Consider the following 144,179-nt stretch of genomic DNA (forward strand, 5'->3'; position numbering starts at 1 on the left):
CCAAATTCTGCCACTGCCAGTGTCAAATACTGCTTGTCCACAAAGTTCAGTGTGGGGGCTTGAGCTAGTCCCTATCATCCAGTGTGAGGTGTCTTATGGGGGTTGTTGGGATAAAAACTGGGGTGGGGGAAAAGAGAGAGATGCCACCCTAAACTCCTTGAATGAAGAACAGGCTATAAAAGTAACAAATGGTAAAGATTGATGTAAAACATTTGCAGGTCCCCTTGCTTTGGTAATACAGTCATACCTCGGGTTACGGACACTTCAGGTTGTGTTTTTTCAGGTTGCAGACTGCTGAAACCCGGAAGTACCAGAATGGATTACTTCCAGGTTTCAGCGGTCGCACATGCGCAGAAGCGCTAAACCACGCTTTGTGCATGCGCAGAAGCACAAAATCACAACTCGCGCATGCGTAGACGTGGGTTGCAAATGCTGCAGGTTGCGAATGTGAATCCTGCATGGATCACGTTCGCAACCCAAGCCTCCACTGTAGATGTGCTCCAGGCCAGGGATGGGGAATTTGCCTCCCTCCAGATGTTCTTGGGACTACAACTCGCATTAGGCCTGCCCCATTAGCATTGCTCCTGCCACAGCCACCTATTGGCTCTGCCATGCGCCGTAGGTTGGCCAACCACAATCTCAGCAGTCATTAGATCATGCAAGCGTTGGCCACACTCCCAAAAGAAGGGCACATCTGGTGGTCCAGGTGCTGTGCAAGTAAACAAGGATCAAAAAAGGTCAGAGGCAGATGGTGTGTTTTCAGGTAGGCTGATGGCCAGAGTCTGGAACAGATGAGGCAAGGGAGTCTGCCTGGCTGTTGAAACAAGATAAATTGGTCAGACTTGTCAGGTGATTTGGATGCAAATGCATGTCTCTGTTGGTCTGTGGGCTCAGTCAACACAGGCTAATACTGCAGTGTAGAGGGTATTTTTTGACCCACGTATCCTAAACTGCCTAAACTGAGCGACCAATGCTAGAAACTAATTGGCAGAGTGCCTGGTTCTAGAACCCCGTCAGGGCTTATTAGTAATGTCCTACATTTGGTGGTGCTGTGGGTTAAACCACAGAGCCTAGGACTTGTCGATCAGAAGGTCGGCGGTTTGAATCCCCGCAACGGGGTGAGCTCCCGTTGCTCGGTCCCTGCTCCTACCAACCTAGCAGTTTGAAAGCACATCAAAGTGCAAGTAGATAAATAGGTACTGCTCCGGCGGGAAGGTAAACGGCGTTTCCGTGCGCTGCTCTGGTTCGCCAGAAGCGGCTTAGTCTTGCTGGCCACATGACCTGGAAGCTGTACACCGGCTCCCTTGGCCAGTAAAGCGAGATGAGCCCCGCAACCCCAGAGTTGGTCACAACTGGACCTAATGGTCAGGGGTCCCCTTACCTTACCCTTACATTTGGTTGCTTCCTGCAAGGACAGATTGATTAAAACCTGTTCGTGACAACATAAGAGCCTGTTGAATCAGACTAATAGTCCATGCTTATCTCACGGTGGTCAACCAGATGGCAGTGGAAACTCTCAAGCATGACTTGAGCACAAGAGCACTTTCTGCTCCTGCAGTTTCCAGGAGATCCCTGGAATATAATGCTTTATTGGATATCCCTGAGTTCTGATGTTAATGAGAGAGGGAGAAGAACCTTTCTCTGTCCACAGGTGGCAATAATGGAATCAGTGCTTGGCTATGGTAAAAGGCAATAGTAAAAGACCCCTGGATGGTTACGTCCAGTTGACCTTGACTATAGGGAGTTAAACTTGACTATAGGGTGGCTGAGGGAGCCAGCATTTGTCCGCAGACAGCTTTCCAGGTCATCTGGCGCAATGGGACACCGTGATAAGTGCAAGAGTGCACAGAAACACTGTTTACCTTCCCGCCACAGCGGTACCTATTTATCTATTCGCACTGGTATGCTTTCGAACTGCTAGGTTGGCAGGAGCTGGGACAGAGCAACAGGAGCTCACCCCGTCGTGCAGATTTGAACTGCCAACTTTCTGATTGGCAACCCCAAGGGGCTCAGTGGTTTAGACCACAGTGCCACCCGCTTCCTGTTGTTGCCATCATCTGACAGTTGGCCATGCTGCCTGGGACTCATGGGAACTGTAGTGCAGCAATGTCTGAGGGCACCATGTGGGCAAGCCCTGCCTAGGAGGACAGTAGTGCCCTGTCCCAGCCCCCTTGCACCTGTTTATATTTTACTCCATCCTTGTGAATAATACAGAAGTCACAAGCTTATCACCTGCATCAGACAAGAGAGCCCAGAGGAAAGGATTAATGGGTGTACCCAGGGGAGAACAATTGCCTTTATTATCCCAACAAAAAGCCATGGCCATCTGTTTTCAGAGGGAGGAAACAAAACTGCCAAATCACATTTGAGGGGAAATCCTTTCTGGCTTCTGTGTGGGCTAATTCTGGAGCATTATATGAAGATCCCTTCATTAGCATTTGAATCTCAGTTTTAAAAACAAACCAGAGGCAGCCTAAAAAAATCTGAAGTTTACTTGGGCTTTGAATTCCTTGCCTCAGAGATGTGGAATAGAGGTGGTCTGAGCAGAAGCAGGCTAGCTCTGCGGCTTTGGCACAGCTTCCGACATTGGAAAGGCTTCTGGTGTTTGTTTATTTACCTAATTGGCGGAATTTTGGTAACCTCCAAGCTCTCTCTAATGCCAGGCAGAGAGGGTTAGATGCAGGCATAGTTGTGACAGACAGCTCTAGCTTCCAATCAGGGAATGACATTTATCAACAGCCTTTACTTCCAAGCACAATGTTTTGGGAAGGGGAAGTAGAAAATCCTGTGACTCTTTGGTGCAAATTGAGTAGAAAATAAAATGTATTCATAAGTGTTAAAGCTTCAGAGACTTTTAAATGCATACATTGCCCACACAACATATGAGAAGGATACCAACTGTTTTAGAAGGAAGGCTCAACATTTAACTGCACCTACTGTATTTGTCTGAGTTCTTCGTTCCCTTTGAAAGGGCTATGATGCCTGTAAATTTCATTGAAATCTTCCACACACAAAAAAGTGTAGGTGTTTGTTTTCCCATTGCAGTCAGTGGGAAGACATCCAGTGCTTTGGAAAAGAAGGCAAAGCAACTCTCTGCCTTGAATCTGAGACCATATACTATAAAAAGAAACTGGTGCCTGGAAGGAATTTGCATCACTTGTTGCTCCAAGCAATGCTGGATTCTCCTCATCTTTGGAAACCCCCTTCACCTTCCCACAGATTTTAATTTGATGGGAACATTGTCCAGTGTTCCCTCTCTCTCCAATGGTACCTCGGGTTAAGTACTTAATCCGTTCCGGAGGTCTGTTCTTAACCTGAAACTGTTCTTAACCTGAAGCACCACTTTAGCTAATGGGGCCTCCCGCTGCTGCCGCGCCACCGGAGCAAGATTTCTGTTCTCATCCTGAAGCAAAGTTCTTAACCCGAAGCACTATTTCTGGGTTAGCAGAGTCTGTAACCTGAAGCGTATGTAACCCGAGGTACCACTGTATTTTAAAGAATAACGTAATTATTGAATGGAAATAATATTATTTCCAGGAACATCCTTCATTAAAGTTCAAGGGCTTTAATGATAATGAAGGACTGGTGATTCAGTGGGGGAGCATCTTCAGAAAGTCCTAGGTTCAATTTGCAGCACCCCTCCTCATGATCTGGAAATGTCCCCCATCTGGGTTTCAGAGAGAGCAACAGCCAGTCAGAGTAAACTGTGCTGAGCTAGACAGAACAATGGTCTGACTCAGTATAAGGTAGCTGTCTAGGATGTTGTGCTCCTAGCGTTATTTTGTTCATCGAGATTCGCACAGCTGACTTTGGGCTGCAGAAGACAGTTGTAGTTCCTGGAACAAACATGGCAAAATGGATTGTAAGAGAGGATGGAGGCTTTATATACCCAGCTTTTACAGGCATTGTGGTAAAAGAATCCCACTGCTGTTTCTCACATGGGTGCTGCACAGATTTGCCGTACCAGTGAAGAATAATCGTACGAAGTTTACAATCGTGCTGGTAGGTGCAGAGTTGCAAGCTCTGGGGAGGATTCACAACCACTTACTATGCCTTCTCTGTGAAACTTGTTTGATATCTCATGGCTGCGAAGAAAGAGTTTAAAATGCATGGGCAGTGTCTGAAAAGGATTCAGAAACCAGTGTAAGGCAGAGCAGTGCTCCCCTCCCCAGCAACCTGAATACAGAGCTTCTGATCTCTTTGCAATTTGTAATTCTCCTAACATAGCTTCGTTTTCGTGTTGTTTGCTACCCTCCTGGCCCTTTCCATTGGCAATCCAACCTCAGTTCACCTCCCTCCCATTCAACTCTTGTCAACAATACCTTCTTAATTTTTCTTGTAAACGTCCAATCTTTTTGTAGAATAATGCATGCAGAAGGGAAATAATACAGACAAGTGTACTTCATTTGCATGCTTTGATTCTAAGTGGGGATTGAGGGTACTTTGATCTAGAAGTGGGATTTGATTATTATTTGTCTGTTTGTTTGTTGATTGACTGGCCGTGCGCGTGTGCAAGTTAACTGCAATGCGCTCTGGTCTTTGTTCAGATTGCTTTTCTGAAGGCTGTTGACAAACCTAAAACTATAAAGCAGCATATCTCATGCTGTGCAGCTTGCATAACTAATAAATAATAAAGGAATGATTGCAATAAACTGTTGCAGTTTTGTTTATGATTTTGAGATTACAGCCAGTGTCAGTGGTCATTTGAATTGCCCTCCCTTGTTCTTCTAAATAACCTCTCCTTCTGGGATTTAGCCACAAAGTCTTGTTGTGACATCCTTGAAGACTTACAGATTTATTGTGGAGGAAGTATGGACTAGAGCCAACTTCATCAGATGTTTGTTGTTTATTCTCAGTTGATAGATGCATATGTGTTCAGGGGAAATATGTATATCCTTCCCTAAAACCATATTGGGTGCTAGATCAGCAGACAATGTCCTCTTGGTTCTTCTATCGCCTTCAGAAACTTGAGGGGGGTGGCTTGGGGGAGGGAATTTTCTGTGGCAGTTGTGGCACTCTCTTCCCACAGAGGGGTGTCTGTATAGGAAAGCTTTTTAAGGTTTAGTGTTTTACTATGTTTTTATATTCAAATAATAAATTATTAGTATTTGTATTTGAGATGAAAATTTAGGGGCCCCCCTTATTTTGTAATTTTAAGTTGTTTTAAACTGTTTTTAATATAGTGTGATATTGTGTTTCAACATTTATGTTGTGTTTTAATTGTTGCAACCCATCGTGGGACCTTAGGGTGAAGGGCAGGTAACCACTACCACCATCACCACCACCACAATATCATCAATAAGTTTGAGTTTGAGTGGTTCACAAAAGCTTACACTGCAATAAAATTCATCTTAAACTGCTACAAGACTGTTGGTTTTGCTGCAAGGGACTAACAAGGCTACCTCTATGGAAATAGGTATATAACAGCAATAACAAACAAATAACAATTAGTAAAACCTCATAACTACATATCCTAGTATTCTGCTCATGAAACTCAGATGTACTGCATGAATTGGTCACATGCAGAGCCTGGTTTGTATTGCTTCCCCCTGTCTCATGTTGTTGTTATTAAGGCATTTATACACGGGTGAATTCATATATAATTTCCAAGCATTTGTAATAATTCCACACGGTCACATTTTGGGGGAAAACTGTCTTTCTCAACAGTTTTGGAACACTTTCTCTGGTGTGTGTAGATATTCCCCCACAGATCTAATTGGCAATAAGCTTGAGAAGTATGCAGTTGTTGTTTTTTAAAATGAAGATAGAGTTCAAATGGTTATACAGTGGTACCTCGGGTTACATACGCTTCAGGTTACAGATGCTTCCGGTTACAGACTCTGCTAACCCAGAAATAGTACCTCGGGTTAAGAACTTTGCTTCAGGATGAGAACAAAAACCGTGGTCCGGCGGTGCAGCAGCAGCAGGAGGCCCCATTAGCTCAAGTGGTGCTTCAGGTTAAGAACAGTTTCAGGTTAAGAACGAATCCAGAACGAATTAAGTTCTTAACCCAAGGTACCACTGTAAAGGGATGCAAAATACTCTGGGGAAAGAGAGAAAAACCAACCACCAACCCACCCCTATCATGGATATCGTAATTTGGTAAGAAGAAACCATACATTTAAGAACGAAATCTATTCTTTAAAATGTAGCTTAAACTCTGCTTTCTAACATCATCTCAAGTAAAAGTACGATTAAGAAAGGGTAAAGAATTTCCAGTTCTCAATTAACACTTGCATTGTCCTTAAAATGCCAGACTGAGCTCAGTCCAGAGCATTTGCCTTGCTTGTGTTCATAATGCAAGACGTTCTGCAGCCATTGACATGAATGTTGTATGTGTCTTGGCTTGCATCCGTACATCATGTTGAGCAACTATCTGAACCCATGTGTTGAGCAGTGCACCTGTTCCCCTGCTTGTGGCACGCTGTGTAATTCCATAGGTAGATCTGTGCTGGTGGATGCTTGCAATGGGCGTTGGACTGGATGACAATCTTTTACTGTGTGTAGTCAGTGGTCTGTGCAGCAGTCTTCTCCAACCTGGTGCTCCCTAGATGTTTTGGACAATAACACCCACAATCTCTTTACCATTGGCCAGGCTGGCTATGGCTGATGGGATATGTAGCCCAAGCATCTGGAGGGCACAAGCTTGGGGATGGCCGGCCTAGGAATTTAGACAGGATCCTCATGTTATGGAGTCCTTGTTTTCTTCCCTATAAGCCTTCTTAACTGTTTCTGACACTTTCCTCCCTGTATGTGCTCCTGTTTCATAAGGAAACTTGCTATCTTCCTCAAAGGGCAATCTGCCAGCCTTGCCAGCACCTGGCATCTCTCAAAAAGTTGTCAGAAAGTTGCTATAACAACCGTTGCCTGATTGGTGGAAGTATATTGTATTTTGTGTGTTTGTGTATGTGATTTATAACTGGCAATACACCAGTCTTTGCTAAACTGCAGAGTTAGCAGTCATGCATTTTTAAAGGTTCTTCCTTGTGATGATGTAATTCTGTTTGGTCCTAATGCACTTGAATTGCCTTTCGACACTCAGAATCAGGAGTAAAAGGACAGATTTCGCCATTTGTCTGATATTTATGTGAAGTGGCTCCCGTAATCTGTGGCAATGTGTACAAAAACAGAAGGCAATACTTAATGTGTGTTACGATGTCTTAAGAGGCTCTTAACTTAGTTTTCTTCCCCTATACTGCATTTGAGAAGCCATAGCTTTTAAAAAATGTTTTTAAAAATTCATGCAGGCATAAGCAATACCTATAAATATGTTGGCTTTCCAGCAAGCCATTCATCTAAATATTCTGGTGTGTTGCAGGGTAAACAACCAGATATTCTAATTTTACTAAAATGCAAATAGTTTGAAATGTGTATGTTGTAGATTAGGTTTGTGTTTATGGGGGAGAAACCACATGTTGGTGACTTCCTTACTGCTTTACTTTTATATTAAGTTTTTAAAAATATAAAATGGTAGAAAATCTTTCTTTTTTTAAAATGTTATTTCTGTTCCCAGACTTTGGTACTCGGGAAGTTGAGCCAAAATTAGAAAAGGCTCTACAAAAAAACTAAGTGTTTTTCTTTGAATTGCCTATGCTGCTCTGTTTCTGTATTACTCAGAATATATTATGTTTATTGTGGACCTCAATGAGATGTTGCAGAATATACTGGCAGAACACACACACACAACCCATTCCGCAGGGGCCCTTATATAATTCACCCTCCTTTAAGAGCCTCATTTCTGAAATTAAGGGAGGGCTCCGTGCCTCATGTTAATTCTGTTGTCCTTTCCCCCCACCCTGCATCATTCTTGAGAGGAAGTTGTCCTCAAAACGGACCTTATCCTCTGAAATGCAACCCTCTCTGCAGATTTTGCTCAAGCAGAGGACAGCTGGAGTCATGTGTCTGCACGCGGGTTTCACTATGAATGCACACATTGCCTTCATGAAATGCCTCTTGCTCTGTTGAAAGCACCAGCATCCAATTGTATCCTCACTCCAGAGAGAATTTTAGCCTCATTAAGGAATTCTATAATTCATGGTTTTTAAACAACAACAATAAAGCTTCCTTTGTTGCCAGTGACTTTGATCTAACCAATCCTTGCATTTTTAGAGGATTATCATGGCCACATCCTGGTTCGTTTCTGCTTTAGGGAATAACCTTATGCTCTTGCCTCTTGTTTACTGGACCAGCTGATGTGTTAAGTACCAAATGGTCCCGTCTCTCCCCCCCTCCCTTGGCCTTCTGCCTGGCTCAGTGCTGTGGCCTTGTCTTGAACTCATAAGTAGAAATAAAGTTTGCCGTTCTCTCTTTGGGTTTATTTTATCCTTAATTGTGGCAATGAATGTGTCAGCTCCGCGGCTATAGGCGTTTTTTCTTTTTAATGTGACTTATGTCATCTTGCTCTTCTGAGGCTCAGGGAAGGTTACGGTATGAAAAGCATACAGTAAAATACTAATTAAAAGTGAAGCAAAACAAAACACGCAAGCTAATCAATGTGATGGATGGTGACTTTCCTGCACTTCTGAGCTCTTGGTTTCTGCATGTGCCTCTTAACGTTCTGACCTTCTGCAAGCCTCTTTACGTCACAGTGGCTTTTTCTGATGTCACAACAGGTCTCTACAAACAGAGAGGTTGTATCTTCCCTCGGTTTGCCATTGACTTTGCATTTTTGTTGTGGGCAGAGCAGCTTCTCTGCTTAGAACAAGTAGTAATGGGATTTGGAAAAGGTTAGAATTTCCGGAAGTCAGTGGCGTAGCATGGGGCCCAGGGCGCAAAATTGTTAGGGGGCACAAAAATTCAACAGCTCCATTGAAAGTGGCTTCTCCATGAGAACCAGGAAGTGACCTCTCCAGAAAATGGAACGACTCTTCTTTTCTTATCTCTGCAGCTGAAATCTCCTGGGTGATGTGGACACTATTACACAGTTGAATGTGCATGTGTACTCCATTTCCCTCCCCCTCCACTTGGCCCCAGGCACTGGCAACCTATGCTATGTGACTGCCTGAAATCCTTGAATGCTATGCAAGTATTGCTAAGACTTTTGTATGACATCTTTTGGGATTCTGTAGGAACATAGGACTATAATGTTTGGCAGTTTTTCTATGTTTTTGGTGTTCTTATTTTTATCTGTAAGCCTCCTTGATTCTTTATCAAGGAAAAGACCAGGATATAAATAAATATATAAGATGACAATGACAAAGAAGCTGCCTTATACTGAATCAAACATTTGGTCCATCTAGGTCACAGTTGTCTATGCTGACTAGAAGGGGTTCTCCAGGGTTTGGGGCAGGCAGGAGTCTCTTCCAACTCTGCCTGGAGATGTTGGGCAAGATGCTCTGCAACAGAGTTACGTCCCTTCCCCATTGTAAGTAAGCAAGGTAGATAAGGAAATAATAATAATAATAATAATAATAATAATAATAATAATAATAATAATTTATTATTTATACCCCACCCATCTGGCTGAGTTTCCCCAGCCACTCTGGGTGGCTCCAAATCAAGTGTTAAAAACGAAATGGCCTTTAATATTAAAAACTTACCTAAACGGGAAATGTAACCAACTTGCTCAAGAGGAACTTTGAGACATCTATGGAGCTTGAAAGTTGTATTCACTGAGTATAAGAGCTTTTCCAGATCCTTATGCCATATTTCCAGGCACATCTTTTTTGTTGTTGTTTTTTTAAACATATTTTTATTAAAGATTTCTTAGTTTACAAAAGTATGTGCAATGTCTTTTTTCAAGTTATGATTTCTACAGATCAGTTTCATTTGTTGAGACATTAGTGTTACATTAGGAAGAAAGGGGGGAAGAGGTGGAGGGGGGAATGGTGAGTTGGGGTGGAGTTGGTTGGCGATTTTTCTATTTTACTTAATGTATGTGTGGGGTTTTGTGTCAGCGTCACTTGTGTGGGTTCTCTTTACTATTCGCTTGTGTTCCTTTGGTGGTGAGAGAGGTTGGGGTTGGCCTAGGGTGTGGTTGTTCGTTTGTGATTAGCTGTGGTGAACTTTGTTTTCGTGTGTGAGTGGGGTGTGTGTGTGTTTGAATCAGGTTAGCCATATTGATTTGTATGCTGTTGATGGATTCTTGTCATTGTCTTGTTGGGCTGTGCATGTGATAAAAGGGAGCCTTCTTCCATTTGTCCTCGTGTCTGTTTCAGTTTATTGGTTATTTTTTCTAATAAGGCTGTTTCCCATACTATTTGCTTCCATTGGTCCATGCTTACTCCACAACTTGTTAAAAAAGGAAAGGAAAAAAGAGCATTGCTCTTGATTCGTGAGGGGCTAGAAACTTTAAGAAAATTTGAGATCCACAGTAATACTAACATTGTGCCCATGACATCACAAGACAAAGTGCTCTGGCAGTGGCCAGACGACCTTTTAGTATTCATACATGGACCTTTTACCTACCTAGTTATAATTTATCTCCTCTGCTGTTTATGCAAGTTGCTCCATAAAGGACAAATGGGTTACTTTGAAGTTTTTGCTTGAGTAACTGCCCAGAAAATTAAAAGGAATTATGTACAACCAACCGCAGTATCATTTCGTGGAGGTAATTTGACAGGAGAAAGTTTCACACTGTTTAATAATAAGTAGCACCTGCACTGGAGTTGGGAGTTTGTATTTAACTGACTGAAAGTAACCACTGATGTATGGGAAGTTATTTCCCAAGATACATAGCTGTAATTATATTCATGCTGGGAGTCCCATTATTTTGCATCAGCCCGTGGTTTTCAGCAGGTGGAATATACTCAAAACTTTTTCCTGGTTTTTGTAGACATCAAAGGATCAGACAAATGCCAGGTCCCAGAACAAAAGTGCTGTATATTACAGTACTTGCTGTCTTTCCATTGGTGCTGAGTGAGTCAGAGCCCTCTAATAAGGTAGCTCTTATTAGATACCTCTGGTAAGAAGGAACAGATGGATCTGGCTCAGGGCATTTGATCTGGCAAGGGACTATTGCATGAGTGGAACTGCTGGGAAACAGCTTAATTGTTATGGTAAAACCTTTCCAATGTACTGTATTGTTTTGTCCCTTTGGAAGCCCGATAAATTCTTTCTCAGCTTGTGAAGCTTGTTGGGATGTGGACATAGAGCAAAATGTGAACTACAGTGGTACCTCGGGTTAAGAACTTAATTCGTTCTGGAGGTCCGTTCTTAACCTGAAACTGTTCTTAACCTGGAGCACCACTTTAGCTAATGGGGCCTCCCGCTGCCGCGCAATTTCTGTTCTCATCCTGAGGTAAAGTTCTTAACTCAAGGTACTATTTCTGGGCTAGCGGAGTTTGTAACCTGAAGCGTCTGTAACCCGAGGTACCACTGTATACTGTGCACCATGAACAATGCTCTCAAGTGACATCAATTACAGGGACAGAAGCTATTTTAGTCTGAAATAAATTAATATTTTATATCCCGACATTAGTGTGCTTGAGTAGACACACGCTGGATCACGGACACAAAAGGAGTGAATGCAGCAAAAAAAAGGAGGGGTCTGATAATTGTGGATTAGTTTAATGCAGCAAACATGAACTCAGGTAGACAGAAAGTCTGATGGCTGGAACCCAAATCCTGTGAACCAAGTTAAGTCAAAGAAATAAAGAACTGTGTGTATTGCATGGTGACCGCAGGCACACAATGTGCCTGCATATTTCTACCTTGATACCCACAAGGTCTCCTTACCCTACTTTTTCTCATATTGAAAGAAGGCATGACCCTCTGGATGCTGGTCCATTTGGGCAAGTGGGATACTTCCCCACCAACCTGTCTGCCTCCATCTGTCTGCCTTCTTACTTACAGCCAGTCCAGGCCATGGCAGCAGGAAAGCTGAGGATGGGGACAAGACTAGAATTAGTTGACCCTGCCTGCTGTTGGCTTGGGCACTGCCTACTGCTTGGGCTCCCCGTGTTCTGCTCCAACAGTCTTGATGGGCACCAGCTACCACTGGCTTGAAAGAAGCACTTGCTGCTGTGGTCAGTTGGGTGTGGGGTGGTGTCCATGACAGTTTCTCTGGTTTGTGAATGTGCTGCAGCGCTTAAGATAACGTTTGTAAGTGCATTAACTGATCTAGAAGTTCTAGCCTTTAGTTCTTCCTCTACTACCACCTTGGATATAATTCTGAAAAACTCAATGAAACAGAATGCTGGAGAACGGTGTGAGTGTACAGATGGTTGCACTGATCCTAAATGTATAGCGGAAGTGCATTCAAGGCACTGCCAAGTTTGAAGCCACAACGAAAACCATGTGGCTGAGAGCCACAATGACTTCCCCCCACTTTTCACTCCCCACCAGCCCTGCTTCTTTCCTCCAGTTCTTGCTGCTGTTTTGCATTCCTCCCCCATCCTCTTTCAACAAGGATTCACCACTCCTTTCTCGTACTGGGCAGCTATCTGCCTAACTCTTATTTCACCTATCTCACCCATTTTAAGACCCACAACAGCTCTTTGTCCCTGCACCTCCTCCTTAAAATGCAATGATGCTTAAGGAGTGCATAGTGCTTTATCATGTTCAAAGGAAGTCACATGCATTTTCTAGCTGTAAACCTTACAGAAACTTCTATGAGATAAACCAGTATTACTAGCCACTCTCCCCTTCATTGCAAGGAGGAAGGTGTTGTGCTCTGCAGCGCAGCAAGGCTCAAAGAGGATATAGGGCAAGCTGAGAATCACAAGGAAAGGTGAGAGAAGGTTCAGGGGGGATAACAAGGCAAAGTGAAGCAAGGCAGAGTTCATGCTGAATGCAAGGCAGAGATCAGGGTGGCAGCAAGGCAAGGATCAGGCTGTGTTCCAGGGGACACAGAGCTCTAAAGTTGCCCCAGCAAGGAACAAGCTGAAATTGATCCCTGCAAAAGCAGATGTTCTGCCACTAAGAACTTCTCTAATTTGCCTTCCCTAATTTGAGCTTGAGACTTCCAGATGTGTAGCTCAGTCTCTATGCCACTGCACTGTGCCCTCTGTCAGCTTTAGCCGGGTATAAAGCATATCTTTAAAGCAATTTGCCCCTCAAAGATTCTTGGGAACTATAGTTCACTCCTAACCTTGCTGCTAGTCCCATTGTGCAACCCAGCCTTTCCCAACTAGGTGCCTGCCAGATGTTATGGACTGCAGCATTCATCACTGATGGATATTGACCTCCAAAACAGACCAGGAGGCAGCAGGCAGCTGTTGTAACCCATGAATTCAGAAGACTTAGGTTTGCTTTGACTGCAGTGGAACTAACTGGAGGTTGCAGTTTGGGCTCAAGGTTGAGAAATCTCTGTAAACCGAGATATGCTTCCTTTGGTTTGCTTTGACTTGGCCTTGTAATTATATGGAATGTTTTTAAAAAGCTCGTTCCAGGTTCCAGGTCTCACAGCTGCATTCCCTCCCTTTTAACATATCTAAATGAATCAGGCCTGTCCACCTTGGAAAACATGGATTGTAAATGTCAATGTCAGTCTTATCCTTGCACTGCTTCTCAGAAGATAGAGCTTGGCAGGATGTGTGTCTATGAGCAGATCTTGGTGTTCCAACAGTTTAGCTAATTCTATTGCAGATTGATAGGAGTGTTTACAGGTGGCCATTCATTTTGCACCATAAAGAAGGCTGATCGCCGAAGAATTGATGCTTTTGAATTCTGGTGCTGGAGGAGACTTTTGAGAGACCCAAGAAGATCAAACCTCTCCATTCTTAAGGAAATCAGCCCTATCTCCCTATCCCTCAATATTTATATATTTAGAAATATCATCCATGGTTTTGCTTCCTCGGTTGTTTGCGGCTGGTCTGTTGTAGATCTCTGACTTGCATCTCCAGTGTTGTAAGGCTCACGACATATTCAGAACTTGAATTAATTCAGGTTCAGAGTTTCAGTTTGCAGCCTGCTGCACTGAACATGGATTGAATTTTCTCATCCTTGACCTCCTCATCTCCCCATAGTTCTTTCCTCATACATCTCTGCCCAGGACCTATACTCTGAGATTTTCCTGTTCACTCGAAGTCTCTGCCCTGCCACCATGGTCTGTATGCTGTCTCTGAAAATGTCTACTTGTGTGATGCAACCTCTTTTTCTCCTCAAAACTCAGCTCTTCTGTGGTATAAACCTCCAAGTTTCCATGTCCAGTTGTAACTTGGCCCATAGCTAAACTTAAGCAGGCACAATGGAAACAGCCACAAATTGCTTCGTTGTTCACCCCCATCTCTGCCTTCCTCCTCTCCTGCTGAAATTTGGATTGTAAACTCCTTGGGGCATGGACTTTTCCTCTAGTACATACTGATGGCACTACACAAATTCTACCACTGTTGCTACTACCAATAATTGTAGTTAATAATAATGATTAGTTCACAAGACCATGGTGCATCTGTATGTGTGTGGGGTGTGTGTGTGTGTGTGTAGATTTGTTAGTGTCTTCTCCAACCTTGGTACTCACAATCTCTGACCATTAGGCATGCTGGCTGGGGATGATGGGAGTTGTAGCCCAACAACATGTGGAGGACACTAGGTTGAGGAAGGTGGCAGTGGGGAACCGTCCATTGGGTCACATTATTTAAAATGTTATTGAATGTGAGAAGAAAGATAACAGTAACAACAGACATATAAATCCTGATTCCCCCTTCCGTACACCCTTTTCCGCGAGCATTATGACTATAATTTGCTTTCGTTAGCAGCAGTGCTGCTACTTATCACAGTGTTTTCAGGAAGCGTAACTGTAATCTTGTCATTTGCGCAGGCACGTTTTCCTTAATTTTTGTTATCTCTTTTCTTTCAGCTGGGCCTCAAAAGCTTGCTGTGGCCTTTCAGATATTTTCCAGGAAGGGAGGTGCATATTTCAAGAGGTCTTGAACTTCTGGGAAATGAGCCTGGAGGAAAGGGGAAGGGCCTGACAGCCGCCACCCCTGGTGTAAAACATTTCCTGAGGGATACGGCAAAACTGGTAAGTCCGGAAATAAGGATTGCATGTGAGACTGGCACACTAAAGGTTGTCTCCACTTCTTCAGTGGAGTTTCCTGTTCAAGGGAAGGGGTGGCAGCATAGCTGTCAACGTTTTTCCTTTTCTAAGGGAAATTCCCTTATTCCGAATAGGATTCCTTGCAAGAAAAGGGAAAAGTTGACAGCTATGGGTGGCAGCCATGTCCCAGGAGCAGGGCTGGATTTACGTATAAGCTAAACAAACTATAGCTTAGGCCCCCCCAAAAAATTAAAGGAAAAAAAAGATGTACATTTCCAAAATATAAGCTAAAAAACAAAATAAAACCTACATACAGTAACAGTTTTTTGTGTTGTGTAGGCTCCTGTGATGTAAGCAATGGACCCCGCCTGCTAGTCTGCTCCCTAAAATATCACTGGTTTGCTCATTTCTATATATAGGGTGCCTACATTCTGCATGTGCAAATGGCTTTAGATACCTATTAGGTCCATAAATTACCATATAGCATTTATTCAACACAAAAAACAGTGAGAATTTGTTGTTGACAAAGGACAGCTGGACATATAAAGGGCCCCATTACCTTCAGTAGCTTAGGGCTTCATCAAACGTAAATCCGGCCCTGGCCAGGACGCTTCCCCTCCTGTGTCCAGACCAGTGGAAGGGAGGTGAGGCAGGAAAATACACTCCTTTCCTTTGCCTTCCTCCTGAAACATCCCTATATAGCACAGGGAATTGAGCTGCCCCCCCTTTTTTTAACCTCATAAAGGTAAAGGTAAAGGTAAAGGTACCCCTGCCCGTACGGGCCAGTCTTGACAGACTCTGGGGTTGTGCGCCCATCTCACTCAAGAGGCCGGGGGCCAGCGCTGTCCGGAGACACTTCCGGGTCACGTGGCCAGCGTGACAAGCTGCATCTGGCGAGCCAGAGCCGCACACGGAAACGCCGTTTACCTTCCCGCTAGTAAGCGGTCCCTATTTATCTACTTGCACCCGGGGGTGCTTTCGAACTGCTAGGTTGGCAGGCGCTGGGACCGAGCAACGGGAGCGCACCCCGCCGCGGGGATTCGAACCGCCAACCTTTCGATCGGCAAGCCCTAGGCGCTGAGGCTTTTACCCACAGCGCCACCCACGTCCCTTTTTTAACCTCATGGCAACCCCCAAATCCTGTCCTTCTACAGGACACTTACTGCAAGCTGTTAGGGGCCTGAGCAGGACCGTTTGCTACCCTGGGCTCCTTTTGAGGAATGGCAGGATATAAATTTAACATACAAAAAAAAAAGCAGTTCCTTTTATCCTTGTTCCCCCAACTTCACGTCTGCAGAGCTTTGTTACCTTTACGCTTTTTCAGAAGTGTTCACACCTTGGCAAGAGATAAATTAGAAACAGCTTAGGGAGGCCAGTTAGTGTGAAGCTGGTTTGAGAAGCAACACCTCAAACAGTAGCATTTCATAACAAAGGGCATGATGTATTTGCATTTTTCTTATGTGATCATGGATTAAAAACCCAGTGAGTGTGCAGTACATGGGAGTGTGAGCGCAGCCTAATTGTTCTTGCTGCCTTCTGTTATTTTACATTTATTTGCACTCCACACACTATGCAGTTATTCCTCCCTCCTCCATCCATGTAGCTCCTCCACTCTTTTAAGTCTTTGGAAATCTTCTGGCATGTGTGAGAACTTTAAATCTCTATTATCCTTTTGCCTAGTACATTCTGGGGGGAAGGAGGAGCCGAACTTGCCAACCACAACTTCAGCCTTGGCGAATTCCTTTCTTTTTGCTCATCTTTTTGCTATTGTCTATATGTAAACGTTTAGCCTTGGTCAATGTGGAGTTGTGCCAATTTGTGGTCTTATATGCACAACATAAAAAGAAAACAAAAAATTGGGTTGAGGAAAAGCAGATGACGGCAACTTTGAACATGGTTATGAATCTTATTCCCTAGTAAAGCTTTGTTTTGAAATAGAGAGGCTTGGTAAATCTTTAGCTCCATGGAAGGAACAGGTGCCATAGTAGCTTTGTGGCAGAGTACCTCTTTTGCATGCAGAAGGTATGAGGTCCAATCCTGGCAGCCCCAGTTAAGTGGATTAGGTACTGTAGAAGTTCTGAGAAATACCCCTGCCTCTGAGATAAGAGATGGGCCTCCACCGGTCAGTATTTGGGCTAAAAGACCAGTTACTTGTGTCATGGACAAAGAAGGAAGAAAGAAACTTTATTATTAAACATTACACATTTATTCATTTTGTGTCTCCTTTCCTCGGCTGCAGCTGCATTCAGCTGCAGCATGTATAGTGTATGCGTGTGTGTGTGTGTGTGTGTGTGTGTGTGTGTGTGTGTGTTATAATTATATTGCACATGATGTTCTTGAGCAGCTGAACAAACGCAAGAAATTGCCAGCAAAACTGCCTTGCTGGCTCAGCCAGGATTCTGTAATACTTCATATCATAAAGCATGAGACAGATCCCACAAATCCACCCCCCCTTTTTTTTGAACTAGCAACACAGCTGGTGCAAACCTCTTGGTAGCTAGGAGGACTTTCCACCTGCAGGACTGTTTATTTTGAATGCATGCAATCAATGTAAAATAGTAGTTGTCAGCCTACTCAGACCTTGGGGGCCCTGGATAGTTCAGGAGTTGCTGCCCTCTTCCTCCTTCTTTACCTTTTGTTTGTGGCCATACTGTCAGGGCCTGATGGGAGTTGTTGTCCAAAACATCTGGAAAGCACCAGTCGTAAGTTCCACTCCAACTGGACAAAGGCCAATGATGAAGAATTAAGTTACAGTGATACCACTGGTTAAGAACATAATTCGTTCCGGAGGTCCATTCTTAACCTGAAACTGTTCTTAACCTGAGGTACCACTTTAGCTAATGGGGCCTCCCGCTGCCGTCACACGATTTCTGTTCTCATCCTGAAGCAAAGTTCTTAACCCAAGGTACTACTTCCAGGTTAGCAGAGTCTGTAACCTGAAGCGTTTGTAACCTGAAGCGTTTATAACCTGAGGTACTGCTGAATATCTGTTGTACAATTTGTAAAGGATAGATCTGGGATCACCCAACTTTTTGAGCCTGGGGGCACACTTGGAAATCTGAGACATGCCATACAAAACACCCCTTTCATTGAAGAAAAGGGTTGATGTTCATATCCTGCCCACAACAAACAAAGCAGAGACTAAAAGAAGTCGGCACACCTCGCCCTGAAAAAACAGGAAAACCCTGTTTGCAAAAAACAAAACAAAAAAAAGAAGAAAACCCCAACAACCTCATTAAAACTGAATAAATAATGGGAGGGTCAGGGGACCTTGGAAAGCACCCAGGGGATATGAGGGCACCATGTTGCAATGTCAAGAAGCTCATAGTTGGATAGGGCTTAAGAGTACTCAAAGTGGTGTTCAGAGCCAGTTCAGTCTGCCAATATCTAGTCAAACACTGAGCAATTTCCTTTTGAAATAGGACTCTTTCATTTGTGGATGTACTTGTTTACTTGATTCCTTCATGCCTGTGGGTCTGTTTGGTTTGGGCCATGCGGGGCTATTGATAAGGGACATTACTTTGTACCTTGGCCAATACCTGTACAGCGCTTCGTTTGCACAAAAAATGAGCAACTGGAGGACTAGTGTCATGTTTACAGTAGGTGTGTGCATGTGAACACCTTCGCATTGTTGAAAGCCAAATAAATGCAGGGCATTACCCAACTTGAGGCAGCACAATAAAGACCTGTGCTAAAGTATATTTCAAGCAGCTTTAACATAATTGCTGCATGATTCGGAGCCATGCTGCATAATGCCCATTAGTTTCCATAGCCTAGAGCAGGGCTCCCCAAACAGTGATCTGCCGGCTGACAGTGATCTGTGAGCTTCGTTCAGGTGGTCTTTGGTGCCTTGTGTTTGGAGACGGGAGACGTCACATCCATCACGCTTAATAGTCATATTGATTTTAATTTATTTTATATTTTGCTTACATTTCTTGATTTTTTGGAGTACAATATGTAAGAAATAAAAGATGCAATAACAATGCAATTTTTAAAAAATAACAGTAACAGGAGGTTCTCAGGAAAAGAGAGTCCTTTCATGCAATCGGCAGCATAGCATTGGTTGCTGGTGCCTAGGGCGGAAAAGAGAGTCCTTTCATGCAGTTGGCAGCATAGCACTGGTTGCTGGTGCCTAGGGCAGGCACACGTGCACTGGGTGGGTGGGGTATCAGCCCAGCCCTTGAAGCTGCCAGAGCAACCCCATCCTCGCCTCCACTGGTGCAAAGCGGGGCCATGCTGCTGGGGGAGACCAGTCAGCTGATGTGGTCTTTGGTGGGTGGAGAGGAGCACCGGGCTGTGATGCGTTGTGCTGGCGGCACCTGTCTGGGGACTCCCGGTCCGTGCCCCCTCAAAAATTGTGTGTCCGGGGCCACGGCACAACCCCTCCACATGCTACGCCCCTGTGTGCAGTACGTTTCCGTCCATGGAATAAGGCCAGCCACTTTATATGTGCTGACTGTGATGAGACATATATGTTTGCTTTTTAGCCCAGGGCTGTTTGCTCCAGGTGCCAGGACACAGCACGGCATCCAACTAAATCATTGTGCGTGCGTGATGGCTTCTGTGAGCACAGTGGAACTTCTCCTTCCCTCTCATATCCCTGTCCCCAAATCTGCTCCAGAGGGTTAGGGAAAAAACCCTAGAAGGCATTTGGGTGGTGCAGGGGTGGGGGAGGGAGAGAGAGGGAGGGAGGGGAAGTTATGTTGCGATTGCAAAAGTATTCAGCACGTGAGATGGTTTCACCAAAAGCAACCCATAGGCCACATTAACACCATGCATTTATAGCAGTATCATGCTTTCTCCAGAGAATTCTGGGAGCTGTAGTTTGCTAGGGGTGCTGAGAGTTGTTAGTAGACCCCTATTGCCCCTGTAATATTATTACATAGTGGCTTAGCAATCAGTCCCTCTTCACAGGGAACTCTTGTACAGTAATTATAGTTATGGGAAGAGAATCGGGGCCTCCTAACAATTCTCAGCACCATCATCAAACTACAGCTCCCAGAACTCTTTGGAGAAAGCCATGGCTGTTTAAAGCGGCATGATAGCACTTTAAATGTATGTTGTGAATGTGGTCATAGTCTGAAGGTATGCAATTATCTTGCTTCTGAATCAAAGGGCAAATAGGAGTTTCGTCACTGTCCGGAAAGGGAACTCCCCTAGATCCTTATGCTGTGAGTAAAATGCCTTGCCTTCCATCGTAGGATGAAAATACAAGAAATCATATCTGGTGCATTGTAACTCTTTGGCATTTTCTGCTTATTTCTCCTTGTCATCATTTGTACGGATGCGTAATCCTTAATTCTCAAACCCCTTACGTTGATTCAAGTTGATTAATCTTAACTCCCGTTCTTGTCTGAAGCTGTCTTCTAGCCTAATACACTATTTATTTCTCAGTTTTTTGTTTTCTAAACCAGCCGTGTAACAAAATAGAACACATTTCACAGTTCAGTGAATTGACATCTGCAACAGGATGCTATTCCCCCCCCCCCTTGTCTTAATTTGTTGTTGTTTTTTTAATTGGTTCCCCCACCCTTCGGTTTGAATTGCATTTTTAATTGGGTTGGTTCATGCAGAGTTTTCTTTTTTGAAAGCAACAACAGCGATATTGCATCGTGTTTCCAATTTCTGCTCCTGGCAGATCAGCTTCCATCTCAGAGTCTTTCCTACTTAAAGCATTTGCAGAATTCTGTTGCACCTCTGCTTCGTACCAGCAGCTGGGCAGGTGGCCTGAGGATTTGTCAGTGTTGGCGATTGTGTGCAGAATTTTAAGTTTTGGAAACCAGGCTGCAGGAAGGACCAGGAAGGTCAAAATCTCTGGGGGGCACTACCCATGCTGCTACTTCCCAGCCCCCCCCCCCCCAAAAAAAAGTGGGGGGGGAGGGGAGAAGAAAAGAGAAAATCAGCTTAATCTGGCTAGCCTGTTATCAGTTAGTTAGTTAGACAAAACAGACTGTGCTATGTAGAGTCTAAGGAGACCTGTATTTTAGATGAAGATGACTCTGGTTTACACATGCTGTTATATGCATTAGTGACCTCTACTGGAGAAGGACAGAGCAGAGTGTGCTTTAGGAAGTGTGTTGTGTTTAGCTTAGTGATAGCTTTTGCTAGCACATGGCTGCTGCCGCCTAATTGGACAGATTGAGCACTTCAGTGGTCTGGGCTGGAGAGGGAGGTGGGACTGCCTACAATAGCTGCACAGCGGTTGGAGGAAATGGAAGATTCCTTCTAATCCCAGCACACTCCTATGCAACAAAAGTAATGTAACAAGGATTTAGGAAGGAAATTCTATAGATGCAAGAAGTACAGGGCTGAACAGCTTGGAGCTTTCTGCACTGTGTTGCGGGATGCCTTAGGTTGTCTCTTAACTGTGACCTTGAATAGGATTGGTCTAGACTAGGGGTAGCCAACATGGTGCCCCCCCCCCAGATGTTGCTGGACTCCCAACTTTACATGAGCTCCAGTCGGCATGGCCAATACAGTCGTACCTTGGTTTTTGAACAGCTTAGTTCTCAAACGTTTTGGCTCCCGAATGCCGCAAGCCCAGAAGTGATTGTTCCGGTTTGCGAACTATTTTTGGCAGCCAAACATCCAACGGGGCTTCCGCGGCTTCCGATTGGCTGCAGGAGCTTCTTACAGCCAACCAGAAGCCACGCTTTGGTTTCCGAATGTTTTGGAAGTCAAACAGACTTCCAAAACGGATTCCGTTTGACTTCCAAGTTACGACTGTATTAAGGGAGGATGGCAGTTAATACTCTGACAACATCTGGTTGGGGAAGCTTTTTAGACCATTCTCCTCCTCCTTCCTCATAAGATACACAACAAAAAACTATAATACAGCACATTAGTGAGCAGTTTCAAGCTGTTGTGATGACCCTACATAGAGAACATCATATAAAACTCTTTGAAAGCTATTCATCCCTGCAGTCTCTAACTACTGGGAAATAAATATTTAAGAATAAATATTATGGCACACCATAGCATTGCAAAGCGTGAACCTCTTGGGTCAGAGATTTTGTTAGATCATAACATTTATGTCTAGACATTTCAGCAATGTGCCACCCTAGACAGCCCATAGTGGGAAAGCGGAGAAACCTCGTGACATCCCTCCAGTCTTCTTCCAACATGTAGTCCACACAAATATAAACTTCAATAGTACTTTGGCTCAGAATCACTTGTTAACTCTCGGGAAAACAGATGTATGTGGGGACGCCAACTCATAAAGTGCCGTTCAGAATTGGTAAACATCGTAAAAATATAAAACAGAAAATAAAAGTGGAAATCCTAGTTAAACATTACTTACAGTATGGGTGCAGGGCGTGAGATAGTTGATTCTGGTTTGCTGAGCAAGTTGTTCCTATAAAAAAGGAATATATTTAGAAATAAACTGTTCTATGTCGATTACGAGGCTTCATACTAGAGAAGGCTTAATGACAAAGCATAATATTTGTTTCTGTTAAGATAAGAGTACGAGTTTCCTTCGGAAACATGATAGTAATACGTTCCTTCACAATGGGGTCACCTCAGCAATAAGGGGTGCTGCATTTTGGGGGTATCTGCACTGCTTTTGATTACAGTGCAGCGGCTGTCAGTCAAGTCATAGCATGATAAATGTGAGATTTGTGGTGTAGTATGTAGTATGTAGTAGTATATCAGCTTGTTATTTTAAAAAGCTGGAACAAGGCCTTTTGAAGTTAGTTAGGGTTAGCTGTTTTAGGAGACAGTGGGTTATATTTATATCTGTGTATGAAACAAAATGTGAACCAATTTTGCTTGGATATGCTGCATCAGAAAAATTTGTCATAAGCAGTTTTTATCAAGAAAGTGCTACACAAGTTTTGAGTTTTATTGTACTGTGTGTGGATAAATCCAGGTATATAGGCTGTTGGGCTGGGGAGACGAATCAGTGTTTATTTTTATATGCCTTTGAGACTTATTTGATTCTCTGTAGTTTATTGCGGAGTGTGTTGAATATTGCTTACAAGTTGAGCGTTTAAACAGTATATTGTGAGAATTATGGTTTGAGACTGAAGTATTGGTTCATGACAGCTTATTAGGTGTTACACACTTCCTAGAGGTAATTTTGTATGCTTTTACAACCCCCCGCCCCCGATAAAGAGTTTCGTCAAATTGTGTTGGGACCACATCTACTTGCACAGTTATTTTTGTTTTGTCTTTAACTGTGTACCCATGCTTGCACCCTGTATCTTAAGGCAAGTGTTTGCATTTTGAGACCCAGCATGGCATACCATCCAAATTGATGAAAATAGGGCCGTCCTATTCCATAATTATTATTTAACTAGTTATACCCTTCCCATCTGACTGGGTTGCCCCAGACGCTCTGGGCAGCTTCCAACATATATAAAACACATAATAAAGCATTAAATATTTTAAAACTTCCCTAAACAGAGCTTCATTCAGATGGCGCGGTGGTTGGATAACTCCATACACTTCAACATTTCTCCGATGAAAATAGCGACATCCTACCATACCCTCCAGCATTTCTCTGAGGGAAGCAGGGACGTCCTAAGGAAAAGCGGGACATTCCAGGATCAGATCAGAAAATGGGACAACTTCTGTAAATCCGGGACTGTCCCTGGAAAATAGGGACACTTGGAGGATCTGGTGTGGGGCACTTCGAGGATCTGCAGGGATGAGGACCCTGTGGCCTTCCAGATGTTGAAGGACTCCATCTCCAGCTTCCATCAGCTTCAGGGTAGCATGGCCAATAGTCAGAGATAATGGCCCTCGGATTCCTGGAATGCCACAGGTTCCCCATCCCTGGCATAGTGGGTAGGGTGTATGTCTGGAGGGGGACCCCTGTCTGAAGCCCAAGAGAGTGACTGCTCATCAGTGCTGACAACAATGAGTTAGATGGTCTGACTTTATATAAGGCAGCTTCCTATGTTATTCTGACCCCTCCTTTCCCCTTCTCTTTGATCAAGGTGGCCCAACTTTTCATACCAAGTGGGTCGCAAGAGTACTTCAACACAGACCCCTTGGGCCACAAACTGAATTAAATTTCCATATCGTAAATTAAAGTGTTTGCAATATATTTAAGATGATTTAAAATACACAGGTAATATATACCCTCAAAGACACAATTAATAGATTTAATTATTAAACAAAGGTATGCACTTTTGATAACAACGCACGACACAATAAATAAATTTTAAAGGCTTTAATATGTTTTTTTCCTGAATGTTGATGAGGGCCGCGAAAAAAAGGCCTTGCCTGCGGGCCGCAGGTTGAATTACCCTGTCTTCGATATATTTATTCTATTATTTCTACAGCCAGGGTGGAGAACCTCTGGCCTTCCAGATGTTGTTGTTCCAGATGGTCCTTGACCATTTGGGCTGTGGCTGATGGGACTTGGGAGGATGGCAGCTTCCTCATCCCCTGCTCTGCAATCTTGCAGGCATTAGCTAGGCTGTGCTTCCCTTCAAGAGGATCACTGTGTTTCTGTTTGCTAGCTAAAAGGACAACTATAGTGGTTACAGGTGAGAAGGCATTGCAGGCAGACAGGTGGGCAGACTCTGCACCCAGCATCAAAATGCCACAGAATTCTGCAGGAGGGATAGTCCCATTTTGATTCTGCTTTGGCCAGCCCCCAGCCCTCAGCAGGCTAGTATTTCATTTTTGCAGGCTACATGAGTTTTGTGGGCTTTTTTGTAACCTTAGCAGCTGTCATCACTTTCCAACTCACTCCATGCTGTTTCACAATCACAAAATCCGTCCATATAGCCAGAGAAGAAAGAAGATGATGTCGGTGGTATAACATATCCAATCACATTTTCAATAACGTGCAGTCTCTCTCTACTCTCCCTTAATTTTTATTTTTCATTTTTGAATATGTCCACTAAATGTGGAAAATGTTGCCTTTTTATTTTTAACATCTCCAGCAGGCTTTTATTGCTGCAAAAATGCTGTTATTTAACATGAGCAGTGATCATGTACTAGACACAGATTCAAACAGATAGATGGGGTTTAGACAGATTAGAGTGCCAGTTGTTCTTAGGAATTGATAGCTAAGGCTCCCTCTGCTTCTCACCTGTATTGAAATTGTTCCTCAGAGGCAGTTGTACATTTTTGCCTCTATCTATCTATCTATCTATCTATCTATCTATCTATCTATCTATCTAATTTGTATTTGTTTCAAACATCTGTATTTGTTTCAAACCCTATGCCCAGGTTTCAGTGTTCGAAACTCCCATTGTTCTAGGTCAGGGGTCAGCAAACTTTTTCAGCAAGGGGCCGGTCCACTGTCCCTCAGACCTTGTTGGGGGCCGGACTATATTTTTTTTGGGGGGGGGATGAATGAATTCCTATTCCCCACAAATAACCCAGAGATGCCTTTTAAATAAAAGCACACATTCTACTCATATAAAAACACGCTGATTCCCGGACTGTCCACAGGCCAGATTTAGAGGTGATTGGGCCAGATCCGGCCACCGGGCCTTAGTTTGCCTACCCATGTTCTAGGTGCATTTTGCGACAGGGAATTTCATTAGTGCAAGCAGCTTCTGAGCAGTGGCGTAGCGTGGGGGGTGCAGGGGGGGCCGGCCGCACCGGGCGCAACATCTGGGGTTAGGGCAAATCCATGGGTTAGGGGGCGCAAATCCACGGGTTAGGGGGCGCAAATTACTTGCCTTGCCCCGGGTGCTGACAACCCATGCTACGCCACTGCTTCTGAGCTCTGGACACAATACTGTGCTTAAGATTTCAGATTAAAACTGCAGAGTGGAAGGAAAGGCGGACCTTTTTCTGCCTCCCCACTTCCAGCTACTCTCTGAAGACTGGAGAAGAGGCCCCCTTGAGAATATTAGAGGGGTGGACAGGGGAAGGACTACTACCCCATGTGAAAAATAAACATAATATTTTAGCTGAAGCTCATTCATTTTCAGCTTTGTATTCTTGTTATAAAAAAGCACCCTTAGACATTCCATTTTTGCACCCATAACCTAGGTTTAAGGTTCCATTTAGCGCCTAGCTTTCATATCTCAGTTTTTAACCCTGCCAGGTTTGCAGGGAGCTTAAAGGTAAAGGTAAAGGGACCCCTGACCATTAGGTCCAGTCGTGACCGACTCTGGGGTTGTGGCGCTCATCTCGCTTTATTGGCCGAGGGAGCCGGCGTACAGCTTCCGGGTCATGTGGCCAGCATGACTAAGCCGCTTCTGGCGAACCAGAGCAGCGCACGGAAACACCGTTTACCTTCCTGCCGGAGCGGTACCTATTTATCTACTTGCAGTTTGATGTGCTTTCGAACTGCTAGGTTGGCAGGAGCAGGGACCGAGCAACGGGAGCTCACCCCGTCGTGGGGATTCGAACCGCCGACCTTCTGATCGGCAAATCCTAGGCTCTGTGGTTTAACCCGCAGTGCCACCCGCGTCCCTTTGCAGGGAGCTTACAAGTAGATAAAAATAAATGTAAAATATCTCCAGTAACTCAATAGATATAGAAACAGCAAGCCCAGATAGAATGAATGTAAAATGAAGGGATATATTCCCTTTGGGCCGTTACACTACAGTGGTGCCCCGCAAGACGAATGCCTCGCAAGACGAAAAACTCGCTAGACGAAAGGGTTTTCCGTTTTTTGAGTCGTTCCACAAGACGAATTTCCCTATGGGCTTGCTTTGCAAGACGAAACGTCTTGCGAGTTCTTGCGAGTTTGTTTCCTTTTTCTTAAAGCCGCTAAGCCGTTAATAGCCGCTAAGCCGCTAATAGCCATGCTCCGCAAGACGAAAAAACCGCAAGATGAAGAGACTCGCGGAACGGATTAATTTTGTCTTGCGAGGCACCACTGTACCTAAATGCTTTATTTGGGCTGGAGGTCACCAGCCAACTGCCTCTCATTATAATTTGGTGACTTATTAGGGTGTCAGAATCCACCTGAGCCTCTTTTAAACTGAGTAGGACTTAGCATGCAGTTTGCACAAAGTGAGAGTGCGGCTGGGGCAATGAGCCATTCTGTGTCCTGCCATTCCATGCTGGAGCCGTCGAGCCCTGCTGTGCTCTTGAGATTGCTTTGGCTGACTGCCTTTGATGCAGCGAGCCTTAGCAGAACCCGCCAAAGGCATTTCTGCATGAAGCCGTGTCACTTCTCTCCTCAGGTTTTGGAGAGAGCGTGCTTTTGTTTTCTTTGGTTGCAGCTTGGTGATTCACTGGGTGGTGAGGGAGCTACTTATCACACATCCTTGTTCTCCTATTCTTAAGCCAGAATAGTTGACGTTTTTATAAACATCAACTAATAGCAACAGCAGTGTGGCATAGTGTCAGAGCAAAATTGTAAGGAGACCAAAAAGTTGATCAGGCCTGGGTGGAAGAAGGAGGACTTCGCTGGCTGGCCCTGGAACAAAACTGGGAGTGGTACCTAGCAAGGCTCCTTGGGGAAAATGTTCCACAGCTGGCGCACCACAGCAGAAAAGGCCCTTTCTCTTGCCACCACCCACTTTAGAAGGTGTTGGGGAAAGATTATAAAACTTTGGCAGGTTCTTGTGGGTAAACTTCAGCAGTAGACATGAGGGAGAGCAGGACTCCTCTTTCAGGTACAGTGGTACCTCGGGTTAAGTACTTAATTCGTTCCGGAGGACAATTCTTAACCTGAAACTGTTCTTAACCTGAAGCACCACTTTAGCTAATGGGGCCTCCCGCTGCCACTGCACTGCCAGAGCACGATTTCTGTTCTCATCCTGAAGCAAAGTTCTTAACCCAAGGTAGTATTTCTGGGTTAGCGGAGTCTGTAACCTGAAGCGTATGTAACCCAAGGTACCACTGTATCTGGAAACATTGTTGGTAGCCTTGTTGTTTTTAAATCTATCCACCTTTCTGCTTAAAAGCTTCTGAGGCAACTGACAACTTTAAAAACAAATGAAAACGATACCTCCGCCTTTAAAACAACATTTAAAACCAACAAAACCAGGCATTCCGCCTTGATCTCCTTTGACAGAATTAAAGCAGCACAAGCTTATGGTTTTAGTGTGTTTCTTATGCTTGTTCAGGTATGTTCCCTCTCTGCCATGGCTGCAAGGAGATCAGAAACGTTTGCTACCAATTTCAACAAACCACAGTTTAGTGTTATGCCTGGATCCTAAACTGTGGTTTATCATAAACTATGGTTAGTTCAGACAAGCCAGGTTTATAACCTTTGGCTTGAATCAACTAGTCATAGTTAAGGCGGACCGTTGTCGTTGCCTGTCTGAGTTTAGAAATAATGCCGAGCTATGTTTGAAGTTGTGGTAAGGCTTTGCTGTTGTTGTTAAATAAGGTTTTTTAAAGGGGGGGGCACTCTTGGCACTCTCGCTTTAAAATTCTTCAAATTGGCTGGCCCCCTGAAAATCTACAAATACCCCCCCAAAGAAAATAGATAGAAGACACATGGTCCTGTCGAAGCGGACATGCTCCTTTCCATTCCTTCTCCTACCTCCCTTCTCCATTTTTCTTTTCACCAGTTCATACTTAACATTTTGTAGTTATTGAACATGCCCCTTCCTCATTGGACTATAAAATAATAATAATTATTTAATCTTTTAAATTATTATTTTGCACCTCAGGTGTGTTTTTCTAAACACTTTTTTAATGCTTCTGCAAACCTTGGAGTTCTCTTTAGCATGTTGATATCTCCCTCCCCCCACCGGTAGTCCTGTTTTGGCTACAATACAGTGGTGCCCCGCAAGACGAATGCCTCGCAAGACGAAAAACTCGCTAGACGAAAGGGTTTTCCGTTTTTTGAGTCGTTCCGCAAGATGAATTTCCCTATGGGCTTGCTTCGCAAGACAAAACGTCTTGCGAGTTCTTGCGAGTTTGTTTCCTTTTTCTTAAAGCCGCTAAGCCGTTAATAGCCGCTAAGCCGCTAATAGCCGTGCTTCGCAAGACGAAAAAACCGCAAGACGAAGAGACTCGCGGAATGGATTAATTTCGTCTTGCGAGGCACCACTGTATTCTCAGGCTGCTATTGAAAGAACAGGATGGAGCATGACCCATTGGAAAGGGTGTCAATCCCAGTCAGTGTGTCACTGTTATTAGTCTAGGCTGACTCTCCCCCTCTTCACCTTATGACAGCTGATCTGTGCCCATGCGATAAGCAGATCTTATTTGCTTTCTGTTTAATGTACTCCAAAGTATGCAGCAAAAGTAATAGCCACCCAAGTATGTGAAAATACGGCTGCCTCCTAATGATGTTGGAAGCAACTGCGTAATGAAGCCTTGCAGCATCGCTTTGAAGTACATAGCATTGTTATTGTTTATCTTTTACAGATGGGGAACCTGAGGCACAGAGAGTCTCATAATCTTGCCCAAAGTTTCCCACTAGCCCAGCTGGAAGGAGAAATCAGGAGACCTGCAGCTGCTCGACACCACTGCATTGCATAGTGTGCAAGGAGGGGTAAGCAGAGCATTGTTGGTAGTTACTGGAATGAATGGACTTCTTTCCAATGACAACTGCATTGGCGCCATCTGGATATGCTTTATTAAATGTTGTCTGCCTGCCTGCCTCATCTGGACGATGTCTACTAGGGTGTTGGCAGGAAAACCTCACAGAGAGAAAGGTTTCACCATGGCTCTTTGAGTTGGAATTGGTAGGAATAGACAGGGAGACTCAGTAGGCTACCTAGATATATGTAGACATTGACTGCTTACTTGGTTCATCTAGTAGAAGCTATTTCCACCCCTTCCCTCAGTCAACCAGGCGGGCCAAAGTATAACAAAAGCTGTGATTCTCTGATTAAAACCACAATATCCCTTGTTCCAGAGGCCAGGCCAAGTGATGACTGATAGGATTGCAGCTATGTAGAGTTTTAGTGCCTTTTCAGGATGTAAACGTTCCTGTTTACAATACAAATAAATCCTTTATGCAGTCTTTGCAGCTAATCGCACAGTGGCCTCAGAGGGAATGGTTGAAGAAGAGGTTGCCATCATAGCTGCTACACAGACAGTGGTTATTGGGGTGCAGTCTACAGGCTATCAAGGGCTACTAGCAAGGATGGCTATTTTCCACGTCCACTGTCAGAGGCAGGATGCCCCAGAATGCTAATGCTTAGAGAGCTGATGCTCTCAGGTACTGCTTTTGGGCTTCTTGTGAGCATCTTGTTGAGCCACTGTGAGAACAGGATGCTGGATAAGAGGGGTCGTTGGCCTGATCCAGTGGGTTCTTCTCATGGTCTTACAACAGTTATGGAATCTGGCAACTTGAGCTCTGCTCTGGTAAACTTATGCAGTGTGGCAGAACTTGTCAATCCAGGTCAGAATCTGGTAGGTGCAAATTCCATAAGCATCCCACTTTCCCCCTCTTTCATTTTTTTGTGGCACGCTGAGACCAGTTCCCACAAGCTTTTCAGCATGGCAGGATATGAGCTATCACAAAACATGGGTTGAATTGCAACTGGCTGTCTGGGCAAGCAGTTACCTATCCTTTTGTCTTTTATCCAGATTTGTGACTTAACCCATGAGAAACTCTTCTACCTGTGGTGAGATTCATGTTCTGTCTCCATTTCTGGAGCCTCTCTGGGAATGTTTTAAACAAAAGAAGAAACAAGAAACACAGATTCCTTTGTGTTCCCTGTCCCTTCTGCCTCCTCCCCACTTGTTTAAGCCCATTTCTACAAAGGGGTCTTCTCCTTGTGTCCAGTTGCAACCCCCCAAAAGCCATCAAACGCCAAGACTTATTGAAAGGTTTATGTAAATTCAACCTCAGCTTGAATGTGTACTGTGCTAAGGGCCGGAGCTTAGTGGTAGAACATTTGACTTGCATGCAGAAGGTTGTAGGTTCAATCCCTGGCATCCCCCAGTAGGACTGGGAGAAAGACTCTTGCTTGAAGCCCTGGAGAGCTGCTGCCAGTCAGTGTAGGAAATGCTGAACTAGATTGACCAATGGTTCTGACTCAGTATGAGGTAGATTCCTAAAGCAACACTCAGCTGCCCATTTCATTTATTTACTGTATTTTACTGCCTGCCCAATTCATTTGCATTTTTCTTTGTTTATTTCTCCACAGACAAAAAAATAATAATGGGATTGTAGATTCCCAGCCCATGGAGGTGATGCTGTCTTGGTTTGGGAAGGAGAGGACTGTAAGTAAGTAAAGTTTTAAAGTTGCGTTATATGGTAGCTCGATGGTGATTAGGAAGCATGGAGACGTGTGAAATGGGACAGCAATGTGTTTCTCTCTCCCAATTTTATTTCTCTCTACGATGGGCCTGTGGTGTGCTTTGGAAGCAGATCACAGTTCACCTCTGTGTCATATATTTCGCTGTACTGAGGTGATAACCAAGTGTCTCTCCATTGCAAATATAGCCAGGTTTCTTAAAGCCAGTTGGGACCCTGTTTGGAATTAACACGTACTAAGTGAGAACTGCAATAAAAGTGTCCTACATTTATAGGACATGACTCCCCACCCCCTAAAGAATTCTGGGAACTGTAGTTTGTTAAGGGTGCTGGGATTTGTAACTCTGTAAGTGGTGAATAACTTCCCAGGATTCTTTGGGGGGAAGCAATGCGTTTTAAGCATGCCCTAGATGTATGGTGCATATACAGCTCCTGTTCAGGATTCCATTCAACTCCATTCTAATCCCCTCCCCAAAAACCAGCCCTCATGGGGTTGTTTTGCCCCCCCCCCTTAAGAGTCTCCCCCCCCACCCTGCAAGCCTTGGGGTTTTCACCAAGTGTGCTCATACCTTCTACTTGGTTGGTGGGTGGTGCTGTATTCACTACTTAAAGACCAGCATTCACAGCTTGAACATTAGAAACCAGAAGACAATGAATGTTGTGTCCTTCCTTTCTTAATTTGGAGCCAGGTTGATGGCAAAGGAGTCCCACTCTGTCCTTCTTCTCCCTGCTAGAGAAATGTACATATGCAGGCTGCGTACATAGAGGCTTCCCACACTGTGGCAAATATTAGTGGGGATGGGGATTCCCTCCGCCCACTCTTGGAAGCTATTTGCCAAAATTAAAAGAGACCCAGGAGATAAAAATCTCACATCTCAGCTGTGTTACAGAGTTTATCCCTTACTGTGCCCATTTTACAGACTGAGGGATTGAGGCTGGAAGAGGAAATAGCAGCTTGCTTAAGGCTACGTAGTGAGTTCATAGCAGAAGTGATTTCTAAACCAGGAACTTCCTAACAATTTGGTCTCTTCTCTATTATACCAGTTGTTGTCTTTTTAAAGTAGTCAGTGGTTATTCAGGTATCTTCACATCCCTAAGTTTAGCATTCACGCCACTGGATTTTAAAAACAGATTAAACTGCATTTTAGAGTACTTTTAAAAGTATATGTCTGATACTCCTGTTAAAGATTAGATAGGCACCATCTCAGTTGTTTTTTTCAGCACCTAATGAAGACCTTCCTCTTTCAGCAAGCATTTTAAAGTAGAGATCATTCCCAGTCTGTATTGGCATTGTTTTAAAATGCTTTGATTGTTTTATCACCTGTGTGTTTGCCATTTGGGAGGAAGGGTGGGATATAAATAAATAAAGTATTATTAGCATGTGTTGCAAGAAAAAAAATGTTTGTGGAATGTCCTGGGTTTAAATGTAAGAATATTAGAACTTTATTCACAACTTACACTTGCAAACAAAGGTTTTGTGCTTAGAAATAGGTAGCCTTGAAGCGCTGACCTCTTGATGCAGACATAGCCATGGTCATGAGGCTGGAAGCTTCTTGCAGACTCAGGCAACAATGGTTAGGAAATAGGGAGCTTGCTGCTGGAGTTAGTATTTATGGTGATGCTGCGCTATCTACAGCAATATTTAGGATTGTTGGCTTTTAAACCAGTGGTTGAAACCAGAGTTCAAAGCTGCTGGCTTGCACTAACCATGGCTAGTGCCCATTCAGGTAATGCTGCACCATAATTAACACTAACGAGAGAAGGGAAGGTGGAATTAGCACAGGTAAGAGAATGGAGATCTGCGTGAGTCTGGTTTACGCTCCCAATCTCCTAACTCTGTTTACATCTGTACTAGGGTTGTATTTGGAATCCAATAACAAGAGCTTCCAACATGTGATTATTGTCGCTTCAGAGCTTTTACCACAGAATTAGCATTCCTAGAAAGTGTGTCGTAGCGATGTAGATCCTTAAAACATCCACCTATTCAATGTTGACTTGGCATATGATACCTTTTGGTTTCTTTATTGCATGGTAATGGGTACATATTGCTGTTGGAACGATGACCCTTATTAACGATCACTTAATGATTATTTTGTTACCACTTAACACCTTTTAGCTAACATGTTGGCAAAAAGTAAACACACTTTTATTCCTTCGTTTGGTGCATGTTTATGGATGCATTGAAAACACGAAATTTTGTTAGTTATTAGTATTTTACCCCGCCCGTGACCCATTTTTTTGGTCATGTTGTATTATTTATGTTTGTACGATTTTGAAACAAGAAAATAAAAAACTGTTTAATTTTTTTCCCGTAATGTTATGAGTCTTGAACTAGGTGCTGCTGCTTATCCCAAGTATTTTAAGATGCAATCCAAGAATAGGCATATTTAATTTTCCTTCTGCCAAATAAGTGGCACCAATGTAGCTCGTTTCCTCCCTGTCCTCTCCTAGTGACTCTTTTGATGGCTCTGTGTGAAACATCTGAGCAAAATTGCAGCTGATTTAGGTTTGATGAGACCCTAAGCTACTGAAGGTAATGGGGCCCTTTATATGTCCAGCTGTCCTTCGTCAACAACAAATTGTCGCTTTTTTGTGTTGAATATATGCTATATGCTGTTTATGGACCTAATAGGTATCTAAAGCCATTTGCACATAACAGAATAGGAGCCTACACAACACAAAACACTGTTGCTGTATGCAGGTTTTATTTTATTTGTTTTTTATCTTATCTTTTGGAAATGTACATCCAGTTTTTTTTCCTTTAATTTTTTTGGGCCCCCCAATAGAGTGGGGCCCTAAGCTATGGCTTGTTTAGCTTATACATAAATCCAGCACTGGGCGTAGGGCATTATTAGTTGTGGTATTAGCACCTAAACTTACATATATTGCATAGTTTCAAAGACTTTTTTATGCTGACAGCCCTGTGCAGTTTTTTTATGCTGCTTTATTGTGTTCTTATACAGTTATACCTCGGGCTACAGATGCTTCAGGTTGTGTTTTTTCAAGTTACGGATGTGCCAAAACCCGGAGGTACCGGAACGGGTTACTTCCGGGTTTTGGCGGTCGCGCATGCGCAGAAGCACTAAATCGTGCTTTGCGCATGTGCAGAAGCGCCGAATCGCAACCCGTACGTGTGCAGACGCGGCACTACGGGTTGCGGACACTGCAGGTTGCAAACGTGCTCCCCACACGGATCACGTTCACATCCTGAGCCTCCACTGTATTTCTGTACTCCACCCTAATATGAGAGGGAAGTAATTAAAAGCTTTTACAGCACTACTAGATAAGATATTCTGGGTATATTCAAGCTAAGCCATTTGCATATGTGAACATGCTCTTTTCTCGAGGGCGTTTGAGCCAGAGGACTTTGGTACAGGTGTGGCTGTTGAATGCCAGAAGTGCATGTTAAAAAAAGGCACTTGTCAGCAAGATAAGTTCTCAAAGCAGAAGTTAGCTTCACCATATGAAAAGGTGTTTACAGTGTGAATCAGAAGAATGGCTTTGCCTTGGCTCTTGAGGAGATTCAATTGCTCTGCATGTGTGCACCTTTCTTGGTAATTTGGTGGCAGAGCTTTTCTTGGTTCACATGCTCTGCAGTGTTACACTGCTTGAAAATCCACCCATGAAAGTAGACACAGCTGTCATCAAAAGCCGTTAACAGGTATGTGCACACCCATTTTTAATACACTGGACACAGGACAGGAAGTAAAGAGTCTGTCAGCTTAAATAATGCTTCTTGAGAGTGAATAGCAAAGGTTCATGCATGTGATGAGGAACCCCCACCCCCCACCCCCCACCGTCTCTATAGGCATCTTTTGTCTTGTTGGTTGATGTGGCTTTCATTCCCCCTTCTATGCTACCTCCAGGAAAGTGGCACAAGTAGCAAATAAAGATTAAATTAATTTCAGGAGGGCAGTGGGACTCTAGAATTCTCTTCCCAACTCAAGCTTGCTTGCAAATCTATGAAAATATCTTCTAAATTCAGTGCTTTTTGTCAAAGTTCTTAGATAACAGATGCTGTTTACTTGAAGGTGCTGAAGACAAAGATATTGCTTTGGGTTGTGGTTGTTTTGTTTTGTTTTAAAAAAGAAGCTATTATTACAATTTGTGAGTGTCTCAAAAACTCAGTGAATTTACTATTCAAAAAAACCCAAAAAGAGCTGATGCAAATGATAGAAGAAGCTGCACCTGTAGAATTTCTGCCTAGATGTCCCCCCCCCCCCACTTGTTGAGCTGAATAACCAAGATGTGAGGGTGCATGGAGACTAATCTGTAAGCAAGCGCAATGTTTAAGACCGTACTAAAGTCTTGGCTGCTTATGTGGCATGGGAGTTTGTTCTTTACTTTACCATTTCCGTATTTACTGAAGCTCAGCTGGAAATTGTCAGCCTTAACCTTCATCTTGAACCCAAGCTGCTGTTGTTCGTTTTTTAAAAACACATATTTAAAATGACACAAATACTTAAATGCCAACACTGCTAATGCATGAGCTTTAACAGGGGTTGGGCACTTCAAGCCAGGAGCCAATTGTGTCATTCCAAACTCTTTTGTCTTGTCCTTGGGACTCTGACGCAGGCCCCAGCTCTGACTGGCCCTGTTTTGCATCTTGCATAAATGGGTTTTTGTTTCTGTTTTTGCCTGGCTGGAATGTGTCCTTCCGGTCTGACAATGCCTCTTGCTTGCTTGCCTGGATGAATGAAAGGCAGAGAGCACTGTGCGAGTGTAAGCGGAAACTAGCCTACTGTACGAAGATAGTATTTCCATTCGTTGCTCCACTCATTTTTGCCTCTGCACCACCAGCCTACACTGGTGACAAAAGGTTCCTCACCTTTGAGTTAGAAGGAGAAACTATTTTAAAGGCCATCCGATTTGGTGTACAGGGGTGAGAGCTCATGGGTTCCTGTGGCTTGCAGGGAAGGCAGTCTTTTAATGTCACAATTTTTTCCTTAAACCTTTGTGGCTTTTTGCTTATGGCCACCCCTGCTGCCAACAAATCGCAAGGGGCAGGTTTCAGGGCTTTCTTTATTTAACCACACCAGTTAATCAGTTAAAGTTTTCAGCCTTTGGCTTACTACATCCCCAGATCCCTGGTCAGATAACAGCCTGTATTAGCATATCTTTGTAGCCATTGCAAACGTGGTGTCCAAAAGCAGCCTTTACAGTGCTGCTATGAGTGTGTTGTGTGTGTGCGCACGTGTCTGCGTCCCTCGGCTGTGAAATTTTCCCCAGTTGCTGACTCCCTGTGGAAAGGTTGCAGCTGTAAACAAGGTAACGATGATAAACACAAGGAGGGGCTATCCAGCAAGCAGTCAGGCTGCGGGTGTAGCTGGACCGCTGAAAAGATCACCTGCACGCAGATTAGCACAGCTAAGACACCTCAGGTAAGCCAGAAGCCTACTTTTGTGTGAAAGTGGCCTTTTGCAGTGTGTGGGAGGTGTCTTGTTAAGGTAGTGATTTGTGCAGAAAACTATGGCAGATACAAGACATTTTAGTAGCTGCTTGGGAATAGGGGAAACTTGTTTGTTTGAGATTACAGTGCTGGTAGTCACAAAGGGTGGCCAGCTTGTGGCGGGAGAACGGTCACTTTTCTTGTGATGAAGGTCTGGAATCCATGGGAGTAAGTTGTATCCCTACCCATTGGCAAGCAGTCAGGCTCTGTAATGAAACTTGGTACAACCTGACAGTTGAGGAGTCAGAGTTACAGAGCATTTGTATAGGGGGCACTGCATGTTAAGCAGTGTATCAGAACATGTGGGATTTTTTTGGTCTACTTGACAAAACTTTTCTATTCCTTATCCTCAGCAATTTTTTCTCAACCATGCCTAAATTACCATTGGTTACAGTTTTCAGAGATCAAGTAAAATTGCACATGGGAGGGAGCAATGCAGCCCACGGACTAGCCTTCTGAAGAGGAAAGTGAATTTACCTGCAAGCTGTTGAGATTCTGTTATAGTTTTGTTGATTAGAAGGATCTCACCTTTGGCAGTGATCTGATCTGTCATCTTGACCATACAGGATCTTTGGCTGATCCTTCCTTTCTCAAAAAAGGGGAATATCTATTTATTTAAAATATTTTAGAAGTGCCCTTCATACAAATGGATTCCCTCAGTCCAAGGGGCAATAATAAAACAGCATGACATGCTGTTTAACATGTGTTGCTGGAAAAGTGGTTGCAAGCTGCTCAACAGGAGCCTGCATGTTTGCACTAACATTGTGTGCAAACTGAGTCTGTTCTTATGGGAACATTACTTAAATACTCCCAGCCTTATTGTGGATTACATTTTAGATAAGCATAAAGTACCACTTCACCCAATTCACAGTTAACCTGCAACATTAATAGCTTAAAGAGGCTATGGCAGCCAATCACTAGCATGAATTAGATATATTTGTGGAAGGTATATTTATCATTGTTTATAGCCATAATAGCTAGAAATGCAATATCCCTGTGTTCAGAGGGCAATAACCTGCATATTACCAGATTATATTATAATATTACCTTATTAATAGGACCCTGATGCATGTGTCAAAATTTGCTACATGCTACATATCTGAAGCACATTTTAAACCAGCTCACCTCTTTCATGGATTCACCCATGTAATTATCATCGACTGTAGTTTTGTAGGAGTGCTTAGACACTTCTTGGGAGTCACAGAATAATTACTTACAGTATTTTAGTTTTGTAGAATATTTATACTTTGATTACCATACAAATTTCTTATTATTTATGGGGCATTACAACATTTAGGGTAGAAACTAGATATGAAGCCATTTACACAATTAGCAATTTGTTTTTTGTTTGTTTGTTTTTTAAAGTGAATAGCAAGCACAAAGGTCTGATCCAGATCAGGACCTGGGCTTGCAGGGCAGGTTGCTGGGGAGTTTAACCCCTTTTCCCCAGTTGTAGCCTAGATCAGGCCAGTCACAACTGCTATTTACTTTTTTTCTATTTAATTACGGTAGCCATTGTCTTTTGTTATATTCTGTTGGAAGCCACCCAGAGTGGCTGAGACAGCCCAGTCAGATGGGTGGGGGACAAGTCATAAATAATAATAATTACTATTATTAAATCACTATTATTATTATTGGGAGCTGCCATAGGGAACTGACGGGTTCTGAGGGGATTCTGAGGAGACTGGACAGAGAACAGAGACTGGGGAGATTGCAGGACAGGGGGGAGAAGGAGCTGTCCAGAGAATATCATGGTGGGGAGGGTATCAGCATCATCATTTTATTTGTATGCCGCCTTTCCATAGCTGAAACTATGCTGAAGGCGGCTTACAACACGGCAAGATTTTCATAATTACAAACATAACAGAAGTCAAACAATAAATAAAACACATCAAAAAGTGTACAACCAAATGGAAACAATTTCCACATAAATCGTAAGATCCAAAACTAAAGATACAACAAAAATATCAATAACAGCAACATGCTCTCTCTCTCTTTTTAAAAGCATTTTTATTAGATAATTTCAACAAAACAAATTATCAATCCAAATAATAAACTACTGTACATTATTTCCCCCCTTTTTATTCCCCCCCCATCCCTCCCTCTCCTCCCCACAAAGACTTCCCTCAGATCCCCTCTCTGGTTTGTTTGCACATTCCTCTTCTCTGCATGTTAAAAATGGTACATATCATTACCTTGTCTATCGTATATTCTATTCTATTAAAAAAATTGTGGATGTTTATGTTTATTAGCAACAAGCTCTCTCACCCCCCCCCCGTAAACAATACTCCAGCCCGAGGATCTGTTCAACAGCCTCAGATTTTGTAGCTGGAGTCAGTCACCACTCCACTCTCCCAGGCCAGATGGGAAAAGGCCAATAAGGCAGGGTGCAGGCCTTCCAGGGCTCACAGCCGACACAGATAAAAATTTAAAACAATACAGATAAAAATTAAAAAAACAATTTAATAGAGGAGCCCTCTCTGCTGAGCAGCAGCCGCAGGCCTTGTGAAGCCTGTCAGGCCCCACCCCAAGCCAGGTGGAGAGAGGCAAGGGCAGGGCCCTTCAAGCCCTCAGCAGACAGCCCTCCATCACACAGCTGTGCCCATTCAGTACCCTGCCAGGGTGTATGGCCGAGCCAAAGCTTACACCAGCGTGTATCCGAGGACTATGTAGCCGGAGGCAGGTCTGCCAGACTCTGAATGCTCTCTTGTGTCTAACTTGGCTATTAGATTGCATTTCCTGTTTGCTTGGGGTTAGCGGGTGGCGCTATGGGTAAAAGCCTCAGCGCCTAGGGCTTGCCGATTGAAAGGTCGGCAGTTCGAATCCCCGCGGCGGGGTGCGCTCCCGTTGCTCGGTCCCAGCGCCTGCCAACCTAGCAGTTCGAAAGCACCCCCGGGTGCAAGTAGATAAATAGGGCGGGAAGGTAAACACCGTTTCCGTGTGCTGCGCTGGCTCGCCAGATGCAGCTTGTCATGCTGGCCACGTGACCCGGAAAGTGTCTCCGGACAGCGCTGGCCCCCGGCCTCTTGAGTGAGATGGGCGCACAACCCTAGAGTCTGTCAAGACTGGCCCATACGGGCAGGGGTACCTTTACCTTTACCTAGTCCATATTTTTTTTATTTGTTTGTTTGTTTTAATTTCTATACCGCTTTGTATTTTTAATAAAAATCTCAAAGCGGTTTACAGCATATTAAAATCAATAAACATTCGCCGGGCTATGTTCCTCCAGCCTCATGAGGAGCCTCTTCAGTGGGGATGGGTGAGTGTGGGCCTGGCCCCCCTAGGCCAGGTGGAAAGGGCCTTGCGGGCAGCCGCCTCCACGCCTCACAAGCATTAATTGTGCCTTCAATTCCATTGTTCTCATATTAAGTATAGTTTCACACACGCAAACACGAATGGCCAGTGGTGTGCATGTGGGGGGTCCATATTGGGACCCTAGTGCTAGGGTAGGGTGGGGCTTTATTTAAATGCCCCTCCCCATACAGTGGCTGAAACAGATTGAACCTTTTTTTTTTTTTTTTTTTTTTTTTTTGCAATGCAGATTGCAGCAATAGGCTCCTCAATATGGATTGGGACCATAGGGTTAAAGCCCCCAACCCCTCTATAGAAGGGGCCTGATATGGACTCATGCTGGCAGCTTGTAGAAACAGCACACTTTGCTCAATGACCCAGTTAAGTTCACTGCGTAGCTTGAAAGGGACTTTAAATTATATACCTACCTGAGTTGTTCCTCTTCCTTTGCCTCCTCTATTCTCCTGACTGTTAAATGAGTCCTAGGTTTGTTCCCCCACTTCTCTGTGAAACTGTCCATTAGACTCCCCCCCCCCCACCTCCTTTCTGGATTCATGGAGGCTGATGGGCCAGGAGGCACTGTGTATTCTTTGGGAGAAGACGTGCTGGCACTCCATCTCACTGTAGTTTGAATTCCTATCCCATGGTTCCCTCCACCAAAAAAAACCCCCAAGCAAAGCAACAAATAAATGTCACCATGTCTCGTTTTGCCTTCGCTTGCACCCTTAAGGAAGCAAGATGGCAATATAGAATTAAGGTGTCCGCCACTTCATTAAAAAAATTCAAAGATGTTAATTTTTTTGTTCTTTGAATTTGGCTCGTCTTGACATTGTAGGAAGGGATGGTGACTTCATCCAAACAAAACCCCAATAGAGGTCTGGTTCTGACATGCAACTTAAATGGTGGTGTTGGTGAAGTCGTGTGTGTGTGTGTGTTTTAAATAAACAGATAAATTTTTAAAAGCCTAATTAATCAAACAGGAGCTGCCACCTTGACATTCCGCTGTTATAATTTAGAATCCGAAGGATAACATTTGAAAGAATGGAAGAGACAGAAGAAAAGCACAGTGCTCTTGAGGTAAGAAGTTGCACATTTTTCCGGCAGGTAATTTGTGTTCGAGATAGGTGGTTCTGCACAATTTTGCACATGGGTGTGGCTTATATGTGTCATTAAAAACCAGCCCAGATTTCTAACCCAGGAGCTGCACACATGTAATCAAATCCTTACGGACAAGTGATATAGTGACATTGGGCAGTTTGGTGCAGAAAGTTTGAGGCGTGTGCTTGCTCCCCATAATCAACCATTATACAATATCCTTGTGTTGACTGTGCTTGACATATTTCTGAGAGCAAACCTTGGAGCCCTATTTTTTCCATTAAATCTATGCCAGTTTCCTGCTAAATGAACATTTCCCTTTGAAATCCATCTTTCAGTGTCATTTAGACAACAGATGAATTAGTACTTGCCAGCAAGAGGCTTGTTCTGTTTATCTTCAGAAGTTTTTCCCCCTCTTTACAACAGTGCTTCCTAGCACTTAAGTAACATGCCCTTTCTTCTTCTTTCAGTGCATGCAATGAATCAGTCAAACTCACTGGGCTGTAAAAATGAACTGCAGTCATGACTTGATTGATATCTCTCTAGATATTTGTTATTATTATGAAGTGAACATGTTCTTTGAAAGGGTTTCTAGATATATTTTCTGCCACTCCTAGCTACGACTCAGTCTCATGGAAAATGCTATTTGCAAAGCCTATTTGCTTGATTACACAAATCTCTTTCCCCCAAATCATGTGCTGATGTGACCACAGGTTCAAATAAAGGGAATAATGTCCAGTATATTGTAATGTGCACTGTTGAAATTACTGCATAACACTCATCCTGACATCTTGCTACTAGAGTTTTGTATTTTTGGAGTGCCCTTTAACAGCTCTCCCACACTTTGCCAGCATGAACCAGTCAGCTGTTTGTAAACATTTCGGGTAACAAAGTAGGCTGCAGGAACCATGAGATGATGTTCATAGGCACACATTTCTTATACCAGTTTCAGGACCTGCTTGGGATATTTTAAGACGTCACAGGATTTTGCTAACCAGCGCTCAAGCCGCATGAAGGGTGTTTGCAATGGTGTGCAATGTTGCGAATTGTCTGACACCTCAGTCACTGTGGACAGAAGTAGAAAGTGGACTGCGCATCTTCATTGTGATTCTGGCTTTTAAAAAACCGGCTGCATATTTTGAATGCTAAGTTCCAGCTTCATGATGTTAAACACCCAGTTTACTAGGTTTCATTGGCCTTGTCCAGACATCATTCTTCTTGTACAATGGGGGGGGGGTTAGCAGGGGTGTGCCTCATGGCCCCACTGCTGACCCTGCTGCCCTCTACTCATTAGAAGGCCAGATACATGCTGCATGGAAACTCTTTTACCTTGGAGAGCTCCCTGTGTGATTCAGAACCCATTTGTTCAAGGTTCTAAACTGGGTGGGGAGTGCCAGGGACGTGACGGGGGGAACTGACTGAGCCAGCACGTCCCCTTTCTCCCCTCCTACAATTCTAGTTCAACAAGGGGAAAGGACACTTGCCATAGAGCTGAACTCTTCCATCAAAGTCAACTTCTGCAATGCTGTAGCTGAGTTTGCTAACTTGCAGTCTTTAAAATACATGTTAAAAGGTTTTTTTTTTAAAAAAAAAATTGGGCATGGATAAGAATGAGAATATAATGGCAAAGGGCCCTTCCCCAAGCATCTCTGATGGTATGGTAAGTGTTTCCTGATGTGCTCTGTTATCTGTATGCTTGCTCATGTAGCTGTGGTAAGCATGACTGTACTAGAACTGTGGGGAGCAGGGTAAGGACAGCCCCATAGGCATATTTAATTTCATAGGCAATCAGATCTGATTTCTTAAGGGAGTGGAATTGAATGAGAATCAACACGTTGTAAGATTTTCACTTGCATCCACACACTGCAGTATTTATCCACCCATACGCTGAGATTTACATTTGGGGCACCTCTCTGGGCACCCCCACAACTGGAAGCAAGGCAGGTGGCAACCAAGGAGAGAGAGTTTTGGTGGTGGTGGCACCAAAGTCTGTGCTTTATCGTGTGCCTTGTTGCCTTTGTTGCTGTTTGTTAGGTATAATATTTGTATTTTTAAAGACGCTTTTCAAGCTACCCTTAGAGTGCTGAGTTGTTATTGAAGGGTGGGATATAAATATCAGAAATAAATAAGGGTCCTCTTCATTAGCTGATAATACTACACTTCCGGGACTGTAACACTGAAGTATATGCAGATGGTCAGGGGAAGAATGCTGTCTTCCTACTCATTGGCAGGCTCTTACATCTTGGTGATGAGTAGATAGCTTAGGTTAGGCTAAAAGCTGGTATCGCTAAATTGTGGCGCTATCACTCAAGGAATTAGTTACTCCCTGCAAAAAAACCTTGCTGTGAAGGTAGTGGCATTAATTTGGAGATGTAAATGCTCAGAAGTTCAAGAAAAGTTTCCCTACTGAGTGAATTTGGCTCATGTGTGTTTCAGATGACACTGCACCCATGCTGAAAGCATGCGTAAGGATGGTGTTTGGGGCTATAATGCCTAGCTCTGCATGTTCAGAGCACATGGGAAGGAGCTGTTCATGTTTACCTGTAGTGCTGTGCGGGATGGGGGGGATACAACTCTGATTTGCCCTCAGGTAGAGAAAATCCATGCACTTATACATAGGTATGCGCATAGAGTCTCTTCTAATGCCCTTGGAAGCCATGTAGTGGGGGCTGTAACTAGCCAGCATGTTCCCCTCACATAAGTGTTGTGGGGAGATCACATAACAGCCCCCACAACATTAGTCAGTAATGGATCCCTATTGGGTAATGGATTCCAAATGTGCTGTTAAGAATGAGCTCAGGTTCAGGAGAACAGCTTACTGGTGGAGTAGCCAAACCACATTGGTAAGTATGACGTATTGTTATTTGTCATCACTCAGTGAAATTAAGTTTGCTCATTATTGGGCAGTACATCCCTATAGAATTATTTTTAAAAAATGAAACAGGATGTCAGGATGACTTACAGTGAGATTATATATATATATATATATGTCTGTAATAAATGTCAAGCTTTAAAATAATTTGAGTCATATAATTAATAGACCAAATGCCGTTTGTGTTAGCTGCTGCCCTGGGTAAATCCACAAGTGACCTAATGACGCATGTTTTATTGCAACATAGTAAAATATCACAATGCTTGGAACCTTTCCAAGTGCTGGTGAATAAATCAGAAATGTGAAGTTAGAATGCTCTTCGCAGAGTTCATCATAATTATTTTATCATTGTTACAGGACATAGTTTGATCCCTTAATGGAGCTGGAATATTTTTTTTTTTTAACAGTGTGTCTATTTGCATATGTTGTACATACTCCTCACTCCACCCCAGCACATTTCCAAAAACAAATCTTTCCCTAAGAGATCTGCCCAACCCTTTCATCTTTACATAGAAATATTTTTTTGGAAGGCTTCCATTCATTTTAAACCTTGCAATGCCTCTTATATCTGGCTTCATTTGATGTTACTTTTTCAGGCTCAGGGGAGCTGTCTTAGAGACACTGTGGCTTTCAAAAACTTGTGTTGGCTGAGAAAAAACAATCTGTAATCCTACATTTTTTTCGTAGACAGGTGTAGGTACATCAAACATGTAATGTAATATGGCCAGGAAAGAAACACACCCTTTGTAGATATCAATCTCCACAAGGTAAGGACCTTGCCAGTCAGGCCTGTGGATCAGCAGAGCTTTTCTTGCTTCCGTTACCTTGTTTTTCAGGCTGGGGTTAATCTTTCAGTTCTGAATGTCAAGGATGGAGGTGGTATCAATGTGCGGCAGCTGAGGAAAAGGTGAATTCAGTGCTCGGGATCGTTAGGAAAGGAACTGAAAATAAAGCTACCAGTAGAATCATAGAACTGTAGAGTTGGAAAGGACCATAAGGGTCATCTAGTCCAACCCTGCAATGCAGGGATCTTTTGCCCAGTGTGGGTCTCGAACCCATGGCCTTGAGATAAGAGTCTTGTGCATTACCAAGAGAGCTATCCCAGCTGTTACACAAATTTATGGTCTGACCAAAATTGGAATAATGTGCACGGTTCCTATCACCTCACCTCGAAAAAGGATATTGTAGAGCTGGAAGAAGATCCAAAAAAGGCAACCAAAGTGATCAAGCATGTGGAACAACTCCCCTTTGAGGACAGATGACAACATTTGGGGCTTTTCAATTTAGAGAGGCAACATGATAAAAGTGTATGGAATTATACATGGTATGGGAAAAATGGATAGAGCAAAAAAAATGTTCTCACTTGCTCATAAACTGACATCATGGACATCCAGCGAAGGTGAATGTTGTAACGTTAAGGACAGGAAAAAGAGTGTAGTGTATTATTCAACTATGGAATTTGTTTCCGCAAGAGACAGTGATGGATGGCCACCAACTTGGATGGCCTTAAAGGAGGATTGGGCAAATTCATGGAGGATAAAGCTAAGTTCTGCCTCTACTGGTTTTGGGTGTGAGGAATTCAAATATGCTATTATTTTTGGGATTGGGCAACATTTAGCTTGGTAAGCCTACATTTGATGAAGAAGGAAATAAACTTTTTGGAAAACCAGATAATTTTAATTTTACCTTTTGAAAATGTCAGGTAATGCTAAATAATAATAATAATAGTATAATATATAATTGCAAGTATCTGGCAGTCATTTTTAATTACTAAATTATATTAATATAGCAAAATATTTTTTTGAATTCCTAAGTCATGTTACAACTTTTTAAGTGTCCCTCATTTTTGGAATTTGAAAGGTGAAAAATTCAACACACCCTATTGGGTCATGAAGAAGAAGGAGAAAAAGAAGAAGAGTGAGCTAATTGGTAGAGCATGAGACTCAATCTCAGGGTTGCGGGTTTGAGCCCCATGTTGGTCAAAAGATTCTTGCATTGCAGGGGGGTTGGACCCTTGTGGTCCTTTATACTTCTATGATTTTATGTTTGCTGGGGCTGATGGGACTTGTAGTTCAGCAACACCTGGAGGGCCAAAGGTTCCCCATACCTGCTTTAAGTACTGAAGGAATGCCTCTGGGCAAGGGGAGCTTCCATTAACTGCCTGAGTCAAAGAAGCCTACAAAGCTGTCCCATCATTGGTCTATCTAGTCCAGTGTATTATCTATTCTGGCTATTAATGCCTTTCTAGGGCTTGAGGTAGCAAGGCACTTTCCCCATCATCTGCTGCTTTTGATTTAAGGTACCAGGGACTGAACCTGAGATCATTTGCGTTCCAGATCTATAGCACATTCCCACAGCTCCCATGTAACTTGAGAGACTGAGCTCTCCATCCCAGCAAAATTTATTTACTTAGCAGTAAAACTTCTGAAAGGAAAAAGTAAGCTGCCTACATACCTGACACACTCACAGGGCATTAAATTTGCATCACTGTAAAAATTTACTGAGGTGATATAACTATTTCCTTATTGGACTGAATGGTAAACCTGGTAAAGTGGAGGAAAGAACATATATTTGCATATGTCAAAGGGCAAAATATCTGCTTTTATTGCTTAACAATAACTTTTAAATATTTAACCAGGTACAAGATAATAAAAAGAAGTTTATTCAGCCCTCATTGGGTGAGATTGTATGTCTTCCTGATGCACTGTGAAAGAGCTTTCCATGGCTTTCAAAATATGTGCTACAGCAGGGCAAGGATGACAGTGTCGCTTTCACTCCTACTGTCCTGCTAAATATCTTCTCACTTTCCAAAGCCACACCTGCAGAATCCTGTGCCTCTGCTGTTCTGCTATAGTAATGTCCTGTTAAGGCCAGTGGCTTGAGAATAGACTTGAACTGTTGGAGCTAAATGCAGTCAAGTTGCCTTGCCCTTTGCCTACAGAGCTAAGTAAATATAATGCAAAACTAGGGTTGAGCCAGGATTCCCAGAAGCTGTGTCGTGCAAAATACACTTCCACGAACCAATGTCCCCCCTCCCTTCCTGTTTTGGTCAGGATTTATTCGTTTGTTTCACCTCTAAAATGGAAAACGACTATTCTCTCATTCAGTAGCCAAGACCTCATACTGATCTGGCATTGTGACGTCCCACTGTCACATGTGAGGGGCTACATTGAATCATGATCATGAATCCATAATCCTTGATTGGCTGGATCATTAGCCAACTTGAAGAGCATGCAAAGCATCTGCCAAGAGGGATGGTGAACATGAGAAAAAATTTTAGGGGCCATCTGAATATTTGGGAAGGGTCAGACTCCCTTTTACCTATCCAAATTTTATCAGCCCTACCTCAGAACAAGCAATACAATTTACTTTCATGTGTTCTTAACTAAGTTACTTAATTCTCTATTAAAATTTTACTTGGTCAGTAGAGAGCAGCAAGGCTGAATACTCAATGGATTCAAATAATAAGCCAACATGGCCAAAAACGGTCTGGGATTGAACCTTTTCTTTTTATGGGAACTTATTTTTATGTGGAATAACACTGAAAACTGGAACCCACTCCTCAGCTGCAATTGGCTCTACCCTCTCATCCCCATCTGTGTGTATAGGTTTGACTTAGGGTTTGATCTGCACAGGTGTGTTGAGCCTGTTGTTTGAGGAAGCATAACTTTCTGGCCCAAAACCCAGCTTGGAGTGTAAAACTGGAACACAGGATGGTCTTACTATGACTAGGGTTGCCACTTGTCCTGTATAATACAGAACTGCCCCGTATTTCAATGTAAAATGCTACATCCTACATTGATTCAATACAAGATGCCGTTTTTCCTGTATCTCTGCTTCTCTCTCCCTACCTCTCTCTCTGCCCAGTGTGTGAAAGTGATCATGTATTAAAGCTCTGGGCAGCAAAGTACAGACAGATTTACAAATTCAAATGTATGTGTGTGTGTGTGCATGTGACAGATTCCAGAGAGGCCGTCCTGTTAGGCTTCAATAGATTGTGATGTATTGTTTTGAAGTCATTTCAGCACCGCACCCTGCCCTGTATTATGCCAGAACAAAGGTGACAACCCTACATGAGTCAGATTATGGGTACATCTATCACAGCGTTGCCTCCACCAGGGGCAGTGAACTTGTGGCTTTCCGGATATTGCTGCACTACCCATCTCTGACCATTGAACATGCTACGTGGGGCTGATGGGAGTGGCAGTCCAGCAACTTCTGGAAATACACAGTTTCACCAACCCTGGTCTGCGCTGAAGAGCAGCAACTTCCAAGGGTTTCAGACAGCAGTCTTTTCCAGCGCTACCATAGAGATGCAGGGGATACAAATCTGGGACCTTCTATATACTATTGAGCTTTGGCCCTTTCCCCTTAAAAGGTGTTGGGAAATAGTTGCATTAATCCACCCACAGTGAAGTACAGATAGCACTAAATGCAAAGACTTGTTGATGGAGAAATTAGCAGGGAGTAAGGACAGTGATGCAATTTTACCAGAGGCCCTCTGAATGATTGAAACAGAGAGAGATGGCCAGCCCTGAATTCTATAATGGCTGTTGTTCTGGAATGTTGGAGAACTATGGAGGCTTGAAGGGAAAAATGTCTAGGCACTGAAAAAAGTCTATCCTTTGTATATAAGATATTCAAGAGCCCATGACTCTACCATGTCACTATTCTTTTTTAATTTCCCTCTTCCAAATTCCCTTATCCTACAAAGTATTTTAACTGGGTGTCTAATTTGTGTTTGATACAGGCATTTCACCGTTTTGCTTTCAGCAGTCACAATGCACCAATGCGACTGGGCATCTATCTCTGTCCCTCTCTCATCCCATTGATGTTTCTTGCTGTCAGGACACCTACCGTTCCTTCATTTCAGCCTAAAATTTTCCTCTACTCTTATTTCCTCTCCATGGTTCCTGAGTTCACCCTTGTGTACCGCATGGTATTTGTTCTCCAATCACTCCTTCATTGAGAGATTAGGGAACTCAAAAAGATTGTCTCGCTCAAACTGGCTTGCCAGTATCCCTTTGATCAGAGGAATGTAATCAAAGCAAAACATGTAGACTGGTGGACTGGTAAGAAAGGCTCATGCTGATTTTGAGGACAGGCTGTAGTTAAATCATTCAGTGGTTTGGATGAGGGAATATGAAATGAGACAGAGAGCGAGAAGAGAGACTATTGCACCTAAATAGTTATTCATACCTGTGTTTTCTCTCTCTACACCTACTGTGTCTCAGCCTTGTGCACAGAAAACTTGTGTTGCAGTGGTTTTTGACAGCTGGAGGCTATAACTAATGCTCTGCTCTCCCTTTTATCTATCTTATTTCTAGCAACATATATTCCCCTCTGCTGTTTCTTCAAAACTCTGTTTAAAAATGAAGGCAAGACCCAGCAGTTAACAGTCCTAGATATTGTACAGATTCACAGTAAACACTGACATATACTCTCCTGTTCCCACTTGCAAATGGAGAGATCTTTGATTATCAAAATGTACCCATCAAAGACATGACAAGCTTCTCTTTTACTGTTCCCGTCAGCCGATTTTGTGTGCATGTGTTAACCTCTATGCATGTTTTATTGGCCAAGTGAAGTGAGACTTTTGGTTTAATCTGCAGATTTGATATCCTTTTCATATATAAAAAATATTTTTATTGAAAATTTATTGCAACATAAAAATACAATAGAAGTCAAAGTAATCTAAAGAAATAAATTTTACAAAAACCAAAATAAAGAAAGATCAAGAGATAGAAAGAAAAACAAAGAAGAAAGAGGAGCTTCCAATCCTCTATCCATTCAAACTACAGTCATACCTCAGGTTACAGAAGCTTCAGGTTGCACATGTTTGGGTTGCGCACCGTGGCCGAACCCAGAAGTACCAGAACGGGTTACTTCTGGGTTACCGCGCATGCGCAGTAGCGCTAAATCGCGCTTTACACATGCACAGAACTGCCGGGTTGCGACCCGCATGTGCGCAGATGCGGCGCTGCAGGTTGCAAATGCTGCGCGTTGTGAACGTGCCTCCCGCATGGATCACGTTCGCAACCCGAGCGTCCACTGTATTCAAAGCATTCACTAGTAGGATACCATCTAGCTATATCATATAATATATAGGTGCTTATCAGTCTGCCAGACATAAATCTTCTCAGACACCACAAATTAATATTTTTTCCACTCAAAAAGTCCAAAAGTAGTTCTTGATTTTTAAATATTTTAATTATTTCCATTTACAGTCCAACTCAATAAATTCTTTCCAAGGATTCCTTCAGATCTTAGTATTATAATCATGTCATTTGTTTTGTAACAATATCTACCTTGAAGACTAAGATTTCAGAATGGTGTACCCAGTCGGAACAGAATTCTGCATATTATGCATATGTATACATTGGGATTTCTGTTATGGGGCAGTGCTACTTAAAAAGAAAACAACAACAACAACAATAAAGCAATTTTAAAAAGAAGAAATGGCAATAATCTTCCAGTAAAGTGTTATCCTTGAAGCTGCTAATATGCCGCTTCTGTTTGTTTTTCTCATTCTCTGATTTCCTCTGTGCTAATCTGTTAGAAACATTTTTAAAGCCACATTATCAGGTTGTCGGGAGTACTCAGGCAGATAACATAATTGATCCTGCTCTGGAAAAAGTCTGAGAGCTGTGTTCACGTGTTCCCTGTCCACTACATCACCTCGATGGTGTGGGTGTTCAGCATCTCAGAACTGTGATAATGCACTAAATGACGATTTGGTTTCTTTTTAGCCCCTAACAAGACATGACAAAGGACACGTGGTTGTTGGTGGCCCATGTCACTCAATATATGTGTATATCTCTATATGCATTTATGAATGATGTGATCATTCACCATTTCTCCACCTGCTTTGTGCAATGGACAGTGAATTTGAGCACAGGTAGAGAAATGGTGAAAGCCATTTTGGGTAATGTCTTTTGCTAGACATAACCCGAGAGATGCATAACCTACATGTGATCAGCCGCCGCCATGCATTTCTACAACATACAGTTTGATCCTAATTGTCAAAGATTTTTCCAGATTTCTAAACTCTCATTGCCGTGCATAGAACGTGGGTTGCAGTTTGGCTTCTTTTGCTGAGTGCATTTGAAGTCACGTGGTTTCAATGCTGATAGTGAGAAACCTCCAGCCAAGCCGGCTTGCGTGATTTACAAATAAAATTGATTTTATTGCATTGCAGTCCATTGATCACGTTATGCTTCTGCACTACTGAAGAGATCATGGCAGCAGTTAGCTTTTGCAAGTGTGACTGACAGATCCTCGATCGGCAAAATTCCAAAGTAACCCTAACTAATAATATAGACTTGCCTTGTAGGGTTGCTGTAAACTCAATGCGTTTGAATAAGCAGGGGGTCACATAACTGTTAAGGTGTATGAGCATATTTCAAAATTTGAGGAACTCTTATGGCCAATTTCTCTTCCCTTCCAACGTCTTCAAACAACATCCAGGCATCATTTTAACACACATACAGGCAATGCATTTGCCTCTGCCCCAAAGCACAAAATTGCCCTCCCACAAAATTAAAATAACCCACAATCCCCTCCCAGGCATTCCAGCACTCCTTCTTTCCTCAGACCCTTAAGAAGCAACCATGTGACACATTTCTCCTCTTTTTATCTAATTCAGTGCATACATCAATAGATACATGCAGGCACCTTGGCTGAGCACAAGCAAAGCACTAGCTTGGTCTGTCCCTGGTGGAGTTCAGATGCATTCTGGGGATAAGAAAGCAAGATGGCTGAGTTGGCTGCAAGCTAGAGCTTGTCTCCTAAAGGTGAAAAAACTAAGCAAAACCACCTCCCTCCAAACTTCCAAAAATTAGAAGAGGCCTTGGGGGGGGGGTGCCAGGGGAGACTTTGGGGGCACTGGGGAGCATGCAGACAGCCACCATGTTGGCAGCTATAGCACTATTATTATCTGCAGCTAAGGTTCTCCTCTAGTTTCTCCCTACCTTTGGAAGTTAGACTCCTCTGTCACTGCAAATTGACTTTAGGATGCTGTCCATGGGTATATCAGCTTAGGGCCAGATGAAAGCTGTGTTTACGTAAAAGCAAGCTTTGGGTAGAATTTAACTGCATGTAGTTTTATAATAATGTTGCTAATTCTGCTGATTTCTGTTGGGAGGGGGATTTTAGTTAGACTGATTTATTTTGTGTGTTACGGGGTTTTTTTTAGAAATATATATATTTTTAAAAAATAAGTCTTGAATTTCAATCAGTAGGAAAGGAAGGTATTTTAAGCAGCTGAATGTTCCTGCAAAAAAGCTCTAGAAGTGGTGCTCAGGGGGTGATTACCAAGCAGAACCAGTGGCTATTTCTATAGCACTCGTATCTGCAGTTTGCCTTGAATGCTAATCATTGCCTTCCTTCCTTTTATTGTTATTTCAAAGACTCACAGCTCACTTTTTCTGTTTTAATTTGAATGTTCCAAAGTGGTGTGGAATAACACGCAGTTAAAACATCCAATTAAAAAAAATCAGTATCCCAGAGCAAACTGTAAAAGCAATGGTGGTAGTAAAAGTTATATAAAATACCAGGTAAAACAATTGAGTTTTACAGCAGGCAACATCAAATAAAAAAGGTCTTGTCCCGGCATCTGAATCATAACAGGGCAATCCCTGGGTGGGCCTTGCTAGGAGTGAAGTTGCATAATTGGAGTGGCACCATTAAAGTCCATCTGAAAGCAGATGGATTCTTAAAAGGGACTCTGAAGAAGATCTTGGATCTCTGAAGATTCCTAGGAGAGGGAGCAGTCCTTTGGGCTGTGTGGAAAGGAAGAGCACCTCATCATAACTCACCCTTACTACTTGGTCTCTGAGCGGGGTGCATAATTAAAGCTATAATTCATTGCATAAAGTAACACACCTAAAGCAAAATAAAAATAATTCCTGTAGCACCTTACAGACCAACTAAATTTGTTACTGGTGTGAGCTTTCGCGTGCATGCACACTTCTTCAGATACCTAAATTACTAGATTACTAAAGCAGTAAGCCGGTTCGTATTGATAGCCCATAAACTTAACAGCAGTCAAGTACCTGAGCTCATAACCAGTTCTTGACATGCAGCCTGAAACAAATTTGGAGCTGGTGCCAGGTGGGCTCAGAGGGGAGGGTGTTCCATAGCTGGGGTGCCACCATAAAGGAGGCCTTGTCTTGTGTCTCCACATAATGTTTAGCTCCCAAAGAAAGGGTGCGGAGAACTTTCCTTACTTAATATTCGTTCAGGACAATTGTGAGTGTTGGAGAGGAAGATTTCTTCAGGTCCCTAGATCCAAAGTATGCTCAAGAACACACACAAATTGCAACACTCCCTTATTGGTACCACTTAAAATATTACCGTGTGTGTTTTCTGCAGAGTATTACACTACCAACTTTCAAGAGGAGTGCAACTTGATGGCAGCCATTTTGCACCCGTCCCCATGGTCAGGCTGGTATTAAGACCCAAGGGTGTGGCATTGCTTCAGAAGTTTATACAGATATGTTCCTTAGAGGTCACCTGGCATCATTTCCCATCCACGCCCTGTACAATTGCCTAAAGAAGCAAGTAGTGCCCTAACAACCCAAGTGGAAGGATTTGTTGATTTATGCCTTAAGTTATATCACACGGGGCATGTTCAAAATCCAGCCTGCCATGGTAAAATTAATCATTTTTCTTTCTTTCTCGCAAGATGGGCTTTTTTTTTTTAACTAAAGGATCTGCCAAGGGTAACTAAAAATAACCACTGCACTCCTCCCTAGCTCTGATTCTCAGATCTACCTATTCCCAGCATGCACTTTTCTGGGATACATAAATGAGAGTCCCATGTTCCTGTGAATTAAGAAGCATTCGGAAGTTAACTTCAAGAAGGCTGATGGATTTTCAACAGTGCTTCCGTGCAAGAACTTGCTCCCAGGTAATGACAGGGATGGTTTGCTTTTTTTAATGGAGAGGTCAAAACTGAAGGAGTCTTGAGATTGATTTAAAAATAAATAAATACAGAGAACATTTTGCAGGTGCCTGGTGACACACCAAAACCTATGCATTCTATCACTCCTGCATTTGAATACACACTGTACATTGAAACCCCGCCCCCTTGATCCTGAAAACTGTAGTTTGTTAAGGTTGCTGGGAACTGTAGCTCTGTGGTGGGTATATTACAGCTCCTATGATTCTTTGTGCTTTAAATGTATGGTGTGTACACATTCTTTGGCACTTGTGCCTAGATCTAAAAGGCTGCTAAAGACAATAGTGATCCTTTCACATTTGTGGTGTTTTTTAAATGGACTTTTTAAGCAAACGGGAGATTTATTATAATGACACCGAGGGTCTTCTGAGTAAGCATGCATAGGATTCCACAGTTTAAACCCGTCCCCCGCGTATCCTTCTCTGTCTTTTGTTAGCCATCTTTTCTTGAAACTCCCAAATCAGATTTATAAGACAGTATCATATAGGTTGCACATTGTCTTGGTATTTATTATTCCAAACCATAAGGAACACAGTCCATTTTCCTGTAAACATTTCCCCCCTTATTTATGCATATTCTCTTAATAGTAAGTTAATTTTATCATTGTTACAGTGGATCACATTTTCCCAATCCAGTCGATTAAGGATGGTGCATTACTGTTTACCCAATTCTTTGCCATACTTATTTTTACAGCTGTTAATGAACTGATTACTACCTTCAAATAATTGTTATCTACCTTGAGTCTTTGGGGTACAGTTGGGCAGAAATGCATATCCACCAGAAGGTGTGAACAGATCTGTATGGGTTTCTGTCTTTCCATGTCGATATATGCATTCAGCATATAGTATTTCTGAAGGAATGCCTATTATTTTATCCAGTCTCTAAGATCTGCTTCTGTTACTATCCTGTGGTTAGAATGACATCTGGCAGTGCCTTCAGGACAGATCTGTTTCCATCATGGGGCTGAGATTGTGGAACATTTTTTCCAGAGAGAGAATCTATCAGACTCTGGTCACTGCTTAGTTTTTTAAAAGTACGGGTGGTATTTTCTTTCTTTCTTTCTTTCTTTCTTTCTTTCTTTCTTTCTTTCTTTCTTTCTTTCTTTCTTTCTTTCGTCTGTCTGTCTGTCTTCCTACAAGATTTCTCATCCCTGTGTTTTTAATAGCAACTTGATTTTTAAAAATTATTGATACCCACTGTGCATTTATTATTATTACTCACAATATTTCGTATGCTGTAGTCGAGATTTTGTTTTAACACAAATAGCGTTGGGAAGTGCTGTACTCACAAAGTACATTGGCGTTGATTGTGGCTTGCTGTGGTTTCACTTTGCTGAAGTCTGGGATTGGTGTATATCAGCTTGGAAGATCAGATCCTGTTTTTAAAAAGTTCAAAGTTATTTTGAGCTTCTGTATCTCTTGCCGCACTGGTCTCTTCACCCAGTTTCTCATTCCACCTGTTGTGAGACAAAAGGCTAAAGTCTGGCAGGAGGGGAGACTGAATAAAAGCACCTTTGTGATGGGCGTTGCAGCAACTATCAATGCTCTGTCTTTGCGCTATGCTGCACAAGGCTGTGATCTTTTAATGTGCATTTGTTCTTTAGGTTTGCTTGGCGATGTTTCAGGTCATAGCCTTTCTGAATAGCTCTCAGAGTGAGCAGGTAAAATTGTGGGATCTACCACAATTTAGTCTACAGCTCTTGTGCTGGTATTCTTCTCTGAAAAGAAAATTCTGTCTGAAGGTGATCAGCAAAACCAGGTAAAGGCTATGCTCAGCTTCTCTCCTGAGTATGCTAGTTCACAACATGCAGGAATCTGTTTTATTTTACTGTGTTGGGGACCATTAAATAAATGCAGTGCTCCATCTGTTTTGTACAGAAGCGCATCCCAGAATTGTTATAGCACCTCACTCCTCATTTGCCACAAAGTGTTAAATTCCCATTAATTCTCAGCTTAGTCTCCCACCTAAGTTTTTCTTCTTTTCTCTTCCCATCAGTTATTTGAGTTCAGTTCTTTGACATAAATGTGCAGGCACCTGTAAAACTTCTTCACAAAATCAGAATTGGGGAAGGCTATATTCCTCCTTCAAGGTTAGTGGCAATCCCTTTGTCTTTGGCCTTGAATCAAAACTGCCTTGGCATGTGGGAAACAAAACTTTGTTAATCCTGAATGGAGGAAAGAATCACAAAAGAAAACTGTTTACTCTGAATCAGTTTGCTCAGTTAAATACAGCTTAATTGTTTTCCTCCTGGTGACTTTGTGCTGAGTTTCCCTGTGAATTCTGCCAGATTGGTTCTGGTTTTATCCAAACCAGATGGCATAATGTTTACATAAACTCAATTTCTCTGTCTTTTTCTCCCTGCCTCCCCAAAGCCATGTCTATTTTATTTGGGTCCTGCAGCTTAAGCAACCACAAGATTTTCTAGCCCCACCATTATTTATGTCTATTTGAAAATAAATTAATTACTCTCTGTTATTTACATAGGTTGTTTTTTTTTAATACAGCCTGAATTCTAGCCAGTCTTAGTCTTACAGTGTTGTAAAGCAAGCCACTATTATAGCTATTGGACAGTGGTGACTGAGTAATCATGACTTGTCTGAGGCCATATAATGTCTTGCAAACTGATTTTATTATGGTCAAGTGCCATGTACATTTTGTTAAATATTTTTTGTTAAATAACCAAGAAGGACCTTGCATATGGAAAAGAATATAAAACCTATATGTCAAACTGCAGTGAACTTGCATGCATGGTTTTTCTCCACTGAAGGTGTATTAAGTAGATAGCAGTTTCCTGGTTCAGAGAAAACCTTCAATCCTGGTTTATTTTCCATTAACCTAGTGGAACGTCGCTTTCCCATTGATATTAATTTTTTACCCATAAGCATTGTTCGGAGCCCAAGTAAGTGGGTCTTTCAGTGGGTCTTTCAGTGGTGTCTTAAATATATTTTACCTTTTTTCTGTTTTGCTGGATCATGCTTAAATATTTTAACTTGTTTGCGATCTTCTTGCATAGGCTGAAACCTCTACCTGTAGCATCACACAAGCTGTTAAAAAGTCAGGCCAAGGAAGTCTTATATTGCTTCTAGGAGACACCTGGGTTTGAGTTTTGATGAATATCCAAATGAAGGGACATAATCTGGCTGGGAAGCAGCCACCTTGAACCTCTCTCAACTTGCCCTTACTGGAGTGGGCAGATGGATTTACCGTACTGTTATGTACAGTCCCATGTAGTTCCATAAGCTATTGTGTATTTACAGGCTATGGGACAGACTACACATGTTGTTATTCATGCTCTCCCACTTTTCTATTTTTAATCTCATACCACCACATGATTGATTTTAATCTCATACCACCACATGATTGCAGGACTGAGAGTCAAGTCCCATCTTAAGCTTAATACAGCTTAAGTTTTTTTTACAGGTCTAAAGAAAAACAGTTTGCCTCTAATATTATGAGCTGTGAAGTTCCCTTGTTCAAAACTCTACTCCTCCATTGTCCTCATTTTAATAGGCAAATAAGCCACTAACTTCAAGCCACAGCATTCCTCTTAAAAATGGGGTATAATCATGTTGAATTGACTTACAAGAATTACTGAGGTCGTGTATGCAAAGTGCTCTCAAGAACGTTAATGTTTGGATCAGCCATTTGCAACCTGGTGCCCTCCAGATGTTTTGGACTACAATTCCTATCATACCTGGCATTTGGCTGGCTGGGATTAATGGGATCTGGAGTCCAGCAACATCTGGATGGCACCAGGTTGGGAAAGACTGGCTTAGATGCTTATTATTATTATTATTATTATTATTAGGGATGGCTGAATGTGTAATACTGAGTGCCTCTGGTTTTGAATTTCCAGAAAAGTTGGCTGCATTGTATCTTACTCACCTTTCCCCCTGCCCAAGGTCCACCCTGGAGTGGTAAATCTTCTTGATTAAAAGTGACAGCTGGCATTCATCCTTTCGGAAGGGGAGGGTGTGGTAGACAAAGTGATTGAGTCCAGGTGTTGAGGGTGGAGTAGTGTTTAGATTGAGACCAGAGCCTGAAAGTTTCAATTTGCTAAAGAAACCCTGACATACGTCGCCGCTGAGGAAGCTAGGCAGGTTTCCCTGTTTCATTGGTGTATAGAGAAAAAGGATGCTGGTAGATTGGTTTTCATTCGTTTTTAAAATAAATAGCAAGCAACACAGGTAATCCATCTCATTTGTTTTCATTATGAAAATGAAGGGGGTTCGAATGGATAAATGCTGATTTTTCTAAAAACACACACGATTTGGCTTCTGTTTGATTTATTTTTAAATCATTTCTATTTTAGGGGGGGGGGGTATCAATGCCTCTGGAGACCACAGAAAGGCTGCAGGGCTGTATGCAAAGAGGAAGCACAAAGATATCAACCAATATCAAATGGGCTCTTTAAAATGAGAATCATTTGTTCGATCTATATTAGGCAGGTGGCGAGATGCCTGGTTTGTGAGGCTGGAGTTCACGTAGAATGCCTGAAACATCATGCTATTTAGATGCAAGGCATGGAAATTACGGGTAGCAGAAGATTAGTAGGGAGCTCCTGTTGAAATAAATGGGGGAAAGCAATGAATGCAATTCCTATTCATGGAAAACAAAATGAACGAGACTTTCCCAGTGAACATGCCCCCACTCTTAGGTTTGTATAAATGTAAAACCTGTCTCAGCTGCAGCAGTTTGTGCACGTTTACATCCAGACAGAGGTGCCAAGGTGGTGCCACACATGATGTGGCGTGGCTGTTAAGAAGTGAGGGAAGTGAACTGTTCTATCTATAGCGCCCACTCCCCAAAGTCAGCTCAGCCCAAGTCTCTTCTTTGCCTAATAACAGCAATGTATAAAACCCAGCACCGCATAATTTAAGCTGCTGTGTTATCATTACAGTGGTACCTTGGGTTATGTACGCATCAGGTTACATACGCTTCAGGTTACACACTTCACCAAGCCAGAAATAGTGCTTCAGGTTAAGAACTTTGCTTCAGGATAAGAATAGAAATCAGGCTCCGTCGGCGTGGTGGCAGCAGGAGGTCCCATTAGCTAAAGTGGTGCTTCAGGTTAAGAACAGTTTCAGGTTAAGTACGGACCTCCGGAACGAAGTAAGTACTTAACCCAAGGTACCACTGTACTGTTATTTGCTATTCTTTTATCCATGTTCTTCTCTAAGGAATTTGGTGGTGTGTTGGCCTCAAATCTGCAATGAAGGTCAGGTGGAGAGATAGTTACACTTTTCACCAAGTGTGGGCAAAGGCTTGTTTCCAATATGTGTGTCCTTGGGAGAGTGACCATCCACTTCTTTTATATCTGGGTTGACTCGTGCTTCAGTGGCAAAGAGGTCATCTGATATTTCATCACAGGTACGGTAAAGCTTGCCATGGCGAGCGACCTTAAAGTGGGTTGGCTGGTGGTTTGCTGGAGCTTATGCTTGTAACAGGGCTCTCTGGCATACTCCGCATCCCAGGTACAAATTAATGAACCACTCGAAAGATGCATGAATCAACCCTGATTTTGCTAACCTGCACGGTGGCTGTTAAACCTAGTGGTAGTTATTCTGTTTCAGGATTCTCTTTGCAGGGGACCCTTGTTAACACATAGCAATTTCACTGTGGTTCAGTTTGTCTGTCATTGCATCACATGTTGCCTTATGTTGCTTTCCACTATTCTGCTTGGTACAGAATATTATCATACTCCCAGGTGAACCAGTTTCCTTCCATTTTCATGGTATGCGGCAGGTGGGGGGGGGGCACACACTTTCAATAGTTGTAGCACAGGTTTCTGCATACCATAGCTGTCAACGTTTCCATTTTTTTAAGGGGAATTCCCTTATTCCGAATAGGATCCCTCGCAAGAAAGGGAAAAGTTAACAGCTATGCTTCATACTCACTTCTGATAGTGTGGCAGAAGTGCATAACTAAATATATCTGAGAGGTTTTTGAAAATTAAGAACAGAGGTGGCTACAGTACTGGCTACGAGAATGCCGTTGGGCAAACTACGTTGATGAACCCCTGAAAGGAGCCGTTTTGGCAGAGGATAACCCACATAGGATTCGCTCCTGATTTAGCAGCAGTCAAAGGAGTGGAAGGTGAGGCAGTGCTGCTTAAGCATAAGCCATCAAAGTTGGCAGGCCTTTGTGCTTAAGGAATAATTGAAATGGAAGTGCTTGATGGGACCTGGGCAAAGCTTTGTCAGGTGGTTGATGGATGGGGCTTCTGGGGATGATCTTACCCAGTGTTTGGATTTGTTATATTTTGAGGCTTAGGGTAATTCAGACATGCATGAATTAGTACCTTTGGGTTTATACTGGGCATAGATTAATTTTTGTTTGCTTGTTTAGTGCTTTGTATTTTTAAACTTTAACAAGCGAGTGATGCAGTGGAAAAAGGAAGTGTGGTTGCTAGCATATTTACCTGCGTCCACAGCTGCTGCTCATTAAACTGATCAACATCTTTCTGTTTGTTAATATCCAGTCGGCGTGCGCAAAACTATTACTGTATGCAGAACTTGTGCATTCTTTATAAATGATGCACGTTTGTAGTGTCTGTGCATGAACAATTAGTTTGCTTTTCAGGTCTTTGATCCATGTTGACTGTTCCTGTGTTTCCAAAACCCTATTGGCTACCATCCTCTAAATCTTGAGCTGCTAAACTCTTTTTTTTTTAATGTTAGTCCTCCTCCTGATGTTGCTCTGCATGTTTCTCAATTAGCCTGTGGGAATGGAAACTTACCATTTTGCCCTATGATGTACTTTGCTTACCTAGCTGAGTTCAGCTCAGGTTGCCTTATCCCCCTCCCCATGCCTTCTTTCACAAGAGATATTTCACCATTCCTCTTCTTCTGATCAACCCCTCACCAGGCTGCATTTCTTTTTCAACTACCATATATTTGATAATGTTTTAAAAATGTTCTAGGGGTTGCCAACACTCTCCACTGTTTCCCATGAAGCCTGTGTGTAAATATCCCCTCAAAAACCCACAATACCCTACTGTTTCCTCTTCCTGCTCAGTACTTGGTTTGTACTGGCTTGTCCTCTCCTAACATTAGAACCATAGCATTTTAGAGCTGGAAGACACCCAAGGGTCATTTAGTCCAACCCCCTGCAAAGCAGGAATCTCAGCTAAAGCATCCATGACATATGGCCATCCAACACTGAACTTGCCCTCTTAAGCATGCCAACTTTCCATTGGATGCCAGGATTAGACACACGCCCCCTTTCATTCTGAATAGGGGGTAGTTACAAGAGTGATGGTGGCTGATGTAGATGTCCCCCCCCCCTCCATAGATGGGGAGGTATGCCTACACAATTTTATGCTACAGCGCCTTTTTATGTTGTTTCGGATGTGGCAGCCATTTTGCGTTATGCCACGTCCTCCATAACCCACGTGGTCAGCTTTCTGGAAAGCACTGTATGGGTAAACGTGTGAGTGAGGTCAAGGAGCATCCCTGGATAAAGGGGAGCTTTCCTCTGAGAAAATACAGTAGTACCTCGGGTTAAGAACTTAAATCATTCTGGAGATCTGTTCTTAACCTGAAACTGTTCTTAACCTGAAGCACCACTTTAGCTAATGGGGCCTCCCGCTGCACCGCCAGAGCATGATTTCTGTTCTCATCCTGAAGCAAAATTTTTAACCCGAGATAATATTTCTGGGTTAGCGGAGTCTGTAACCTGAAGCGTATGTAACCTGAAGCATATGTAACCCGAGGTACCACTGTAACCTGGTCCAGGGAGGAGGTCCAGCCTGAGTTATCTGGCTTAATCCAGGGACGTGGGACCTGTGGCTTTTCAGATGTTGTTGGCAATTCAGGCTGATGGAGATGGAGTCCTGAAGCAACTGAAGGACCACAGATTCCCCAACATTGGCTTAAGCCTTCAGCGAGGCTAGGAGGGAGATGTGAAGTGACTTCCAGTGAAGTGACTGGGCTTTCATTAAAGGACCTTTCCTACGTGTACATCCATCTGCTTGTTTATTAAGATCAATATTCAAGGCTGGAATCCATGTGCCCTTGCCTTCTGAAGTGGTCCTCTGAAGAGAGGACCTTTTTGCTCGTTTTGCCCAATATCTTGGCACCAGATTTGCTGTTTTAGGAATCAAGTTTAAATTATGTATTTTTTAAATGGTTTCAAGATTGGCTTCCAGCTCCACTTGAAGCGATAGCTCCTATTAATAATAACGGTTTTCATTTCCTTCAGTGTGAGGTTTTGCCTTTTTTTAAGGTGGACTTGTCTCAGCCAAAGATAACAGTATGAGTAGAAGAAAAGTTGTTTTCTGGATCCATGGCTTAAATCCTCAGTGGTGAAGAGCTGTTTTGTATATAAATGTTATCATTTGAAATAATACGCTTCGGTTCATTGAAATATGTCAAAGGAGGCACATACTTCCTCTAAGCTATACACCCACTTTGGCAAAACCAGAAGCAGAATTGAAACTGAGGTTTTTGGCTCACGTGGCTGACCCAAGTAAGCCAAAATGAAACTCTTAAGCAGGAAGAGACCCAACCACAACAAAACTAATGAGGTCTGATCTCCCTGTCTCAGCTTCCTTGCTTGATAGAATCCTGTGTACCTAAACTGCTTAAGTATCAAATCCATAGCCTCTAGTTCTGCCTGTAGTACACTTTCATATTGCTGTAGACTGGATCCAACACAACAGTCAGCCATATGGTGTCTCCCAACCCGCTTGAACATTCAGTTATTCACTGTTTTTGAAGTCTTTGTTAAGACATGAATGCCTTAAATAGCAGATAATGGGCATCCAGCTTCTCTTGTGTTTTGCTTAGGGCAATATGGCAGTACAGCAAAATGTGGTCTTTTATTTACCAGCAGGCATACGATTGGATCTTGCATGCCTTCTGAACCATGTTATATTCTGTATTTAGATTTTTGTATTTTTAAGCAGATACAGTTCCAAAGTACTTGCCTTCCAAACCCCTCTCACAGGACAAAAAACCCTAACATTCTCTACTTGCCGTTTCTTTATCCATCTACTTTTGTTGCCAGCTAATTGCACATCCCATGCTTTATACGGTTCCATACTAGGACTTGTAACTTAAATAGAAGAAGGGAGAAGTTGCAGTTGAAGACTGCAGTAGCAGCCATTGGGAAGATCAGTCTTTGGATATGTGTGTGATAGAATGCCATGTATTGTGGTGGGGACAAGAGGAACAGAACCTCTTAGGTTGCTGGGGAATTTTTTTTTTTAAATAGGATCATTGCAGTTTCAAGCAAACACTTTTATTCAAGGCAAAAATAATAGTTCCTAAGGTTTAGGTGCATTCCAATTCCTGATAACTCCCAAGTTCCCAGGATCTTCTTTTTTTGCTAGTTTGACGGTGTTCCCCCTTTTCTTTTTCCACTCCCACTTGATGGTATGTATTTTTGAAATCACAAATACAACATTTCTCTAGTTTTTACAGGCTTGATAGTGGAAGAAGGTGTTAGATTCTGTAATTGAAATGGGCTGAGGAATCTGGAGGTCTTGCCATAATCATATCCTCCCAATCTTGAATTGGATTATAATTCTCTTAGCCATGTGATCAGCATGACATCTGGGTTCTGCTTCTATCTGTGTGGGAAGGTTTTGAGCCTCTTCCAGACCCCCATTAACTTTGGTTGTCTATTAGCTCCGCTAGCCAATCTGTCCTTAATTAGTCCAAGTTCCAAGAATTGCGCTTCTAACGTAAAGCAGACAAGAGATGGTGATGTGGAATATTCTGAACTTGCAGGATATCAGAATTTCAGCAGATGCTGAGGAAATCAGCTGTCAGGCCAGTTTTGCTATGATGGAAGACCAAGGTTAGACTGAGCCCTGGTATGTTTCCTTGAGCTTCAGTTATTATGAGGGGAGATAGAAAAGCAGAAGGGGAATTACAGAACGTTGTGGAAGGAGGTAGGGAACGGGAGCCAAGAAGTAGAGCAATCTAGCCTAGGAGAGATCCCTTGAAGACAGAACACGGAGGACTTAGAGGGAAAACGTCTATAGATTTGGTCTCCATTAGCTTGCACAGGGAGCAAGCAAACTCTGCACTGGTGGAATCAGAGAGGGGTCCCAGGTTTCCACATTGCAGCCTTCTGCCTGTTGGCCCATGCTGGCTTTGCACAGTATTCACCCATACTAGCTGACTAATTTTATCCAGTCCATGCTGCTGCTTGGATTGATTTCACTGCACCGCTGAGGATGTTTTGGTGGATTAAGAGGAAGCACAAACGGTTGCTGCCCAGGGCATATGGAGAAGGAAGTGGGGTCTCATGGTCAATAACACAACCACTGCACTCTCACTCTCGCTCTCGCTGTGCCACATGGATTTAGTGATGGAATTTGACCTTTGATCCTCAGGTTCCTTAATTTGTGTGCACACAGAACTATAAACTTGTGGAGGCTTGCAAGCTGTTAGGAATCCCAAAAGACAAACCTTGTTCTTACTTTAAACCCTTTGCATTGCCCTGCCTCCAGCCAGTGTGTTTCTTCTTCCATGATTTTATAGTAAATGCCTGGTGCAGCTGTTGTGGTTGACTTGCCCCGGTATCAAAGAGAGCCGTGAGCAACTCAGCATAGGAAGGGAGCGGCTTGCCTTTTGGCTAACTGTGCAGATCTGAGCTGAGAACTGACTTCCGTCTTTTCCATATACCGTATTTTTCGCCCTATAGGATGCATTTTCCCCCCTCCAAAAATGAAGGGGAAATGTGTGTGCATCCTATGGGGCGAATGCAGGCTTTCGCTGAAGCCTGGAGAGCGAGAGGCGTGGGTGCGCACCGACCCCTCTCGCGCTCCAGGCTTCAGGAAGCTATCCGCAAGCCTTGAGTGCCCGGCAGGAGGTCCCGCCTGGCGCACAGGGCTTGCGGGCAGCAGCCTGCAGCCCGAAGCACGGGGCGCGTTGCGTAGCCCGCCCCCTGCTTCGGGCAGATGTCCATAAGCTTCGCGCGCCCGGCGGGAGGTCCCGCCGGGCGAGCAAGGCTTGGAGCTGCAGCCCGAAGCAGGGGGCCAGCTGCGGAGCCCGCCCCCTGCTTCGGGCAGATGTCCGCAAGCCTCGCGCGCCCGGCGGGAGGCCCCGCCGGGCGTGCAAGGCTTGGGGCGGCAGCCTACAGCCCGAAGCAGGGGGCCAGCTGCGGAGCCCGCCCCCTGCTTCGGCCAGATGTCCGCAAGTCTTGCGTGCCCTGCAGGAGGTCCCGCCGGGCGCGCAAGGCTTGGGGCGACAGCCTGTTCTGGGGGCTGGGATTGGGGGAAGTTCAGGCTTCCCCCGTGCCAGCCCCCGCGCCTGGGGGGGGAAAATAATTTTTTCCCCTTTATTTCTCCCGCCCCAAAAGAAACTAGGTGCATCCTATGGGGCGGTGTGTCCTATGGGGTGGTGCGTCCTATGGGGCGAAAAATACGGTATTTGCTATCTGCATTTCCTTTTCATGCAGAACATCCCAGGTTCAATCCCCAGTATCTCCAGGTAGTGCTGCGAATATTCCCTGTCTGAAACTCTGGAAAGCCGCTGCCAGCCAGTGTAGGCAATACTGACCTAGATGGACCGATGGCATGACTTTCCCTAGAAACTTAATTTTATGATTTAAAAACTTTTGAACATTCTATTCAGTTTCCTTTATGCCCTTTTTTGTATATTATGTCTTTATTCTGGTCTTTTCCATTTTCACTCTGGAATAAGGTGAGTTAGATGCATTATCTTTCAAGTCCATTGTGTCGTCATATGGCATGTTAAGATTGCATTCCCCAAATCACAAGTAGTTCCCTTTACTTTCCCAATACTACCTTGGAGGGGGTAAATGACTCAAGGATTGTGGACTTCCAAGTAGTTCTTAATAGATTTGGTGTGAACAGCAGTTTTGGTGCGAACAGCAAAAGTTGCTTCTGTTCACCCCACTCCCAGCCAAAGTTGCAACATGAAGAGGGGTAGAAACTGTGGTGGGAAAATCCTGACCGCAAGCCACGTCTACCCTAAGTACCTTTTAGACTGAATGTACATCAAAGGGGAGCTTCTGAGGTCAGAGTGTAGTTTTTAAAGGTTGATTCACCCTTAAGAGCTTGGAAAAACTAATTCTTAAGTAAATAATGCAACACTCTCTTGAACTGTGATATAATTCAGAAACACTATGGTTGTTGCCATATATAAAGCAAAAACAGGAAAATACCATGTATTATCACCCTTCTCCAACCTGATGCCTCCCAGATGTTTTGAACTACAGCATCCCATCAGTGGTAGCCAGTGTGGTTGATGGTCAGTTGTGATGGGAGATGTTCAGAACATCTGGAGGGCACCAGGTGGGGAAGAGACTGTCTTTGATTATAATCCTAGCCCTAGTAGATATGGGTCAGTTAGTGCTGTTAGTTTTTCACCCTCTGGCTAATCTCTTTTGATGTCATAGAGGAGCTTTGGGGGAAGAGATGTCATATATTTAGCTACTTCACTGTTACAGAAGAGCTGGGCAGCTTGTGACTGTTAGGAGACCTTGAAGCTGATGCCTTTGAGCCACTGGTTAGATTTAACCACTCCCTTCATTACTTAGATGCCATGGGTGGTTTTGGAGCCTTTTGATCAAAGACCCAGGTGGTACTTGCTGTTTATGTGTTACACACTTTTGAAAAATTTAGGTAAGTCTATGTAAATGTTAGAATAACAGAACAGGACATAAATCTAATATTTAGAATCTCATATTTAAGTCCACGAGATTCTTTTACATCTCTACAAATACTCGAAAACCTTTGGTGGCATTTAACATTATAAGATTTGTAAGACAAGGTTTTAATGCATCTTTGGAAGGAATATTGCAGTTCACTTTGTTTCTGGAATTTCGGTTGCATTCTGAGAAGAGAGGGCGCCAGGTTATTGAAGTAAATGGGGAAGGATTTTCTTCCTGGGCAACTAGATTCGGAACCCAGCCCACACGCTCACACTTTCATTCTCAGTCATTCTTTACCAGGTTCTGCAAACCAGGCTAAATTAAGTTAATATCTTGGGTGGTGTCAGCTGATTATAGTCCAGAACATTTGGAGGGCACCATGTGGGTAAAGGCTGCTCTGCACTCAGTGGTAGCTGCTTTCCAAGACTTAGGCAGGTGTCTTCTTCAGTCCAAGGTGCAGATGTGGGGAATTAAAACTGAGACCTTCCTCACATGCAGCATGTACTTTGCCATACTTCCCCTCTGTTCTAGCCAGTTTCTCCAGACCTGGCTACAAATAGTTCTAGATCAGGAATGCATCTCACCATGCATGACTGCCAGGTTCTTATCTTGTGTGCTTTGCTACTTTCTTAGTGCCTTTTAAAATACATGCAGCATCCCCATCTTTCCTTCCTCAGTCAGTAGAATATGAGACTCTTTAATCTGAAGGTTGTGGGTTCGAGCCCCACGTTGGGCAAAAAGATTCATGCATTGCAGAGGTTGGGACTAGATGACCCTCATGGCCCCGTACAAGTCTGTATGATTCCTCAGTTTCTCCGGCTGCTTTTCCCCGACGTGTGTCTAGGCTTTCTCAAAAGTCCTGCTACTGCAGCCAGTTCTAATCTTGAGTCATCTGCTGGGGCAACACCTGAACTCCTGGCTGCTCTAGTACTTGGTGGTCGGCATGTAGAAAAGAGTTGACGCAATTTGTTCCAGAAAATGATTGATCTGAACTAGGCATGGGGATGCCTTCCATTAAAGCAACCCCACAATGGTTTACTTAGCAACACTAACAATCTGTTTCTGTTTATCTGCAGCCACTGTTCTATGTGCTCTTAGTGGTTAGCTACACTGGGATGGGTTCAGGGTGGGTGTATACATTTCTCCTTTTGATTCCCGTCACATCCAACAAATATTGCCCTGGATCCTATGATAAAGATTTGTGCCCTCAGCTATTTCAAATTATTTACCTTCCCTATCAGAATGCTTAAATACATTAAAATAGTTCCCAGGCAACACCTTTGTAAACCTTGTGAAGCATGCACCTGAATGTGAAGACTCATTCAAAGTCCGGGTCCTTTGCCCAACAGTTTCCATCGTGTTTCTGCCATACTCCACTGCTGGCGTTCTTGGTCCATTTTACGTCGTCTACCTGATTGTAGCTTCTCTACAAGGTTTCAAGCAGAAATCGTTCTCAGTCTATGCTACTATTCATTTCCGCCAGCAAAGCAGGGATTGGATGTGAGATCTTCTCACTTAAAACATCTTCTGCGATGTTTTACTGTGTTTCATGTTTTTATTTGTTGGAAGCTTCCCAGAGTGGCTGGGGCCATCCAGTCAAGATGGGTGGCCTATAAATAAATGAAGTATTTTTATTTTTATTCATTCAAAGTGTATGCTCTCCCACTATGCTACCATTTAGGTTACCACTTGTGAGTAGTCTATAGTATTAACTGCAATAGAATTATGATAATGACAATAATAATTTATTTATACCCCACCCATCTGACTGGGTTTCCCCAGCCACTCTGGGCAGCTCACAGCAGAATATTAAAAGCACACAAAACATCAAACATTAAAAACTTCCCTAAACAGGGTTGCCTTCAGATGTCTCCTAAAAGTCAGATTGTTTATTTTCTTGACATCTGATGGGAAGGTGTTCCATAGGGCAGGCGCCACTATCGAGAAGGCCCTCTGCCTGGTTACAAGCCTACTATCAATGGGGTGGGGGGAGGAGATGGCCCTATGGGAAGGGCTCAATAGCTTTTATCTGCTGGACCAGTTTCCATTATTGTATTTTTATTTTAGTATTGTTGGTTGTTAATAATAATAATACTAATAATTGTTGGAGGGGATGCACAGTCAAAGGTACATATTTCCATATGTGGTGGCGTTGTGACATCATCAAACACTTCTGGAATGTTGTCTTCAAAGAAATGAGCTTGATAAACAACAAAACAATTGAAATGTCCCTTGCACTAAGCACTGCTTGGGCTTAAGATAATGTCTGCTCATGATTATCCTAAAGATGACCTCTTAGCCCTTCTGTTGACTGCTGCTCGTATGGAGATAGCCAGATGTTGGAATATGAACATTGATTCTTCTTATAACAGAGTATGGTCAGTAGCACTGGCTGAGAAACTAATATGCCAGGTGAGAGTGGAAAAGGGCAAACACAATCCACATTCCTTTTATAACATACGGCAAATGCTTATTGAATACATAAATAGTTCAGACTGTGGTAGCAATCCACCCAGCACTCATGGGAAAATTTGGTGTGATACTTTAGAGTTATTAAATGAAACTTTAACACATGGCATGGTAAAAGTCTGTAAGTTTATCAGAACAAGTTACTTGTTGTTTACTGTTGTAACAATTGTTTTCTCGAAATTTATCTTCTGTACTGTGAAAATAAAAACATTATTATTATTATTATTATTATTATTATTATTATTATTATTATTATTATTTCCTGCCCATCTGGCTGGGTTTTCCTAGCCACTCTGGGCTGCTTACAGCATATCATCATCATCATCATTAGATTGTGATATTTTGATTGCCGTGCTTTAGTAATGTGAATGCATTTGAAGGGTAGGTTATAAATATTTGAACTGAATAATAAGTAAAGTATTTTTGGCAAGAAGATGAGAGGATGAGATATCAGCTCGATAGGCTTAGGAAACTGACACAGGGATCTAATAGTAAAAAACGTGAGTGCTGTTGTTTTACTATTGCAAAATAGGAACTTGGCCATTCATTTTGAACTGCTGGAAGAAAGAGGCATGTGTTGCCCCAAAGTAAATTAACATCCCTTTGGATCAAGACAGGCGGCTAAAAGTGCTGTTCCTGTTTTGCTTAGGGTTGTAGTATTTCTATAATTTATTGCCATAATAACAGCTATACAGAGATTCATAGTTTATGTGCGTCTGGGAGCTTAGAACACCTGCTGTATACAAATAAATTGCACTGAGTTAGGGACAATCCCAGGGACTGATGAGCTGTACTGACTGGTAAGGGATGAATGGTAACAGTTGGGCCGTGGGAAGAAGTCTTCAACTCCTGGAAGCTATATCAGATCAAAGAATGAAAGCATACAATTGAAAGTACATCAACATAACGTATTGTCAATATGATTTGACACCAGGTGTACAGTCCATAATAATTGAGTAGTATTTCGCTGAGTTTGCATGTGTACAAATTTTCTGCTTTATAGCACCTGCTGGAAGCTGTACAAGCTCATTTTGGATATATTTCCAAGGAAGTGAACCATAGTTTCTTGATCTTTAACTCTGTTTAAATTATAGAGTTGGAAGGGACTCGAGGGCCATCTAGTTTTCTGCTGATTAATATCAATTGTTTTTCCTTTAGATAAGCACAATTCTCTCCAATGTCCTTTCAGTCTTTTGAACCTGCAGAAAAACAAAAACAAATCTTTTGAAGTTGGATATGTCAGCCATTGATGGCACACCTCTTCACCATTTGCTAGCTTCCTCTTGTAGTGTAGAGGTGAAAATCTTCTGGGCTTTTTTAGTCTTTGGGGAAATCTTATGATACAGCCAGCTGTGGTCCATCTTGCATTATTAGCTATCACAAGTTATCACTGTCATAGGCCAGTTAGCAGAGTCTTCTCTCACCTGCCTTTGGCTTTCTTGGTGGCTCAGCAGGGAGAGGTCTTAGAGGTCTTGGGTCTGTGTTTGCTGGACTGTGAGCTGCCTTAGACACACCTGCCCTTTATCCAGGATGAATTGGTGACAACTAGTGGAATGTGTCTTGACTATTTCTCATTCTTAACCTTTTTCTTTTTTTGAACAACATTGTGATGAGTGAGTGGCACACCTGGTTTGGAGTGGTATGTAAGTGGCATGAGGCTTTCCCCCTCCTTATTCAATGAACTCGGGTGAAGTCATCTCCAACATATTAGAATGACTCTGACTCAGAGCAGATGACTCCTGCCAGTGGTGATACCCAGTGCTATTTTTCTAGAAAAAGAAGTGCCAGAACTCACCATGAATGCCTCTCTTGTTCTCTTATAATGACAATGCCACCCACCTGAGAGGCGCTGGAACCGAGTTCAGGCTGAAAAATGGCCTTGGTGATACCATTATGTTGTTTGTGGCCTCTCTGCTTTATTTCCCTTTGCTGGAAATGGTGGACTCCCTCCTGTCACCATGTCAGATTGGCTCCAGCTTAAGGCAGTTGCCAAAGGGCTAAATCAGGGGTCACCAACCTATGGTCCGGGGGCCGGATAAGGCCCAAGGGACTCGTTTATCTGGCCCGCAGCAACCCACTTCCAGGTCGGAGGAGCACCGGAAATAGCTTGTGCACATGCGCACTGGCCTCCCCCAACCCAGAAGTGCACCGGAAATAGCATGGGCGCGCGCTATCCTGCTCTCCGGTCCGCCATGCAATCATCGCTGGAGACACCGGCCCGAGGCAAGGAAAGCTTGGAGACCCCAGGACTAAATCCTCCTTTCTTTCCCCTGATTTTCAATCAATTTTTCCCCAAGGTGGCTTATAACAAATACAAACAATGTAAAGCATTAAGAATAAGAATAAGAACACCCCACCTTTTCCCCTGATGATACTCAAGGCGGCTCACTGATTAGAAAAACAATAGCTAAAAACATCAGAAAAAAGCAATACAGTGGTACCGTAGATTACATACGCTTCAGGTTACATACGCTTCAGGTTACAGACTCTGCTAACCCAGAAATAGTGCTTCAGGTTAAGAACTTTGCTTCAGGATGAGAACAGAAATCGTGCTCCGGCGGCGTGGCGGCAGCAGGAGGCCCCATAGGCTAAAGTGGTGTTTCAGATTAAGTACGGACCTCCGGAACGAATTAAGTACTTAACCTGAGGTACCACTGTAATTAAAAACCAATTGAACATTAATGGAATTAAAAATATATGCATATATAAAAGGTACTTAGAACTACCAAACACCCTTGTTCCTCTGGTTTGAGGTAGAGATCAGTTTCCTTTTAGTCTGGCTTCTGCAGTCTTGGGACAGTTGGAATTAGAGTATGCTTTCTGACAGAGATGAAAGAAGGGATGCTTTCTATAGCTTTCCCTTCTCTTGCTGGTGGATGGGGCAAGACTGGATAAGGTGCCTTATGTGTTGGCATAAGAGTAACAGAGAGGTTCTATCAATGAATGGAACTAAAAAGAGAAAGAAAGGGCTCTCTGTGACAGGGAAATAAAAACTTTCAGAGTTTATTGCACTCTGTCGACGGATGTTTAGTAACTGTTTAGTATTGGCTAGTGTTCTTTTGTTTGCCCAATGACTTTTGATCCTGTATTTGCCTACCCTGTGTCCCTGCTGCCGTTTAAATAGACAAAATTATTATGTTGATGGCAGCTGGCTGGGGGAGCTAGCAAGATGGTGTCTGTAAATAACCATGAACTACAGTTTAATACAATGTAGATACCGTAGATTCTGGCATATAAGATGACTTTTTAACCCCAAAAAGGAGGTTAAAAAGTTGGGGGTCGTCTTATACGCAGGGTATGGGTGGCGTGGCACGGAGCCCGCCCACTGCTGCTTCAGAAGCAGTTGGCAGCGGGTGGCGGGCTGCGCTCCGCCTCAGGTGGCTTTCTCCCGGCACGGAGCTGCCCAGCGTATTAGACGACTGGGCTTATAAGACGAACCCCCAAATTACAGCTGCCAATTTAGGGGGTCATCTAATACGCCCAGTCGCCTAATACGCCGGAATCTTCGGTATTCATCTCCCACCCTCCTCATGTGCAGCTGGTAGGAGGACCTCTGCTCAGTTAGTTTCACCTTTAAATAATCTTGCTTTGCCTTGGTATAAACCATGGGTCCCGATTTCAATAAAATTCTAGTCAGTTTCAGGACTAGTTTTCTTGCACTTGCAAAGTTCATAAGTTAATTGCATTTCAGGTCTCTCTTTATTATGGTATTGATAACCAAAGCTAGTCCCTGCTTAGCTTCAGCCCATGCCTGGGGATTAGAATAAATTGCATGACTGTGTCTTGGCAGTTTATCTGCCAACTCTGCAATTTGTATGTCTTATCAGAATAGCCCCCATGGAATTAGACCTTCCATTCAGCATCTCATTCCATAACCCTTTCCAGTTGTTCCGAGTACTGGAACAGTATCATAGTAACAGACTCTGGGTTGTATCCAGCTTAGTTCTTTTCAGAGTAGACCCATTGGAATTAATGAAGTCCATTAACTTCAGTGGGTAGAGTAGAATTAGCAATGGATGCAACCTTCTGTTTCTACTCTATATGCATATTCACCATATGGAGGGAGCTCTCTGTGTGTACAACTGTGGGACTGTGTCTTGCTATGCCCTTTCTAATGAATGTGCATAGGTTGGAAGCAGACACCATTATCATTGTACGCACCTAGAATTAGGGATGGGAGAGAAATTCAGTTTTGTTTGCATTTTAATGAGAGACTACCCAATGCACTCTTCTCGAACCAATACGTACATGATCTGAAGCACAGCTGTCCTTTGAAATTTGCAGTTCTCTGAACTTTGCATTGCCTTTCCCCAGCCCATGTTTGCAACAATGCATATATTGGAGGACACTGTGCATAAAATGTACACAAGAGTGAAGGTAATGTTCCACAGAGCATCAGAGTAGGGGAAATGGTTTTTTTTTTGGGGGGGGGGGAATGTGACTCTTTGTCAAAGCTGCATACAAAAACGTGTATATTGAGATAAAATTGCACTAAGCAATTTGCTGTGGAAATGTGGGGAACTGGATATGTGAGAAACTGAAATGGACATATTTGCCGATCCCTACTTAGAACAATTGAAAAGGGCAGTGGATCCTGTTGATCTAGTGAGTTCTGAAACTGGGTGAGTTTCCTTTTACACTGTACACATTCTTTGTCAAAAAGATGTCAGATGACAGGTAAAGCTTTCTATTGTGTGCAGGTTTCTGAATGTCAAGCAGCTTTTAGAAATGTTTTGTAGTTTCGTGTGGTTTGCAGTAGATGTTAAAAGCTTCTGCCAAACGAGCCCCACTCCAGCGCTCATACCAGACTCTTCAATCCTATGGAGGGTAAAGTCAGCAAAATAAGCCTTCTAAGTCGGCACTACAGTCAGCACCCTTGTTTTGGTTTTGACTGCACTAATAAACCTGCCCTTCCAAGGGAAAGATACTTGCCTCTGCTCTGCTAGTTGGCTGAAGTAATACTCCTCAATGAGAAAGAATGACCTTCTGGATTTTATTGATGTGTTTATAGCCTGCATCAAAACCGAAAGACTATAAAAAGCCGAGAGAGAGAGAGAGAGAGAGAGAGAGAGAGAGAGAGAGAAGTAGTTGCTAAAGGGGTTATTTGAACATGCTGAAAGTCTATTGATTGCCCATGAATCTATTGACAGCTAGCCTCTATGGGAAAATGAATTCAAAGGCTGCTTTCTAGTTAAACAAGAAAAAGAATTGTGATCTGTTATGATTTTTTACAGCATTTTATAGTTAATAACAGTTTGATTTATAGCTGTACTTTTAAAGTGACATATTCAGATTATGCTTGTTGGTTATTCTCCCCACCTCCTCCACACATTGAAGTGATTTATTTTTGTGTATCTCACTTCATTATATGAATTTATGAGCTTGTATAAGTGCTATTTTGGTGAATGGCTATGGAATCCTTACTTACTTTGCAAAGCTATAAACGTTGATATGCTTATTAGGTACCGAGCTTGTTGTCTTTTCAATGCGGGTCAAAAAACTTTTTCTTTTTTCCAGGTCTTTTAGATTATTGTTTTTGACTTGGATTTGAACTGGTCGGGCAATTATTGCTTCTTTGTCATAGGGCACCAATTTTCAAACGAAAAGCTCTGCTGAAGCTGAGTCTTGTATTGAAACATAGACATGGGCAACTTGATGTTCCCCTTAAGCACTTGGAAACGAAAAACAAAATTGTGGTTTTTAATTTGCAAAGACAAATGTCTTGTCCCTGTCTTCTTTGGAGCATTTTTCTTGAGTCTTAATGGTTGATAGTTGCTGCACAGGAACCTCTGCTTGTTCCTGTTTCCATGTTCATGCATTTCAGATGGCGTGTTTATACAAAATTGGATGTGAGGGGACCCCAACAGCGCTTTAGATGTATCGTATAGATGTGACTAACTACATTAACATTTCACCAAAACAGACAATATACCACACCGTTTATGAATGTACTGTATATCCAGCCATAAATAAAGCACAATTTCTGTCAACCACAAGGGAGCACAGTAGTTCCATACATTATCCCTCATGACTAGGCCACTGGAAATATGTGGGTCCCTAAGGCTTTTCTGAAGGCCTAAAAGGATGCTAATTTTGTGATGTTCAACTGGCAGTGAGTTCCAGAGCTTTGAGGAGAAGCCACTTTTGATGGTGGCAGTGAAATGAAGAGAGCTGAAGAAGGGTGCATGGAGCTTTTTGCTGAGCTGCTATTTCACCCCTCCCAATCACACCCCTGCCAACCTGCTCTTCCTTCTCCCCCAGTTTTAAGTTCACTTTTTCCTGCATTAAAAAATCCTAGAATAGCAGAAATGGCCAGCAGAGAAAGGGTTAAGCACCCAGTTCTTAAAGGTAAAGGTACCCCTGCCCGTACGGGCCAGTCTTGACAGACTCTAGGGTTGTGCGCCCATCTCACTCAAGAGGCCGGGGGCCAGCGCTGTCCGGAGACACTTCCGGGTCACGTGGCCAGCGTGACATCGCTGCTCTGGCGAGCCAGAGCCGCACACGGAAATGCCGTTTACCTTCCTGCTAGTAAGCGGTCCCTATTTATCTACTTGCACCCGGGAGTGCTTTCGAACTGCTAGGTTGGCAGGCGCTGAGACCGAACAACGGGAGTGCACCCCGCTGCGGGGATTCGAACCGCCAACCTTTCGATCGGCAAGCCCTAGGCGCTGAGGCTTTTACCCACAGCGCCACCCGCGTCCCCCTAGTAAGCATTCTTACTACTTCTCTATTCCCCATGCTTCACCCCCCAAAAAACTTTAACAAGTCTTGTATTGATGGCAGGGGATAACACACAGGTAAGGAAGGAGACCGAGTATCTTCGTGGTTTGGGGTGAGCTTTGTCCAAATTTGGGCAGGCTCATTTGGTTTTGGGGAGAGGAAGTAACCTGCTTTGTTAGCAAGCCAAGCCCAGATAAGCTAAGCATAATAAGCCCTCCAATCACTAACCAAAGCCAGTGTTTTGCTTTAACCAAAATGACCTGTGGTCTCCTTTGGCATGCATTTGGGTGCAATGTGTAGTTTAGGCTTAAGATGTGCTGGGCATCACTCAAGAGTCATCATAGGTGTGTTTGAAAGTAAACACTGAATGTGGGCAGGGAAACTTCCTTGTACATTTTCTGAGCCGCATGGCAATGCAGTGTTGAAAACCCTTAGTGGGAGACTGGGCATCCAAGAGGTAAGTTCCACTTTTGCTCAGTCATGTTGATTGCACCCACTAAGGAAGGAAAGCAGCAGACATAAACCCAGAGGCCCTTTTGAGAGACTGACTTCTTCGCTCTGATTGAGATGACCGAGCTGGAGCAATTTGATTCTTTCCAAGTATGTTGAGTGTCACCTTTTATCCCTGCTTCTTTGTCTGCTTTATGAGGGATCCTGTCTGAGGTGTTCAGCGGCTACAAAGCGTACTGAGCTGTCTTGTCTAGTGTTGGATGAGGGCTTGGTGATGTTTCTGGGTATTTGGGGTTGTGTCAAAACAGAATGTTTTTGAATATGAACAGTAATGAATACGTGGGTGCCTCTCCTTTAATTGCCCTTGCATGCTTTACATTTGGAAAATGAAACACTGGACTCTGTCTTTTGTAATGTGTTTGCATATCAGTTGCCAGCCAAATCCTTCCAGTGAGAAGCCTCCAGGAGATGGGGGCAACAGGTCTCCAGTATTTTTTGTCCCTGGCACCTCTGAAGCAAGATGTTGGCAGGGATGAACTCTTGGACTGATGTAGGGGCAGCCAACTTGGTACCCTTCAGATACTGTTGAACTCCCATTCCCATCAGCCCCAGCCAGTTTAACCAGTGGCCGGGGATGGTGGAGGCTCTGTACCCCAACAGCATCCAGAGGGCACACTATGTGTGTAAATACATGCATTCACATATTAACCTAAGATGAGATATGTAAACTTTATAACTTTATAAACTGCCGAAATAGTTGCAGAAGAAAGCAAGTTACAAATTGAAATCAGAACTGAAACAAACAGTGCTTTTAAAAATATAACTTAAATGTAGCTTTCTTAAGTATTTGATTAGGGGTTGGATTTTATTCTGAGTTCAGTCTTCATGAATTTAAATGATCTTGCATTAACATCTGTTTTGATTTTCAATGAACATTTATGATTATGCATATTTAGAAAATAAAACACAATTCAGAAACGTTTTCACATATTCAAAATTCATTGAAATCAAAGGAGCTCAAGAGCTTTCTTTTTTAAAAAAAACACCCATGTAAACCTGTTATTTTTAATTCTGTGCCAGAGACAAGAAGAGTTTCCCCAACCTTAGAATAAATCATCATCAAACCTTTTATTGGCATCACATACAAACATCCAGAACAAATCAATACAGAATTGCCACTTCCCCAGTTGCACAAAACATTTGCTAAAAGAAAGGAGGCAGAGCAGTAGAACGAGTGCAGGCAACTTTCCTCTTCAACTTTCCTCTTCCTGTCCCACGCTGTGTACCCTATGCAGCCTTGTGCCTAGAGGAGGTCAACACAAGGTAGAGACTGTCGCCTAGGTGATATTTCTTCTATGCTGGTTAAACATCTGCCTTACATCAGATAAAGATCCTCTCCTCAGTGAAGTTTTGTTAGATCCCTTTCTTTCCCCAGGGCTACAACAGTTTAACAAGAAGGTACAGCAACTTGGGCTGTCAGTGGAACTTTTGTGATTGATGTCCCTACCATCTGCCAAGGCTATAATAAAAACTAGGTTGTGGGATATTGAACGCCAAGAACTAACAGTAGCAGCAGAGAAAAAAATGTTTCCCTCTTTATTTTCAACTTTCTTGGGCACATGAAACTAACCATAATTACCTTGAATTTCTGCTTAACCCTCAAGAAAGAAGGGCATTTTCGCTGGCCAGGTTAAATTCTAATCCATCAAACCTCCTTTGGGGAAGGTTCTCAGGCAGGGTGGAAGTAGAAAGAATTTGCCCATGTGAAGACCACCTGGTGGAAACCCTTACACATATGGATCTCAATTGTAAACCTTAGAATAAAAGACAAAAAGATGAAAACTCAGGAAACAATTGCTGGGATTAATCTTGCATTTTTTGCCTGGTTTGGGTATAATTTTAACCAGTTTATTAAACTGTGTTTTTATCATCTGAACCTAGCTCATCAGCTTAACTATGGTTTGTTGTTGTCTTACAAACCCTGGTTTGCTTTATTCATGGTTTGGTATTCTAAATAAAAGCAGCACTCTTATTTAACCATGGCTTGTTTGCCCCCCACTCATCCCACAAGACAAGAGAAGTTGAAACTAAACTTTGGAGAAAGAATCATCAGTTGTTTGATTGTCTGTGGGGCAAACAATGGCTTATTAAACAAACCATGGCTTAACATTTTGTGTGAGACAGGCCTTGGTTGGAAAAACAGCCTTTTGGGGGGCAACAACTTGTATAACAATGTATACTCCCTTGAATATAGTACATTTTATATATTAAAGTCTTTATCTTATAAACAGTTATATTAGAATAGTGAGCTGCTGCTGCTGCTGTCTGTCTCCTTGTTTGTTCATGAAACTTCCCGTGTTGGGAGGGAAAATGCCGTCACAACATCTCACAGCTATTTGAGCTACATTCTGCAATGTGAGATTCTTAACATTCTTATCAGGAGAGTCTATGAAAGCTCTAGATATGGTGTCTGAATGCCGTGGTGATGAGGGCCAATAAACTGCTTAAATCCTGAAAATACAGGGACTTTTTCAGTGGGTGGTTCCCATATTCAGGAAAATGGCAAGTTACCTGTTCTAGATGGGGTTGCTCTCCCTCTGAAGGAACAGGTGTGTAGCTTTGTAGGTACTCCTGGATATATATTTGTCACCAGAGGCCCACAAATGTCCTCTGTGGCTCAGAGTACCTTTTACCAGCTTCGTTTGGTTTGCCAGTTACGGCCATTCCTGGACGGATATCCTCACTACTATAGTCCACATGTTGGTAGCTTCAAGGCTGTAATGTGCTCCGTGTGGGGCTGTCCTTGGGTCTGGTTTGGAAGCTCCAATGCTCCTATATGGAATGCGATGGCCATATAGAACATGTGATGCCATTGTTAACACAGCTGCACGGGCTGCCCATCTATTACTGAGCCAGGTTCAAGATCCTTGTATTAATTACAAAGCCCTTAACAACTTAAGTCTAGGGTAGTTCAGGGATTGCCTGAACCTTAGATCTCAGCTCAATCACTGAGCTCATCCGCAGAAGCATCGTTGGTTGTTCCCTGAGTTGGCAAGGCTCACTTGATAACAACAAGAAATGGGAGTCTTTATTGTCATTGGTCCAGTATTGTGGAATACAGTGGTACCTCATGTTATGTACCGCCCCCCCTTACAAATGCTTCGGGTTACGCGTTACGCTAACCCAGAAGTAGATGCTCCTTGTTGCGAACTTTGCCCCGGGATGCGAGCGGGATGCGGGCAGCAGCGGGAGGCGCCATTAGCAAAAGTGCGTCTCATGTTACGAGCGGTTTCCGGTTACGAACGGACCTCCGGAACGGATTAAGTTTGTAACCGGAGGTACCACTATACTCTGCCAGTGGAGACTCAGTGGGCACTTTCTGTTTCAATTCTTAAATGCCTGCTGGAAACTTTTCTATTCCACCAGGCCTATGCAGGCAACAAAATAATTTATCTTTCTGCAATGGTTAGTTGAGGTCTGTTTTTAACTTTTATGTGTATGGTTTTATGCATTTTGTGACAAACTGCTTTTATATTTTTAATCACGTAGCTGTGTGTGCATATCTTTATTAATAAATAACTCAAATGAGCATGTCTTCTTTCTTTTCCAGGTGGCTGATAGCAGTTGCAATGAGAGCAAAAGCCACAAGACGATTCTTCATCTGCTGATAAAAATGATCAACAAGTCTCGTAAGTCCAAGTGTTGTGCCATTCCCCTTTCTTATGCTACACATATCTGGAAGCAAGTGTACTTGTGATCTGGACAAGTAAGGGTGGAGTATGTGATAGTGGAGTAGAAAATTATGTTTTAAAAAACGGTGGGTATAAGATTGGCTAAGGACTGTGGCTTGCTAGGAAACAAGAAAACATGTTCCCTGGTCAGATGTGACACAAAGCCAAGAAAGGCTTCCTAGTTTGTTTATCCCACCTGTTTCAGGGGATGAGCAAAGTGGGAACTATCAGTAATCATATCAGTGTGTTGCTCTTTCCAGATAAACCATTCTAAATCTTAGCTTATCATTATATGAGAATGCCGCTAATACAGTGACTTTTGTCTTCTGGGTTTCTGGGGTTTTTCCTGTTGTTATTGTGTCTCTCACAGCTACAATAAACCTACTAGTAAAATTATGGACTGGTCATTTCTTCGTCACAGGGCAAACGGGCAAATTTAGCAGGGGATCAAATACTTTCCCCCCTCACTGTAAGTAACAGATGTCACCACCAAGGTTTACAGTCATAAGAAATACCCACCATGCAGGATTGGGAATGTTAAAGAAGAAGAAAAAAGTCAACCTTGACTTTAGCAAAAGTGATTGTGGGCAATGGGCCTTGGAAGCTTCTTTCACAAATGGATGCCCAGAAAATGATTTCTCGGCATTGGATAATGGTGTGGATTCAGCTGAAAAGCACCCTGTCTGAGGTCATATGGAAAGGCTTCTTGTGGGTTGAAAGAAGGAGGTGCCTTTAGAAAATGAAGATACAGGTTCCAAAGAGGGAAAGGATGCATTTGGAGGACAATGTCAAATGAGCGGTGCCAAGGGGGAAGGGTTCCCCAATGTACTGTTATCCAAGGACTATAGCCTCCCTGATGAGACTGCAATCTCAGCAAAGCAAATTATTCCACCACACACACCCCCGACACCTGTAGCCTGGCCTCTGCCACCGCTTGATATCCCATCCGCACTAAACATGGCTTCCCCCAAATAATTCTGGGAATTGCAGTTTAAGGGTGCTGGGAATTGTAGCTCTGTTGATGGTAAATGACAGTGCCTGGGATTCTTTGGGGCGAAATCATGTGCTTTAAATGTATGGTGTGGGTGGGATCAGAAAGGTTTGTAAATGCTTTTAGGTTTGTAAATGCTTTTAGCTTGTTTATTACAACTTTGTGCTCTTGGGCTTCTATCTTCAAAATCCATTGATTTAGTCCGTATAGGATTGTTGTTTCACTATGCTTTGCCCCTGTACTCTTATTCAGGTCTTCACCTGAAAAACTGTTGAGGGAGAAGCAGGGTTGCACGCACTAACCCCGCTCCCAACATCCCCGTTGGTTGCAATCTCAGACCTTTGTGGATCTGAAGGTCTGATTCTCTTGTTTGTTCAGCTGAATGCACAATGAATTCTCTCTGCAAGAGAATGTGGGCTAGAGCAGTACACCTGTGCCCCTTTCATACATTATTATGCCCACATGTTCTTCAAACGCCCCAGATACGACCCAAAATATGTCCCGCTTTCCTTTGTAGAAGATGGTGACATCTCCGTACTTGACCATCTTAACCTTAGGACAGGTGGCTGGGGCTGATGGAAGCTGGAGTACAGCAACACCTGGAGAGCCATAGGTTCCCCTACCCCTGATGTACAGGTGTCTGCCTTCTTGTTACATCCCAGGTCCTAAGTTTGCAGGTTGGCTTCGAAAGAGGCCCCAGAGCTGAGCCCTAGTGAATCCAGGCTCAAGTTAAACCTCTCTCTCACTCTGTACTCTGGCATTCCACCATATGTGTTTTAGGTGTTGTGTGGCTACACTTGACTGGCTCAGTGTTAACAGTATTCTGTCTTTCTTTTGTTCAGGATGGAAGATACTTGGAGTATTGGCTATATTTTTGGTGATGGTGTGGTATACAAAATCCCGGGAGGAAAGGTACGTGCAGCTGTGAGATGGTTTTTCTTTTTCTTTTAAATGGGGGCACATGGGGTGTTTTGGGTCGTTATCCCTGCCCTTTTATTAAGGTCAGATATATTACCTGAATCGGGCCTTAGCTGATTAATAGCCATTGTTCAGAAACATCGGCTAGTTCAAAATGGCTTTTAACTGGGAACAATAGATGAGAACATCTCTCACTTATTCATATGGGTGACAAGTCCATTCCTAAGCGCTGTTCGACTGCTTTCCTTGAAAGTAGTGGTGAGGAGTCTGTGAACCTCCAGTTACTGCTAGACTTCCAACTTCTGTCATTCCAGTATAGCCAGCGGCCAGGGATAATGGGAGCTGGAATCCAACAGCATATGGAGGGCTACAAGTTCCTTGTCCCCGATTTAAAGCCTTGGATGGCTTGGGAGAAGAGTGTGTCAAGCAGTGCCTTATCTTACATCTACCAAAGAAACCAAGTGGGCTGCCAGAGGAGGGAACCCCACCCCCTTACCCAGTGTAGAAAAGCATCGGGATCCCAGAGTAAAGATTGAGGTCTCAGTCCATCCTTTGCCATTCCCTAGCAGGCTAGTAAAAACTTCCACAGGCTATTTACTTTTGTGGGCGCCTTTAACCTAGCCGAGTTAAACTGTGACTTTTTAATGGCCACTAGTTATTTACATGTTTCCTGCTTTTGAATTGTTGCTCTTATCTTCTTAAAGTCAAAGTCTCTCTCTTGCTCTGTGTGTGTGTGTGTGTGTGTAAGCCATCCATATAATATTTATTTTGGCTCTGGCGCAGACATTTTAGAAATAAATAAAGCAAAGTGAGATAAAGGTTCAGTAACGCTGTTTGGCAATGCTGCTCTTTGATTTAGGGACCCTTTCTCCTAATCTCGAATGCATGTGGGCGTCATGTAGTATGAATCAGTAGCCAGAGAAGTGCACTCTGCACCTGCTCATGGGCTTGCCCATCTTTTCATAGGTTCCAGGAAGGAGTCCTGGTGTTGAAAATACATCCTATGGGTACAAATGAAGCCAGGAAACTGGGAATGAAAAGTTTGCTTGAAGGGGGAAACCAGATTATAGATAGTGGTGTTCTGGACCAATGAACTAAGCATACTTTCAAATCCATATCTCTGGAGAGAGGAAATATTTGTCAAATTGTTTCTTGGACTGTTTTTATCCTGGCAACTCAACCAGAAGCCATTGTGAGCTTTGGGCCAAACCAGGGCTGGGCAGTATCTGGTTTTCAACATTGCAATATATCACCAGCTAAACATCACGATATACTGATATACCACGATGTCTGAAATAAGGACGGAACTATGTAGAGGCATTGGATGGCTTCACAGATTTTCCTGCATTGCGATTTTTGCATAGCGCGAGCAAACACGCGCACCCCATGATTCGCAATATATTGCCAGGTCAAAAATTATGAAATGGATATCATGATATGGACTTCAAACTGGTTTAGGATGATGCATCGATATGTCGCCCAGACTGCACATTAAATTAGTCCCACTTTTTAAAAAGCTTGCTTAAACTGGCTCATTTCAAGAGGAGTCCAGATTGGGGCTAGTGCTTGTTTCTCACTCAACCCCCCCCCCTTCCTGTTTCCCACCAATGGTTTTGAATACCACATTTGGGGACAAATAAGAGGAGGTGGGACGCGGGTGGGGCTGTGGGTAAAACCTCAGTGCCTAGGACTTGCCGATCACATGGTCGGCAGTTCGAATCCCCGCGCGGGGTGCGCTCCCGTCGTTTGGTCCCAGCGCCTGCCAACCTAGCAGTTCGAAAGCACCCCCGGTGCAAGTAGATAAATAGGGACCGCTTACCAGCGGGAAGGTAAACGGCGTTCCGTGTGCTGCGCTGGCTCGCCAGATGCAGCTCGTCATGCTGGCCACGTGACCCGGAAGTGTCTGCGGACAGCGCTGGCTCCCGGCCTATAGAGTGAGATGAGCGCACAACCCTAGAGTCTGGCAAGACTGGCCCGTACGGGCAGGGGTACCTTTACCTTTACCTAAGAGGAGGTGGTGGTGTTGATGTTTGGTAGTAAAGCAACATGGGGCTTCGATCCATGTAGAAAGCCTGTTCCCTGCATGATCAGGGCCCCCAGCATGGTTGCTTTTCTTTCGAAATAAAAGTGGCCAGCTTAAAAATACTTTCTTTGAAAGTGTTACGTAATGTGGCATGAGGTTTGGCATTTTGAACCGAATAAACATGGATTCCCGCTTTTCCTTGCCGTGTCTTGGGGAGCCACGTAATAAGCTATGCACTGTAAGCAATTAACAAAGACCAACCACAAAAAGTGGTTGTGCAGGTGACTGAGAGCTGATTCACCCCTTTCCACCCTGTGGCAGCTGAAAGGTCATCATCCCTGACCATTGGCAATGCTGCCTGGGGCTGAGTTGGACCCGGAGACGGTAGATCCCCTCTCTCTGGCTTGCAACAGTAAAGAAGGTTTAGCAATAAAAACAAAGGCTATACAAAAACACACTTATCAATAAAACTTACGAGCCCTGCTCACTTCTGCCCTGCTTGCAGCCATTTGAGGAAGGGTACTTGCCTATGTAAGCACCTCTTCTCAAATGCTTAAGATACTTTTATCTCCCATTACTTTCCAAATGCTTTGAGCATCACTTTTCATGCTCTGTTAGTGCACAGGCTTGTCCACCACTCTTGGAAGTGTAATCCTGGGCTACGAAGGTGCCTTTTACTGAGGCTGTGTACGCAGCACACATGTAAAGCACATTACCTCTCCCGAGAATCCTGGGAACTGTAGCTTACTCCTCCCAGACCTGCATTTCCTAGGTCCCTTAACCAACTACAGTTCCCAGGATTTTTCAGGGCAAGTTGTGCTTTCAGTGTATGGCGTGTATGAATTTTGAGGCCACCTGTCTCAGTAATGTCTGCCCATTTATGTTGACAGGCTGTGACTCTCCAGGGATTTAGGCAGGGGTCTTTCCCATCCCTTCCTAACTGGAAATGCTAGGGATTGAACCTGCAACTGTCTGTATAAAGCGCATGTTGACTACTGCTGAGCTGCAGCCCCTTTCCAACAATGTGGGTCTTAGGAGAAGCTGTCATTTCTGCACAGCCTCGCCGATCCATGCTGAGGACTTGTGCCCCACACATCAGCCAAAATACCTCTCTGTGTGGCTTACATACAGTCAGTTAAGACGAAACAGTCCTTGCCCGGAGGCTTTCAATCTAAAAAAGCATGATACATAAGGAGAAAAGGACAGAAAGGGAAGAAGAAAAAAGCCAACTCAGGCATTGGTTCTTAAATCTGGTCCTTATCTGGCATAGAAACAGTTCATGGGCAGGACATTACTCATGGACTCAACCTTTGGCAAATCTGATGGAATGAGCCCTGCTTCTCGTCTGTCCCATGGAGGCACACTGATGGAGTGGTGGTTTGTTTCACTTGTGGCTAGCAGGTGATGTCCCAAATCAAACCTCTTTCTTGCACGTCCTTAGAGCAGCCTTTCTCAACCTGTGGGTCCCCAGATGTTGTTGAACTACAACTCCCATCACCCCTAGGTAGCAAGGCCAGAGCTCAGGGATGATGGGAGTTGTAGTCCAACAACATCTGGGGATCCATAGATTGAGAACCACTGCCTTAGAGCTTGGGTGGACCTTCAAATTTCAACAGTCCCCTGTGCAAGCCCAAAATTTACCGCTCCTCCTCCTCTTGCCTTCTGTTCTGCTCAGATCACTATGTCATAGTTGTGATGCCCTGCGGCACCCCCTAGACTCAGCGCCCAGGGCAGTGGAACCGGTCGCAGTGCCCTAAATCTGCCCCTGCCCTAGAGGCTTGGATTGCACAGGCACCCACTCTTAAACTGTACATCACTGAGACAACTTGGGGGGGGGGTTAAGGAAACAGCAGCAACAACACTTAACTCCCCCACCCCATTTCCCTTTGTTGTTTGTCTTACAGTTTTTATTTCCCAGTACAAAAGATGACTTGTCCTCTGGGAGAGGTGGAGAAGAAAGCTGCACAGCTCATTGCAAAGTAAGTAACGGGACTAGTCGTATACTGTGTGAATGGGGTCTCTCAGATCTCATCTACCTGCTTCTCCTAAGCTTGGGGGGGGGGGGATAGGAGGAATGGGGTGGGATGAGATAGAGCGAGCCTAACAGGAGAGGGAGGCTCTGAATATATAAAACGCCAGATTTGCATGATCTTCTCCTCTGCATTCATTGCAGTTACACACGGGAACATCCACTATTTTTACAGCTAAAGGATTACTTCTGGGTAAAGACCCCTTCACCCTATGAGCTGCCATATGGTACTAAAGGAAGCGGTAAGCAAACCAGATGTCTCTTTTCTTCTAGCAAGCATCTTCTGTATTTGTCTCTGTATTCCATGCTTTCCCTCTCATTTTTCTTGTGGAAAGTTCGCTCTGATTTAGTAGCCATCTGTTGGACTATTTTTCTAAGATCATATGTATTGTTCTTCACTCAAAGGTAAGTCAGGTGTTTCCACTCTTTCTCCAAGGAGCTCTGAACAGGTGGTCCAGGTGGTCTCCCATCGAGACAGCATATAGGGCCCATGCCGCGTGGCTTCTTTCACCGCAAAAGTACACCCAATGGCATACCTTATCTTTGCAGTGTGCTCAGTTACTGAAGGCGACTTTCACCAGATCACCTAGTTTGGGTTCCTTATCCACACAGCATACTTTCTAGCCCAGGGTGGTGTCCTCCCATTACAGCTCCCATCATCCATAACTATTGGCTATGCAGCCTGGGGCTGATGGGAGTTGTAGTTGAACATATGGAAGTCACTACTATCCCTGCTGTAGCCACATGTTTGTTCGGCCAGTTCTGATTGCTAAGGGCCAATATCAGCAAAGTTGTGGTTTCCTTAGCCTCTTATTCACAGTATAAACTACAGTAGTGCCCCGCAAGATGAATGCCTCGCAAGACGAAAAACCCGCAAGACGAAAGGGTTTTCCGTCGCGGAGGCGCTTCGCAAGACGAAGTTCCCTATGGGCTTGCTTCGCAAGATGAAAACGTCTTGCGAGTCTCGCCATTTTCCCCCCGCTCCCCCCCCCCTTTTCAAAGCCGCTAAGCTGTTAATAGCCTTTTAACAGCTTAGCCGCTAAGCCGCTAATAGCGCTAATAGCGCTAATCCGCTTAGCCGCCAATGGGGTTGCTTCGCAAGACGAAAAAACCGCTAGAAGAAAAGAATCGCGGAACGGATTCTTTTCGTCTTGCGAGGCACCACTGTATAAGGAAGTGGCAACTGTGGAGACACACAAGAGCCACAGGCAGTAAAATAGCAGAATTTATAGCTGTAGCCACTGATTCCCTTCTTCCTTATAGTGTATGGATGTTGTTGGGAACCTCACCAACAACATCCGTAAACCATCAGTTTGTTATCAAGGAAAAATATAAAATTAGAACATAGTTAGAAAACAAGGAGCTCTCTTTGCGGCTGTTGTGGAGGAAGAGAGGGGAGCATGTGAACCTGAGACTCACCACATCTCAGTCTCGTCACACTAAACTTTGATTTAGCGTGGTGCTAAAACTGAGCCAGAGATAAGGAAAGACATCTGTGATAGGTCCAGCAGAATGTGATAGGTCCATCAGTCATACACTTTTTAATCTATAGTTCAGCAGAGAAATAGGTTCATGAGAATTTTATCATATCAGGTAACCTTGGCATTATTTTGAAACAGTGGACTTCATTCCAAGAGGCAAAAGTATAAATTGGCAGGTATCCACTGGACAGGTGTTCAACCTCCTTTTAATGGCTCTCTCATAACTGTTGCTGTTGGTTGAAAGTTAACTGACTTTAATAATACAAAGGACTGCATTCTACTTCTGTTGAGTGACTGGCTGTTAACAATTGGCCGTCAGATTCTTTTTAATGCCTCTCATTTTCCCAAGGAGTTCAGCAAGGTGGACGTTCCCAAAATAAGCACAGTTCAATGACTTTATGTACAAAGCTGGAACTCTTCCTTCCTCCTCCTTTCCTTGTTCCAGACAGAACCACTATTGTGTGCAAGGTGCAGTCAAAGGGTCTGTTGTTCCAAGATGTGTTGGGTTCTGCTTATGAACCGATAACATCTTGTCTGCATCTATCCGTAGAGGGATCTGACTGTTGTCTTTCCTAATCCACTAGTACATGACAGGAAGAAAAGCACACCTTGCACACACAATGTGAGTTAAGTTGTGTTGCCTCATGTCATGGCCGAACAGTTTTAAAAACTATTGGTAAAGTATAGTAGGCTGAGCCCTTTTAAAAAACTTTTAAAATTTCTGCACACCCACAGCAGACATTCAGGAGGAGTTAGAGCACTTCTTTCCTTGTTGGTGTGAACTAGGCCTGTGGTGCAGCAACCCAACCAAGAGCAGGACTCAGTCTGTACTCTGGGGAACGCTGACGTTGCTCCAATAAGGGCAAGCTGAAATTGAGCATTTATATAGTAGCAGCAGCAGGTGCAACCTAATTGTTAGCACCACCTGCGCTGCAAGATGCTGCTCTGTTAAAGGACCCAGCCTTCTCCTCTTATCTCCAACCGCAAAGGAGCAGGGAGTCTCAAATCTTGTGGGGTCTTCTGCAGCTGAGAGTCCTCCAAGTCAGAGGATGGCAGCACTGTATCCTCAGGCCAGACGGTAGCATTAGTCCAGCAGGTCCACCTAAGAGCACTTTGGGGCCAGCCCTGCATATCCTTCCCCTTCTGCTTCAGAGTCCCCTCCCTCATCACCTGAAGATGAGAAATCCAACTCCAGGGTCGTGACATGAGTCTTGTCAAGACCCTGGTCAACAATTGACTTTGGAACTTTCAAGATACATCTAGATTTATGTAATTTTAGTAGAGAGCCCTCTGTGGAAATACACTTGTTGCACTGTGCATGCTGCTTTCTCTCCCACATTCAGTTTACCAGGCACCATTTTATTTACTTTCCCCCCAGAATTTGTATGGTGCCTTTCAGAGTTAAAGCTTTCCCAAGACTAATCTTCGTATTTGTAGCTGTGCTGAGTGGCTTTCCCCCCTTCCTTGCCAGAGTAATTTTTCTACATCAAAAAAATTACTCCTTTTTTAATAGGGTGGGAGACTGTACCTACGGTACTTAAGAATGTAAAAAGAAAAGAAAAAAGGATGGTTTGCTTGAAGCATGATGGGTTTGCCACGGTGATTTAACTTTTAATTTGATGTTCACTCTGTCTGTCAAATGCAGTTAAACACTTTCCTAGTTTGGGTGTTGTCAATATTCTTTGCAAGAGGGAGGGCTGGGTCACCCCAAGACATTTTGCTGGCTGAGGTGGGTAAGATGAGGTGAGCAAAATATGTAAGCTGCTTCCCTGCAGGTTTTTTTTTTTTTTTTTTTTTGAGAAACTCATTTGGAAACAAATATTTAAAAAACAAGGTTGTTGGGTTTTTTAAAACCTTGTCTTTCCACACAGAGCTTTCCAAGGCAGTTAACAAGAATAAAGAACAAATATAAAACAGCAAAAGAAAGATTGTAAAGATTACAATATAAACTAAACACTATATGGCATAAAAAACCAAACAATCAAGCAAAAAAAACCAAACAACCCCCCCCCACAAAAAACCACAAACCAATAAAGTTGTAAAAGCAGAAGTCAATATAATATGAGCCCACAAATGCATTCTCCAGGTTGCAAGTGGTGACTGTAGACGGTATTCAACTAAGTTTTATTCAGAGTAGACTGACTGAAACTAATGAATATAACCAACTTAGGCCAATTCATTTCAGTGGGTCTACCCTGTATCTCAGTGGGTCTACCCTGTATCTTTCCATCTGGTGACAGCTCTCTCCAGTGCTGAGTGGAAAACAGAAGAAGGCTTGTCCAGTCCTAATGCCAGTTGGATGGACTTGGATGCTGTGAGAGCTCTGATAAGTCCATGCCCTTCTCCTGTGTCTGGAACACAGGAGAAAAGTGGGACCTTCAAAACCAGAGAGTCCTCTCTTCTGAGTTCCTCTGGAGTTAGCATGGTGTCAGGCAAGAGGCAGGTTATATAGTAATGCTGCCTGCACCATTCTGCTCTCCACTCACCCTAAGTAAGTTGTAAGAATTGCTTTGCTACATCAGAACAAGATTCCATCTAGACCATCATTCTGTTTCCAGCAGTTTCGTCCTTTGGGCTGATCCATCGGGGCAGCTCTTACGTTCTTAATGTCTGAACCGAGGCAGCATGGACTAAGCCGGTTAACTGCCTACATTTGTTCCTTTGCAGAGGAAATTCTCTTGCGAGTTCTGGCGATCACAAGTTATGCTCTGCCTGAAAGCTTACAAAGGTAATGCCACTTCATTCAGAAAACGGGTGGGTTCAGTTATTCGGGCTCTTCTCTCCCATTTATGGAATTGGTAGCTGCGGAGCGTGCAGTATCTCTTTTCTCCACCATAGTTACTCAGGGCAAGTTCATACATGTGTGTTGAATGAATGAAAGAAAGAAAGAAATGAAAGAATGAAAATTTTACAGGAAATATGTGTATGTGTTTTGGAAAGTTGCTTGTTTGCTGTATATATCAACACCTCAAGATACTGTAACCAAATTTTGCATGATGGTTCCCGAGATCAAGGAGCAGGCTTTCATCTGTGTTGGCATACAGTTGCACACTGCTTTGAATCAAGATGGCAGACAGAGCTTTACAAAACTGTTGGTGCTAATCACTGATTTCAAAACTGCATCGATATTTTGGTTTCTCAGAGTTCCCAAGCAATGCCGGGAACGAGAATTTCTCTCTGTGTGTAAAGTCACCAAGAGGTCAGTTCAGTGGTAAAAGAATTCAGAGAACCCAGAGGCCTGACCCTGCAATAACAGTCAATGGCCAGGGGAGGATACTCGGGAACTTGCCATTTTTACAGAGATGTGATGGCATGAGCATGAGTGGAGCTTGTGGTTTGTGTTTGTGCTTGTGGAGCTTTGTGGTTTGAGCTTGAGGTCCCTCTTTCAGTCTACAGCATCTCCAGTTAAAAAAACAACAAAAAAACTCTTAAGGTGACAGTGCTTTTGGGAGCACCACTGTTTGGAAGGTTTCATTCCTCTTGGAACAATTTTTTCCCACTTCAGCCTGTGCTGCAGGTATAGTTTTTAAACTTAAATCCTGCAAAACCTGCTTACCAGAGGTGAAACAGAGTGTGAATGTGCACTGTACAGTCACATCAACACCACTGTGCATCTAAAGCAGGGGCCGGCAAAATTTTTGTGGCTTGGGCCGGTTCACAGTCCCGCAGACGCCACGGTGGGCTGGAGTGTGTGCGTGCGCACGCATGTGCAAACGCTATTTCTGGCACTCCTTCTGGCGCGGAGGAGGTGTGTGCAGCTTCCCATTGGCTGCAGAAGCTTCCTGCAGCCAATGGGAAGCTGGCCAGCGTCACGGAAGGCGGTCCCCGCTCTGCGCCGATATAGCATGGCACATGGGAGCTGACTGAGTGGGTGGCAGGGGTCCATGGGCCAGTTAAACGACTCCCATGGGCCGCTTGTGGCCCACGGGCCTTAGGTTGCCGACCCCTGATCTAAAGCATATTTACAGCATATATACAGCACATGGCTTCCCCCAAAGAATCCCGGAAGCAGTAGTTGGTTATGGGTGCTGGTAATTGCAGCTGTGTGAGAGGTAAACTCAGGGTTCTTTGTGGGAAACCATGTTTGTTAAGTGTGCCTTAGATGTATGCTATAGAATGTGACCTAAGAGTGGCAATCCCTCTTTCAAATCTTAACGTGGGGAACCTAGAAAGTTGCTTTAATCCATGTCAGGCTATTAGTCCATCTAGCTCATTTACAGGCACTGTGACTCTCCAGTATTTCAGAGTGCCAATCTTGATCAAGTCTCTGACGTGTGCTTGCATCCCTTGCTTTGGGACATGAAATCGTGGCACTGAATCACAGCCAGAAGTCTGACATCTGCCTGGAAATGAAGTCAGTCCTCTGGAAGTCAGTCTGGGTATTTAAAGTGAAAAGTAAGAAATCCACAGGAGAGTAAAGGAAGTGTTGGTTTTGGCAGAGGTGTGAGAAGCTGAGCTGCCAATCAACCAAAGCTAGGATGAAATAGCTAATGTAGGTGTGTGCAAATTTGTGGCTTAATCTACCAAGCTGCTGGATTAGCATGTGGGTAAACCAGGGAGGTCTGTGCCTTAAATCCCCATTCAAGATAGAAATTAATTGTATTGGCCTAGCACCTGGCTTCCCATCTACAAAATAGTATTGAAGTTGCATATAATAACTGGATAAAAGCACCATATAAATCTCTGCCAGCAACCATTAGGGAATGTTCACTAAAAATTGTGCATGGTGTATAACACTGATGTGCCTATCGTCTATAAATTCCAGTAGTTTCCCATTCTGTTGCAGAGGATGCCAAATTATGGGTACTTACCACTATTTGTGGTGGGAATGTCCACACATTAACCTCTGGTGTAATATAGTCTGGCAAACAGCCATAATGGAAACGTCACAGAAATTGAAGGTGGCAAGGGAGAGAAAAACAAGATGATTTATACACTTGATGGTATACTTTTATTAAATATACAAATGAAGCAACACAGAGACAAGAAATGCCTACAACATATATTGTGATATGGTGTAGATAAGTGGGTAATAATACTCTTACTATTCTGTGTTTTTCCAAGTTAATTTACTGACGTTGGTTTACTGCAACCAACTCATTATGATGGGTGGTGCCCCGCAAGACGAATGCCTCGCAAGACAAAAAACTCGCTAGACGAAAGGGTTTTCCGTTTTTTGAGTCGTTCCGCAAGACGAATTTCCCTATGGGCTTGCTTCGCAAGACGAAACATCTTGCGATTTCTTGCGAGTTTGTTTCCTTTTTCTTAAAGCCGCTAAGCCGTTAATAGCCGCTAAGCCGCTAATAGCCGCTAAGCCGCTAATAGCCGTGCTTCGCAAGATGAAGAAACCGCAAGACGAAGAGACTCGCGGAACTGATTAATTTCGTCTTGCAAGGCACCACTGTACTGTAAAATGACGTGTTGTATTTTACCCTCCTAGTGACCCATTTTTTTTGTCAGTCGTATCATGTTTTATTATGCTTGTACAATGTAACATAAATTTAAAAAATAACAACAGAACATGCAAAAACATGGCTGTGTTACCAAAAAGCATGTATTAAAGACGCTATAGGAATAATTGAAATGGGTAACTTAACAACACTTAAAACAGGCTTCTTCAAACTCAGCCCTCCTGATGTTTTTGGCCTACAACTCCCATGATCCCTAGCTAGCAGGACCAGTGGTCAGGGATGATGGGAATTGTAGTCCAAAAACAGCTGGAGGGCTGAGTTTGAGGAAGCCTGATTTAGAAGGTATTTGTAGAAATATAGCCCAATTATGACAGCTAATTAAAGGGAGAGTGCTGTTGCACCCATGCCTTGCTTGCAGGCTTCCCATGGGCACCTGGTTGGTTTCTGTGAGAATAAGGTGCTGGGTTAGATAGGCTTTTGGCCCGACCTAGCAAGGCTTCTCTTATGTTCTTAAATTCATAAGGGATTATTTAAATCTGGATGTTAATGGAAAAATGCAAACAAATTTAAGCAAACCAGTACTGTAAAAGACTGAGACAGAAGAATATACTTTGTGTAAAAATATACCGTATTTTTTGCTCTATAAGATGCACTTTTTCCCTCCTAAAAAGTAAGGGGAAGTGTGCCTGGAGCGAATGTAGGCTGCGCAGCTATCGCTGAAGCCAGAACAGCAAGAGGGATTGCTGCGCAGCAATCCCTCTTGCTGTTCTGGCTTCTGGGATTCAGAATATTTTTTTTCTTGTTTTCCTCCTCCAAAAACTAGGTGCATCTTATGGTCGGGTGCGTCTTAGAGAGCGAAAAATACGGTAGTTTCTTACAAATGGTTAGTATACTCTGCCATTGTGCTCTGGTTCCCCCCCCCCCTTAGTGTACAACTAGTCTACCCCTGCAAACCCCACCCTACTGGCACTTCATATATTGCCTGGTGGAGTGCTTAAAATAGCGTGTGTCCCCGCTTTCCAGTAAGTGGTCATAGCATTTAGGGAAGAGCTGTAGCTTGGAAGAACCTCTGTTTTGCATGTGGACATCCCCGGCATTTCCAGGTAGAGCTAGGACAGACTCCCTCCCCAAAGCCCTGAATAGCTGCTGCCAGTCAGTGTAGACAGTACTGAGCTACGTGGACCAAGGCAGCTTCCTATGTTCTTCTCTGATTAGCCAACCTTCTGAGATGTTTCTTCCCTGTCTAGGAGTGTATAATGGAGTCTTCCTTTTCTCTTTCGCAGTTTGAAGTGCCGGAGATGTGCAGTAGTAGGAAATGGACACCGGCTCAGAAACAGCTCTATGGGAGAAGCTATTAACAAATACGATGTTGTGATCAGGTACTTAGATGCATCGGGGTCTGTGATCTTCCACGGCAGTGCAGCCAGTTTCTCTGAACGTAGCATGATCCTGTTTTGCCACGTGGAACTGAATGGGGCTGTTTGTAACAGCGGTGTCCTCCCAGTGGATCCTTCCCCTCTGCAAGTCGTACTTACCTCATCTACTGACTCCACCACCTTCCACTTTTCCACCTTGCTACCCTCATCAGCGGCAGCAAATAATGTGAAGGAGGAGATGGGGAAATGCACAGCATGATAACATCAGAGCACTAAGCACATACACACCCTACTGTATTACAGAGCAGGAAGAATATGACTAAGTGATGTTTTTACTGGCAGCCCTGTGCTTTTCCGTAACATATACCTGTTCTTGGGAAGAGACCCATAAATGTCCTCCGGGTTTGGTTGTGCATTATGGTTTCTCTCTGAATTGATGGATCAGCAGATAAAGTAAACGCTGAGTTGCACTCTAGCTGATACTACACTTGATCTTAGCCAAAAGGCCGAGAAGCGATGAGTTGCACTCTAGCTGAGACGTGTTCTTGGACTCCAGCTCCCTTCCTCCTTGAGCTTTGGCCACTCTCACTGGAGCTGATAGGTGTAGTTGAACAACTTTTGGAGGATACTCCTCTTGGCTGCTTCTGCTCTAGCTTGTTCCAAGTCAAAGCAGCGGCTAAGCATAAGAGAAGAGGTTAACTGCAGCCACCCTGTAGTATATAACGTGGACATGTGGCAGATACCCGTCGGTCAAACTCTTGCACATAGGTTCGTTCTCATAAAACGACGAAATGCCTGCCTATGTTCTGCCAAGGGTGCAAACTCCCTTTCCTCCTCTCTGCCCCACTGCAGATTGAACAATGCGCCAGTTTATGGTTATGAGAGCGACGTGGGCTCCAAGACCACTATGCGGCTCTTCTACCCGGAGTCAGCACATTTCAACCCCCAAAGAGAAAACAATCCAGACACATTGCTGGTGCTGGTGCCATTCAAACCCATGGATTTCCAGTGGATGGAAACAATATTGCACGACAAGAAAAGGGTAAGTTATTGGGAGATGAAGACTAGTGCAACTCCTGATCCCCTTCCTCTGATCCAGAAGCCCTTTCTTTTGCCCCCAGGGACACAGGAAGCTGCCTTATATTGAGCCAGGCCATTGGTCCATCTAGTTCTCATCATTTTCTGGACTGAGTGGCAGCAGCACTTTAGGGTTTCATGCAGGAGCTTTTCCCAACCCCAGCTGGGGACACCAGGGATTGAACCTAGGACCTTCTACAAGTGAGGCAGATGCTCTACCACTGAGTTTCATTCCTCCCCCTGAGTATATTCTTCAGAAGCATGGCAACTGATTTTGTTTGTCCATGCGACCCTGCAGGCAGTGTATTGGACTCAGCTCTGGAAGACCTGCTTTTGCCATGGTCTTCTATGGTAGACTTGAACAAACACTAAATTCTCAGCTTATAAAAAATGGGAATAGCAACCTACCTCCCAGAGTAGTGGTGTGGGTAAACATGAGAACCAAGGCAATTGAAGTAGGTATGGAAGAGCGTGCTGGTCTTGCTCAGAGATACTGTGATCTCCAGGCGGCCTAAAGATACAGAGAGAGCGTCCCATCTGAAGCACAGAGATCAGATCTAGGGTATAACACCAGAAAGCCACCAATGGGAAAAGACTCTGCTTTTGCTTCCCCACTTTTTCCTCCTCCTTAAACCCAGTTCAGCTCTCTTGCTTTGATTCTGCTCTTGAGAGTAAAGAGCCCCTGGCTAACCTTCCTTATTCCTCTTTTCCAGGTTCGGAAGGGCTTTTGGAAACAGCCTCCCTTAATTTGGGATGCGAATCCTGAGCAAGTGCGAATCCTGAACCCGTATTTTATGGAAATAACTGCTGCCAAATTGCTTAAGCTTCCTATGAAGCAGCTGAAGAAGTTAAAACAGGTAAGAGTGGTAAGCATGAGAGAGAGGGAGGGAGGGACAAGTTACAGGAGTTGAGGTTTATTCCTAAAAGGAGCAAAGCGCTCTTTCTCTTGAAATTCTCAAGATGAGATGGTGCTTGGTTGTCTCCAAGCTGTGATCTCTCCTGTAATGTGACACCTGGATATCTTGGGACCCAAATACACATGATGTGGGTGATCTGTGAGTGGATCTCCAGGCAACTGTCTTTAAAGCTTAAAATCAGTGGTGAGAGTAGAGTGTAAATGGCCTCGGAACAGTGGTGCCAGCTGTGTGTCTCAGTGTTAACCCTCCCCCGTGTTATATTTCCTTTAACGCATTTTCCCCTGCCCCCAAATCTGTTAGACCAGTGGGACAAGGGGTGGGTGGGGAAGTGATACAATATGGATGCCTGTATCTCTTTCCCCTGCCCTCTAGCAGGATTTTGATTTTGATTGGGGAAACAGCACAGGAGGCAAAGTGTTAATTGTGGCTCTTTCCCAGCGTTGGTGTCCTGAGACATTCCACTTCTCAACTTGTATCTGCCACTTATTTTAAGCATTTAAACACACTGTGTGTGGCGCTCTCTCTCTCTCTCTCTCTCTCTCTCTCTCTCTCTCTCTCTCTGTGTGTGTGTGTGTGTGTCTGTCTGTCTGTCTGTCTGTCTCTCTCTCTCTCTGTCTGTCTGTCTCTCTTACCTTCCCCTACCTCTCCAATCACAGATCATCTGTATCCCATGCTCCTAGGAGCATCCTTTAGCCTGGAAAGTAGCAGATATGAATGTTGTCCATTCAGGGCAGAAAGCTAATTTTTGAATCAGAAGTATGTTCAATTAACTGACATTTCAGGTGTAGATGTATTTATTTTTTTAGTCACAATTTAAATGTCACTTGGGTGGGGAAAGCACCTCAGCTCAGCCTGCACTGCTTTTCCAAATCAGAGTGAGGTGACTTGTAAGATCTTTCAGCCTAGTTCTCACTGAGGTGGTAAAGTCTCAGGCTGCAGGTGGGGGCTTGCATGATGAAATGCTTCTTTGTGCTAAATTTATTTAAATGCATCCCTGCACATAGAAGATGAGTGTGTTAAAGGCTAGGATAGAACCCTTCCCCCCAGATGTGCTAGTTGTCCCTCAAATGAGCTGTTTTTGTGTGGAGGAGCATTTACTCATGGGAGTCCCAGCCTGTAGTCTGAAGTGGTACAGCCCAGGAAGATGTTTACCACTTCAAAGACACCTGGGCCTTAGTTCATGTCATCTCAGGACACACTGCTTTTTACGTTCAGTGTTGTTTGCTGTTGGCAACTTCTAGATGTACGTCTGCCAGTGTTTGCAAAGGTGGGGTGTCTTGTTTTTTTACCATTGCCTTGACAACTTTAGAACTACTTTTTTATGTGTGTGGCAGTTATCAGGAAGCATTTCTATGGCTGACGTTTCAAAGCCGATGAGAAACTCTTCTACCAAGGTTTCGAAGCTACACTTTATCTAAGATGCTGTCATCACACCTGTGCAAACACAGACATTGTTTTGGGACAATAAAGCTGAGCACGCTGATATTCTTTGTTTTATTGTTTTAAGAAAGTCTGCAGTCTAGGGATGGGGAAAGCCTCTGGAATGAATAGGAACTTCCCCCTCAATACGAATTACAGGCAAAAGGTGTGTGTGTGTGTGAAAATGTATAGATTAAGAGCATAAGGAGATAGGCCAGTGGCCCATATAGTCCAGCATCCTGTTCTTACAGTGGGCTGAACAGTTGCCTGTGAGAAATCAGCAAGCAGGATTCAAGCATAAGCGCACTCTCCCCTCCTGTGGTTTCTAGCAACTGATATTCAGAAGTATTGCTTCCTCCCTGCTATGGAGGCAGAGCATAGTCAAAGCAGCCCTGTAAAGCAGGTTAGGGGTCAGGGACAGGGACCAGCCAAAGGTCACCCAGTAAACTTTGTGGTTGGGAGGGGATTTGAACCTGGGTGTCCCCCCTGATCAGGGTCAAGCCTTCTGGCCCAGCCTTCCTCAATCTGGTGCCCTCCAGATGTTTTGGGCTGTAACTCCCATCAGTGAAAGGCTGCTCCAATCACTAAACCATCCTGGCTTCTCAAGGTAAGCTTTGTGCCAAGAGAAAGTGAACCCAGCATCATGTTCCTCTGTCTTCCCCTAGAAACCAACCACAGGATTAGTGGCTATCACCTTAGCACTGCACTTCTGTGACATAGTTCATATTGCGGGCTTTGGATACCCTGACTCCAAGAAGCAGACCATTCACTACTACGAGCAAGTCACATTGAAGTCGATGACTGTGAGTAACCATTGCCTCTCTTGTCAGATGAATATAATATAAGAAGCTGCTTGTATAGGGAAAGTCCAGACAATCGTCCACCGACTTAATAAACTGAGATGTGAACAATACTTTAGCGACTTTGTACGAGCCAACGAACAAATCAGAAAGTCTACAGTTAACTGTAGTTTCACATTTTGTCTGGACTGGGAAATTATAGCCTCAGAACAAGCCAGGTTGTCAAACCAGGTTTGAACCTAGTTTAATATTCTGGGTTGTAAAACAACAAGAACAACTATTAACCATTCACAGAAGGAAGGAAGGAAGGAAGGAAGGAAGGAAGGAAGGAAGGAAGGAAAAGGAAGGAAGGAAGGAAGGAAGGAAGGAAGGAAGGAAGGAAGGAAGGAAACTTGTTCATTAAAAAACCCCAACATTGTGACTAACCAGTTTTCTTAGGGCATTAACCTTTCATGGACTAGCTAGTGGCATGTCCTATGTATATATACAGATGAGCGTAAATTAGGGGCAGGGAATCTGTGGTCCCCCGGATGTTGTTGGACTCCATCAGCTCCAGCCACTATGGCCAGTAAATGATGGCAATTGGAGTTGTAGTCTGACAGTGCCTGGAGGGCCACAGGTTGCCCATCCCTGGTGCAAAAGAAAAACAGGTTGGAAGTAAAGAGCAAGTATGCAAGACGACCCTTCACAGCAGGAGTAGCGAACCCTTTTTCAAATTGAGGCTAAACTAATGATTAGCCACATGCCACCAGCAGGTGTGGTTATTCTGTACTTCTGTGTGAGGGCATGCATGCATGCACACTCACTGCACATCTGGAGAACACATACAGCACACAAACCACATGCACAAGGACATAGCATTGGAGTGTGATGTGGATGTGAAATGTTTGCCTTTTACACTTCACAGACAGATTTTATCTCCCCATCTCTGTGCTGATCACTACTGTGCTGAGATGGAAGAGTTTTTTTATCCTGTTTAACAGATTGCTCTTTAAAGAGCAGGCAGAGTGCTTTATCTCCTGATCTCAGTGCTGAGCACCAGGAAGCAAGGGTTGGCAGTCTCCATCCTCTTGGCTTGGATGATTGGACAGCTTGAAAAGAGGTTTAGAGATAAGACTGGGAAAGAGGGAGAGAAGGGAGAGGTGGTGGCATGCCTCTGAATATCGGTTGCAGGGGAACATGTGTGTGATTTGGGATGTATTGCTAGCTCAAATATTATGAAACAATTATCACAATGTGGACTTCAAACCAGTTTTGGATGATATATCAATATATCGCCCAGCCCTACTGCATGGCCTAATGTGTTTCTCATTGCCTTCTCTTACAGGGTTCAGAACATAATATCTCACATGAGGCATTAGCAATAAAAAAGATGCTTGAACTGGGTGTCATCAAGAACCTCACCTACTTCTGATGGAAAATGGACTGCCGTTTGAGGGTTTTTTCTGAGCCAGCTGCTGGTCCAACACAGCTGCCCATGGCTAGCTGTCCCTTGCCTCCCCAACATTGACTGGTGTGGAGACCCTGCAGCTTCACTCGAAACACTGGGGTGGAAGTGTGTGACCCCTAGATGTATTGGCAGCAAGGGATAGAGATGGTCTGGGAAGTGGTTGGTTGATGGCAGCAGCTGGAAGCAGGGTGGATGCTGCCTTCTACAGAGTCCTCTTTGCACGGACTGTTGCAGGATTTTCTCTGCATCAAGTTGAGACTTTTAGAAACAGAAGTTCCCGAAATCTTCACTCGTGGCAGAGAAGAGCCTTTGGGAGGCCAATGACTGAGTTGCCTGTGGGCCTCAAGGGTGGCACAAGTGACATTCCCATGGGGGGGGGGGTTCAAATTATCACCCCTGTGGCACCTTGAGATCTTAATCACTTTTGCCTTCTGACTCTGGGAAGTGCAGTGGCAGCTGCTGTTTCTGTTGAAACGAAGTTAGGTGTCACCGGACAGAGCAGGGGGGCAATTGAATGAAGGATTATTCGCTGCCTGCCATATTTAATGTTTCGGTTTGAATGAGACAAAAGTGTACTGGTTCAAGTCCTCTGTGCAGTGAAGGAGTTTGGAATACCCAGGAAAAAGCTGTTAGGGATGGTGGGAGTTGATAATGTTGATTTCTCTCTCTCATCCAGTTCTTATTTTTTGGAGTCTGTGACATAAGGGGAGGATACCCTACAGTATTTGATAAGTGGTTTTTTTTTTTTACTTAAAAAAAAAGGTGCCGAGCTGAACATGGGTGTTTCTGGACACTTTGTTGGAAGTAAATCCTCCTTCTGTGAAGGGTGTGTGTGTGTTGGTGTGTGTGTGAGAGAGAGAATGAGAGTATGTCCGTCCAGTATACGAAGTCTGTTCTTAAATATAAGCTGTAGGCTTTTCCCCCCTCTAGCATTTGGGAGTTACTTCCCATCAGACATAAGACTCCAGTACAAAGGAAATGGCATAACCAAAGCTGAATGTTGAAGGAGAGGGGGAGGGGGGAGATAGTTGGGAATTGTGTATCCGTTTTGTAGGGGGGGAGGGAAAAATGTTTTATTATTCCTTGCTCACAAAACCTAAATTCTGCACTACGCCTTTGTCTTTTCTAGTAGCAGGATGAGTGTTCTGGTCATTTAGGACGAAGGCTCTTCTCATGCGCCTAAAAATGGGGCAAATTTTGAAGTAAGCTGCCAGTTTAAGTAGGCAGAGAATTAGGGGGAATGGTCCAGACATTTCAGAAATGGGCCTTGGGTCAAATGTTCTAGTTTTGCCTGACAAGTGTTTGGAAGAGACTCTCCTCCAAATATTGTTTGGGGCTAGTTGTGAAAGAATCAATACTTTAACCCCCCCTTCTTTTAATTTCAGCTTTGAGATCAAAGTATATCTCTTAAATTTGCTTACTGTTGGTTAAAGGGTCTGAATTGATTGCTGCACAGTTTGGAACCTTGTATTTCATCCATGAGGGGAAGAAGACAAAGGGAGGAAGGTGACAATATAATTTCCCTGTCTACCACCCGCCACACCTTGTGTGCACAACCACCGTGCCTTAGCTGTGATTGCAAGCGCCCAACTTTGAAGGGCCTGCTGGGAATGTAACCTCCTTATGGCTTAGGCCATCACACCTATTGCCAAGAAGGCAACTGACTGAATTGAGTTGCTCATGTTATGTCCCTTTGAGATTGCACATAGAGCTTCAACTTGGGAACTGGTTTGTTGCAGAAATCCAGACTGATCCCCGGAAGAAAAAGAGTTCTTAAATGTTATTTCAAAGGAGTTTGAATCCTACAGAGAATGTTGGAAGTATCTTTCCTGGTTAAGCAATTACTGCAGTTCAGTGTTAAGTAATTTAATAAATTAAATTTAAAAATACCCTTTGCAAATCGTGCATCTTTGGTAGAATAAGCTTGATATTTATTACCAATGAAGTTTTCCTTGTGGTTTAGGACAATCAAGAGCAATTTCATGCAGTGTGGTGGTGATTTGGGACCATCTCTTAGAGGTGGAAGAGGATTTTTCACCTGCAGCTGGTTTCTAGCCCTATAAAGGGTGACAACAATGATGGATTGTTCCGTGTCATATCCATACAAAGCAGGAATGAAATAATGGAACAGCACAATTCATTGCATTGTTGGAACTATCAATACAGTCATACCTTAGAATGTTCTACTTCCAAAACGTTCGGAAACCAAAGTGTAGCTTCTGATTGGCTGCAGGAAGCTCCTGCAGCCAATCGGAAGCCCTGGAGGACGTTTGGGTTCCAAAGAACGTTCGCAAACCAGAACACTAACTTTGGGTTTGCGCCATTCAGCAGCCAAAACCTCTGAGTACCAAGGCATTCAGGATCCAAGATACGGCTGTATTGTTAGGGTTTTTTTTAAAATTGTAAGTTGCCTTGAGAGTCCTCTTTGGTCTGAAAGGCAACTCCTAAATTCTTTTAGAAATATATTCCCTGGGGATTGAAGGGAATTAGTACTCTTTGCTAGAGTGGCAAGTATGGACAGACTTCAACCTGTGGCAAGAGTGCCACCACATGGGAACCAAAGGATCAGCTGAAAGAATGACTTCTCTGTTGCAAGGCTCATCTGCATATGCCATGGGATACGGCTTATGACTGGATGTCTTAGGATTTCACTCTTGAGGGCTCATAAGTTGGAACAGTCTTACGGGCCTATTGGAATTGTCAGCATTGCAGTCTCCCTGGCTATTACATCTTGAAAGTTTTAAGTGCTTTACTATTTATTTAAGTTATATTCTGCTCTTTTTCCTGAAGGAGCCCGGGATGGCCAGCTCACACTTTTCTCTGCAGTCATGATGTGCACTGATTGGTTTTCATCACAAAAAAGCCATAGGTTCTGAAGGGGAGACACATCTCTATACACTTGTAAAGATGAGTGGATTTATTTCCTAGTTTATGCTGCAAACACAACTTGGCCTTGGGGTTGGTGGCTTCAAGAGCCCTTTCTCGAAACACATCTGACATAAACAACTGGGGGATCAGCTTTGAGGAACTTTTTCAGTTGTGTATACCAAGCTTCCTGCCCAGTCTATGAGTTTGGAGACCTATGGAATTGGATTGGGTCTGAAATACCATAGCCTCCCCATCCTTTATGTATGTATGTATTTGCAAACATGTATGGACATCTGATGACAAAAGGTTACAAAAAGGTAAAGGGACCCCTGACCATTAGGTCCAGTCATGACCGACTCTGGGGTTGCGGCGCTCATCTCGCTTTATTGGCTGAGGGAGCCAGCGTACAGCTTCCGGGTCATGTGGCCAGCATGACTAAGCCGCTTCTGGCGAACCAGAGCAGTGCACGGAAACGCTGTTTACCTTCCCACCGGAGTGGTACCTATTTATCTACTTGCACTTTGACGTGCTTTCGAACTGCTAGGTTAGCAGGAGCAGGGACCGAGCAACAGGAGCTCACCCCATTGCGGGGATTCGAACTGCCAACCTTCTGATCGGCAAGTCCTAGGCTCTGTGGTTTAACCCACAGCGCCACCCGCGTCCCAAAAAGGTATACAGCATATTAAAAACAACATGAAATAACTAATATTCAGAAGTCTCTACCATACAGAACTACAAAAACAAACAAAGCAGTGTTGCTACTCCTAGAAGGCTTGAAAGCAGCCAACTGTTAACTGGAAAGTGTGTGCCATCATGCTAAATGCTTTTTTCTGACTGGCTGCCAAATGAACCTCGGATGTACGTTGGCACCACCAGATGACCCCCATGACCAAGTCCTGAGTGGTTTAGGACCTTACAACCTTCCTCTCTAGTAGGTATAAAGCCAAAAGGAAACAGGACTGGCAGGTTTCTACAGGTAGGTAATAACGTAGCAGAGAATAAACATGGGGTATTCCTCAGCCCTCCAGATGTTGCTGGTCTTCAACTCACACCATCCCTAACGGATGGGAGTCTCAACACCTGGAAGGCACCAAATTGGTAAAGTCCGATTAAAATGTTTTCAGACTAGCCAATTGTCAAGCTCTTAAAATTCAGGGCTTTTGTTTTTTATGTTGGTCACCAACCTTAGAGTGCTATATTGGAAATTCAGATTTTCATATATCCTCCATGTATGAAGACAAGCAGATGTGTTGAAATTTTTTGATATTTGGGTGAATTTTGACTACTTTTGACTGAAACAATATCGCCTGTCCTAGAGATGTATATTATATATTTCTTTAGAGCAATTTTATCTCACTGTTTAGCCAAAACGCCATTCAGAACAGCTTACAGGCAATCAATTAAAACAAGACAGGCTGTGCCCATAGGGTTACACTGTAAAAAACACAACACTCAAGGAGAAAGGGATATGGAAGAAAGAGGGAGGGTAAAAGAATTCAAGCACCAATCATTAAAAGTTAAACAATCTTACAATGATCAACTGCTAGGGAAAGAACAATGGAGCTGTTTTTTCAGCAGAGCGGATTGAATGGGCTTTGTTCACCATCTCTCCCACAGAGACAGCCTGCTGTAATGGCTGCTACCAGGTGACAGTTGAAGAAGAGAAGGCCCAGGGATGCTACTTATTGTCTCACATATATCATTCCACCCCATTTAGTCCTGTCACCGTAATGGACTTCTGTAGGAAAGTAAATATTGATGGCCATTTCCACTTGGATGACATAGAAGGCATAGTGTGGAACTAAAAGAAGGGTAGACTTCACATGCAGGTTGACACAAGTCTGCAGTTTCCAAAATCCTGCATGTGCCAAAACTGCTTATGGGGTGTGCCCCCATTATTCCTTACTCTCATTTTTTAAAAATAGGATAATGGCCTGGACTCACATTCTTGGCAGCACCCTGTGTTCAAACAAAACATTGGGTTTGCTAAGTGTTGAATCTAGAGCAGGCATGTCCAAAGTCTGTTTTGGGGGCCTAATCCAGTCCTTGTGGCAGTTTATTCATGGGGTTGTAGGGTAAAATCCTTAAGAAAACTCAACAACTTCAGTCCTAAAAAAAAGAGGTTAACAACTTCGGTTGGCCCTCACGGCCCTTCACTTCATCAAGTCTGGCCCCCTGAAAAAAGTTTGGACACCACTGCTAAGGATTAAAGCATTCAAGAGAAGCAGAGAAGGGGTGCTGGATACTGACCCCCCCATGCCGCTTCCATTGGGAAAGGGGTGTGGTTTAAGCAGCCTGGTCGCCCCACCCCTTCCCATTGTGCCCTGCCCCTTTCCCTGCAAGGATTCAGGTGAGTGCAAAATGCCTTGGGGTGCAGCAAGCTTTTCGGGGGGTTGGGGGGAGGATGCAATGGCAGTGGGATAGTGGAGGGGGAGATAGTAGGTGGGGGAGGGAGAGAGAACCTCCCCCCAAAAATGAAGCGAGGTGGGTGTGCAGCTGAGGTCCGTCCCCCCATTTAGAGTATTCTGATAAGCAATATGGATACTGTACTATAAACACATGCAGAAATACAAACATTTCCTAAATTTCAGCTGAGTTTCCTGCGTTCCAGGGGGTTGGACAACCTATTTCTTAATAGGGTTAATTGGGTTTGGTGCTTTCTCTCTGCATGTCATTCCTTGAACAGCTTCCTGTGCAAAGATAAGGCTTGCTTTCATTGCTCTGTTCATTTTTACATTTGACTAGTGTGTGAAGAGAAATGCAGCCCCTGGGCTGAAAAATGTCCCCCTCCTGCCCTCTTTGTGTTTGAAATTCTAGAATAAGAAACTGCCTCTTCCCCCTCAGATGCTTTGTCTGTTTGTGACATCACAGGAGACCATACATAGACAGGGCTGGGGAAACTAGGCCTCAAAGGGGGGGGGGGGCACTTGTTAATAAAGAAATGATGACTGAGGAGCCCCCCCCCTTGTGACATGTGTGGCATGTGGACTACGTGGCACCTTCAGAAACCCTCCCTGGCCCTCCCATTTTAAAAGAGCTTTCCCAAAATCTGTTAGTTTTTACAGTGCTGCAAGACCGTTTGTTTTGGCAGTTGAGGGATTGGTATTATTTATTCATTTTGCCCTTTGTGAGAGATAAATAAACTGGTTCCTTTGACTTAAGGTTTCTGGATCCTTTTAAATAAAGTGATCTGGACAAAATGGGTGAATTAGGAAAGCTTTTTATTATACACGCTTGCAAGTGGGGTAACCCAAGATCAGGCACATCATCAGGAAAAACACATCTTATAAAGTTGCTTGTCCGGCCGCAAGTCCCTCCTTCCACGCCCACAAGAAGGGCATCTGCCTCCTTAACATTTTGCCATTCCACTTCCCATGTTAATCATAATACAATACAATACAATACAATACAAATACCTTTATTGGCATTTCAAGTTAAGACATTTCAAAATGGCATGAGATACAAAGTCTTTCTTCTTCCTGTTTCCGAGAGATTTGAATGGGGAAATTAATAATAATAATAATAATAATAATAATAATAATAATAATAATAATTTATTATCCCGCCCATCTGGCTGGGCTTCCCCAGCCACTCTGGGTGGCTGTGGCGTTTGCCTCCTAGGTGGGTCATAAGGAAAGGGTTAAAATGAGTGTGATGTGATTGGCCAGTGGAAACTCATAGGAGGAGTTAGAGTGAGAGTGGGTGTTGTGGGAAAGTCAGTTGGGAGTTGGGAGTTGGAGAAGGAGGAGGGAGGAATAGTCTGTGGGTTGGTCGAGTTGTGAGTGAGAGGAATTGTTAGGTGGAGTCAAAAAGATAGTTGGAATAATCAGTTTGAAGTTGTTAGGAACACATAGGACAGTTAAGGAACTAAGATTAATAAACTGCCAAGAAAAACTAACTGAAACCAAGCTTGTTCATGCCTAAAAATAAACTTGATTATTTGTTAACGGTAACAACTGACTGGACTCCGTGTGTACTCGTGAGGAGAAACGGGTTGGTGGCAGCAAAGAAAGCAATCACAGTGGTGGCACAAGGTCAATAGACTGTCAAACGTCTGGGGGCCCTGTGTGATCGCCACAGTGGCTTCCAACAAAATATTAAAACACAGTAATGCATCAAACATTAAAAGCTTTCCTAAACAGGGCTGCCTTCAGATTCCTAAATAATAAAAGGCAGTGGGGTGAGGGAGGCCAGGGCCACATCCACACCATTTAAAGCGCTATGAAGCCACTTTAAACTCATGGCTTCTTCCCCCAACGAATCTGGGAGCTATAGTTTGAAAGGGGTGCCAAGAGTTGTTGGGAGACCCCCTGTTCCCCTCCCAGAGCTACAATTCCCAGAGTTCCCTGCCAAGAAGGGAACCCTACCCCCACCCCTACCCCAACCTTAATCCTATCCCTAACCCAACCCCAACCCTTAACCACCCTAACAACTCTCCGTCCCCTTAACCACCTACAGTTCCCAGAATCCCTGAGGGGAAGCCATTCCTGTTCAAAGCATCTTCATAGCACTTCCAATGGATGGTGCGCGTAATGTGGCCTAATGTTTCCTCCCTCGTTTTCCTCTCTCCCACTACCCCATCACTTGCAATGCAGCACATGTCCGCCTGCAGTCTCCCTTCAAAGCTCCTTCTCTCAGGTATGGCCACAGCCTTGTCCATTGCTCACTGCCAGTATTTGGCTTCATTTCTCTGAAGTAAATAGGGACGTCCTGCAGTTCTCTTATTGACTTTGAAGGCTGGACTTGGGGAAAACCTCACCGGCTCCAGACATCCCAGTAAGGCAAAGGCAAACAGGTGAGTGGGGTGGCCACCACCCGACAGCATCCCCCCAGACTCCTCTGTTTGGCTGCCTGTTAACAAGGCTTCCAAACCAGTCTGCATCCATCTCAGCCAGCGTAGCCTCGCGGCATCCACTAGCCTGGATCCAAACTCTTCTGACAACCATCCACCAAATGCAGCCTCGCCAGGTCCGTTGCCAGACATCAACCAACTTCAGTCGCCTTCAAGTAGTGATCCCACCAGCAAGTAAACTTTGTACTTGCCTTCTCCTAACTCCACAGCATCCCAGCACCAGGCGATTGCCTCCTTCCGCTTGCCAGCTTGCTGCCACGGGGCAGGAGACTACCAGGGCTGTGCCACCAAGCTGCCCATTTCTCTCTAGGGACGGCAACTGCTGAGGTTTGCTCCTTGGCCCACATTTATACCCGCTCAGCTGCCAAATGTTTTTGTGACATCACAGTCAACCCACAGACAATGGCAGCAGCTGGGGAGGCATCACCATCACCCCCCCAGCCCTCACAATGGTGAGCACAGCTCAGCAGCCAAACACCTCCCCCCCCCAAGTTGTGCCAATATCTGTGAAGGCCACACCGGAAACCCAAAGGTGCAGGAGGGGGACATTTTTCAGCCCAGTGGTTGCATTTCCCTCCAGTAGCTGGGGACAAGTAATAAAATATTATTTATTTAACTAAGAGAAAAGTTATGAACTAAGCGCAGAAACAAGATGTAGCGTGTGCACCATTTCATGTTCTGCAGTGGTATCTCGGGTTAAGAACTTAATTCGTTCCGGAGGTCCATTCTTAACCTGAGGTATCACTTTAGCTAATGGGGCCTGCCGCTGCCGCACAATTTCTATTCTCACCCTGAAGCAAAGTTCTTAACCAGACGTACTATTTCTGGGTTAGTGGAGTCTGAAACCTGAAGTGTCTGTAACCCAAGGTACCACTGTAATGTTTAATGGAGATAGTACAGGCATAGGCAAACAACTTTTCTTTTTATGGGGACTTATTTTTATGTAGAATAGCACTGAAAACTGGGACCCACTCCTCAGCTGCAATTCGCTCTACCCTCTCATCCACATCTGCATTCTCCTGTGTATACAGTGGTACCTCGGGTTACTTACGCTTCAGGTTACAGACTCCGCTAACCCAGTGGCGCAGCGGCAGCAGGAGGCCCCATTAGCTAAAGTGGTGTTTCAGTTTAAGAACGGACCTCCGGAACGAATTAAGTACTTAACCCGAGGTACCACTGTACTGGAAAACCTAAGGTCACTGTTAACTGGCAGCCGTTCCCCCTTTAATCTGCCTTATGACTTCAGCACTGCCACTACAGAGTGACAGTGTCATCATAATTTCACCATGGCAACCAGCTGCTTCATTTCCACTTATTTGAAAGGCAGGTCATTGAGTATTTATTTTATTTATTTCTTTTTGTATATAATATTTATTAAGTTTTCCATTTTAATAATCTAAAAAGAACCACATTAAAACATTCCAAATTACAATACAATCAAAAAGCCAAATATAAATGCCAAATTATGTATCTTTGGGTGGCTTCCCAAGCTCTGAATTTCACGGAGTGCTAATAATCTAATATCACATTGCATTTCTTAATTAGTGAACAAACCATTCTGATGTTAATGCTTCACTTAATTTTCATTTATGTTTACAACCACTGGTCTGCTCAAACTTTCGTCTTCATACTTCTGTGTGAAATATTTTTGCCAACAGGAGCCATAATAGTCCCAGACAAAAAGACACCATTAGCTCTGGGCAGCCATCCAGAGTTCCTCTCTGCAGTCTCGCACCATCTCCCAGCATGCTGGTACCTCTGCAAAAACAAAGTAGCTCCAGTCCAGAATTTTTTCCTTCCTTCCACTGAGGAGATAGCAGCAGTGTTCTTTCAAACCCACTTGTGTATTTCAAACCGTTACCTTTTGGGGCAGGTTTACCAGGTAAAACTGCAAATACATATATATCAAAAGAGAATAAAAAAGGCTCACCTTCCCCTGGGGATATACAATTAATCCATCAATTAAACGAGTGGGTCAATTTGTACTTTTGTTTCTGCTCCTCAGCGATCTTCAGTTTCATTTTCTACACACAAATATATTTTAACTGCGTCATTAAAAAAGGTAAAGGACCCCTGACAGTTAAGTCCAGTTGCAGATGACTCTGGGGTTGCGGTGCTCATCTCGCTTTACAGGCCGAATACCATCTCCTAGGTTGCCACCCCTTGGAACTTCTGAGGGCTAGGAAAACTACCCAGAGGGCCCCTTCTGCTCAGCGTCTGAGAGGACCTGTAGGGAAGGAGGTGACTTTAGATCAGTGGTGGCCAAACTCGGCCCTCCAGATGTTTTGAGACTACAACTCCCATCATCCCTCGCTAACAGAACCAGTGGTCAGGGATGATGGGAATTGTAATCCCTAAACATCTGGAGGGCCAAGTTTGGCCACCACTGCTTTAGATATTTGTGGGCTAAGGCTTTATGCACTAATGTGAGGGCCTGGAAATGAACTGACAACCCGGGCAGCTGGCCATTAATCCAGTTGTCACCTTTTGGACAAGTTGAAGTGTGCGGCTGTAAGTGCTACAAGGCACATGAGGGAGGTTCTGAAGGAGGATGGTTGGTGGTTATTTTGGAAAATGGCTTCCATAGACGTACGCAAACCTGCATATATCTACCCAATCTCTCCACCCCAGGTTGAAACGAAACCCCAGGTTGAAGCACGACGATACTTAAGGAGACCACCACTCCTTTAAGACGATTATAGGCTGTGTAAAAATGTTGAATTTCAGTTCTCTAGGATGTGTTTCGGTTGCTCATAAAATGTGTGATTCAACAGAGCTGCAAAGGGTGTCCTTATTGAAGCTAGGCAGATGCAGCAACTATTTTAATTACGTTCGTGATATCGCAACACTATTAAAAGAAACAAAAGAACATTCCCATTAGCTCTTTTATAGGACAGTGATGAGGCTACATTCTCTAATTAAAGACCTGGCCGCCTTATGCTAGCTGATAAATAAAGCAGACAGCATAAATGAATGCCAACAACCCCACAGACAATCTAAACCTGTTTCTCAAAGGCCCTTTTTAGCACTCCCCGTCCCCCCACCGGAGCTACAAGACCAAATAAAGTCTTAGATCTCACCTCAGCACCGATGATCTCAGACACATACAGACACACAATGCTCCTCCTAGTCATTTCCCCTTCCTGTTCCTGCAGTAGAAAGATATTAATAAGCTTGTTATGATTACAGAAAGACTATATGTGCCCACAATCCTCTAAAGCACAATAAGACTGCTAAGAACTGATTAAAGAAAATGTTTTTAATATCTAAACATACATCACAATGCTTTGGATCCTGTGTTTGAAAACTGGTGTGTCCCTTAAAACGCAAGAGTGGGGAACCTTTCTTCATCCCAAGGGCCACATTCCCTTCTGTGCAATCTTGTGGGGGCCACATGTCAGTGGTGGGCAGGGCCAGAGGTCAAAGTGGGCCTAATATATATATATTTACAGTAAGCTGGTTTCTACAAACATTCATACACCCTCCGTATTGTCAATCTAGTAAAGCAAGAATCATGATCAAGTGTTCAAGGCAGGATCATTCCAGCCCGGCAAAAAACACCCAAAGTCGGGACACTGAGGGGGTGAGGCCTGGAGAGATGGGGCGTGGCTTAAGGGAGAGTCCCAAGGGCCACATAGAAAGGCCTGGGGAGCCGCATTCTGCTACTGGGCCTGAGGTTCCCCACCCCTGCAAGGTAGCCATGGCAACCGTGGTGGCTGGTGCCCAGTGAGCCAGTGTGGTGTAGTGGTCAAGAGCGGTGGACTCGTAATCCGGTGAACCGGGTTCGATTCCCTGCTCCTCCACATGCAGCTGCTGGGTGACCTTGGGCTAGTCACACTTCTTTGAAGTCTCTCAGCCCCACTCACCTCACAGAGTGTTTGTTGTGGGGGAGGAAGGGAAAGGAGAATGTTGGCCGCTTTGAGACTCCTTCGGGTAGTGATAAAGAGGGATATCAAATCCAAACTCTTCTTCTTCTTCCCATGGAGAGAGGAAGTGGAGCCAGAACCAAGGACAGGCAGAGCCAACTTACTTCAGTTTTGCTCCCATACTGTTCCTCCACCTGGTTGAGTTTATAATGGCACCACTGAGACAGAGGAAGATGACTGCCATGCCCCCACACCCACTGCCCTTGACTGACTGTAAAAAAGAAGACAGGCAGGTGGGGGGTGCAAGCTGGGCCCCATTCATATTAACGGACCACTCTTCCAAGGAGTGGAAAACATGGCTGCCATATCAGGAGTGAAGTGACCCTTCAGATGGTGGCTGCTGAAGGATGGAGAGACTGGGGAGGAAGAATGGCTGCTCCCTGGACTGGTTGTTAAGTAAGAAGGCATGCAGGTGGGGGTGGGCTAGCTGGGGTGGGCTGAGTTTTTTGGGGGTGGTGGTGCCCCATTTGCCCTAATGGAGTAGCCACCAATTGATATCAATGGCTTCAAGTCGCAAGAAAGGAGATTGCGGAGGAAAAAACTTTCTGACAGTAAGAGCTGTTTGGCGGTGGAACAGTTTCCCACAAGAGGTGGTGGACTCTCCTTCCTTGGAGGTTTATAAGCAAAAGTTGGATAGCCATCTGTCATGGATGCTTTAGCTCAGATGGCTGCATTTGCAGCGGGTTGGACTAGATGACTCTTGGTTCCCTTTGAACTCGATAAGATTCTATGATTCCTGCACCCTATAAGCTCTGTGGGCTGTTTTAGTCATCACTTTGCCTGAGGCTCCAGACACATGGAAAACAACACCACACACACACACACACACACACACACACACACACACACACAACTAAATGTAAATTTATGTCTGTATTTTATTATTAAAAATATCCCACTCTTTCATGAGTCCTCCATTTAGCATAATCACGAGAAGTCTTTAAGAATGGGTTGTCAGTAACTGGACCAAGATCTCCCTCTGTTGGCTAACTGTCACTGAGTTGAGATTTAAACCTGGATCTGCCCACCCCCCACCCCGCCGCCTTTTCATATTCTAACTGCTAAACCTCATTGGCCTGCAAATTTCCCACAAAGTAATACCCAAAACTACATTGTTTCTGCCGAGTGTGCAAAAAATATTTTGGTATTTGTACTTGACATTGCTTTATAAGCAATAAGCTTCCATTTAGTTTTCATAACATGTTTTATATTTTGCGGGATTTTGGTGTCTTTTGGCGGCAAAATTCTCAGTATTATCAGACCTAATAAGCCACACTGATGCGTTGTTAATAATGAATAATAATAATAGTAATAATAATATTCAGGAGCAAGGTTAATTTGCCCTCATTCTGTCCAAGGACAAGCAGCCTGCTTGTCTTACACTTCTCACACAGGTAGAATTGCAGTATAAAATTTACTCAAACAGTTATGTTGATTTATTTGTTATGAGGGCAAACTTATTGATTTCTCTCTCATGTGAAGGAAACCTTTTCAATTTTAGCAAATCCTGTGCAGCGCCACCCTGTGGCTGGATAGAATATGGAATGATGGCTTCCAAAAGGAAAGTTATCAGGCAACGGCTGTCTTTTCCTGCATAAATTGCGGATGACTAATTCAAACTTTTGTTCTCTGAATCCTAATAGAAAGAAATCTCCACAACTCAGTATAACTGATAGAGGTTTCTGGCTTACTTGGCTGTATGTCAAGCCGAAGTTCAAAGTCTGAGGCTTGATCCACACAAGCGAAGTCCAAAGTCCTAAATCCAAAGGTCAGGAAACGAGGTTCAAGGTCAACCCAAGTAGCCAGGTCCAGCAGTCAGGAAACAGTCCGGAGTCAAACCCAAAGTGCAGTCCAGGCACATCCAGTTCAAGGTCCATCAACATGGACAGCTGAGCAAACACAGCTCCTCAGCTCTGCTGCCCTCTTATACTTTGCATGCCCCTTGCAGCATCTGGACTTGATGAGGCAGATGACCCTCACCTGTCTACTCCAGCTGAGCAATCACACACCTACTCCCAGAGCTAGTGAGCTCCACCTGGCCAGCTAGGGAACTGGGCTGTGGGCCCTTGCCTGCCTCAGCCTCCTGGAGCACCCTTCCTGCTGCTCCCTACACCTCAGAGCCCACCGTGTGCAGGGAGACAGGGCCCCCCCTGGCTCTGGTGATGGGTCCTGCTGCTCTGGTTCCTGTGCACTGACCTCCACCCCCTCATCATCTCCCGTCACCCTGTGAGTACTTCCTACGCTAACCTTTCCTTCCCCATCTGCAGCTTGCCCTGATGTGTCCCAGTCCTGGCTACACCCCTCACTGGATTCTCTTCCCCAAAGTCCTGCCAGTTCATGAAACCTTGCTTCAGAACCACACAGTTTTTGTGGTGTTTCCTGCAAGCAGGACAAACAATTGAACTGAATACAATGAATGTATGTTACACCTTTCCCCCTCCCTCTCTTGAGTGGGAGGTGAGACTAGGCCCTGGTTTGGACCCTAGAATGCTGAATTTAACCCTGAACCAAACTGCACGCTAGTAGCTTAGGATTTAAGGGATTATATTGTGTTGCAAAGAAGTTTCAAGCATTTTCAAATAGCTGAGTATAGGCAAACCAAGGCTTTGCTTCATTTACATAGGTGCCAAAGCTCTATAGAGAAAGATACCCAAATCCTGAAAGCAGCTCCGTTTTGCTGAGGAAATGTCCATAATTCTCTCAGAGCTGGAGCTGGCTGTGGCTCCCCGTGGAACGCACACTCAATGACAAACCTGGCTTGCTAAGGTGCAATGTGTCAGTGATCCTCACCCAGTCGTAGCTCCCTGGCAAACATGCCTGTCTGTAGTATTCATGCTTAGGCCTATACTCAAAATGTGTACCCGGGGGGGGGGGGGTCCACAGAATAACTGTAGAAGAGTCTGGACGTAATAAATACATGTAGCACAATATGTTTAGTTTTGTAATTGCGTTACTACTTGGTGAACAATTGGATTGATTTACCTGCACATTTTTTTCTAAATTTCCCTCCCCAATGTAAAAAGGGTTATACAGTAGAGCGGGGAGGCACATGTGGCTCTCCATAACTTGTTGGACTTCGACTTCCAACGGTCCCAGCCAGCATGGCCAATTTTACCTGCTATGATGCCTATGCCCTGCCTCCATGGTTTGGGGAAATATACCTCTCAATACCAGTTGGTGGGAATCGCAGGTGGGGAATCGCAGGTTGGCCACTGTGAGAACAGGATGCTGGACTAGACAGGCCTTTGGCCTGATTCACCAGGGCTTTTCCTTTGTTGTTATGTTAGGGATTTTTAGAGTTGTAGTCCAACAACATCTGGAGGGCCACAGGTTTCCCATTCTTGGGGAAGAGAAAGCAGTGGGGCAAGAGGAATTGTGGATAAGCCCTAAATGCTTCCGAGTGAAGCAGCCCTTATCTGCAGCCATGCTGACTTGTCACTCAAGCTGGAGCGTTTGCTATTCTCTCCAGCACTACTGGAAATAATCCAAGCTGATCGAGTATGATCAACGTGTGCTGGGCAGGATGGTCGCAATGATGGTTGGGTGGTGATCTGTCTGCAGCACCCATCTCTTCTCCGGACGCTTCAGCTACCCTCGAAGTTGCAATTGTTGCAAAGAGTGTGTGTTCTTTTAGGAACGAAGCGGGGTTTTGTCATGCTAGAACCTGTGCGAGGTTTGGTGAGGATGTTACTCAAAACGTGGTGAAAAGATAAAAGCAAAACATACGTTTGCCGCCAGCTTTTAATTAAAAGGTTCGTTCCAGAAGTGCTATGGTACTGTGTTGGATCCGGATGTAGAAACCCCAAACTGGAAACCCCAAATAGGCTGTGAAGCTCTCTGGGTGGCCTTCAGTACTCTGTTAGCCAGGGCCAGTTCTACTGTTAGGTAGAGTGAGGTGGTTTCGTCTGACAGTTGTCATGAATAGTCAGCAAAGTTGTTATTTATTACTGTATTTTTTCTTCTGAGGGAGAAGGACTTGTGGGATTTTCTGCCTCAGGTGCTAGAACAACTTCAAATAGCTTTGGGTGCCAGGCACCTTGTGGTGTGTTTGTGTGTGTGTATGTGTATGTGTATGTGTATGTGTATGTGTATGTGAGAGAGAGATTTGCAGTTCTGCCTCAAGAATCTTGTCTTGTGCTGGCTCTGCTCTCTGTCTGATAAACCTTTACAAGAGGGTAGGGAACCTGTGCTCGCCTAGTTGCTGTTGAATTCCAGCTCCCACCAGTCTCTACTAGCATGGCCAATGGTCAAGGACAATGGGAGCTGGGATCCACTGACATCTGAAGGGCCACAGGTGCCTCCTCCTGCTTTTGAGCATTGTGATGAAGACAAAAAGGAATAAACTCATGTCATGCCATCTCTAGGTCTGTCAAAGAACCACAGGAAATGGATATGGAATGCTCAGTGCCAAGACAGCAGAGTTGGATCATGGGCATAGTCAGGATTTATGTTGGGGGGGGGGGGGCAGGCTTCAGGTGTGTGTGTGTGGGGGGGCAGAACCTCAGTTAATTAAGTTTTTAAAAAATGATTTACTTGATTTAGCCCCGCCCTTGGTTACGCCCCTGAGTTGGATCCTTGCTGGAATGAGGGGGTTGAGGGAAATGGGACAACGTGAGGATAAGTGATTAGAAGGGGAAAATAAGAGGTTCTGAGCACAGCTGAGCTGGGCTGGGCAGATCCCACGAGGTCTCAGAGGTTGATGCCTAGCCACACTTGGTAGATTCCCCACCCTGGCACCAAGAGGCTGCTATTGTGACCAGCACCCAAGGTCAGCAGGTAACAGAATTGGAGGCATCCTCCAGGCAACTGGGGGGCCAGCCTACCATGCCTTTCAAGCTGGAAAGAAAGAAAGTCTCCTGTGTGGCTTGCATATCTGGGCTGAATGGACATTGCTGCATTTTTGCTTACGGGAAGGGATCGTCTCCTCCCTACTTCCGAGAAAGAAGCTGCAGCCTGGCTCCGAACGTGGCTCACGGCATTCCGTTCCTTTGGATTCCTGATGAATTTAAGGTTTAATGAAACAAACAAGCGCTCAAAAGGCTGCTCCCCAAGCAAATTGGTTAATTTGCAGCCAGTTTAATTGCTTATCACTGTTGCTTGTTACATATTAATGAACAGATGGTTGGAGAAGCTCCTGCCGTAGACAGTAAACTAAAGAAATATATATACTGGCAGGCAGCTGGGTCCCTGAACAAATCATTAACTGCTCGCGAGGGGTGATCGGCTGCCAAGTATTTGCATATTAATCAAGCTTCATGAATTATGTGTGAGGTAGAATAGCGAGGGCCCTACACCGTGGTCTCAGCCAGGGGATTTTGGGTGCTGTATGGATAGCAAGGATGTAAGGCAATTAGGAGTTTGCGATTCTTGCACGTGACCAGTAGGTGGCAGCAACAGTATGTTTTCAGAAAAAGAGTGTGAGAGGAAGAAAAGTCACCCCCTCCCTTTTGCAATAAATAATAGAATTAAAATTAAAAATCTCCTGTTCTGTATTGTTGAGTCCAAAATCTCCTGTTCTGTATTGTTGAGTCCAAGCCTAATAATGTTTGGTTAGTGCAAATATACAATGTAAGCACCTGTCAAGTTTCTTTTGCCAAGGAGGGCTTGTCTTGTTTCCATGTTCATTTTGCAAAACCAGAAGCAGCGCTGGCATGACAAATAATTAAAAATGCAACCTGTTACCCAGGGATTTTGAGTACTGTCGACCTAAATAGCTCACCCAGTGCCTGGTAAGCAACAGGAAAGCTGCTGTAAGATTGATGCACAGCCTGCTGGCTTAGTGAAGTGGAAGGTTCTCCAGCGTGAAGCATTTTACGAGCTGTTTAATTGTCCGCATTGTTAGCTGCCTGTTGGCCCTGTGCTGTGGAGGTTAGCTAGTTTCACCTCTGACACTGCAAATGCCCCGGGGTTCATAGAATAATAGAATTGCAGAGTTGGACGTGACCCCGAGGGTCATCTAGTCCAACCCCCTGCAATGCAAGAATCTCAGCTAAAGCACCCATAGCAGGTGGCCATCCAGTCGCTGCCCCAATAAAGGAGAGTCCCTAGCTTCCCAAAGGAGACCGTTCCACTGTTGAACAGCTCTTACTGTCAGAAAGTTCTTCCAGATGTTTGCAAAGAATTTCCTTTCTTGAAACCATTGGTTCAGTCCTACCTTCCAGAGCAGGAGAAAACAAGCCTTCTCCATCTTCCATGTGACAGCCCTTTAGATATTTGAAGATGGCTCTCATATCTCCTCTCACTCTACTCTTTTCCAGACTAAATGTACCAAACTCCCACAACCGTTCCTCATAAGGCTTGGTTTCCAGACCCTTGATAACCTTGGTCTCCCTCCTCTGCACACCTTCCAGCCTGTCAATATCCTTTATAGACTGTGGTGCCCAGAACTGGACACAGTACTCCAGGTTTGGTCTGACCAAGGCAGAATAGAGCGGGACTATTACTTCCCTTGGTCAATATACTGTACTTCTATTGTCAGGGACGCGGGTGGTGCTGTGGTCTAAACCACTGAGCCTCTTGGGCTTGCTGATTGGAAGGTTGGCAGTTTGAGCTTCCTTTGCTCTGTCCCAGCTTCTGCAAACCTAGCAGTTTGGAAAGCATACCAGTGCGAGTAGATACATAGGTACCACTGCGGAAGGGAAAGTAAACAGCGTTTCCATGCGCTCTGGCTTCCGTCATGGTGTTCCATTGTGCCAGAAGCAGTTTATTCATGCTGGCCACATGACCCGGAAAGCTCTCTGTGGATAAACATCGGCTCCTTCGGCCAAAAGCAAGATGAGCACCACACCCCATAGTCGCTTTTGACTGGACCTAACCATCCAGGGGTCATTTACTTCTGTTGATGCAGCCTAAAATAGCATTCACTTTTTATTGCTGCTGCAGAACACATTTTTCATTTTCAGCTTGTGGTCTGCTAAGATAAGACACTTAGATTCTTTTCACATGTACTTATGGCAAGCCAGGTATCCCCCACCTTATATTTCTGCAGCTGGTTATTCCTGCCTAAGTGCAGAACCTTACACTTGTCTTTATTGCGCCCTTGAATTTGATCTAGAATCCTCGTTGTGCTTTTCTCATGGCAGTGTGCATTAGGTAAGGGCGGAGCTGTAGTTTAATGGTAGAGCACATTTCACATGCCAAACATTTACACTTTTGCACACCTTGCATGCCAAAAGTTGCTTCCAGTGTGGACCAACGATAATTCACATGGTGCCCTCCAGATGTTGTGAATTGTGGCTCCCATCAGCCCCAGCCAGCGTGGCCAAAGGTCAGGGATGATGGGAGGTACAGTCCACAACATCGGAAGGGCACTCCACGGGCTGCCCCTGCCGTAGTCAAAGAGCAGCAAGATCTCTGTTGAGTCCTACACTGCTGGAGCGGCTGTGTGGACCAAGCCTGTGGCTGGGGCCAGGCCTGGTGAGTCCCTTTGGGCTCTGACAGAGTCCTTTCCAACAGAAAATGAACCTGGAAGCTGCAGCTCAGCCCCAAGGAGTGGTGAGCAATATGGAACTTCAGGGTAGGCCTGGTACAAATAACAGCAGCCTGGCTTTCTGCCGTGGTCTACTCAACAGGGCTGTCCTTTCTGCTTACTTCCCTTCAGCTTTCGTCTCCCACTGATCCAGCAGTGCTGTCAGGGCAGGACTTTGGGGCAAAAGTCCAGGCCTGACCCCTACTCACAGAAAGAGCAAGCAGGCCTTGAAACACAGCAGATGAGGGCTGGCTTATCGCATTTTGAAGTGAAGTAAATTGCCCTTTATGTCTAACCCACCTCACAGGGTTGATGTGAGGGTGAAATGAGGATGGGGAACTACTTTGTGCACCACTCTCTGAGCTGCACAGTGGATGCACCCGCCCTCCGTAAGACCAGTAAGTCAAAAGAGTAAAGTTGCATCACTCACTGCCCCACTGCTCTGGCCACTGGGTCCCCAATGTTTAGGGGTTGCCATGCACCAGTACAGCTTTGCCCTGACAGGCTGTGAGGGTATGCATCTGCTGCAAAAAGCGAACATGCATCTTCTTGGTCCCTAATTTCAAAAAATAACGAAAGGCAGAAACCCTTCGTTATTTATGCAGGCCTGCATTTTTTCTTTCTTTCTTTCTTTTTTGCTGAGACACCCCTCCTCCCCAAAAAACTCATGTTACCTGTGTAAGCAGTTACATGTTACCTGTGTAAGCAGTAAAAGGTGACTGTGCCCTATGTTGAAAAGGCTGTCAGAGGACGGTCCCATTTGAAGGGCTGTCCGGCTCATGTCTGGATTAAAGATAATGAAGGGGCCTTGGATTTGCCCTCAATCAAAACAGCAGGCTGAGAAGACACACAGGCAGTGGCGTAGCGTGGGGGGTGCAGGGGGGGCCGGCCGCACCGGGCGCAACATCTGGGGTTAGGGCAAATCCACAGGTTAGGGGGCGCAAATCCACGGGTTAGGGGGCGCAAATCCACGGGTTAGGGGGCGCAAATTACTTGCCTTGCCCCGGGTGCTGACAACCCACGCTACGCCACTGCACACAGGTCACCTGTTTAAAGTCTTGTTCCCTTCTATGGTGGGATGTATTACATTTCTATTTCTAAACTTGCGTCTATATGTATAAATTAGCGTATGCAAATTTCATGCAAATCCCTGCTGTTTCTGGCAGTCCAAAAGTGGCCTCTAAAGAAGGAGCACAGCATACTGGGCAAGAGTACTGTGCCATTGAGAGCGTGCTCACTTATGGCTTATGTGTGTGGTATGGAAGCTGTACTACCCGGGACAGGTTGGGGTTGTGCAGAGTTGTTAAGGCAGCAGAGAGCATTGTTGGCTGCCCACTCTCCACCTTAGAGCAGATTTATGCCACAAGGTGCCATAGGAAGGCACTGGACATAGTAAAAGATCCATCGCATCCTGGTCACTGTCTCTTCGAGCTCCTGCCGTCGGGACGGAGATACAGGACGATGAAGACAAGAACAAGCCGTCTTAAGAACAGCTTCTTCTCCAGAGCGATCTCGGCCCTGAATGGGAAGCCTGGACTTTGAAAGTCATCTAATCTTCCTTGCTGTTTTATACTGTATTGTTTTAATTAGTGTTTTTATAGTTGATTTGATTTTGTGTGGAGTGCCCTACCTGGGTGGATGGAGCAGCCAAGTAATTTCGTTGTCCCCGAGAGGGGGCAATGACAATAAAGATATTATTATTATTATTATTATTATTATTATTATTATTATTATTATTATTAAGAGGGAAGAAAACAGTATTTCATGATACACATGGCGATAATCAGGGAAATGTGATGTGCTAGATCAGGCCCTGTCCCCATCCCTTCTCTCTATATATGCTGTTCTTCCAGACATTAACAAATATGTTATCCCATGCTCACACCCTGCACCCTTCCATCAAGAGGAAGTCAACCATCAGTCACTCCAGTTTGGATGTTTGTGGATGTCCATGTCTTGCGGACAGTCCATCTGAAGATACGCAAGAACCTGTTTTTCAAAGTTGTTGTTGTTGTTGTTGTTGAGCTTTCCTGTACTAGACAGGGTTCTCATAAAATCAAGACACACCTCCTTGTCTGCTGCACATTATGTGAAAATATAAACTTGTGCACAAATAAATTGTTAAAAGGCTAAAACCCTCAGTGAACAGCTGCTAGGAAGGAGGTCAGAGATGTCTTATGCATCTGATTCCCCCATAGTCACCCACCTGGGTGAAAGAATGCAGCAGAGAGGACAATCATGGCACAGGTGAGACTCTTTTACCCCACCTGGGCCCTGCTCTGTGTTTGCAGATGCATTGCCATTGAGGAGAATCCCAGCAGGAAGACCTGCTGTTTGCTTGTTACCTGTTGGCCTGAGAAGGCCAGAACCTCCCAGAAGCCAGGTGGGTATTTTTCTGGGTTGGGGGGTTGGGGGAGCCCCTACAGGAAGTGCCAGAAGTACATCTTTGCTAGTATTATTAGTAATGCTGGGTTGCTGATTTTTATTTTTGGCTGCTACAGTGTAGATTGTTAAAGCAGATTTATGGGCCTTGTTTTGCAGGTCTTTGGGTGGCCTTTTCTCATCTCCCAGTTGGTTCTGAGTGAATATTGTCACGCTTACTGCAGTTTCAGGGGACGGGGTGGCGCTGTGGGTAAAACCTCAGCGCCTAGGACTTGCCGATCGCATGGTCGGCGGTTTGAATCCCTGCGGCGGGGTGCGCTCCCGTTGCTCGGTCCCAGCGCCTGCCAACCTAGCAGTTCGAAAGCACCCCCGGGTGCAAGTAGATAAATAGGGACCGCTTACTAGCGGGAAGGTAAACGGCATTTCCGTGTGCGGCTCTGGCTCGCCAGATGCAGCTTCGTCACGCTGGCCACGTGACCCGGAAGTGTCTGCGGACAGCGCTGGCTCCCGGCCTCTAGAGTGAGATGAGCGCACAACCCTAGAGTCTGTCAAGACTGGCCCGTACGGGCAGGGGTACCTTTACCTTTTACCTTTTACTGCAGTTTCAGTGATAGATATTTGGGGATCATTGTTTTGCTACTATACCCGATGGTCATTTTATAACTGTGTGTGTAAGTCGTCTAGAAACATTTTGTATTAGGCAACAGTTGGTTACCGGGTGGTACTGATAATGCCAAGGTTGCAGGTGCAATCCCTGTATGGGACAACTGCAATTGCAAGGGGTTGGACTAGATGATCCTCAGGGTCCCTTCTGACTCTACAACTCCATGAAATTAATTTAATAATAATAATAATACTTCTGGTCCATTTTGATCACCTAGCCCATGGGTAGGCAAACTAAGGCCCAAGGGCTGGATCTGGCCCAATCACCTTCTAAATCCTGGAATCGGTGTTTTTTTACATGAGTTTAATGTGTACTTTTCTTTAAAATGCATCTCTGGGTTATTTGTGGGGCTTAGGAATGCGTTCACCCCCCCCAAAAAAAAAATAGTCCGGCCCCGCACAAGGTCTGAGGGACAGCGGACCGGCCCATGGCTGAAAAAGTTTGCTGACCCCTGAACTAGCCACTACTTGGCTAGGAGGGCACTTCCAGACTTGCCATTGCTGGGGTTGGATACAATCACATACAGTGGTACCTCGGGTTACATACGCTTCAGGTTACAGACTCCACTAACCCAGAAATGGTACCTCAGGTTAAGAACTTTGCTTCAGAATGAGAACAGAAATCGTGCTCTGGCGGCGCGGCAGCAGCAGGAGGCCCCATTAGCTAAAGTGGTGCTTCAGGTTAAGAACAGTTTCAGGTTAAGAACAGACCTCCAGAACGAATTAAGTACTTAACCCGAGGTACCACTGTACTGGTAAATTCAGGTTGTACAATTATGGTTGGTTGGGAGTCCTTGTGCAGCAAACCAACTTCCCCCAAAGACTGGACTTTTTGCATTGAGGCAAGTGATGGTGAAACGTATAGGAAAGTGTCGGACAACACTTGCTCTGATGCAATGTCACCTTAACCTCTGTGCAAACAAATCAGAATGAGTGTTCAGTGAATAGGATATCTGGAAGAGCCCTGAGATCATGGGGCATTCTGTAGGTACCCTTCACCCAAAAAGGTGTATGTGATTTCTCTTTCACAATGGAGACCTTCTGTTTGACAGGCTTTCAAATGATTTCACTGCAAAGGCACTTGTAACAACTCTTGTATTAATTTTCCAGTTGTGCTATTGGGGGGAGGGGGTAAGAGAATGGGGCGGGGGGAGGAAATACACAAGCAGCAGTAAGAAAATGCTCTATGTTCACTCGCAGTAGCCCCCACGGAAAGGGCCTTCTCTGTGATTGTCACACGTCACTCAGATTATGAGCTCAGTCCTCTGTCCACCAACAGTTCCTCTGCAGCTGATCCAGACCAGAGCGTTCCTGTTGTGCGTGTCTGTCTGTGTGTCTGTCTGTCTGTGTGTTCTGCTGAAAATCGACACTTTAAAAGTTTTCAACTCCAGGTTTTGTTTTGCTTTTAGTCCAAAGACACACTGTAATATTATGAACACTCAACACCAAACAAAAAGAAAGTTAAAAAAAAGAAGACGACCAGAATTTAGCAGCCAGTGCACACTAAGTTACACTAATGACTGTTCCTCTCCCCCCTCTATGGAACTTCCTTAAAAGTAAGCCAAACTCTTTGAGGTTGCTTGAAGACAATATTTTTTGTGATTGCAGTTTGCAAATGGGGCTAAGCGGCAGGAAGGGCAGTAGACTGGCAAACTTGACAGCTTTGAAGGTGTGCCATCTCCAAAATGTCCAGTCAGGAAGTGATGTCATGGAGGAAGAGGAAGCGGAGGGGAAAGACACCAGGAGCATTGGTCACCCTCTCTTTGTGAAGTGACCAAGAACAGAGGACTTGACAGGTAGCATGTATGTCTCTCCCCATCAAGTGAAAATGGGAGAGGTAATCTTCAGAGGAATCAGGAAATACAAAATTGCTGGTCAACAGGAAGACCATGTGTTGTCTCAAAACATCCTGCAGCCAGAAGAGCTCATATTTTATGGAATGAAAGAGGGTTCTCCTGCTGTTCTCCTGTGGTGTTGAGTCTAGAACCCCAACCCTTTCCCTGAAAGAGGATGCCGTCGTTACACATATGGAAAAGCAACCAACGAAGCTTATGGGTTTTGTTCCGACCTACAGTTACTCAAACGAGTTGCCTGTCTTTGGGCCTTCCGTCGCTCCCATGGCCCCCTAAGCCCAGTCTGCTGCAGGAAGAAAACAGACTTTGTTGTGCTTAAAATTAGTTTGGGTTCAGCTGCCGTAGGTTCTCCCCACCTGCTCAGTGGGGTCAACAGATCCAAGAGGGGAAAGTCTCTTTGTATGGACTATTTTACCTGCAACACAGACTCCTAGTCCTAGCTCCCGTCACCTTGTGTGGGGCTGCAGTTTTTCCTCTTAAGTGAGGAAGAGGGGAGAAAGTGCCTTGAGGCCTTATAAAGAAAAAGTCACTAGGATGCAAATAAAACCACAAAACAACCTCCACCCACCCAGAACCTGCCGACCTCTGGAGGCCCCTCCACCTTGGCTGGCGGCAGGGCTGGGTTTCAGGCTGGGAGGGGAGCTTGCCTTCTTCCAACGTCCCAGCCTGCTGCTCCTCTTCCTCCTCCTCCTCCCCACCACCGCTTCCATGTCCCAGTCCCATCCTCCTCACACATGGGTCTGCATTCTCCTCTGCAGGGGCCGGGAGGGGTCTGAGTTTTGAGAGGAGGACTGGGAGTGGTGGGAAGAGGAGGCCGAGGCCTTGCTGGCCTTGTCGAACTGTACGTAGCCGTCCTGCTTGCCGCTGCTGCTGACGCTGCTGTCGCACTGCGTGTCCAGGAAGGAGCTGCTGTCGCTCATGGAGCCCCGCTGGAATTCCCGCTCGCACAGCTCAATGGAGCTGCTGCCCATGCCCAAGACGAAGCGCTGGCTGTAGTCGTAGAGGCGGTTTTGCCCGCTCAGGGTCGTGTAGATGTTGGTGAAGGACATGCCCGTGGGCACACGCTGCTTGTTGGCTGGTCTCAGGTCCGGCTGGCAGCCTGAGAGGGAAATGGTGGGAGTGGAGTGGTGGTCCTTGAAGGTGTTCACACTGTAATAACCATTAGTGGGATCCTGGAAGAAATGGGGGGAAGAGTTAGTTCTTGGCCCAGGGTGTGGGTTTTGTGTTTTAGACTTCTTGGTTTATACTGTTGGTTGTGCCTTTATTTAAGAGTACAGTCATACCTTGGAAGTTGAACGGAATCCGTTCCAGAAGTCCGTTCGACTTCCAAAACATTCGGAAACCAAAGCGCAGCTTCCGATTGGCTGCAGGAAGCTCCTGCAGCCAATCGGAAGCCCTGTCGGATGTTCGGCTTCCAAAAGAACGTTCAAAAACTGGAACACTCACTTCCGGGTTTCGATCATTCGGGAGCCAAGGCATTTGAGATCCAAGGTACGACTGTGTTTTTTTACCGCAACATTCAGCCAGAGTGGCTTACACCCAATAAATTTAAACAAGGCAGTTCCTTGCCTGCAGACTTGCAATCTAAAAAACACAACATACAAAGGGAAAGGGACAGCAAGGGAAGTGGGAGGGGGAGGAAATTCAGGTGCAAATTCTTAAATAGTAGTAGAGGTAGTAGCCATTTTAGGAGCATCCAAATGACATGTGATCACCGACATGCGGGTACTTTTGGACCCGGAAGAGGGAAGGGAATCCCTGTGCGAAATGGTCACCGCCTGTATTTCAAATCATGCAGGCAGGGAAGAAAGGACATCAGATATCATTGTGGCATCAGGTGACTGACAAGCAAGTGGCCCCACCCACCTGTCACACTTGGCCTCCAGGGATGGTGGTGGCAGATAATTGTTAGGATATCGTTCTGTTCTACCTTAAAAGGGAACAGACATGACTGTTGTGCCATATGCCTGTTTACTTCCAGCACAGTCTGCTGGAAACTTCCGTTTGTATATAGCTTTTGGGGTACTGCTGTTTTGCTGGAGACGAAGGGAAGCAGACATGTTTTCCTTTGTTCTTGAACTATGCTGAATAAAATGCTGTACATTATGCTTACACATTTCTCTGTCCGCCTCTTCTGCTGTAAGAAGATTTGCACACTCTGCTGATAGAGCGTGCACGGGTCTCTAAACGTATCTGAGGCTCATGTCGCTGATTGATGCTTTTCCAAGGGAGACTGGCTGCTGGCCGGTGGCTGGAGCCAGCTGGGGGCCTGCCTGATGCCTGCCTGATGCCCCCATTTTCCCGGCAGTATCCCAACAACAACAATCGGTTCCCTGCCTCTGTTTTAGTATATCTTATCTACAATGAGTTTTGCATTACATGGTTTTAGCAGATCTACATTGAGTTTGGCACATTGTTCCCCAAGCTGCCGCTGGAGGCATTTGAGCGCTGCAGTAACTACTGGTTTGAATACTGAACTAGGTGGCTGTTGATGTAACCACAGGATGATGCCATCACATGCTGAACTCCTCTGGGCTGCACTCTCACCCATGTTCTCAATATGATTGAATCTGGCTGTGTGAATTGCCCCAAATTTCCCTTTAATTGCTTTGTAAAAGGTGGCAGCGGCTGGTGGTTACCAGCCTCTCATGGTATAATGAAGAAACATGGCTACCTGCTGTGATAAGTACTTGAGCTTATTGTATTGATGCTGATTCTAGTGGCACTTCATTGGCTTAAACCGGACTTGACTGTTTTCCTTACCGCTTGTCAGATACAGGTGACTAAGGAATCCCTGGATCTGTTAACCCCAAGGTGACATTGTTGTCTGCATGAGTAAAGTAGTAAGTATCCTGTTGCCCAGGAAAGGAGCCCCTGTGGCCTTACAGATGTTGTCTGGACTACAACTCCCATCAACTCTGGGCACTGTGTCCACACTGATGGGAAACTGGAGTCCAGGACCATTTCCAGGGCCACATGTTCCCCACCCCTGCTGTAGTCAATTACCTTCAAATTCTGAAACTCCTTCTCTTCCTCCTTGAGCACTTCCAGCTGCTTGAGGACCGAATCCTGCTGGAACTCGCTCCTGTCCATCTGCAAACAGGAGAGGCAGATTAGCAAATACTGTTGAAACACCCATCCATGGAATTAATCTGGGTTCGTCTTTCAGCCTGTGGCAGCAGGAACGTTGCCAGGTACCTCAATGGCACTGCTGGTTGTGAAAAGTCTTCTTCCCTCTCACCCCCATATCCAGCATTTTTGGCATTTTGGACAGGGAGCAGGGTAGAAAGGAGGATGGAATCATCCAGCTGCTGTCAGCAAATCTCCTTCTCCTCCTCCTCTTAGATCTGGGTTGAAGCAGAAGCTCAGTAGCGCAACTCCTCTGCTGAAAACCACCCCTTCCTAATTGAAGCAAGTTATATGCACATATTTGCAGATCAGGTATGGTTTGGCTGTGAGCTGCTGCAGGGGGTCACCGATTCTCACCTGCACCAGCTGAGGGGTCTGAAGTCTTTAGCACCCAACTATTCAGAGAGCTTTTGTCTCATTTCCCTCCTCTCCTGCCCCAAATTAAAGATTGCTTTCTATTTTACTTAGACAGACGAATCCACAAGGAAGAACCCATTCTCCCAGCCTCATTAGTTTTTCTGCAAAGGATGCTTCTGATTGGGGGCAAAGTACAAGTTAATTAGAATATGGCTTTAATTACCCTTCTTTCAGGAAGGTGGGATGCACGAGATCTGAATAGTTATCAGCCAATTTCTCTGTTGCCTTTTATCTCCTCTAGATATTGATCTCTTCTCTTCAGCATTCCCATTTTTCTCTTTGCCACTGAAGTCTGGGGCTTCTGGTGGAATTACCGCTGCTGAATGCAGAGGCTAATCACAATTCTAAATCTACAATACAGTCCTGATTGTTGCTTGGCATCTAGCTTTTCTTTTCCTTTCTTTTCCTTTTTTTAAAAAAGCTTGGCAAATGGTGGCAGAAATCTTTCCCCTGCAGCAGTTTCTCTTGATCTGTCAGAAAGTCTTTGATACAGCTATTTAATGCAATAAATTAAGGCACCTGTTTTTTTGTTTTGCTCGGAGGTAAAAAAAAATTGCTGGTAGCATCAATTGATTCAATAGAATAAATACATGTGTCAAAAGTATTCGATCTGGGGCGGGGGGGGGGGGGAGAACACACCAGTCAAAATGGGCAATGTGGCCTCTCAGTGGGCTGAATGTCAAGTTGTACCACAGTCCTGGCCTCTCAGTTTAAAGGGATAGGGGTAAGGAAATTTAGAACCTGCATTGTGTGTGCGTATGCAGAGAGAGATCTCTAGGCTGCTAATTTTGAGGGTCAAGAAAGGGCTGTAAATTGTTAGTTATTTGATTCAACATTATTCTATCTTACTGCCAGGGAGTAGGGAGAGGTGCTTGTGGAATTTTCTACGTTTTCGGGAGCCGAAATGTTCAGGTACCAAGGCGTTTGAGAACCAAGGTATATAATAATAATAATAAATTTTATTTATATCCCGCCCTCCCCAGCCGAAGTAAAGTGTGAATTTGATAGACAGATTTGTGTTTAAATGTAAACTTAATTGAATGTGTGTGTGTATTGGCACTGGCCATTTGATGCTGTCTCAGGCAGTACCCAGGTGAGTACAATCTAAGGGGTTGTATCTGATGCTAGTCCTACTCAGAGTAGAGCCACTGAAGTTAATGAACATTATTAACTCAGGTTCCTTAATTTCAGTGGGACTATTCTGAGTAGAATTCGTTGGATACTACCCTGTGCCTTTAAATAGCTTGTGGCTTCCTTGTTGATCCTGAAAAATGTCATTTTGGTTCCTTTGTAAAGGGGCTGATGATAGTCAATCCCCTGATGTCTTTGCAGTTCAGATCCCAAAGCAGGGGAGGGGAATGGTTTTGTGTTGTTGAGGGGACCACATTCTGGCAGTGGGCTATCTCTCCTTTCAGCCAGCCTAGTGATGCTCAGGACTGAATCTGAGATCTTCCGCATGCAAAACATGTACTATGTCTATGAGCTGTGGTCCCGTCTTAAAACTTAATTGTGTTGAACTCAGCAGCTCTGCGTGCTCAGGTTCAAGCCTACAGTAAATCTTGGGCTGATCACTTGAGGAATGAGAAGCAGGGATTTAACCCTTGTGCCACCACCATCCAACACTAGGGGGTGCTGTAGTGTGGGTTAGGAAGTCCACTTAGTGGTGGCTGTTGCTCAATGGAACTGATGGGGTGTAAGGCAGGGAGACAAACAGTAGGTGGAGCCAGAGCCTATGAGAGACAGAACCATCTCCTGATTGGTTGTAAGAAGGCAGGCTGGTGGGGATTGGCTTAGCATAGATTGTGGTGGCTGGGGCAGTGCCTGATTTGCCTGAATGGATCAGCCTCCATGAAGTCCACTGCTTCAGAGCTCATCCCGGCCTAGGTGGTCTTCGGCAAGGACTTATCTTTGTGGCTCCAGACAGTGGCTTTGAAAGCTTCTCTTCCTTTTGGAAGCTGAAGTGAGCAAGCATGTATGCAATTTTCACGCAAGGCAGTGTACTTGGGCACAATCCCCACTCCCTTCACTTCCAGTAAGCTTATCTCTCTGCACATCCATCTCTGGAGCAGTTCTGAGATGTAAATAGCGGCATTAATCAGCAGGTGGCAGTATAACCATATCAGCTCAACTGACTGTGTGTATGTTAGAGAGCTGGTTAGCTCCAGAAAAGCACAGTTGCTCACAAAGGAAAAGCCACATGAGTTAATTTATAATTCTAGAATTAAGCCATTCATTAGTGTGACCTTTAATAAAGTTTACACTGCGGTTTAGTTCAATATGATCTCACTCCAGCAACTAACAGCTGGAGGCTCATTCCCCCCTCCTTTCTTTTATACTCTCTTCCATTTCCACCTATTCCCCAGACCTGCCCCTTAAATTCGGTGGGTTGATATAGCTATATATATTTTTAAAGCCCCGCTGGGTGCAAAAGAGGGTCTTCCTCTCAGCTGATCTGCCTTAGCAACCTGATACACCTTGAGGGTTTGGGCACTGCAATTAGAAGACTTGATTTTAGTACGGGCAGAGGAGACTGGATAAATCGAAGACAATGGAATTGTGATTCCCCTTTCACCTATTAACTATGGACCACATGGCTTATGGAATAAGTGCTATGTATTATCTTGCATACTAGTAGCAAACCCATTTTTTGAGTGTCAGTACGTGACTCAGCCAATCCAGCACCATCCACAGACTAAAGGGAGGTATCAACAGGCTCAGAAGTTGGGCAGCTGGGAGTGCATTCTTGCTGCAGCAAAGGAGCAACCAGGAGCCCACTTTGAGCTCCCAACTGTCCCTTGGAAGCCTTTCCTCACTCACCCCTGATGTGGTTCGGTGTGGTACCTGAATTTCAAGCATTGTGCAAAGCTCTATAAGTGTATACAGTCATACCTTGGGTTACAGACCCTTCAGGTTGCGCATTTCGGGATACGGACGCGCCAAAACCTGGAAGTACCGGATCGGGTTACTTCCGGGTTTCGGCACTCACACATGCACAGAAGCACTAAATCGTGCTTTGCACATGCGCAGAAGCGCCAAATCACAACCCGCGCGTGCGCAGACGCGGCACTATGCTGCGGGATGCAGACGCTGCGGGTTGCGAACGTGCCTCCCTCACAGATCACGTTCACAACCTGAGCGTCCACTGTATTCTGAAAAGGATTGCAATGGGAAAGCTCTGAATTTAAGAAGGTGGGTGCACGTGTGAATTTTGAGAGCAGAAGCTAATGTTGTTAATAATAATAGGACTTCTGGATGCACAGAGGAGTAAAATGTATGTGCGCGCACACTCAGGTTTAGTTACTATCTACAATAGTGCTCAAATAGTGGGGAAAGGTGGTGTATGTGTAACTCCCTTAACATTACTGATAAGCCTTACCCTGATTCGCCACAATTTTGGTCAATTCGTCACACACACACACACACACACACACACACACACACACACACACACCTCAGCACTTTGTAGTCTTTAAAAACAACAGAGCTGCTTTGAGAGGAAGAGCACAATGTATATTTACTAAGTAAAAACAATAAATTAATAGTGAAAGGAGTTGTTGTAAAAAGTACCCTGTCCTACACAGGGTAAGGGAAGGAACAAAATAAAAATTCTGGGACATGGATACAGTGTGGTATCTTGAAGAAACCATAGAAAAGAACAGCAGCAGAGAGTTCTTCTTCCTGTTCTACACAGATGCATTATGGGAGAAATGAGGGAATCCATTTCAAGTCTCTGAAACTTAGTGATAACTAAGCATGTGACAATGGATCATGTTAGGAAGGATCCACTGCAGCCTCAGATCACACCTGGGTGTGCCATAACAAAGCACACTCTTGGGAAACTTTGCTTTGAGGAACACATGCAGAGTTCAGGACAATACTGGTGAAGCTCTCACTTGAATCTGTTCACAGCAAACAAACTCCAGTCTCAATTAGCAAAACCACAATGGCAACAGTGCAAAATGGATTCAATAGGTGACGTGACCTGGCAGGATTAGCAAGTATTAGGGAAATGCAGCCAACCTCTTCTTACTCTCTTGCCAAAATTCTTGAAATTGGCAGACCTTTTCCTTAGGCACAGAGTTTGTTGCACACAGACCCGGGCTTCTAGCATTATGGGGAGCTGTGTTCTACTGAGTCAGATCACAGATCCAATTGTCTACAATGACCAACAGTGACTTCCTACATTTCAAGTGGAGTTTCTCTTGGTCCACCTGGTGGTGCTGGGGATTGGACTTGAGACCACTGGTCAATGGCCCTTCCTGGCTTAAGGGAAAGATTGATTTGATCAATGCCCTTTGTTCTCTTGCTTCAGGACCTCCTAGGATCTGCCCTGTCGGTCAGGGCCAAGACAAGGCTATGAGTGGCCATCCTTGAATTTAAAGTGGTGCATCCATCTCAAGGTCACTGAAATCAGCAGCTTGAGCTGGAGAACTTGAAGTGCAGCAAGCACCAGCCCGTTTTAGCTGGCAAAGGCAGAAGGCCTGACTCACTGCTATGATCATGCTATTTGTACCACGTCTGGCCAATCCAGATGCTCCATACTGCCAGCCAATTGCAGAGGGCAATGTTGGCCACCCCATAATCCCTCCGTGCCTGAGCGTGCTGTGTGCATGCAGCCCATAGCACCTTGCTAGGTTTCCTTCCCATCTCAGAGTTCAAGCCCAGAGATCCTGAAACTACACATGTTTATTTAGGAATAGATGTAGGTGCCTTATATCAGGCAATGACATTTATCCATCGAGACCAAGTCTGCTGGAACAGGGGCATGGCAGTTCCATACAGGGAACTCCGTCATCCACCTGATAACTTCAGATGCCTTTTCCTGGTTGTGACTGTGATGTACCTGCAAAATCCTATGAGCTGAATTGCTGCCCGTGCTGCCTTCTCATGAGGAAACTAACCAGGTGGTTTGTGGGCAAGTGGGGTAGGGAAGCAAGACCAGTAAGAGGGATCTTATTGCTGCATGTCACACTGCTGACAAAAGCATCGATTTTGCTATTTAGATGTTGGCGAGATTTAATGAAAAGCATAAAATGGAAAGTGCTTGGCTAGATTATCCCCGTGAACAGAATACTCATCAGGAAGCACTCAAAGCACATGCTTGGAAGAAGGGTGTCAAAAAGAATGGGAGAACTTTGGCCCAGCAGTCAACGTGGAACTGGTCTACTGGCCAGGATGGTAAAAGGGACTAAGAAGTAAGCCGTTTGTAGCATCAAGGGAAGGGGAAGGTATTGAGAGTGTTTTGCAGAATGGGGTGAGGAACAGGTTAGAGAGATTTATTGACTGGTTTTTTTTTGAAAAGGCCTTCTCTAGTGCTTTAACCTCTAAGCACCTTACAGTAACGCATCTCAAAAATAAAATAAAATGCTGCAGTCGTAATAAAACACCTAAAATCAGCATTAAATGGTTTTTAGCTTTGTATAAGTTATCACTGGCGGTTCCCTAGCTGCGAGAAGCCAAGTTACAGGGAACCAGGCAGAGGGCCTTCTCGGTAGTGGCACCCGCCCTGTGGAATGCCCTCCCACCAGATGTCAAAGAGAAAAACAACTGACAGACTTTTAGAAGACATCTGAAGGCAGCCCTGTTTAGGGAAGCTTTTAATGATTGATGGACTATTGTATTTTAATATTTTGTTGGAAGCCGCCCAGAGTGGCTGGGGAAACCCAGCCAGATGGGCGGGGTATAAATAAGTCAGTCAGTCAGTCAGTCAGTCAGTCAGTCAGTCAGTCAGTCAGTAAGTAAAATAAAAAATATCATCATCATCATCATCATCATAGCTGACAGCCTTCATGTTTCTTCATGTTTCTAAAAGGAGATGATAATAAAGTCTGGATTAGCTAAGTGGTCTGCCCTTAATCTCCTGCCAACCTAGCAGTTCGAAAGCACGTCAAAGTGCAAGTAGATAAATAGGTACCGCTCCAGCAGGAAGGTAAATGGCGTTTCCGTGCGCTGCTCTGGTTCGCCAGAAGTGGCTTAGTCATGCTGGCCACATGACCCGGAAGCTGTACGCCGGCTCCCTCGGCCAATAAAGCGAGATGAGCGCCGCAACCCCAGAGGCGGTCACGACTGAACTTAAATGGTCAGGGGTCCCTTTACCTTTACCTTTATGCCCTTAATAGAGATGGCCTTGTGTTAATGATCCAGCTGGGAGTCCTGCGTTGAGATTCCTGCATTGCAGGGTGTTGGACTGGGTGGTCCTCAGATTCCCTTCTGACTCTGCAGTTCTATGATTCTAGGGAAACATGGCTCTCTTGTTGTGTGTGGACCCCAAGGACAACCTTTTCCTGTTAGCTGCCAGCTAAGGGATGAGCCTCCCTCTCTGGGCACCTGCTTCTGTATATAATGCAAACTCTTCTCCTGGACTCATTGGCTCTCCCTTCCTGGCCGCCATATGGCCAAAGATTCCAATATGCTTTCGAGCTTTGGTTACGCTGCTGTCAACACAGATGGCTGGCGATAAAGCTACCCACAGACCTGTTAAAGTTGAGTAGCTGCCATTAACTTATTGCCAGGACCGTTGAATTCAAGGGCATGTCCAGATTTTGTGGGGAAGTGGAGGTGGAGGGAAAACAAGACAAATGGCTCCTAATTCCTTCTGGCACCGTCGCTCGCCAGCAAACAGTGTCAGACTGGGAAGCGAGTGGTGGCCGAGTTGGGGATTAAGCCAGGGAGCCACTCTGTGGCTCAAACTCAGCAACCAAGTAGGGATTGTTTTGTTTTGAAAACTGCCGCCGCCCCGGTTCCTGGAGCAAACAAGGTCTTTGCTAATCAATTTAGCCAGTGTCCTCGAGTTACACCATGGCACAAGCTGGTGTTGTGAAGCCTGATAATCATACAAACTTCCACCATTGGAAGGCAGCAGTTGGCTGTTTTTAGAGAGGTTGACTGCTGCTGCTGGCTGTTTTGTAGCAACAACAACACTCACTGTTTGCTCCAAGTGCCTTGCCTTGCATTTATTAGCTCAGTAAACATTAAAAATAGGGACGCGGGTGGCGCTGTGGGTAAAAGCCTCAGCGCCTAGGGCTTGCCGATCGAAAGGTCGGCGGTTCGAATCCCCGTGGTAGGGTGCGCTCCCGTTGTTCGGTCCCAGTGCCTGCCAACCTAGCAGTTTGAAAGCACCCCCGGGTGCAAGTAGATAAATAGGGACCGCTTACTGGCGGGAAGGTAAACGGCGTTTCCGTGTGCTGCGCTGGCTCACCAGATGCAGCTTTGTCACGCTGGCCACGTGACCCGGAAAGTGTCTCCGGACAGCGCTGGCCCCCGGCCTCTTAAGTGAGATGGGCGCACAACCCTAGAGTCTGTCAAGACTGGCCCGTACGGGCAGGGGTACCTTTACCTTTTAAACATTAAAAATAACTCTGTAAGAGAGGGGACAATCATCCTTACAGGCGCTCTCTCTCTCTCTCTCTCTCTCTCTCTCTCTCTCTCTCTCACACACACACACACACACACACACACACACCTATGCAGGACATATGGGCAGGACACAACCCAAATATGCAGGATGTAACCAAAATGTGCAGGGACAAAAGTGCATCACAAGCGATACCTGCAATAAAATGTTGTAGCGCCAAGTGCTCCTGTTCCCTCTACCAGCCAGCCTCCACCATACTCTGATAGATGCAAGCTCCCCGCTCCCTCTTCCTTGTGTGGGTTGAAATGTTTGAGATGGGGGGTGGGGTGGGGAAGAAGCACAATTCATCCTTGCATGTGAGTACTGGGTGGGAGACAGCAACCTGGGTGTGACTGACAGGTGGCAATCCGTATTATTTTATACAGTTCTGTCAGTGCATGGTATCATTGTTGTCTTGGTGTTTTTGGCGTATATTTCAAGTTGTGTAGAAAGATTGATTGGTGATGGAGTGGGAGATAATTGGAACTACTGGGTGGGATGGTGTGTTTGTGTGTACTGATGAATGCATGTGAGGTGTGGGAGTAGAATGGGTTGAGTGATATGGAACAAGCAGTTCGTACTGTATGGTTTTGTGTAACTGTAAGGCAGAATTTGGGTGTGATGTCTTTGCATTAGTGGGATGAGTGTTGTATAGTGAGGCTCAGGATGTGCCATGCAAGAGGCAGGGTGAAATGGGAAGGGATCTCTGACGCTAAAAGAGGTTTCAAAATGTGCTGCTATGTTTTCGTTTGGGTTTTTAAAAGTTGTTTTTATGCATTATGTTGTAGTTTTCTTTTATATTGCATTGTATTTTATTATACAGTAGTTTCTCTGTTGGAGATTATGCATACTGGCTGGAGAATGAACAAAATACAGTCGATATAATCACATTACTTATGTATATTGACCGAGAGATGTGCCCAATTCCTTCTTTACAGAAGGATTCTGGACATATACCTCCTGACACCTGGTGAATGTGCACAGTGGCTGGTTATTATGCACATTAACTACTCAATAAGTGAAATAAGTGATGTTCAGGACTCGGCCACTTTGAAAAAAGCCGGTTTCTTGTTCCATCACAAAATTTAACTTAACTAACTTAACTTAACTTAACTTAACTTATAGGACGCAGGTGGCACTGTGGGTAAAACCTCAGTGCCTAGGACTTGCCGATCGTATGGTCGGCGGTTCGAATCCCCGCGGCGGGGTGAGCTCCCATCGTTCGGTCCCAGCTCCTGTCCACCTAGCAGTTCAAAAGCACTCTTAAGTGCAAGTAGATAAATAGGGACTGCTTTATAGCGGGAAGGTAAACGGTGTTTCCGTGTGCTGCGCTGGGGCTGGCTTGCCAGCTGCAGCTTCGTCACGCTGGCCACGTGACCCGGAAGTGTCTTTGGACGGCGCCGGCTCACGGCCTCTAGAGCGAGATGAGCACGCAACCCTAGAGTCAGACACGACTGGCCCATAAGGGCAGGGGTACCTTTACCTTTAACTTAACGTGAGTGTGTATTAACTGGGCACTCGGACTTTCACTGTGGTTTCCAGTACAGCAGCAAAAGTCACACCCCAAACTTAGCGAACATGCTGGGGTGGCCCATCCTGCAAGCATTTACAACCTGGTCTTGGTTCCACTTCTACATGCGCTACTTTAGCATCCTGTCTGGCAAATTCCCATTACAATCAGGCACATTTAAGTCAAGCGTTTAATGGGCAGTTGCAGTTGTTAATGTGCCAGCAGTGCAGCTGAGATGATACCTTTTCGTTCTCCACGTTGCATTTTTAGAGTTAGGTAACAAATTTAAAACTTTCTGCAGTTCACATAATCATGCCCTTTGACATTAAAATACCCCCAAATCATTTACATCAAACACTGACTGAGTGTCCTGATGGTGGTCACTATATAGTTGTGGCTGGATCTATGATGCTAATTCTGACCTGCAAGGTTAGAAGGCTTCCTATCAGCAAAGTGACATGCAGAGGTAGCCTGTTCAATAAAGAAGCAGGAGCAGCTCATTTCTTCATAACAAAGTGAGAGGCTCAAGCATTCTTAAGCTAAAACAGGTGTGGAACCTCAGGTCCAGAGGCCAGATGTGCCTCTAACTGGCCCTTGGGACTCCCTTCAGGGAAAACCACACCCTTTCTATCCAGACCACACCTCTCACCAGATTTACTTCATACTCTCTGAGGTTTTTTGTATCATTGATTTGTGATAATGACTCTTGTTGCCTAGATGGAGGGTAGGGTGTGTTTGTGTGTGTGTGTGTGTGTGTGTGTGTGTGTGTGCATAGGAACTAGCCTACTGTACAAAGGTAAAAGTTGCACTTGTTGCTCTACACACTGATGCTCACGGTACTAGGCTCACATTGATCATAGCTCCCCACACAAATACCAACCAGCTTTCTATTGCACAGCCTGCCCCATTCTCTGCAGTTGGTTTAAACATGAAATATGTTGTGCACCAGTCACTGATCCTTCTCATCTCCTCTCCCTTTTTTTCTGTCTCCCCACAAATTTGCAATAACTGTGGGGAAGCTTCTTAGAATACTTCCCACAGCTCCAAATGAGCAGTGTTTTGATCTAGAACACAGTTGACGGCTATCCAGGGGCGCTTTGGGTCATGTGAGTTGATAAGGTTTCTGAAAAGATCCAGGCTATTAATGTGATTACTAGCATCTGCTGGGAAGATCCAGCTTTCCCAAAGAGGTAGACTTTCAGTGAGTGACAGCCTGATCCAAAGTAATTTCAGGACCTGGCACCTGAGGCTTGTAAAGGATGGCAAGATATGCAGTGTCAAAGGGAGGGGAGGGGAGGGGAGGTGAAGTTGGAGTCAATCCACTTTAACTGCACAAGATTATGAGGCAGAGAGGCAGAGAATTCATTGACAAAGGCGGAAAGGATGAAATTAATTACAGCTCTAAAATCAATAAAGACTTGAACTCTCTCTGTTTTTTTAAAAAGTTCTTGACAATGAAAGTGAAAGAAAAATGGTGGGGTGAAAAGGACATAACACAGACTTGGGGGGGGTGTTGTGTGCAGGCATGGATGGTATTGCATGCGTGTTACGTGCATGTATAGTACACACACACATGTATGGCACACAACAGGGTCTTTCAAAACGGGGGGAAATGGCAAAGATCAAGCTCTGACTTCCACAGTCAGAAGGAAAGAGAGGAGGTATATGAGAAGAGGAGAGAGAAATTATCATCCCATCCTAAAGATGAGAGTAGTTCTATTGATGTGGAACAGCTCACACTTTTGTAACAGCAGCTTGATGTATTTTATCTGGCTTTAAGTCCCACACACTTTCAAGCACAGCTTCACAACAATAAGGGCTAGAATAAGGGCTGTTGTTGATTTTCAATGTACAAAGGCTGAGATTTTCTGGAATCTGCTCCTCAGCAGTCAATGGTGTGGTGCTCACCTGACCTCCCAACAACTGAGTCACTGCTGCTAACCAGGAAGGAGAGGGATGAAACAGCAGGGAGGTCAGTGCAGTACAAATGCACTGGCAGAGCCAGCTCCTGCCTCTGCCTCTGCCCCACACCAACCTCGCTACTGGCTCCCCACTTCTTCCTAGTAAGCAGCACCGATTCAGGTGAGCACTGCTGTCCACTACTGCTGCTCCTGAAGTCACATTCTGCACTTTTACAAATTGCAAAATAAGCACACAACCCAGTTACTAGAGGTTTGGTGAGTGTTCGTTTCTGATTTAGCTGGTGTTCTGTCTGCCATACATCATTTGCGACTTATGATACACCTAGGGATTTGAGATAAATTTGATTTATCTTAAAGCAAACCTACCAAATTTGCACTTTCTGAAACAATGTGTGGAAAAACACACTCCCTGGAAAGTGTGTGTGTGTTTGTTTGTTTGTTTATGCATTTTAAACCCAGCTTTCCTCTGAGGAGCACAAGGTGGCCTGCATGGTTCTTCTCCCTCTTTCCATTTTATTCTTACAATGACCCTGTGCATGGTAGGGTTAGGCTAAGAGACAGTGACTGGTCCATGGTCACCTGGCAAGCTTCAAGGTTAAGTAGGGACTTGAACCCTCATCTCCCAAGATCAATACTGTAACCACTACACTACAATGGCTGTCTTGGTGTTACTGCATGATGCTTTTGAATTATGGTGCTAGAGGAGACTCTTGAGAGTCCCATGGACTGCAAGAAGATCAAACCTATCCATTCTGAAGGAAATCAGCCCTGAGTGCTCACTGGAAGGACAAATCCTGAAGCTGAGGCTCCAATACTTTGGCCACCTCATGAGAAGAGAAGACTCCCTGGAAAAGACGCTGATGTTGGGAAAGATGGAGGGCACAAGGAGAAGGGGACGGCAGAAGACAAGATGGCTGGACAGTGTTCTCGAAGCTACCAGCATGAGTTTGACCAAACTGCAGGAGGCAGTGGAAGACAGGAGTGCCTGGCGTGCTCTGGTCCATGGGGTCACAAAGAGACGGACACAACTAAACGACTAAACAACAACAACAACAAACTACATCACCAGGGTCGTCTTAAGCATATCCAGCGCCATGGTGCAAAGATCCCTCTGGTGCCCCCCCCCATTTCCCAGAGTTGTCGACCTTTTCCCAAGCCTCTGCGGGGATCGCTCTCCTCCCACGGAGGCTTGGGAGGCAAGCTGCATGCCCGCCAGCCACATGGTTGATGGGGCACAGCTGGCAGGCGTGCAGGCAAAGGGGAAGCTGCCAGCAAAGCCGTGCAGCTCCCCACTCGTTGGGGCGCCCCTGAGAGGCTAGTGCCCTGGCGCAACAAGACAGTAAGCCCAATAGGAAAGACGGCTCTGTACATCACCCTGGGACTGCTTCTTGCATTTTCAGCCCTCCCTGCAGCTCCAGTTCCTTCTCAGCATGCCATATCTGGAGTTTGCTGAGCTTATGATACCTCTGAATCTGCTTGGCCAGACCACTCAGACTCTGACCTTTGTCTGCAGATCACTGCCACTTTCCCAGCTTACTTGTCCACGGACCCTGGAAACTGGATCTCTTGACCCCGGATTTTGCTGGTCTTGCTGTGATTGACTCCTCCTAATGTAGAGATGAGGAACTGGATCTATCCAGTGAGACAGGTCCTTACCTACTCCACCTCTTGCAGGCCAAGTTTGACAGGTGGGTGGGGACTCTGTGCAAAGCTCTGATAGCCAGCTGGATCACCACCCATAGTGGGCAGAACATTGTAAGCTGCTTTACTCCAAGGTTAGATGGCTGTCCATTGATTCCAGTATAGTCTATACTCTAACTAGCAGCAGATCTCCAAGGTCTCAAGGTCTTCCCTCCTTATTTGGCACTGGATCATTTGAACTGGCAATACCAGGGATCTTTTGCATGCTCCTAGCATGTCGTTTCCCACGGAGCGATGAACTTCCCCAGGAACCTATAAGTACCTCTTTATACAATTGTAGTGCAATTAAATACTTTAGGTAAAATATATATAAATATAATAAGGGAGGGAGACTGACTTGAACAAATATGACTTGCATTTCAAACAGGCAGCCTGAGCAGTAAGACTGCATCTAGGTGTGCTAACTATTAATTAGGAAAAGGGTTTGAGAACCGTCGTGCTGATTGCAAAAGCAGTGGAGAGGAATGAGCGTGTGATACTGTTTTTTTAAAAAATGAAGAAAAAGGGATCCTGGCAGTGTTTATCCAATAGGACCTCAATAGTGGAAAACATTAAGAGAAGTTTCCTAGGGGACAAAGAAAACATTAGCAACGGGCGACCCATCGTGTTGGGAAGGAGCAAATTACATAGCACAAACCTGATTGCTTTTCTGATGGAATTACAATATTAGCAGTTGAAGGGAGGTGCGGTTGCTATATGTAATACCTTTAGATTTTCAGCAAAGTTGTTTGGATGGTGTCTCGCCAAGCCTCCTGTAGGTAATTCAGGCTGGTTTGGAAGCGAGCCCTGTCGCGTGGATCGAGAAACGCGTGAAGGACAAGCAGAAAGGGTAATGGTGTTCTGTAATGCATTGAGTGCTGGGGAGGTGTCATCTAATGGAGCGCTGTGGTGGCTGATGTTCTGTCTGCTCCTATTTAACATCTGCATTATATGATCTCTATGTGAGAGGACTCGGCATGCTAATCATACTCACAGCTGATATTAAATGGCGAGGTGTTGTGAACATCGGAGAGGGCAGAGAGATAATTCAAAGGAACACAGAGAGGTTAGAAATGTGACCAGGAAATACAGGGAGTAATGAGATTTGGCTTGAAGGCAGCCTGCCAAGAATGGAGGCAGAGCATTTGGGTGCGCGATTTCCCTTTCTCTCTCTCACTTTGGGTGGAAAACAAATGTGAGAAGCAGTAGCAGCCCATGTGGTAGAGCAGAGATATCCTGCAGAGATCATTGTCACTGCAGCTTACCTGGAGAGGGTCATTATACTGGGCTCTGCTTTGGGCAGCAGTGGAATATCTTGGTCCAGCGTGGCTTTGGGAGGGACCTTCCTAGCCATTTCAAACAAGCCGTGGTGGTTTGCTTGAACAGTTTGTGTCCAGAAAGTATCTTGCATAGGGGAGTTGCATAGGCAACACCCATGTCTTCAGCTGCTGTAAATTTGCTATGCAAGATCGTTTTAGAGATATTGCGGGCAAGTCCTGCCAGCCCGGCATAGAAGGTGGTGGCGGGAGCTTGCTTGCAACACCTAGAGATGCTAACTATGACAGGCAGCCGATGGGTGCAGATGACAGACCTCCAAGAAAGAAGGATTGGCGTGTGGTTGTTGAGTCAGAGTCATGATTGGAGTCACCGCCTCCCCACGCTGCCATTTCCCCAGAACCCCTGGCTCACTCTACCCACACCAGCTTGTTCTGCTACCTTTGTGCCATCAGAGTACAGCTTGTTCCCCTGCCAGGAATTCATCATAGCTGCTCATTAATGAGGCTGGATTCTTTAACTTGATCTGTCAGCTCATTGACAAATTTTGGAGACTCTTATTAGGCTCTTATTGAGGATGCACAGGACGGATGTTTTATTGCTGAAGGCAGCAGCTTGTGCGTGGCGTAGCGAGCAATGAGAAGGAAATGCACAGAGGCTTTTTAATGATCTGGAAGGAAATCTTCATTAGCACTGAGATCCTGCTATCAAGAGGGGTAGTATCCCAAAGAGAGAAAAAGAGGGAACTTCAGGGCATCAAATACTTGCATAGAGCAAGGATGGACTCATCATCCTCTTTAAGAGCAGAGTTCCAGCCAAACTCTTGCAGTGGAAGAATGTCTATTCTTGGAGAGAGTGCCTACTATTTAGGGACGGATGGATCTGTCAATTTTGGTTCTCAGTCTTCCAATCTTAAATTTAGTACTCCACATTACTGCAGATTTTTGTGACTTTTAAAAAAAAATCCTTCATGAACATGTTTTTTCTTCTTCAAGAAAATTCCCCTAATAGAATGGCTTTTTGTCTGCCATTTTGTATGCCCATCAAATAGAAGGGGAAGAAATGGAGGCAGTGAGAGATTTTACTTTCTTGGGCTCCGTGATCACTGCAGATGGTGACAGCAGCCACGAAATTAAAAGACGCCTGCTTCTTGGGAGGAAAACAATGACAAACCTAGACAGCTTCTTAAAAAGCAGAGACATGACCTTGCCAACAAAGGTCCGTATAGTTAAAGCCATGGTTTTCCCAGTAGTGAGAGCTGGACCATAAAGAAGGCTAATCGCCGAAGAATTGATGCTTTTGAATTATGGTGCTGGAGGAGACTCTTGAGAGTCACATGGACTGCAAGAACATCAAACCTATCCATTCTGAAGGAAATCAGCCCTGAGTGCTCACTGGAAGGACAGATCCTGAAGCTGAGGCTCCAAGACTTTGGCCACCTCATGAGAAGAGAAGACTCCCTGGAAAAGACCCTGATGTTGGGAAAGATGGAGGGCACAAGGAGAAGGGGATGACAGAGGACGAGATGGTTGGATAGTGTTCTCGAAGCTACCAGCATGAGTTTGAACAAAATGTGGGAGGCAGTGGAAGACAGGAGTGCCTGGCGTGCTCTGGTCCATGGGGTCACGAAGAGTCGGACACGACTAATGACTAAACAACAACAACTAAGTCCAGCATCCTGCTCTCACAGTGGCTGACCAAATGCCTACTGGAAACCTGCAAGTTGGACATGAGTCTAACAGCACTCTGGCCACCTGCAGTCTCCAGCCTCTCCCATATCACCTGGCTCGGCTTGCCTCACTGCCACCAGCCCAACAGGGTCAGCATGGTGGGTGCTGGGAAAGGGGGTCCTGCTCAGTGCTGATGGGGTTTTCCTCTCCTTCCACTCCACAGCCAAGGGGACAGGGAGGAGGCCAGGAGCAGTGCTGGAGGGTGGAGGTTTCTGGGGGAGCCAGTGCTGGGGTATGCACCAGGCTGAGGAGAGAGGCTCCTCCCAGTCCTTTTGGTGGCTTCTTTTGGGGGATGTGGTTGCATCCACACTGACTTGGGGCAAGGAAGAGGCAGCAGCTCAGCCTTCGAAGCTGCCTCCAGTTTCTTGCCCTCTCCAGCTCCTGGCTCAGAGCTCAGTGAGATGGGGCTGAAAGTTGGACCGTCTCCAACTTTGAATAACAAAACCAAACCCTGCATTCCATTGTGTACTACCAGAAAAAAAGCACTGGGGATCAGTAAATCTGCCCATTTTGCTTTCTCTCTGTTTCTCATTCTTCCCATCTTGCGTTTATTTTGCCACTTCAGTTTGTGATTTTTTAAATTGATTAATTAATTTCTCAGGCATCTACTAATAAAATTAATCACAGGGTGACTTGCAACAGAAGTAAGAGAGAGAGAGAGAGAGAGAGAGAGAGAGTGAGTGTAAGTGGTTAAGAGTCCATAATATCTGAGGGTCAGTCAATGGTCTTTATCAGGAAGGCTGAACATGAGTAGGGCGAGGCTTGTCTCTTCTCTCCCCTGACTGGAACACAGGTAGTAGCAAGCGGCTACATACCTAGCAATTGTCTACTTCGACCCCAAAAAACATTGCAATTGGAATGATTTTAACTACATGCTAGAAAACTATTCATTATTATTATTTTATTGTTGTCATGAAAATTCACCAGCAGATACCAACAGAAGAGGTCGAAAAAGCACTACAATCGGCCTTCAGATTGAAAGCTAAGACACCAAGAAACAAAAAACTGGTAGGAGACTGTTTAGTTGTATTCAAGGAGAGAGAAATAAGAAATAGGATTCTCCAAAAAAACAGAGAGAAAAGGCTAAATATCGAAGGAAATAACATAGTGATCTTTAAAGATATTCCAGTCAGACTCCTAAAACGCAGGGACTCCTACAAAGAACTGGTGCAGATACTCAAGAAAAACAACATTGAGTTTAAATGGGAGTTTCCCGAAGGTATATCTTTCTCATATAGGAGCAAGAGACAAAAATTGACAAATCCAGAAGAAGTAGAAAAGTTCCTAAGGAAATATAAAGAACTGAAACCACGAAGGGGGGGGGATAAAGACGGGGTGGCGGGAGTTGGGGGGGATTCGGGGGGAGAGCTCTGAGGGGGAGGGGGGAGGGGTGGTGGAGACGGAGGAAGTAAGTTAAATAGAAAACAACGGTTGTTCTTTTTGCTACTCTATAAGTAAATCATAATGGTATTAAAGGTTTATAGTTGGAACGTTAATGGAATGAACGACAAGGGAAAGAGGAACAAAATAGAGCATATTCT

General features: G+C 44.5%; 2 protein-coding genes, 1 long non-coding RNA gene and 1 pseudogene across 16 annotated transcripts in view; 1 reads left to right on the forward strand and 3 right to left on the reverse strand.

The window, feature by feature from the left end:
• Nucleotides 1-30,894: 30,894 nt before the first annotated feature.
• Nucleotides 30,895-101,459, forward strand: ST3GAL4 (ST3 beta-galactoside alpha-2,3-sialyltransferase 4). Of its 11 annotated transcripts, none has more exons than XM_077919512.1 (12): nt 30,900-30,980; nt 40,767-40,827; nt 79,558-79,636; nt 81,512-81,581; nt 85,515-85,589; nt 85,784-85,881; nt 89,788-89,848; nt 93,815-93,910; nt 94,760-94,949; nt 95,698-95,841; nt 97,986-98,123; nt 99,448-101,459. In XM_077919512.1, exons 2-12 carry the CDS (start codon nt 40,792-40,794, stop codon nt 99,532-99,534), a joined length of 1,074 nt encoding a protein of 357 aa, XP_077775638.1. In that variant the 5' UTR covers nt 30,900-30,980; nt 40,767-40,791; the 3' UTR covers nt 99,535-101,459. The 11 variants fall into 11 exon arrangements, with proteins under 11 accessions (XP_077775641.1, XP_077775638.1, XP_077775635.1 ...); XM_077919513.1 differs by having other exon boundaries at nt 30,921-30,976; XM_077919511.1 differs by having other exon boundaries at nt 30,930-30,980; nt 40,731-40,827.
• Nucleotides 94,343-94,425, reverse strand: LOC144325727 (U2 spliceosomal RNA; annotated as a pseudogene).
• A 7,679-nt stretch (nt 101,460-109,138) lies between the features above and the next one.
• LOC114585463 (uncharacterized) lies at nt 109,139-111,412 on the reverse strand. 2 transcript variants are annotated; one of them, XR_003703902.2, is made up of 3 exons: nt 111,321-111,412; nt 110,371-110,439; nt 109,139-109,178 (listed from the first exon to the last, which is right to left on the reverse strand). It is a non-coding gene; the product is annotated as an uncharacterized LOC114585463 (long non-coding RNA). The 2 variants fall into 2 exon arrangements; XR_003703901.2 differs by lacking the exon at nt 111,321-111,412 and adding an exon at nt 110,567-110,673.
• Nucleotides 111,413-122,807: 11,395 nt separating this feature from the next.
• Nucleotides 122,808-144,179, reverse strand: part of KIRREL3 (kirre like nephrin family adhesion molecule 3) — a 775,275-nt gene continuing 753,903 nt past the window's right edge. For all 3 annotated transcript variants that reach the window (XM_028708148.2, XM_028708150.2, XM_028708149.2), the window contains 2 exons: nt 126,589-126,675; nt 122,808-124,754 (listed from right to left, as the gene is read on the reverse strand). In XM_028708148.2, coding sequence (XP_028563981.1) covers nt 124,311-124,754; nt 126,589-126,675 — 531 coding nt within the window. In that variant the 3' untranslated portion in view covers nt 122,808-124,310. The remainder of the gene's footprint in view (nt 124,755-126,588; nt 126,676-144,179) is intronic.

This window comes from Podarcis muralis, chromosome 15 (assembly GCF_964188315.1).
Source record: "Podarcis muralis chromosome 15, rPodMur119.hap1.1, whole genome shotgun sequence".
Lineage (NCBI taxonomy): Eukaryota > Metazoa > Chordata > Lepidosauria > Squamata > Lacertidae > Podarcis > Podarcis muralis.

What these genes read in the sequence shown, in the direction of transcription:
- ST3GAL4 (XM_028708152.2), top strand. Translation starts at nt 36,285, where the DNA reads ATGATAAACACAAGGAGGGGCTATCCAGCAAGCAGTCAGGCTGCGGGT. An exon ending in GCTGCACAGCTCATTGCAAA is followed by an intron (nt 85,590 to 85,783) that starts GTAAGTAACGGG and finishes CATTCATTGCAG; the next exon opens with TTACACACGGGAACATCCAC. An exon ending in TCACATTGAAGTCGATGACT is followed by an intron (nt 98,124 to 99,447) that starts GTGAGTAACCAT and finishes CTTCTCTTACAG; the next exon opens with GGTTCAGAACATAATATCTC.